The sequence below is a fragment of the Lactuca sativa genome, chromosome 2 (genome assembly GCF_002870075.4).
Source record: "Lactuca sativa cultivar Salinas chromosome 2, Lsat_Salinas_v11, whole genome shotgun sequence".
NCBI lineage: Eukaryota > Viridiplantae > Streptophyta > Magnoliopsida > Asterales > Asteraceae > Lactuca > Lactuca sativa.
Genome location: NC_056624.2, coordinates 116,160,908 through 116,305,086, shown reverse-complemented (window position 1 = coordinate 116,305,086; position 144,179 = coordinate 116,160,908).

Sequence of the window (144,179 nt, the reverse complement as noted above, 5' to 3'; positions counted from 1 at the left end):
TCTTCGATTGCCAACTAACCAACTTCCCGTCTAGGAATTGGCAGCCTCCCGTGGTACTTTTCCTGTCTAGTCCACAGGCTCCAAGGTCTGCATCTGAGTAGGCTTGAACGAAGAAGCCTGAGTTGGATGGATACCATAGGCCTAAAGAGGTGGTTCGCTTGAGATAACGAAGTATGTTCTTCACTGCTAGCATATGAGGTTCACGTGGATTCGTCTGAAATCTAGCACAGTAACAAACAGAGAACATTATATCAGGCCTGCTAGGAGTAAGATACATAAGTGAACCGATCATATGGCGATATAGCGTAATATCAACTGCTGGCTTATCCAATGATGGAGAAAGCTTGGTGTCGAACGCCATTGGAACTTTAACCTTTGAATCTCCCATCATGCCAAATTTTGCAAGGAGAGTCTTCGTGTAAGCTTCCTGATTAATAAAGATGCCTTCGGGTCCCTGTCTAATATTTAAACCAAGGAAAAAGTTAATTGGACCCATTGAGCTCATTTCAAATTTAGTCTCCATCAGCTTTCTGAATTCAGCCGTTAAGCTAGGATTCGTTGAGCCAAAGATGATATCATCGACATAAATTTGAACAATCATAAGGTGGTTACCTTCCTTCTTACGAAAGAAGGTTAGGTCAACCGAACCTTGTTTGAATTTGGACATCTTTAAAAACATGGTTAGCGTTTCATACCAGGCCCTCGGAGCTTGTTTCAGTCCATATACGGCTTTGTCCAAAATGTAACAGTGATTGGGGTACCTTTCATTGACAAATCCAGGAGGTTGCTCCACATACACGGTTTCTTCAAGTTCTCCATTTAGAAATGCGCACTTGACATCCATTTGGTAGACCTCAAAGTTTTTGTGTGCAGCATAGGCAAGAAATATTCTAACGGATTCCAGCCTAGCAACAGGAGCGAAAGTTTCTTCATAGTCGATTCCTTCCTCCTGACAGTATCCTTTCACTACCAGACGTGCTTTGTTTCGTATCACGTTGCCTTCCTTGTCCATCTTATTTCTGAAGACCCATTTGAGACCAACAACTGAGGCATCTTGAGGAGTTGGAATGAGACGCCAAACTTTATTCCTTTCGAATTCATTCAGTTCATCTTGCATAGCTTGAACCCAATCGAAATGATCAAGAGCAGTGTTAACTCTCTTTGGTTCAACTTTTGAGACGAAGGAGTTATACATATAGAATTCTACTTTTGAAAATAAGGAAGTTTGTTTTGCCTTTAGTTGTGATCGGGTCAGGACCTTTTCAAAGACATTACCGACAACCTGAGAAATAGGATGATCTCTGGTCCATTTGACAAGAGGAGGGTAATTTGGATCATAAGATGGATCCAATTCAGCGTTTACCATCTCTTCTAGTTCAGATTGACTATCATAGTCGTAAGACATATCTGCATTCTCCCCCTCGACAGATAAGCTTTCAGGTGTGTCTTGAGTTTCTGGAGCTATAGGAGTTTCGTGCGGTGTTGAGCTTTCGGCTACCACTGGACTTTCGGGAGCAGATGAGCTTTCGGGAGCAGCTGGAGAATAGTTCTCCCCCTCAACATGTGAGCTCTCCTGTGATGACGAAGATGTGCCCTCCCTCTCAACTGAAGTATCGTGCTGTGGAGGGTCATCAGAACTTGATCCTCCTTCATTCATTCTCTTTGCAGTATTTTCGATGAGTTCTTTCAGATGATCTACTTTGTTGTCTGCTGCACTCGCTTCTGAGAGAGTTGCCTTCTCTAGTTCATCAAATAATTAGACGAACTTCTCAAATAGGTTTGCAATCGAGGCTGTGACTTGGCCTGTGTGAGAAAAGATTTCTCCAACTATGTCTTCTTTGGCCTTAAGCTTTTTGACATAGCTATCATCAAAAGTCACATAATAGGTTTCTTCTATTTTCCTCGAGCGCTTGTTTAATACCCTGTAGGCTTTAGAAGTGAGAGAATAGCCCAAAAATATCCCTTCATCGGCTTTGACATCGAACTTGTTACGATGTTCTTTAGAATTGAAGATGAAGCACCGTGAGCCGAATACATGGAAAAATTTGACATTTGGCTTCCTGTTGTTGATGATCTCATAAGGAGTGAGAGTGAATCGCTTATTGAGATATGACCAGTTCTGCGTAAAACAAGCAGCAGCAATAGCATCAGCCCAAAAATATAAAGGTAAAGAAGCAAAACTTAGCATGCTTCGGGCCGCCTCACACAAAGATCGGTTTCGTCTTTCGACAATTCCGTTTTGTTGAGGAGTGTAGGGAGCTGAGAAGTTATGACTGGTTCCTTTGTCGGCTAAGAATTCTTCGAATTCTTTATTTTTGAACTCTAGACCATTATCGCTCCTGATGTTGCGAACGACTTTCTTTAGCTGTACTTCAATCTGCTTGATAAACGTCTTCAGCTTGAGAGTCGCTTCAGATTTGTGCTTCAGAAAGAACACCCATGTAAAACGCGAGAAATCATCAACGATGACAAGAATATACTTGCTACCGCCGATGCTTTCGATAGATGATGGACCACACAAGTCAATGTGAATTAACTCTAATGTTTCAACAACTTTAGTGTTTACAATCGATGGGTGACTTTGACGACTCTGCTTCCCCATTTCACACGCAGCACATAAATGTTCTCGATCAAATTTGAGCAATGGAAGACCTCGAACATGACCACCTGTGACAACTTTGTTGATATCCTTGAAGTTGAGATGAGAGAGCCTTCGGTGCCACAACCAGCTTTCGTTAGATTGTGCTTTGGATAACAGGCAGATAGCTGGATTTCCTTTGATGGGTTTGAGATTCAGGGGAAACATTTCGCCCTTGCGCTCCGATTTGAGAATGACTCTTTTTGTTTTCTTCTCAATTATTTCCGAACCCTCATCATCGAATGAAACCTTGAGACCGGTACCTCCAACAAGCTGAGATACACTGATGAGGTTGTGCTGCAGTCCTTCAACGTATGCAACCTTCCTAATCGTAAAATCACCATTTGTAATCATTCCATAGCCTTTTATGGTGCCGAAGGAGTTGTTTCCGAACATGACATTTCCACCGTTTGAAAGAGACCTAAACTCCCTCAGTTCTTCCTTCCTTCCTGTCATGTGACGTGAGCAGCCACTGTCAATGTACCATTCTTCGTCAAACTGCTCGTCACTAATAACCTGCAAAAAATAAGCAGATTTAGGAACTTAAAGTTTCTTGGGTCCACGTGAGCCTTTCACTGGAACAGAAATAGTTAGAGAGATGTCAACAAGATATGTTCTTTTTATTAACGTTGTTTCATCTTTCTTTTTAATGGTGAAAACCTTAATTTTATTGTGATTTGTTTCTTTCGGTTTGGATTCTGGTTTAGGTATTTGGACTCTAGGATTATTTTGATTTGTTTCAAATGATGAAAACTTTGATTTTCCTTTCATATCTGTTGATGATTTAGGTTTTTGAGTCTGAACAGAGTTGAATTTAGAAAGAGGTTGAGAGGAATTAGAAGAATTAGAAGAAGAAGAACGAGAGAAGTTAGACTGAGATGATTTCTTGGTTTGAGATTCTAAGCGACCCTTTTGTTTTTGATCATTAGTGGGTCCGAACCTAGATCTTTGGTCTCTTTTTCTCTCGGAACCGAACCTTTGCTTTCAGTAGATAGTATTTTCTGAAACGAACCTTTGCTTTCGGTTGTCAAATTTTTCAAAACCGAACTTATCCTTTCGGTTGTTTTGACCTTCATAACCGAACCTCTCTCTTCGGTGGTTATGACTTTCTTGTGACCTAACAGTGTTTTTCTCTGATTTTAAATTTCTGTCATGATAAGAGAAATGGGCATTTTGAGATTGCCAGAACTGTTTTCTTTCAGAGAGATTCTTCTTGTATCTCTGATTCCTTTGCTGTTTCTGATTTCTCACCTGCTTCGGCTGACGATGGATATTCGCCTTTTGTTTTTGCTTTCTGTCAGCTGATTCACTTTGAACTGATGATGTGTCGCTTGAAGGAGTGACTTCTTTTGCAGAAACTCCTTTTTCTTCAGGAACATCTTTTGTACCACTAGTACTTGGCACGTCGAAGCTATCAGGCTTGTTCAAAGGCTCTGGCACATATCTGCCTTTGGTTTTCCATGAAGTCCTTTCTGATAGACCAACTGTTTCGTCAGCATTGTCGATAGGAGCAGACCAGAAGAACTCATCACAACCATCAACATTATCTTCGTTTACAATAGCTGTGAGTTCGGCTGTCTGATGTTCAGTTACGCCTGTGACTTTATACACCTGATTTGGAGTTGTTCTCACTTTTTGGTATACAACAGCCTTTTCTTCAAGGATCGGGGACATTTTTTGGGACAGACGAGCAAACTCCACATAATTTTCTAAAATAAGATTTTTGTGGTTTTTGGGTTCGCTCTTGACAAACTCTGAACAGTCAACTGTGTCTTCAACATAAATTTCACTCATATCATCGTCCTCATTGAGCTCAGATGCATTTTCAACATCAATTTTATTTTCTGAGCTCAGGTTGGCATTCAATGAGTCAAACTTTTGTATGGTTTCGGTTCTTAGTTTTAGTTTATCATTTTCATCCAAAAGATTTTTCAGCATGTCTTTATGGTCCTTGGACTTTATGAAAGATTCGATTTTGTCTAGACCATACATATATGTCGGATTAACATCCTCAGACGAAACAACACTTTCACATTTATATGCTTCAGCGTCAATTTCATCCTCCTTAAACTCAAGGTAGGGCAAAATCATGCGATGAATTTTCTGCCCTATTTCACAATTTAAATGAAGTTGAGTGATATTAGTGTAAAGACGCTTAGCAATTAAACAAAAGACATTTCTCTGTTTTAAAAGTTTTAAATTGTCTCTTTGTAAATAAATGTTTTCATCCTTGGATTTGATTAACCCCGACTCCTTTAGCTCGATCCACATCCTCCGTTCCTCACTTTTTGAAGATACCCTGCTTATTTGGTTAGTTAGGTTAGAATTGGTGACTCGTGTTTGAGTTAAACTGCTGTCTAGATGAGAGATTCTTGAATTAACATTTTTTAATTCTTTTTCATATGAACTTTGTGGGACTTTGAATGAAACAAAAACTGATTGTACCTTCTTGATTAATTCATCAAGCTCGTTAAACTGCACGCTGAGAGGTTTTGCTGTGAAGCACAAGTCCTCTCGCTCCTTTGTGTCTTCATTCCCACCATCTGTGTTGTATCCCCTCATCTGAGACACGTCTGACATCATTAAACACTTTCCACCGCTCCCTTCACCTTTTGCAACATAGGCCTTTCCATGAGATGGCTTTCTGACTTCATCGTCCTTAGAATCAGTTGACCAGACCTCCACGCCACCGAACTCATCATCCGCTACCGAACCTTGCACAATTAAAGCATTCATAGAGGGGTTAGTAGTGGATTTCTTTCTTTTGATCTCTTCCAGCTTTTTCAACAGCACAGTTTCTTCGTCTTTCTCCTCATCCTTTTCTGCCATTTTCTTGAGAACACAATCTTTGGCATTGTGGTTCTTTCCTCCACAATAATAGCAACTCACACCGGAATCTCCTTCAGCTTTCGGTTCCTTCTTTGGTTCTTCTGCCTTCGGTTCTTCCCTAACTTTTTCAGAACTGTAACTTCCCTGCCAATTTCGGTTCTTATTTGTAGGGAACCTTTTCTTGATGAACTTCTTTGGGTTTGAGACCATCATTGCATAGTCTTCAGAGGTAAGGTCATAATCCTCTAGGTTGAGGTCTTCATCTTCCATCACAGCTTTGCTTTTGGACAGAAGGGCCAATGATCCCAAGCTTGAAACCACATTTTTCTCCTGTAACATAATCTTTTCTTGGGATTTCAAAATCCCTACCAGTTTCGCCAAAGAGTAAGATTTGAATTGCTCATGCGCTTTAACAGTGGACACAACTGCTCTCCACTTAGATCTAAGACCGTTTAAAAATGTAACTTTTTGTTCAATCAACTTCCTTTCAATATCATGTTTAATCATTTTACTAAGAAGATGATTGAAGCGATCGAACGTCTGAGTTACAGTTTCTTCAGGACTCTGCTTGAATTCACCAAATTCGGACAAAAGCAAGGTTTGAATGGAATGATCGAGATCTTCGTCCGTAGAATATAACTCTCGCAGCCTATCCCATATTTCTTTGGCAGTGCTGCATGAACTCACCAGCCTGAAAGTGTCAGATTGAAGAGCGAATCTGATTAGTCTCAATGCTTTAATATTACACTGAAATTTATCTTTTTCTTCTTGAGCAATATCTTTAACATCTTTCAAAAGATCATTATACTCCTTCTAAGTTTTAATAATTCTTGAAGTTGCTGAATGAGCGAATGGTCCGGATACGATTGCTTCCCAGATGAGATATCCATTGTCCTCAGATCCGATGACATAATCTTCAAAGTGATGTGCCCAGACTTCGTAATTCTGGGTGTAAAGGATAGGAATCTTTGTCGTTGATCCAATGCTGTTTGAGATGTTAATGGGATTAGATTGTGACTCGTCCATGCTTGATCGGAAAACCTGTTTAAAAGATCAGACTTGTAATATATTAAATTAGGGCAACACAAATAAATGTTGAGTTACGTCAATTATGGGATGACGGCTCAATAAATATCAGTAAATGCGGAAAAACCCTAATCGCAACCTTTTTCATAGAAAAGAAGTGTATGAATTACACAGCCTCCTGCTCTAATACCAATTGATAAGTTATTAAATAAACTTGAAGATCGATTAGATCTTTGTAATAGGTAGTGCGAAGAACATAAAGCAATAAACAAGACAAGATTGAATCACAATGTGTGGAATGATTAATTCAAACAATCCTCATCAGAGCTCGACTAAGAACTTCCGCTGTAGAGGAATTAGGGTTACAAGAACGATAATTAAAACTTCTGAATAATGCTCTGATCTATCGTTACTATCGTTTTTCTAAGATGCATGCAAGCACCTATATTTATAATAAACCTTGCTATACTCACGGATGGACAGGCCCATACCGGAGATACAAAAACGAACTAGCTAACGAGCCCAATAGACGCAACACTTAATACAAAACACAACCCAACATAGACATCTACAAATAGAAAGGAACAAAGTTTGATTAGAATTAAATCCCTAATTAAGCACCCAAAATGAAAAATTAGGGCTAGGACCCAACAACATTATTTACACATTAGAAAAGGGATGCCGTAATCCAATATGCAAATAATTTGGAGGTAAGTGAATGACGATTCACTAATTCTTCACCATGAAAAACATAAAGGCTTAAGTTTTAAATGTATTGAGAATTCCTAGATTTCCTTTGAGATTTATTGAACTTTTCAATGGCATGTTTAAATCTCGATATGCCCCTCTTGTTTGTGACTGGGATGCCGAGGATCACAAAGTGTGTGTGAATAACCATGCAAATGTACATGGTGCCCTCATTGTTACAGTCACTTATTCGATGTCCCGGTTAACCACACACGCTCCATCGAACTATGACTAACAATGAGTCACCCTTTGCCACCTTTGCTTAGAACCAATTAGTGTGCCGGTTAACCACACACGCTCCACTAACTTCTTAGCAAGGGTGCAAAGTGTAATTTCATGGGATTGCATCAATTCACTTTTTCCTAAAGTAACTAGGATTGGGAATTTGAAAAACGTTTAGTTACTTTACATTGATTCATTATACTTATTAATGAAGAGAGGATTGCCCTATCCTACCCGTTCGGCTAACGACCCTCCACCAATCAAGGAAGCGGTGGGTAAGAGTGGATACATATATATTTATTAATTTTGTAATAATATACTAGTATAGGGTGTATTTTAAACATTTCAAAATACTAGGGTTTTAATCTCAATTTAAAATTTTCAAAATTTAAGACCTTTTAAATTAAAATTTTAAATATTAAAACTCTTGATTTAATAATTATCTTGAATTAAAATATTAATTTAAATTATTAAATCATAAGGGATTATTAAATCATAAAGGATAATTACCATTTAAACAATTAACATATCCTAATCTCTTTTATCCCTTTAAATTTCGAAAATCATGGGATGGGATAATTCAAAATCTTTAATTACCATATTTAACCATTAAAAGATAATTACAAGATATGGGATTATCCAAATCCCTAAAATTTAGGATCTTATCTTGGGAAGGAGGCTAATCTCGAAAATCATAGGGTTTGCAAACCCTAGATTTCGAAATCTTGGCATAAAGGAAAGGATTTGAAAAACCGTTTCAAATTTTTGCAAATTAGGGTTTAGGAACCCTAATCTCGAAAATCTTGCCTCCTAGGGTTTATTGGCTATAAACCCTAATATGTCAAGTTCATACAATTCTATAATACTAATTGAAAACAAGTTAACCAAAGGCTCTGATACCACTGATGGGTTTAGTACAAACAATCCTATGTGTGCATGCAACCCCAAAATTGGATCTATGTTTTCTCTATTAGATACACAACATTATGAACACATGAAGAAACCTAGCGTGCTCCTAGTATTTTCGAAATTCATATAGTAGGTTAGATCACATACCTCTTGTTGTTATATTGCAATAACAACTCAAGTCTTCAAACCCTAAGTCTTGAAAGCAAGTACCATAAGTGTAGTATCTCTAATGGCTCACAAACACCACAAGCAAATGGAGAGGCAATAGAGAGAGAAGAGAGGAGGTAGAAATCGGCTCTAGGAACCCTAGGGATCAAGTGGTACGATTTCTATGGCCTTAGGGGTCTTTATATAGGGTAGAGATTAGGGTTTCAATCCTTATCCTTATCTAGTTGCTTGCCCACCAAGTAACCATAAGATAAGCCTTGATAACCCTTATCCTTGGGAGATTTCAAGGATTCCTTATCTCTTGAATTCGTCCAACCTATATCTAGGGTAACCATTGCCCTACTTTGCAACTATCATATAATTACAATTCAGCCCCTCTAGTTTAAATAATTACACTTGATCACAAAATTAATTCTTAATTAATTATTGACCAATATTAATTAAAAAAAATATGATTTCTCCTTTAATATATTATTCTTATAATATATTAATAAATCATAATAACCTGTTTCTCTATTTATTTCTCCAGTCAAGTTGCTTTAGTGAAGGCAACCCAAAAGGACCATGCACAACCGGGTCAAGTACTTACGAAATATGGTTACGGGCTTAAACACTAATCCAACAGTGTCGGGTCAAGTCTTACCAATTATAGTTATGGACTTAGACATTAATCCAACATATAGCTCCCTAAGCCTTTCCCATATCTCTTTCGCAGTTTCGCAGGAGCTTACTAAGTGAAAATATCGGCTGGCAAAGCAAAACGGATGATTCTCATGGCCTTGACATTGGTGATTAGCTTGTCTTTTTCATATTTAGGAACATCATCAACTTCAAGAAGAAGATCATTGTACTCTGCTTGAGTCTTCATTACTCTTTTTGTACCTGTATGAGCAAACGTCTCCTTGGTAATGGCATCCCATATCAAAGATATATTATCTTCCAGACCCAACACATAATCTTCAAAGTGTAGTGCCCACACTTCATAATCGTTTGGAAACAAAATAGGGATCCTTGTTGTAGATCCAATGCCGCTTGAGAGATTGATTGAGTTAGCGTGAGAATCGTCAGACTGCATGATGTTGATTTAGCAAAAACCTATGTTAGGAAGGGGAAGGGAGGAGATGAAGGGAGGAGATGGTGGAGGAGGAGAGACCAGAAGATTTAGTAACGGTTAGAGGCAGTGCAAGTGGGTGAAGGGAGGAGATGAAGGCATGTTAGGAAGGGGAGATATGGGATATCAGAACAGAGAAAAAACAGTCAATTTTGTGAAGATGAAGATGAATGAAGAAAATGAAGATGGAGGAGAAAAAGGCAGGGTTTTGTTGTTTTTGGGATTTTTCCCCGCGAGCTACTAAAGATGAGACACGTGTTATCCAAAAAAATATAAAACAAAATTTAATTTTAGGACACATACAAATGCATGTCCTAAATACTTTAAATTTTATAAGAGATGCTAGTTTTTTATGACACCTTCTTTTGGTTATCATAAATATCACACCCCAAAACCGGAATGGCGGAAACGTTCTAGGGTGGATGACTTCATGTCAAGTATCACAACACATGCATTATAGTAACAAAAGTACAAAAACCATTGCATTAATAGTAATAATTTTACATGGTTTACATTACAATACATCAAAGTAATACAAGTAAATATATAGGTACAGCTTGGTACTAAACTGTCTTCGTCAGAAGCTCCGGGGATGTACCTGTCTAATGCTGACCTGAGAATACAAGTTATTTGAAAAGCGAGTATCAGCATTTTTACAAATGCTGGTGAGTTCATAAGTATTTAGTGTCATGTTATTCAAATAACTTTAATAAAAGTGGTAGTTATAGAGTATCCATTAAGTTAGAGTCCTTTCCAGAAAATCCTATATTTTCTTTATAAAAGCAGTCTTCTACCAAGACTGGACGGAGTTATGTGGTAAAAAGTAGTTTTCCCTTAATCGCTATCATTATCAAAATACAGAATTTGATTATTAAAGAAAGCAAGAGAAATCAGGGAAAATAACATATGCCTCAGCAGTGAAGACTGCTAAGTAAGGCAAAAGGAGTCATAGACTCCAGGAGAGTATCGAACTAACGACACGCCTGCCTCAGTCTAACAAAGGGAGACACACACCCCAGACAATACCAAATGAAAGGTACGACTAGCAAGGTCTAAAAACAGAGACTACAGACCCCATACAGTATCAAATGAAAGACACAACTAGTAAGGTCTAAAACAAGGAATACAGACCCCAGACAGTATCAAATGAAAGATACAGCTAGCAAGGTCTCAAACAAGGAATACAGACCCCAGACAGTATCAAATAAAAGATACCGCTAGCAAGGTCTAAAAACAGTGTGACTCTGTGAGTGGGTTTTCAGCATACAATGTAAAGTACAATGTAAAATACAGTGTGAAATACTGTTACCTTAAGGCCATGAATTATAAGGTAACCTGGGATACTCGTAACCATACTAACCGACACTAGAGTACCTGTCGCCCTACAAGCATCAATATGAAATATGACATTTGTCATCCCTAGGCTTGGTAGGCCGTGGACTGTAGCTAGCAGTCAGGGTGCGGGGGTGTCAATCCGGTATAGATCTATACACACAATGTTTTCTCTCCCTACAGGAGACTCTGGTTACCAACTAGACGACGATGAAGGCTGTGTCCCGAAGATGCGTCCCAAATAGTGGGTAGTGGGTTTCCAATATAAGTGCTGAACTAGAGGTAGAGACATATAACTGAACTGACTAGAGTAAACCTATATGGCTATGCTCGTATACATAATATATAACTAGTGAATCAAACGACCTTCGGACGGACATCCGATCCCACCAAACCACATCTCAATGAAGAAAGGCAAATAGGGCGGACAAACCTTCCTAAGTCCTTCAACCATTATTTATATGCATCTATACAAGTACATGCATACATCTAACTACGTTTGAGTGTGTAACAAGTGGAAACATATCGTGAAGTATAACCAAATCGTGATGTATAACCGAATCGTGTGGAATAACCGAATCGTGAAGTATAAGCGTACAGTGTGGAATAACCGAATCGTGAAGTATAAGCGTATAGTGTGGAATAACCGAATCGTGAAGTATAAGCATACCATATATAAGTATATCACAAAGTGGAAGCGACAAAAAGTGGAGTAAGAGCGTCTAACAGGTATAAGCGACTATAAGTATAAGCGAAATAGAGTGGATAACAAGTATAAACGCATCACGAAGTGAAAGCGTTATCAAGTAGGAGTTTCAAAACATGGAAGAAAACCTTTATTCTTGAGAAAATCACGACAGGGTATTCTTTTGTAAAATAAGTTTGAGAACCTTTGGAAATTCTTTGGAAAACTCTCATAAATCAGTTTTAAAGGAAACATTGTTAAAACAATATAAGTAAAAGATTTGAACAAGTGAAAACATTTTAGAAAACCATTTATAGTGTCCTACTTGGTAAAACAGTTTACAGTGTGATAAATCCTTGTGCATGCGGGTTACCAATCACATGTGATTGATATGATAACTGGCATGTTTAACTTGTATTCCCCCCTATAAAACATGTAAAAACACTTAAAAGATTCATTCGGGGGTATAAACTCACCTGGTGTAAGTGGATCCGACGAAGGTGCCGGTTGGGTGCTCGGTGTCAAGTAAGGACTTGGACACACTTAGTGACCTATTTAACATATGATAACATATGTTCACATACAATTAGCACATTTAATACTAATTAAACAAGTATACGCTTCCTAAGTGCGAAAACACTTTTAATTAAGCGTTTGGGGTGTCCCGGGTAACATTTAAGGGTGTGTATGGTTTGAATAAGGAGTTTACTCTCCTAAAACTCACTTTGTATGAGTTCACGGTTGGGAGGCCATATTCCCCATGAGTTTACGGCCGTAAACTAATGGGAGGATTGTTTTAGGGTAGTTTTAAGTCCCAAGTGCTTCTAGAATTGGTTTTAAGTAATTATCCAAGGCTATAGACGTGTTTAAAGTTCCAAGAGTGCACTCCCTTGGAGTTTACGGTCTAAATGACCACTCCTTGGGTGTTTACGTCCGTAAGCTCTTGGCTTGGCCGTGAACTCTCATGCACCCCTCTAAACTTTGATTTTAAGCCCTTGATTCAATTCTAGTAATTTGTAATAAAAGTCTAAGGCCATTTGGGGGAAAAAAACTATCTTTTGACATGGTTTGGGGGTGTTTTCGGCCTAAGCATGTGCTTGGGCCGTAAACTCCTTTTTACCCCTCATTTCATTGTGTTTAAATGCTCCAAACCCGAAATAGCAAGTCCCTAATTTATGTCTTAAGCCTAAGGGTGGTTTGGGAGTGATTTGGGGGCATTTTTTGCAAGGATAAGAGGTGTTTACGGCCTAAGCATGTGCTTGGGCCGTAAACTCTCTTTTATGCCCTAAAACTTTGTGTTTTGATGTTTAAACACTCCTAGATAAATTCCCTAACTAGTATCCAAGATCAAATAAGGAAGAATCGGGACTTTTGGCCACTTATTGGGTGTTTACGACATAAGGAGGCTCTTAGGCCGTAAACTCCATTTGCTTGTCCTTTTCATGAGATTTTTGAGCTATAACAACAATAATGCATGTTTAGAACAAGTTAGGGTTGAAGGTCTTACGTTTAGGAGCCGGAAATCGCGGTTTTGGAGTCGAAAACGAGTCTAGAGAGAGAAGGTAGTGAGAGATAGGAGTTGGAGTGGTAAAAGGTTTCTAAGGGGTGTTACACTCCCTTTATATAGGTCTCGGGTGTTGCACCCGGTATACGACTACCCGATGCTAAAGCTTAACGGGGTTAAACTTTTTACCCAAGTTAATTGGTTGAATAATATAACCTTATTCCATTAAATGAGAATAACATTAACGGGCTATATTTAATTTACCAAAATAAATATTCACATGAAATGTAAATAAATAATTAGATATTTATTCATTATACGACCTCAAATTAACGGAACTTTTATAACGCGGAGTATTCCATTAACGGAAACGGGGTAATGTAACGAAATAAACTTTGAGTTGTCACATTATCCCCCCGTTAGAGGGAATTTCGTCCCGAAATTCAGGTCTAGGCAAGGAAGTAGGTATGAATGATAGAGGCAGGAGGGTACTTCCTATTTGGCTTGTCCTCGCATTCCCAAGTGAACTCTGGTCTGTGTTTGTCATTCCAACAAACCTTCACCTACGGGATGCGGATTCCGTCTCGTGCAGTTAGCGAGTTCTGACTGGTGTATCTACGAGGTTAGGGTTCTTAATGGTTTCTATTAAGATGAGCGGGATACGCAGAGTGACGTCGGATAAACACATATCAAGTCTAAGAAGTGGATCGATCTGGTGTGGAACTTATGGAATATCCGAAAGTAGTAGTGGTCTAACGAGGGTTGGACCAATTCTCCTTAAAGGATTTCGGATGGCCCAAAGCTCTTGGATGGGCAGAGCTTTTCGGTACTTAGAACATAGTGTACTTCTATGGCAAGATCATCACTGGGGTGACCGCCATTCCGAAGTTCCTAATGTTCTCTCATACTGGGAGTGTAGTCCTTCAGGTTGGTTCTCAGGCAGCTCGGGTTATCTTTGGTTTCACGTTTCCTGTCAATTGGCTTTTAGAGGCTTTCTAGATCATCGGATGGGTTGCGCGTCTATGGTATCTGTTTGCTGTACAGTGTCTATCTCAAGCTCGTGCAAAATGAACCTGCACTAACAATCTTGAGGTATGGAAACCCTCAGGGTCGGGGAGATAGGGTTTCACCAGACAAGTGTTGGAGTATCTCGGGAGGTGGTTCTACTATTTCTGCGTGAGATAGTATTCATGAAACACCTAGTAGTCCAATGAATCTCTAAGACTTTGGTGTATTCTAGTGCAGAAAGCGCATGCTCCTACATAACCCCTCGACTAACACCAAGGCTGGTGTCAAGTCTATAATCTCTTCGGGATCTGGGTCATGAGGGTTAACGCAACTACCTTCGCACTTTGATCAAGTATTCTTGGCTGCGGAGGTTATCCTATGGTTCTCGGTATTCTAGTGTTCCCTTCGGAGAATGCTGTCTATCGTCTACAGGGCGACGACGATTTCCTCCATGCGAGAGGGTGGAGGGTTATAGGCACTACTTGTCTGCAACAGGGTGGACAAAGTGCCTGAGTAGTGCGAATATCTTCTGCAACTACTCTTCCGAAGGTTCTCAGTTTTATTGGTCTAGATCAAATCTAGTGAGTATAGGTTTCCACCACTCGGAACTTTGATCCCTTTACTAACTGAGGGTGTTAGTTATCATGTGAGCTTAACCGGTATGACAACAAATTTCGGACCCGTGGTCATTATAGTAGCTCAACCCGAAGTGGTTCTCTTGACTCCAGCTCCTATTTTATGAAATAGGATGAAGGGTTTTACCAAGAGGTTTGTGGTAAAGCTCATACTTGGCTTAACCACTAATACTTGGTGTATTCAGGCCGTATATAATTGAGGTCGGCAGGATGTTTAGTTGTGCGACTTCACCCCAGACCCACAACCCAACGAGGTACAGGGAGTAGGGAGGAAGCACACATCTTAAATCTTTTTGATCTCAACTATATAACACCTTTATGCATATACCTGGTTATAGTGGTCAGTCTCATGAGTTCTGTCCTCTGGGTTCACGAACCTGATGTGCGAGGTGCGAAGGGTCTTTCTGGGGAATCTACGAAGTATGCTTCGGATGGTCATTGTCTTCTGGAGTATCTTGCAGTGTCTTTCGCTTCGGTTTCCATATGACTAAGAGGGGTCAGTCAACATCGCGTGGTTCCCTTCTCTTGGGTACTTCGGAAGGTTTGAGATAAGAGGGACGACTGACGGATCGCATTAGGTTTAATCATTTGTGTTATGTTTTAGGTTCGGAAGAACCTTTATTTGCCGACATGGCTATGGAGAAAGTTCTTTTTACACAGCACTAGGGATGTACACATGGTTGCACTAAGTCAAACCATGATCGATAGAGTCGTCGAAGTTGGCATACCTCGACAGGATATAAAATGAAGATCGATAGAGTCATGCGCTGATCAGACACACAAGTTCTATGCATCTAGGGTTTCGTCTTGTGTATCACTGCCGCGGATACTTGGACCGATAGAGTCGACGCGGAACTATAAAGTGTTCTAGGTATTTCTGAGTAGAGTATCTTTTCATGAATGGATTCTCACGAGGCATTTCTATAATCGCCTAACATATACTAGTCATGTATAATTAAGGTGGGGAAGACTGTTGACTGAGCGACTCCACCCTAAATCTACAACCAAACGAGGAACAGGAAATGAGGCGGCATTCACTCACTCTAGGTCTATCCATCTTAACTATACATGGCCGTAACGCATACGTTTAGCCATTATAGTTTTACCTAATGAATTTTAAATTTTATAACAGTGCTGCGACTTTCGCCTTAATGGGGAAGTATTTACATTTGAATTAGCCTTTTAATATTTTGCGTTAGTTATTTGAGATCAAAGGGCGTACCAAAATCTACCAGGTTCCTTGATGCTTCTCCCTAAGCAGTAGAGTTAGGCTCATCCTGTGTCCTTGTTGTTTCCTTCAGTTGGGCAATCTCTTTTGAAGTGTCCAATCTCACCACATAGTCGGTAAACTGGATTGGCCGTCACATTGGTGATTGATGCAATACACTCCACCGGGGTTCTGCATACGCGAGCAGTATGCCCCTTCATGTGGCACCTAGCATAATAGAGTTCCCAACAGACACCATGATGATGGTAGCTGCACTTGCTACAGTGGGGGAGGTTTCCTAGGTATGGTCTTCTTGAAGTCAGTAGGGAAGGATTGACAGGGGTATTGACTGCCTCAGCTCGTTGCCCTTCGGAAGGTCCTTGAGCCAAGATACCTCCCTCCTCGATCTTGAGTTTTCTCTTTAGTGGATTCGGTTGAGGTTCTTGGGTGGCTGGGTATGCAGGTGTTGGTTGCTGTTGTCTGTAGGGTCTGAAATGTGTTGCGTCTTGGGCTCGCTATTTAGTCCATTTAGTCTCCGGATTAGGCCTGTCCATCCGTGAGTTATATCTAGGCTTTTGTATTTATAGGTGCTTGCATGCATCCTAGTACGTAAGAGATTGGAAGTCAATTACGCAAAAACATTTTTGATCTTTATCGCTTGTAACCCTAACAGCCTCTACAGCGGAAGTTCTTTATCGAGCTCTGCTGAGGCTTGAATCTATTAAATCATTCGACATATTTTGATTCAAAAAAAAATGTTTTTGCGTAATTGACTTCCAATCTCTTACGTAATAGGATGCATGCAAGCACCTATAAATACAAAACCCTAGATATAACTCACAGATGGACAGGCCCAATTCGGAGACTAAATGGACTAAATAGCGAGCCCAAGACGCAACACCTTTCAGACCCTAAAATCTCCCCCTTTGCATCAATTGGAGCGAGACAATTACTTCGGCTTGCTGGGTCCAGCTGTAGATCTTTCTTAGTGGTATCAAACAGACGTGGGATGAGAGCAAGGATGGTCTATCTGAAGCGAATGTATCACTGAATCATGTCATCAAAGTACTTCTTGTCATCTGCTGAATTCTGCTTGCATTGATGAATGATTCCTAGAACATGTTCCAAACATGCAGTGGTGTAAAGGTGTTTATCTGCCAGGGAGAACAGGCATTTTTGGCCTTCGTTCCTTGTAAACACGACAGAATTCCTCTTCGGGTCAATTCTTCCCATCTGCATCATGTTCAAATCACTAGCAGAGGCAACAGGAGAAATAGTAGGCTTTTTCTTGAATATGCTAGCGATCTCCTGATCCATCTTGACAACCTCCATAATGTAGCATACAAGCATCCTTTTGAAGTGATCAATAATTGGATCATACTCAGCTTCGTTGGTGAGGAGGATGTTATGCAAAATAATCCAATCATGTGGATTCAAGTTGGGAAGATCAGCAAGTGATATTGCGTGTTCGGTCTTAGCAGAACCCCTCAGCACTTTGAACCGAACGTTCGTGAAGTTCCCCTCACGAAACGGCTTGAGGACCCGAACATTGATGATTTTATGAGCGCTCCAAGTCTGATACTATGGTTGAGCAGACTTCAGATAGAATTCGACAAGTTCCCTATCAACCTTTGGATGAGGATGAGGAACATCAGCAATGTTATCAAAAGCATGGAAGATAAAGGCTTTTCGGGTCAGTGGCATGTCGAACTGAGAATCGACAGAATTGATTCGATCCAATGAAATCACTGGTTCGAGCCACAGGATGCTGGGAGTTTCAATTGACTCTTTTAAAAGCTTCTCAAGAGTCCACGGAGGAAAAAGAGTTTTCCTACTCTCAAGAAGGTCATGAGCCTCCTTCATTTTTCGTTCGTTCGCCTCGAACTCTCTGGCAACGTGAGCGCTCATGTCAGCATCTTTATCCCGGCCTTGTTTCTTTAAGAGATCAGCGATGGTCTCTTTATCATCATCATCACTGTCTTCAACAATCTTCTTTCCTTTGTCTTTGACACCCGAACCTGAGGGTTGACCTGCTAGAGGAGGTTCGGTTGCTTTGGTTGCTGTAGAAGTGGGAGCCGGTTGAGACACATCTTCTCCCCCTTGTTTCGGATGGGCCACAAACTCAAGAAGCCCTTCAAGTTTGCTGAGTAGGGAAAGGGCAGGAGCAAGCTTCTCTGCGAGAGTACGCCTGACGGAATAATTCAGGATCGGATCATGTGCTTCAAGGATGTTGGAAAAGGGCGACGTGGACATCCGAAACACACGATGAAATAACCGCACGCTCAGATCGAAGAGATGCAACTTCTTTTTCAGATTGTAAAAGATGAAGACTCTTGACCTTGAGAGCAGTGGTCTTGCGAGCGAGAGCATAGGTGATTGAAGTTTGACAGTTTAGAGCCCCGATGATTACGTAGGAGAGAGAAAGACTGTCCTGTTTCACACGACTTCCCATCAGGCGTCGTTTGAAATGCCAAAACGGTTCTGCTTCACATGCCTTCCCATCAAGCGCCGTTTGAAATATTAAAGTAATTAGACTTTCGGTTGAGTCATCAGCTTATCCCTTCAGAGTGAGCTGTCGCCATAGAACAAAATGACCACGTGTAACATTGTGAGTCACATCTCTTGTATAACCTTAAATCCCATAGCCAAAAATTGCTTGTAATTAACGAAACCGGATTTATGGAAAATCAAAAAGATTTTCGTTCATAGAGTGTAAAAGAAAAAGAAATAAAGCAAGTCATATGTGGGAAATTGTGATGTCAATAAAGACACGAAACAATGGATCCCGGGCACAAATCTCTTCCTTCAAGGTCAAGAGAGACCTTAAAGTGTTTGTGTGGTTTCCCGTTGAATTACAATCAAACACTTATTAAGAAGTGTTGAAAGGCATCTTTTAATAAGGCTAATTTGGGAGGCTTTCGCTTCAGTTCAGAATTCCTGATTTTGACATAAGGCAGAAATCGACTGAAGTACTTGTGAGACCAATGTGGTCTGTTGAACAAGTAGGTGTGAAGAAAATTTAAGTGGCATGTTGAAAATACTTCTAGGTGAAATCTCAGAGAAAAAAAAATTGAAACTGGATTCTATGGGAAGAAATGTTATGGGAATTAACAATTTCATAAGAATCACACAAAAAGAAAATTTAGAGATTTCAAGGTACAGCCCCATGGGTGAATTCGTTAATTCATTAGTGAAAACTAGAGAAAAATTAATTGCTCACCGTCAATGCATAGTAGGTATTGAATTGTGGGTTTCACTTAGCACGTAGTGGCACGAAGCTAAGATCATAAACACAGAAATTGTGTAACCATAAACCTCAGTGGTAATTGCTGAGAGTCTCAAGGGTTACGTGTGTGAAGCGAATAGGATGGAGAAAAATATTGAAGATGGTGTAAAGAAACCAAAGTACCTTTGCTGTTAAAATAAGGACCAAGCAGAAAACTCTTATCTAATGTGAGAAGAGAGTAAGGTAGCTCATGATTAGAATAAATATAACAGCCTAATTGGGAAGACATGGTTTGTATATACCACGTCAGTAAGGCTTTATTCAGAATCAGTTGAGGCTTTGGACAACATACAACATCATGCTTCTAGGGACACTTAACTATTAAAAGATGTGTGAACAATACCTGCCTAATTGATTAACCAAAATAAAAAAATTAACGAACAAAACAAAAAATATTTTTGGAGTTTTTGAATCAAGGAGAAAAACAAAAATAAAACAAACAAAAAGAAAAAAATTGGAACCAAACCCGAAATAGACCGAACGCTCGGTTCATTTCGGGTTTTAAAAAAATGTTTGAAAAAGAAAAAGAATTGGAAAATAAGAGAGAAACAATTGAGACATAAGGGTACAAAAAGTTTACAACCAAAGAAGCTACCTTTAAGTGATAAGTGAAGACAAGTGAATAGGACCGAACCCGAGCGCTCGGTTCATTTCGGCACTCATGTGAACCGAACCCAAACGTTCGGTTCATTTTGCTTCCAACAGTTAGTTTTGAGAAGTAGTTTTTGGTACTGACTCCGATTCCATCATACCTAGCCCTTGAAGAATTTTATTAGAACTTGCTTCAGGAAGAGCTTTGGTGAAGATGTTAGCTAGTTGATCAGTAGTTCGAACACAATGAATCTCTATGTTTCCGTCTTCTACGTGATCTTTAATGAAGTGATACCTCAATGCAATGTGTTTGGTTTTGGAATGTTGCACTGGGTTATGACAGATCCTAATTGCACTTTCTGAGTCACAATATAGTGGGATCTTTTTCATATTGAGTCCATAATCCTGGAGTTGGCTTTAAAGTATGAATCTCTATGTTTCCGTCTTCTACATGTTTGTTTCTTAGATTGCCAGCTTACCAACTTCTCGTCGAGCAATTGACATCCTCCTGTGGTGCTTTTCCTGTCTAAACCACATCCTCCAAGGTCTGCATCTGAGTAGGCTTGAACAAAGAAACCAGAGTTTGAGGGATACCAGAGACCGAGAGAGGTGGTTCGGTTCAGATATCGGAGTATGATTTTCACTGCTATCATGTGTGGTTCACGAGGATTCGCCTGAAACCTAGCACAGTAACACACAGAAAACATTATATCGGGCCTGCTAGCTGTGAGGTACATCAGAGAACCAATCATTTGGCAGTATAGTGTTATATCGACTGCCGGTTTTTCCAAGGATGGTGTGAGCTTGGTGCCGAACGCTATTGGAACTTTGACCTTTGAATCTCCCATCATGCGGAATTTAGCAAGAAGAGTCTTGGTATAGGCATCCTGGTTGATAAAGATGCCTTCGGGTCCCTGTCTAATGTTTAAACCAAGGAAAAAGTTAATCGGACCCATTGAGCTCATTTCAAATTTAGTCTCCATCAGCTTTCTGAATTCAGCTGTTAAGCTAGGATTCGTTGAGCCAAATATGATATCATCGACATAGATTTGAACTATCATAAGGTGGTTACCTTCCTTTTTGCGAAAGAAGGTTGGGTCAACCGAACCTTGTTTGAATTTAGACATCTTTAAGAACTTAGTTAGTGTTTCATACCGTGCCCTAGGCGCTTGTTTCAGACCATAAACTGCCTTGTCTAGAATGTAGCAGTGATTTGGATGCTTTTCATTCACAAAACCAGGAGGTTGCTCCACGTAAACCGTTTCTTCAAGTTATCCATTCAGAAAGGCGCATTTCACATCCATTTGGTAGACCTCGAAGTTCTTGTGTGCAACATAGGCATGAAATATTCGAAAAGATTCCATCCTTGCTACCGGAGCAAATGTTTCTTCATAATCAATTCCTTCTTCCTGGCAGTAGCCTTTCACCACAAGACGAGCTTTATTACGAATCACATTTCCCTCCTTATCCATTTTATTTCTGAATACCCATTTGAGACCAACGAATGAGGCCTCTTTTGGTGTTGGAATGAGAGGCCATACCATATTTATTTCAAACTCATTGAGTTCATCTTGCATTGCTTGGACCCAATCAGAATGATCAAGAGCAATATTGACGGTCTTTGGCTCAACTTTGGATACGAAAGAATTATACATGCAAAACTCTACTTTGGAGAATAGGGAGGTTTGCATTGCCTTCACTTGAGATCTGGTTAGGACTTTTTCGGATACATTACCCACTATCTGAGATACAGGGTGATCTCTTGTCCATTTGGTGAGCGGAGGAAAGTTTGGATCATAGGATGGATCCACTTCGGCATTGACCATCTCTTCCATCTCAGATTGAATATCAGCATCATAGAACATATTAGAATTCTCCCCCTCGACAGATGATGATTCATTTGGATCTTCAGGTTGATTTAGACCTTCGGGTGCTACAGAACTCTCAGGTGTAGCCGGGCTTTCGGGTGATACTGGACTTTCGGGTGTAGCCGGGCTTTCGGGTGATACTGGACTTTCGGGTGTAGCTGGGCTTTCGGGTGCTACTGGGATTGAATTCTCCCCCTGAAACTATGAGTCCGGTTGATTTGAAGAAAATTGCTTCTCCACCTCAACTGAAGTGCCGTGCTGAGGAGGTACGTGTCGAATTGGTTCTCCTTCTCCCTTTTGTTTGGCTGCATCTTCAACAATTTGCTTCAGATGATCAATTTTGTTGTCTACCGCCTTGGCTTCCGAGAGAGTGGCTTTCTTAGGTTCATCAAATAAATCTACGATCTGATCAAATAAATTAGCAATCGTGGCTGTGACTTGACCTATTTGAGAGAAAATTTCTCCAACTACTTCTTCAGTAGTCTTTAATTTCTTGACGAAATTATCATCGAACGTCATATAATAGGTTTCTTCAATCTTTCTAGAATGTTTATTTAAAACACGGTATGCCTTTGAAGTAAGAGAATATCCCAGAAAAATTCCTTCGTCAGCTTTAACATCAAACTTGTTACGATGTTCTTTGGAGTTGAAGATGAAGCACCTTGAACCGAATACATGGAAGAATTTTACATTCGGCTTCCTGTTATTGATGATCTCATAAGGAGTGAGAGAGAAACGCTTGTTGAGATAAGACCTATTCTGCGTAAAACATGCTGCAGCAATAGCATCAGCCTAGAAATATAAGGGAAGAGAAGCAAAACTTAGCATAGTTCGGGCCGCCTCACACAAGGATCGGTTTCGCCTTTCGACAATACCATTCTGTTGAGGCGTATAAGGGGCTGAGAAGTTATGACTGGTTCCTTTTTCTGCCAAGAAGTCTTCGAATTCTTTGTTCTTGAATTCCAGTCCATTGTCGCTCCTAATGTTTCGAACGACTTTTCTCAGTTGCACTTCAACCTGCTTGATAAACATCTTTAGCTTTGGAGTGGCCTCAGATTTGTTCTTCAGAAAGAATACCCATGTAAAACGTGAGAAGTCATCAACAATAATGAGAATATACTTGCTACCGCCAATGCTCTCTATTGATGATGGACCACACAAGTCGATGTGAAGCAACTCAAGTGGTTAAATAACTTTCGTGTTTACAATTGATGGATGACTTTGACGAATTTGTTTCCCCATTTCACATGCAGCGCACAAGTGTTCACGATCAAACTTGAGTAATGGAAGACCCCGAACATGACCTCCGGTAACAAGCTTGTTGATGTCTTTGAAGTTGAGATGTGAGAGCCTTCGGTGCCACAACCAGCTTTCGTCTGAATGAGCTTTGGACAAAAGACATATGGTTGGATTCCCTTTGATCGGTCTGAGATTCAGAGGAAACATTTCTCCTTTTCGATATGATTTGAGAATGACCTTGTTGGATTTCTTCTGTATAATTTCTGAGCCTTCGTCGTCGAATGAAACTTTAAGACTGGTACCTCCAACCAGTTGAGATACACTGATGAGGTTATGCTGCAATCCTTCTACGTATGCCACCTTTCTTATTGTGAAGTCTCCATTGGTTATCATCCCATAACCCTTTATTGTTCCATAGGAGTTGTTACCAAACTTGACATTGCCACCATTTTGAAGCGATTGAAACTCCCTTAGCTCTTCCTTCCTTCCTGTCATGTGACGTGAGCAGCCACTGTCAATATACCATTCTTCGTCAAACTGCTCGTCACTAATAACCTGCAAAAATTAAGCAGATTTAGGAACCCAAAGTTTCTTGGGTCCATGTGAGCCTTTCACAGGAACAGGAATAATAAGAGAAACATCAACAAGATATGTTCGTTTTATTAAGGTTGTTTCATCTTTTCTTTTAATGGTAAACACTTTGATTTTATTAGGATTAGTTGCATGCTTTTTGGATTCAGATTCTGGGGTATGGACTTTAGACTACTTTCGGTCTTCCTTGGCTGAGGAAATCTTCCTTTTTCCTTTCAACTTCGTTGATGATCTTGAATTTTGTGTAGGAACAAAATTGGGTTTAGTAGAAGATTGAGAATGAGAAGAATTAGAGGAAAAAAAATTAGAATGAGATTCTTTCCTGACTTGGGATTCAAAATGACCCTTTCGTTTGTGGTCATTACAGGGACCGAACCTGGACCTTCGGTAGCCGCTTGATGATGAGCCAAAAGAATATTTTTGGGTGTTGTTGGTTGGTGGTCCGAATGATTTAATAGATTAATGGTAAACACTTTGATTTTATTAGGATTAGTTGCATGCTTTTTGGATTCAGATTCTGGGGTATGGACTTTAGATTGCTTTCGTTCTTCCTTGGCTGAGGAAATCTTCCTTTTTCCTTTCAAGTTCGTTGATGATCTTGAATTTTGTGATTAACCTGTTAGGAGAATTTCTCACCGATGTCCCTAAAAGATATAGGCACTTGGTGAATTCAATAGTCTCAACCCAGTTCATTTATTTCCGAACAGGAAATCTTCTCAATGAAGCTCTTCTGGGTCTACATCAACTCTTCCGTCAAGCACTGAAGTGGATAGGGTTGTCTACAGGGTTCGTGCGAGAATGGAAATGTCTAAAGAATACTAAAAGATTGTTAAAATTTCACTGGATGATCCATATCGAGTCTTGCTACGATTACACAGGGTATACAAATCATATATAGCTTAGATCCGATAGGCCTTCGAATATGTGATACTACTCGGTATCCACATCCAAACAAGGAAAAGGAAGTAGAGCGAAACCACACATTCTTAGCCTATGGGATCCTTATTATATATAACCTTGGGAGTATACTCTCTGTAGTTGTAGGTATATCCATAAGGATCTTTTTAGTTCTTCACACAAGGTTGGTTATGGATTCTAAAATACCCCTATGGTATATTAATTTCTTGTTGGTTTTCTTATCTTCTGAATGTGATTCTGGGATTTGTGTGAATCTTTTAGTGTTCCAAAATACTCCTATAGTATTTTGACTTTATGTTTGGCTCTAGCATTCCTAGTTGGTAAGTTTCAGACCTGTTGCACACCACTATCACTCCCAAACACATGTTCATCGCATCTCGAATAAATGTAGTTGATCAGGTTACATTTATTCCAGCTTATGATTACATAACTGCCCAGGTTTGACGACAATGCTCAACATCCGAAGACTTATTATCGTTCTTCTTGTGATACTTGTGTTCGAGTGTTTAGATTCTGGATGTTCTTATACTTTGGTAAAATATGGTTATATTTTAAAGTATAATTCTTGGTCAGAGTGTTTTATCCCTTTGTATTTATAGGCTATATATCTTTTATGAATTGATATACTTGGCTCACTATAAACAATGCTCTGATACCAATCTGTCACACCCCAAAACCGGAAGGGCGGAAACATTCTGGGCTGGATGACGTCATGTCAAGTATCATAACACATGCATTATAGTAATCAAAGTACAACAACCATTGCATTAATAGTAATAGTTTTACATGGTTTACATTACAATACATCAAAGTAATACAAGTAAATATATAGGTACAGCTTGGTACCAAACGGTCTTCGTCATAAGCTCCGGGGATGTACCTGTCTAATGCTGACCTGAGAATACAAGTTATTTGAAAAGCGAGTATCAACATTTTTACAAATGTTGGTGAGTTCATAAGTATTTAGTGTCATTTTATTCAAATAACTTTAATAAAAGTGGTAGTTCTAGAGTATCCATTAAGTCAGAGTCCTTTCTAGAATATCCTATATTTTCTTTATAAAAGCAGTCTTCTACCAAGACTGGACGGAGTTATGTGGTAAAAAGTAGTTTTCCCTTAATCGCTATCATTATGAAAATACAGAATTTGATTATTAAAGAAAGCAATAGAAATCTGGGAAAATAACATATGCCTCAGCAGTGAAGACTGCTGACAAAGGCAAAAGGAGTCATAGACTCCAGGAGAGTATTGAACTAACGACACGCCTAGCTCAGTCTAACAAAGGGAGACACAGACCCCAGACGGTACCAAATGAAAGGTACGGCTAGCAAGGTCTAAAAACAGAGACTACAGACCCCATACAGTATCAAATGAAAGACGCAGCTAGTAAGGTCTAAAACAAGGAATACAGACCCCAGACAGTATCAAATGAAAGATACAGCTAGCAAGGTCTAAAACAAGGAATACAGACCCCAGACAGTATCAAATAAAAGATATAGCTAGCAAGGTCTAAAAACAGTGTGACTCTATGAGTGGGTTTTCAGCATACAATGTAAAGTACAGTGTAAAATACAGTGTGAAATACCGTTACCTTAGGGCCATGAATTATAAGGTAACCTGGAATACTCGTCACCATACTAACCGACACTAGAGTACCTGACGCCCTACAAGCGTCAATATGAAATATGACATTTGTCACCCTTTGGCTTGGTAGGCCGTGGACTGTAGCTAGCAGTCAGGGTGCGGGGGTGTCAATCCCGTATAAATCTATACACACAATGTCCGCTCTCCTTACAGGAGACTCTGGTTACCAACTAGACGATGGAGAAGGCCATGTCCCGAAGATGCATCCCAAATAGTGGGTAGTGGGTTTCCAATATAAGTGTTGAACTAGAGGTAGAGACTCATAACTGAACTGAATAGAGTAAACCTATATTGATATGCTTGTATACATAATGTATAACTAATGAATCAAACAACCTTCGGACGGACATCCGATCCCACCAGATCACATCTCAACGAAGAAAAGGAAATAGGGCGGACAAACCTTCCTAAGTCCTTCAACCATTATTTATATGCATCTATACAAGCACATATATACATCTAACTACGTTTGAGTGTGTAACAAGTGGAAACATATCGTGAAGTATAACCAAATCGTGATGTATAACCGAATCGTGTGGAATAACCGAATCGTGAAGTATAAGCATACAGTGTGGATTACCCGAATCGTGAAGTATAAGCGTACCAAATATAAGTGTATCACAAAGTGGAAGCGACAACAAGTGAAGTTAGAGCGTCTAACAGGTATAAGCGACTATAAGTATAAGCGAAATAGAGGTGATAACAAGTATATACGCATCACGAAATGAAAGCGTTATCAAGTAGGAGTTTCAAAACATGGAAGAAAACCTTTATTCTTGAGAAAATCACGACAGGGTATTCTTTTGTAAAATTAGTTTGAGAACCTTTGGAAATTCTTTGGAAAACTCTCAAAAATCAATTTTAAAGGAAACATTGTTAAAACAATATAAGTAAAAGATTTGAACAAGTGAAAACATTTTAGAAAACCATTTATAGTGTCCTAATTGGTAAAACAGTTTACAGTGTGGTAAATCCTTGTGCATGCGGGTTACCAATCACATGTGATTGATATGATAACTGGCATGTTTAACTTGTATTCCCCCTATAAAACATGTAAAAACATTTAAAAGGTCCATTCAGGGGTATGAACTCACCTGGTGTAAGTGGATCCGACGAAGGTGCCTGTTGGGTGCTCGGTGTCAAGTAAGGACTTGGAAACACTTAGTGACCTATTTAACATATGATAACATATGTTCACATACAATTAGTACATTTAATACTAATTAAACAAGTATACGCTTCCTAAGTGCGGAAACACTTTTAATTAAGCGTTTGGGGTGTCCCGGGTAACATTTAAGGGTGTGTATGGTTTGAATAAGGAGTTTACTCTCCTAAAACTCACTTTATCTGAGTTCACGGTTGGGAGGCCATATTCCCCATGAGTTTACGGCCGTAAACTCATGGGAGGATTGTTTTAGGGTAGTTTCAAGTTCCAAGTGCTTCTAGAATTGGTTTTAAGTAATTATCCGAGGCTATAGGGGTGTTTAGGGTTCCAAGAATGCACTCCCTTGGAGTTTACGGTCCAAATGACCACTCCTTGGGAGTTTACGGCCGTAAGCTCTTGGCTTGTCCGTGAACTCTCATGCACCCCTCTAAACTTTGATTTTAAGCCCTTGATTCAATTCTAGTAATTTGTAATAAAAGTCTAAGGCCATGTGGGGGACAAAAACTATCTTTTGACATGGTTTGGGGGTGTTTACGGCCTAAGCATGTGCTTGGGCCGTAAACTCCTTTTTACCCCTCATTTCATTGTGTTTAAATGCTCCAAACCCGAAATAGCAAGTCCCTAATTTATCTCTTAAGCCTAAGGGTCGTTTGGGAGTGTTTTTGGGGCATTTTTTGCAAGGATAAGAGGTGTTTATGGCCTAAGCATGTGCTTGGGCCGTAAACTCTCTTTTATTCCCTAAAACTTTGTGTTTTGATGTTTAAACACTCCTAGATAAATTCCCTAACTAGTATCCAAGCTCAAATAAGGAAGAATCGGGACTTTTGGCCACTTATTGGGTCCTTGTCCTTTTCATGAGATTTTTGAGCTATAACAACAATAATGCATGTTTAGAACAAGTTAGCGTTGAAGGTCTTACGTTTAGGAGCCGGAAATCGCAATTTTGGAGTCGAAAAGGAGTCTAGAGAGAGAAGGTAGTGAGAGAGAGGAGTTGGAGTGGTAAAAGGTTTCTAAGGGGTGTTACACTCCCTTTATATAGGTCTCGGGTGTTGCACCCTGTATACGACTACCCGATGCTAAAGCTTAACGGGGTTAAACTTTTTACCCGAGTTAAATGGTTGAATAATATAACCTTATTCCATTAAATGAGAATAACATTAACGGGCTATATTTAATTTACCAAAATAAATATTCACATGAAATGTAAATAAATAATTAGATATTTATTCATTATACGACCTCAAATTAACGGAACTTTTATAACGCGGAATATTCCGTTAACGGAAACGTGGTAATGTAACGAAATAAACTTTGGGTTGTCACAATAAATTCAGTGTGTGTCATTGTTCGCATGTCATTAAAGGCATGTTTTCTAGTACTGCTTCTTTCTTTCTCTAGTATACCTCTCTGCTCATTGTCTTTCTAGTACGCTCTCAATTTCTAAAGGTCCTTTGAATTATGAGAAAAGATCTTGATCAGTTGGTTGGGTTTGGTTCTCAATCAAGCTTCACTTGAATCTGGGTGTGATTCTTGCTCATTCACATCTTGGTGTGAATATCAATGTTGTGTGGGATTGTGGAGGTGATCCAACCCTAGAAACCAAATAATTTTATTTTTCGTTTTTTTAAAACTTTTTGATCTACCGTTTGAACATGATGTGAGGCGTTTTGTTACATAATTCTCCAATTCAGCCTTTATGACTAAAGGAAGTAATCCGTTGTTTATATCCATGATTCCTAAGGTAAATGATATGAAGTTTGTTGTAGATTTTAGAACACTTAGCTTAATATGAGGACAATATAAAATAACTAGTAAACTTTTAACTAACCGGCTAAATGGGGTTATTGGGACTTCTGTTGCAAAGGAGCAAATGGTCTTACTATTGATGGTTGTTTGTTCTTAATGAAATAATGTGTGACAACCGTCAATTTCTGGTCAAGTCAAAGTCAAATAAAGTCAACAAGTCAAACCGGTCAACTCAATTAACCCTTGTATATTAGGATTTACCTTATGTTTACTATTGTACATCACACCATCTTAATACAAAATTAAAAGTTTCACGTGCGTAGAAAATCTACACACAAATTAGGGTAAAAGATGGAAAAACTTAATAAAACATTAATACATACCCTTCGGAGGCGTATAACGCTCATAACAAGGAAAAAAGAGGCTTACAAACCCTGCATTTTGAAGTTAAACACTCACAAAAGTTGCAAATAAAGTCTCTCTAAATCTCTCTCGCTCTATCTCTCTTTATGTGAAATCTCTCCCAAATCTCTCTAATTATGTGAAATCTCTCCCAAATCTCTCTATGTATGTGAAATCTCTCCTAAATCTCTCCAAATATGTGAAATCTCTCCCAAATGTCTCCTAGTATGTGAAATCTCTCCCAAATCTCTCAAAGTATGTGAAATCTCTCCCAAATATTTCTTAGAATCTCTCTCAACTTTTTATAATCACTCAGGGCATCCCGACCCTTAACTTGGTCAAAAATCACTCAAATCGGGAAGAAAACTTGAAAAACAGCCCTTAAGGACCGAAACCCTAATTAGAACCAAAGCCTCCCTTTTAGAACCGAACATGGCTTTAAGAACCGAACCTTGAGGAACGAATCTTCCAAGACCGAAACTCGCTTATGGGACCGAACTCACCCTTCGGTCCGAGATGCCACCCTTCTGTCCGAGAACTACGTTCGCTCCATTTCGCTTCAGAATATCTTTGGTCTATTTCACATGCGTGACTCCTCGGAACCGAACCCTCCTCTTGGTTCTCAACTACCTTCGGTTCTAGTGGCTAGGACCGAACCTCCGACCCTGAAATTCGGATGTTCACAACTTTTACCCGGTTTTGCATCCTTTTAGCGTTTTGAGCACGTTTTTCGTGATTTTAACGAGGGATTTTCACCCAAACTCGTATTTTAACATAAGATACCCTAAATATTCATATTTTAATCATATTTTGAGGAAAATCATTGCCTAAGAATAAAATCTAGTTGATAAGATATTTAGGTGGAGTGTTGACTTATCCTTTGGGCAAGGATACAAGTAACCTCCCATATCCACTCCATGACCAACCCCAGTCACTATTCCACCATACATGGTCGTTCCATCGTCCTTTTCCCAGTCTTTCCAGCCAATCATCTTGATCAAAGGATTGAAAAATCCTTATCTCTCCTCCCATTTCACTCACACTCCACCAAGAAACAAAAACTCATTCTCTCTCACTATCCCTCTCCAATCTTGAAAATTCAAGGCTGATCACAAGTTCTTCATCTACTCCTAGTAAGTAATATCACTCCTCACATGATTATTTCTCTTTCTTTATACTTAAGTCATGGATATCTTACACAGATATCATCATATTTGTGTTAGATCTTTGAATCTTCAAGCATCTTCTAAAGTGTTCTTGAGTTGAACACTTCATCTCTTCATCATCCATCTACTGAAACCACACAAGGTGAGTTCATACCCCCACATTTTCATGTTCTCTTCAAGTTTTAGGGTGGGGGGGGATACAAACTTAACTAAAATCAAACATCATCTTTCAACAGAAAAGTTAATGTTCATTCACGAACTGTTTTAGACATCTTAAGCTTATTATTTATCAAAAATCTTTTAGGTGCAAATAGTTCAGGTTCATACCTTTAAAATTACTACTTGCACATCTCCATACGATTTTTCTACAATTTATGGTGATTTTTACAAAATTGCCTATCACTATAGCTACGAATTCAGACCAGTTTGTGAATATGGACATTTTCACACAAGTTAGAGGTCACTAAAAATTATAATAAAATTTATGAATAAACTAGAAACATTTTATAAACTCTCAGAATTTATGGATTTTGATTTTGACTTTTCATGATTTTCTATAATTTTTCTAAGAACAAGAACAGGAAATCCAAAACTAGAAAAATAGTAAACAAATTCATTTACACCTTGTAACTTGCTGAGGTGTGTACTTTTGTATAAAAACATGTTGTTATATTACATCTTATTTCAACTTAATAAAAGGAATATATATCAGTAAACAAAAGGGGTTCTTACCTTTACAAATATAGTAGTTAACTATAATAAACAAAGTTATAACCATTACATTTAAACGTTTTGATAAACTATAATAAGTATAGTTTATGTTCAACTACCACTATCACTATTTGATAAAATATAATAGGTATAGTTTATGTTTCCATTAACACAACAAACACATTTCGGAAGGTTTTATTGCCACATAAAAAGGTTTTACACTCACACACACTACACGTAAACTTGTTAACGTAAATTGTGAGACATTCCTCTTAGTACTCCTAGAGTACGAGTTAAAATTCCTGGTAGTTATAACCAGAGTCTCTTGTAGGTAGAACGTGATAGTTGTGTATAGATCTATATTGGGTCTGACAAACCCACACCCGAGCTGCATGCAACAGCTAGACCGGTAGGTCTGGGGTGACAAGTGTCATTTAACTTTTCGACGCCTGAGAAACGTCGTGGCAGGTTCATTCAGGCATAATATGGTTATAGTGACTCACATAGGGAGTTAACAACACATAAAGTTTACGGGGATTTTCATAAATCAAAAAGGGTTTTATGTCTATTTAAAATCACTTTTTATATCAATAAGTACGGATATTACTGTACACTTTCGGTCCTGGTATTTAAGACTACACATCACTCTTGTAAGGAAAATATTGGATTTTTCTTGGTAACACACAACACATTACAAAGATCGGTTTCCAAACTCTTCAACTAAAAAGCTTATGAACTCACCAACTTAATTGTTGACACTTTTTCAAAACTACTTGTATTCTCAGGAAATCAACGAAACCAGGTAATCACAAGCTTTTGAGGATGGAACGCTACGATGTTGAACAACTATTTTTATATCATGTTGTAATCAATCATTGAAATATGTAACACTTGAAACCATGTAATTCTTTTCTGATTATATTTATGATTGGTTGTATTTACTTTGAGCACTATTATACTCGTTGTTGTGATACTGTACATGAAGTCCGCCACCCCCGGACGTTTCCGCTATCCTTGGTTTGGGGGTGTGACAGATTGGTATCAAAGCACTGTTTATAGTAAACTAAGTATATCGAACCACATAAGATATACGAACTATAAATACATTGGGACTAAAAGTGTCTGATTTAACAATTTCAAAACAATTATAGTTTTAGAAATGAAATAGTTTCTTCTAAAAAGTATGAGTACATACATACATACTAGTATAGTATAATATCTAGGACAATACAAAAGTAAAACGAGGAGTTGGACACTATGAGTAGACCTTGGGATATGTAATCAGACTTGGGATGAATAGAGCTTGATCAACTATATTTATCCGAGGTGTGACTATTGTATGTCGGGGGCATGGTCGTAGTGAACAACAAGCCTAAAAACTTCCCATACAAGAAAGTTACTAAAAAAAACCAAACATAACATTTAAAATACTATGGGAGTATTTTTTTAATATTATAACTTATGTGAAAACTAAATTGATCCTTAATAATAGGTCTATAGTCACTAAGTGGATACTCTAAAGTTATATATAACTTAGAGATCATAGACTTTGAATCTATGGTCATTGTCTTATTTCCTTTTCCTTGTTTGGATGTGGACCTAGGGTAGGATCACTTATTCGAAGGTCTATCGTATCTTTGTTATATTTAACTAGTATGCACTATGTCATTATAGGAGTAACTAATGAGGATCAAAACCCTATAAGTATTTCTAGGAATACGACTAATATATGCTTCCTACCCCTCCTATTCTCACACATATAGCATGGAAATATTCTACTTACCAGGCGAACCCTACTTTCCCAACCAGGGAAATGGTGGAAAGTTAGGAGAAGAACCCGAAGAGGAATCGAAGGTGATCAATCCTCCATACATAGCCAAGGTTCCCGCAAACCGTTTCGACTACATCGGACCTGTGCCCCGTTGGGCAACCGTGGTCGAGGGTTGTAGTCGACAACAACTACAACGATCACCATTTGGAGACCAACGAGGTTGCTATGACCTCAACCACGGGGGACCGACTGATAGAGCCCTCCCAACGAAGACCCGACAGATCGCGGACATCGAGGATCAAAACAGGGAGACTGCGAATCAAGTCCAAGAACTTCATGCTACTACAGACGCTACCATCTCACAAACTCCAGACTTGGAAAGAAACTACTATTTTAGAGACCAAATCATTAAGGACCTTGTCGCCACTCAGGCGAGGGCAAGAGAGCGTCAGGATAGACAATCGACACTCGAAGAGAGAGTGGTCGCAGCCGAGACCTTGTAGATTAGGTTCATGAGTATGCGTTGGTGCTACTCTATTCTATGTGTAAGTTCAACCCTGCGATTTAAGTGGTTATACTAATCGAGGGATTTATTTGCTGTCAAAACTTTTCCTTACAATGATCTGGTGTAGACCTGCATCGGGGTCAAAATTTTCTCTGAAAACCAAATTTCTAGAATCATATTAACAAAATGGGCTTACGGCAGGTCCATTAGACTCGAAGGTCTATTAAGTCTTACTCATGAAACTAAGCATACATCAAGTGGTTGTAAGAAGGACCTAGATTGGATCAAATTACAAGGTTTCACTTGGATACAAAACTACTAAAATACATGGGTTTATTATATATAGACTTTCATTAGGAATTGCTTTTATAACACCATAAAAATTGAAATACAATACACTTAGAACAAAGATAAACCTAATTAGATAACTCACGACGCATAGCTCTTTCTAACGACTCATTATCGTCTGACCTTTTAACATTTTGGTTGAAAGGTGCATTCTTCGTAGATCTATAGGGTGCGATCATACCAGCACTAATTGACCGGATCTCATTAGAACTCCTCAGCTTAGAGTGTTTGGGCAAAAAAAATAGTAACTAGGATGGGTAAATTTAACATTCGTACAAAACCTACTTCTACCCATTTCCGTAACTCCATCTCATGAGTGTTTAGCAGAAACACTAAGAATAGTAAAGCAATGTGTGAAATTTATATATGTGAATATAAATTGTAAGAATGCACTTGAGATGATCATCCCCACTCACGAAGTTGTTTTTCATCATGAAACAAAATTATGTCGCCACCAAGAGGTAACCAACCAACTAGTAAGGCACCAATACTGCAGATAGACCCTGCTACTTTTCAAGTTGTAGTCACGGCAGTCGTGGCAGCCGTCATGGGACAGATTAATGCTAACCACGCTAGAGGGCGCGGGGATGGTGTCGGAAATACTAACCGCAATAACAATCAAGAACACCTGCGGGCGTCTACCAACGAAAATACCTCAGACCACAAACCTAAGAGAAAGAAACGGAAGTTTTAGGACAGAGAGAAGTGCAACCCATCTCAAAAATTCGCTAAGAGACAACAATCCGTAGTTGCCCCTACAATTACAATAGCAGTCACAACACATGCCTCGACATAAGCCACAATATCTGTCACTCAAGCACCAGACAGACAATATATGGGAACACTTCCAAAGTGTAACAAGTGTAACTACCATCACACAGGAGCTTGCCGGATTCCACACTGTATCAACTGTAACAGTAAAGGACATACCGTCTGCTACTGCAGGACCCCGACCCAACACATCGCTTCAACCACCAATATTGGTGTAAGTCCAGTATGCTGCCTATGCGGTGAAATGGGACATTTCAAGAGGGACTGTTCAACTGAGAGAAATGACGGAGGAACATGAGGAGTGTGAAAATCGAACCATCAGAAGCAACAAGGAACCTTATTAGGACTTTTGGAACGTTTCAAAACAAGAACATTTAAGTACCATATGTTTGTAATATGCGTGGTGTGTTGCTAAGATTAACGTCTTTTAAAAGTAGTTAAAATACTCTCTCGTTCAATTAAATCAAAACACTTATGTGCATTGAGCGATCATCAAGAAACCTGTTAGGGACCCTAATATGAAACATCATTGCTAACTATCAGAACACATATACTACCATCACTAGCTACTGTGGTATAAATCATTTGCAGTAACAATAACATCGATCAAAACGGAAAACACTACAAAGAAACACAGGATGCACTATCACTCTAAGGAATACCTCTTACGAATACGACTTAGTACATGTGTCATCGAGAAAATCTGGTGTGGTCATTCGATATGGATTGGTTTGGATTATCACCTTATCAATTGCATATGTTACGAGAAGACCCTCCACCTAACCAGCTGAATATCAAAACCCTCGCCTCTCATAACCCTAAATTTGACTCTGACTCCCTGGTCATCCTTTATTGCGAAACCCCAAGGCACTCTTTGGAGGTGTGTTATACCTTATGTAACCCTTTCAAATTATTTCTAGTAAACCCTTCGAGAATATCACTCGTATAGAAGATCAAGATCAAGCATGGATACGTGGGACGAAGGTGGTTAACCTATCACTACCATGAGTATATGTGAAGTGTGGTGTATAATTAAGATTCTACGGACATTGGACGTGTGTTTCCGCCCTATTTCCTGTTCCTCATTTGGTTGTGGACTTGGGGCAGAGTCACCCATCCAACTGTCTTACCAATCCTAATTACATACGACCTTTATGCGCAAGTTAAAGATAGATGGACTAGGTACGAGTCCTACCAGGAACTTCGGGACAAGGCTACCCAGGAGTGCGAGTGAATGTTCTACCATTCAAATTAATGTAGTCGCGTAAATTGAACCCATATGCTCCCTACCGATCTAATCGAAAAACGAGAAACACTACAACAGGACCTATGCAGGGATCCGAGGAGAAGTTATTACTTATGACTTAAGACAGCTAAAGACGTACGGGGTCGGCTACGTCACGCATGACCCCGAACTAGGAGCGGTAGTATTCTCCCTAGAGATCTATAGGCACTATCTCTACGACACTAAATGTACAATCTTCACCGATCATAAGAACCTAGAAGGAAAGAGCAACCAGACATGTTATCCCATGAACCAGATCTGGATGCCGAAGTTGATGGAATCAAAAATGACATCATGAATGAAGCACATGAAAACTCGCTACTCCATACATCCAGGCTCAGACAAGAGGTATCTGGACCTCAAAAAGTAACATCGGTGGCCGAATAGGAAAGATGACATCGCTACACATGTGGGCAAGTTTCGAACTTGTGCCAAGGTTAAGGTAGAACAACAGAATCCTTCGAGCTTTCTACAACAACCAATGATAACTGAAAGGAAGTGGAAGCGGATAACCACGAACTTCACAACCAAGTTACCCAAGCCAAAGGGTGGTCTCGATACCACTTGGGTAATTGTTGATAGGTTGACCAACCCGAACACTTCCTACCAATCAAAGACACATGCAAGATGGAGAAATCAACTAGAACGTACATCAAAGAGATTATACGACCACAGGGTCTGTAAATATCCGTTATCTCTAACAGAGATAGTAGATTCATTCCGCGGCTTTAGCAACCCTTACAGGGACTAGGCTAGACTTGAGTATGGCCTACAACCAACAAACCGATAGGCAGAGCAAAAGAAACGGTTCAAACCTTGGAAGACATACTAATAGGTTGGGTGATTGACTACGATGAAGCGTGGGAATGCCCACTTACCATTCATTAAATTTTCATACAACAAAAACTATCACCCTAACATCAAGGTCACTCCATTCGAAGCTCTCTATAGCTGTAAGGGTAGATCACCAATGCGCTGGTCCGAAGTGGGAGATACACAGCTAGCGAAGGGACCAGTCCCCAACAGTACCCTCACTGGCCCTAAAATCAAAAAGGAGACAATGGAAAAGATCATACAAATTCGAGAAAGACTGAAAGCGTCTCGAGATCGACAAAAGAGCTACGCAAATAAGCGACGCAAACACTTGGAATTCCAGGTTGGTGACCGTGTACTACTGAAGGTCTCACTGTGCAAAAGAACGATACGTTTTGGTAAACGTGGGAAACTAAATCCAAGATACATCGAGCCATTTGAAATCCTTGCTAGGATTGGCCCGATAGCATACAAACTTCGACTGCCACAAGAACTTAATAACGTACACCCGACCTTCCGCGTATCAAACTTAAAGAAGTGTCTATCTGACGAGAATCTTGTAATACCACTCGGCAAAATCAAAATCAACGAGAGTCTCTACTTCGTAGAAGAACCAGTTGAAATCATGGATTGGGAAATCAAGAGAACGAAACAAAGTCGTATTCATATTGTGAAGGTCCGTTGGGATGCTAAACAAGGGCCCGAGTTCACCTAGGAGCGCGAAGATAAGATGAAAAAAAATACCCACATCTTTTTCCCAACTCTTGAAGTCCCATTCGAAACGTTAATTTTGGGACAAATTTCTTTCTAGCACGGGGATGATGTGACAAGCGTCAACTTCTGGTCAAGTCAAAGTCAAATAAAGTCAACAAGTCAAACCGGTCAACTCAATTAACCCTTGTATATTAGGGTTTACCTAATGTTTACTATTGTACAACGCACCATCTTAATACAAAGCAGCGCTTAAAAGTTTCACATGTTCGGAAAATCTACACCCAAATTAGGGTAAGAGATGGAACAACTCAATAAAACATTAATACATACCCTTCGGAGGCGTATAACACTCATAACAAGGCAAAACAAGGCTTACAAACCCTGCATTTCAATGTTAAACACTCACAAAAGTCACAAATAAAGTCTCTCTAAATCTCTTTCGCTTTATCTCTCTATATGTGGAATCTCTCGCAAATCTCTCTATGTATGTGAAATCTCTCCCAAATCTCTTTAAGTATGTGAAATCTATCCCAAATCTCTCTAAGTATGTGAAATCTCTCCAATTATATGAAATCTCTTCCAAATCTCTCGAAGTATGTGAAATCTCTCCGAAATCTCTCCAATATGTGAAATCTCTCCCAAATCTCTCCAAGTATGTGAAATCTCTCCCAAATCTCTCTCAGAATCTCTCTCAACTTTTTATAATCACTTGGGGCATCCCGACCCTTAACTTGGTCAAAAAAATCACTCAAGTCAGGAAGAAAACTTGAAAAACAGCCCTTAAGGATCGAGACCCTAATTAGAACCGAAGCCTCCCTTTTAGAACTGAACATGGCTTTAAGAACCGAACCTTGAGGACCGAATCTGCCAAGACCAAAACTCGCTTATGGGACCGAACTCATCCTTCGGTCCGAGAAGTACCTTCGTTCCATTTCACTTCAGAATACATTCGGTCTATTTCGAATGCGTTACTCCTTAGAACCGAACCCTCCTTTCGGTTCTCAACTACCTTCGGTTCTAGTGAACTCACCAACTTAATTGTTGACACTTTTTCAAAACTACTTGTATTCTCAGGAAATCAACGAAACCAGGTAATCACAAGCTTTTGAGAATGGAACACTACGACGTTGAACAACTATTTTTATCATGTTGTAATCAATCATTGAAATATGTAACACTTGAAACCATGTAATTCTTTTCTGATTATATTTATGATTCGTTGTATTTACTTTGAGCACTATTATACTCGTTGTTGTGATACTATACATGAAGTCCGCCACCCCCGGACGTTTCCGCCATCCTTGGTTTGGGGGTGTGACATAATGTAATGGTATTGAAACGAAAGAAAGATTTATTTGTTTTTAAAGTGGATTTTAGAAAAGCTTATGATTCATTATGGTGGGATTCCTTGATGTGGTTATCGAAAATTTAGGTTGTGGGTATAAATAACGGAGATGGATTTTAGGTTGATTATTGAAAGTGAGGGCTTCTATGCCAGTCAATGGATCTATTACGAATGATTTTGAGATTGGTAGGGGTCTCAGAGAAGGAGACTTGTTGTCTTACTTTCTCTTTATTCTGAAGATGTAATGTCTCATTGTGGTTATTCATAGGGCAGAGGGTAGGGGTTCTTATAAGGGGGTTGTGGTTAGGATTCTTATTTGGTGGTATATCATATCTTATATGTTGATGATGTCATTTTTCTTGGTGAGTGGTCTCAGTGTAATGCTAGTAATCTAGTGCAGATTATGAGCTGTTTCTTTCTAGTGTCTGGTTTGAAGATTAATATGATGAGGAGTAAGCTGCTCGGTGTTGTTCATGAGTTGGGAGTTGCCAATATGGTTAGGGTCTTGGGTTGTGGAGTATCTTTGTTAATTTTTTTTATGTATTTATATTTTATAGTTGGTTATAGTATGGCTTTTTCTAATAACTAGAAAGGTGTTATGGACAAATTTAATTCTAAGTTGTCTAATTGGAAAGCTTCTACTTTGTTAGTAGGGGAGACTCTCTTTAATCAGACTAGTAATTGGGAGCTTTTGTACATATTATTTGGCTATATATAAGATTCCAGTGTCTATTTAAAAGAAACTAGAGTCTATACATAGTAACTTTTTTTTATTGGTGGTGACATGGAGGAGACTAACATGACTGAGGTTAAATGGGATAAATGCTTGGCAAGTTAAAAACTAGGTTGTCTTGGAATTGGTAATATCTATCTGTTGAATATAACCTTGTTGTTTAAATGGATTTGGTGCTTTGGGTGTGCCACAAATGATCTTTGGGTTTAGGTGGTTAAGGAGATCTACGGGTTTGACAAGTATATTGATAAAAGCTAGTTACCAAATAATACTTTTAGATCATGGGTTGATGTCTTAAAGTCTACTCAACACTTGGATTTGAAAGGGGTTGATTTATTGGTAGCCTGTTCGAGATATATTAGTTATGATTCAAATAATTACGTTTAGGATGATACTTGGTGTGGTGATCGCCCATTAAAAGTTTAATTCCTAAAAGAGTATGCTCTGGACTATCATAAAGATTATATTGTTTATAATTGGATGCATGTGATGGATTGGTTCTCGGCTCTCAAGAGAAACCAAGAGATTCTGAGGAGAGATAGAGTACTCGACTTTGATAAACAACATTAGTATTGTGGTTTTATTAAACTAGAGATATGGGTGGAAATTGTCGTTAGATAAGTCATACTCATTTTCTATTGCTTCTGCACGTATCCACATTGGTTCTTGCAATTTAGTGGTGGATATTAATCAGACACATTAGAACCGATTGCTTCATATTAAAATTAAAATTTTCTTATGAAGGTTGGCATTGAATGAACTGCCTTCTTGGGCGAATTTGGATAGACAGGTCTTGAATATTGGTTCTCTTCTTTGTTCTATATGCGGTAATGATGTTGAGATTGTTAACCACCTTTTCTTTACATGTGGGATGCCTATGAAGCTTTTGGAGTTGTATTATGGGTTGTGGGATATGAATATGTTGGTTTTTTCTTTGCTTGTGGAGTGAGATGTTTGGCTTTTATCTCTATGGTTTAAGAGTTTTAACACATAGTTCCCAAGTACATTTCCTTAAATTATTAAGTTTATTTATTTTGTAAATGTTGGTTGTTTGTGATGGGTTTTGAGCACTCTAATATCCTTATGGTGCACATGCAACCCTAAATGCTTTGGATCTATGTTTTCTCTAATTATACGTGCAATTTTATTTTCCAAAGCATTGTCCTAACTAGCATACAAATCATGGGTACTTGAATAACAAAACTAGTTAGATGACTTACCTTTTCTTGTAGCTTGTTAACTTGGACCTTTAAGATCCTAGCACCCCAAATGTGATGCCTCAAATGCTTCACAAAACACCACCAACAATGGAGGACTTGATAGAGAGTGACTTGCACAAAAATCGGCTCTTATGATCTTCCTTGAACCAATAGTCAGATTTTTGGAGCTAAGGGGCTTCTTTTATAGTGTGGCAAAGTCTAGGGTTACATCCATGTAAACCCTAATGGACATGAACTTTCATATTACTTAGGCTCCATGGGTTAAACCTCCATGGACTATCCATGGACTTATAGCCCAACCTAAATAACCATTGGCCCACACTATAAGAATCATTGATTTGTCAAATCAGTCCCCATATATTTAATTAGTCTCTTTTGATCACTGAATTAATTCCAAACTAATTCTTGACCATTACTAATTAAATAATATGATTTCACATTAATATATTAGAACTTATAATATTTTAATAAATCATAAATATCCTCTTCTCAAAAGTCCATCCTGTCAAATTGATCTGGTGAAATGCAACCTAAATAGACCACACTACTCTCAGGTCAAGCACATACCAATTATAGTTATTGATTAGACACATTATCCAATAGTATACAGGGTGTAGTTGGCCAAGTTACGCATGGCGTAACCCATTAACTTGGATGTGAGACTTAATGAAGTACGCAGTGCATATCTGTATAGGGTGTAAAACCTAATTTTAGGGTCTTCGACCCTACTTAAGGACCTTAATCTCTTTCAAGCCCTTCTTACCATCAACCTCCACTCCCTCTATTAGTCCTCTCAAAACCCTAGCCCCATTTGTGGGAGTTTTAGGCCTTAGTGTGATTATTGGTGTGTTTTTAATGAAGAAAGAGAACTTTGAAGGTGTGCTTGGAGTCCAAAGCTTGTAGATCCAGACTCCAATCTTCTTCAACATCATCCATAAGGTATAAGGTCTAAACCTTGTTAATCCTTTTTGTTAAATCTAGCTTGTGGTGAATTTGTATGAGTTTTTGTCCCTTAATCTTGGATCTAGGAAGTTTGAACAACTCTAGACCTCATGAGGAGTGTCTCTCATCATTTTTGAGCTTTGTGAACTAAAAAATGAGATCTTGGTCTCTCCCATTCAACCATGCTTGATCTATTGAGGTTTTGGATCATGATTAAGACTTAGGGTTTGGTTTTGTACTCCTTGTATCCATGCAAAGGCATAAAGGTTGTAACTTCATCATTTAACACGTTCATGAGATTCCAATCTGAGAGTTGGAAATTTGGACTTAAGGAAACAAGTTCTTAATAAGAAAATTGGAAAATAGCCATATTATGCAAGGTGTAATCATAGCTACACAAAGCGTAGCATGCTTCCACCTCGTTTTCATTCTAAAGACTCTACACAGTGCATGGAGACTAGTTATGCATGGCGTAACCCGTAAGTCCAACTTTTGGTCTTTTTAGATGTTAGGTCCCATAGGGTGGGGCCTAGCCATGGAAGGGTAAAATGGTCTTCTACCCAAGTAGGTCAATCAAAGCCAAGATTTGTGGTTGGGGTTATTACCTAATTCAAATGAAATTTTAGGCAGCTCGGGTGTGTGATTCGTTTGACTGACATCAAATTGAGGTGAGTCTTCTCATTGTACTCATGGCTCGAAGGTACAAATGTTGGCCCATTGGATTGTGGTATTTGTATTTATGACTCTTGCATGTTTATGTTGGGTTGGGCCCATTTTTAAGCCAGGTTGTGCCCATGATTATTTATGTTGGGTTGGGCTCATTTATATGTCGAGCTGGGCCCATTATTATACATGCTGGGTAGGGCCCATTATTATGTAGTTTGGGTTGTGCCCATTTATGTATGTTCAGCTGGGCCCATTTATTTGATAGGTGGTATTTTAGGGGAAAACTCACTAAAATATGTACTTACGGTTTTTTGGTTTAACATTTTTAGGTACTTTCAGTTTGAAAGGGAAGGTCCTAATATGATTGTATCATATCCACTGGAGATTCACATTTATGTTTTGTTACTTTGATGTTCTTATGTAAACTTTGTTGAAACTGATGGTCTTTTTTTGATATATACATTGGATGCTTAGTATTTTAAAATGAAAAATTTTCTATGAGTTTTGGGACGTTAAAGGTTGATATTAGAGCCTTGGTTTGAGGGATTCGGGCACACTCTCGGGTATGTCTGAACTCAAACTAAGGATTTGGAAAATTTTTATGAAAATAGAAAATAAAACTTTCTAAGTAAGTGATTGCCAAAATACCCATACCAATGTTTTATTAGTAGTATGCTTGATTTGTGAATTGCATGCTAGAGTAGGGCTAATGATACCTTTAGGAATCGCATGGTAGAATTTCATGATTTGTTTGATGCCTTATAACCTAGGAGGATTGGATGCTATCTATTAATCGAAATTTATATTCAATAAGTTAATTTCTAAGTATATGCTTTAAAAATTGTATATGATTAGGATCATATAGCCCTAGAATGATTGGTTTAGCCTTATTTCTTGTTCCTTTTCTGGTTGTGGGCTTAGGGTAGAATCATTATTTAACAATCTATATGGTTCCATTTTGTGTAAAATTTGCATGCATAAAGCAACCAATAGTTTTGGTTGAGGTTCTTAGTAGTGTAGATGTTGGCTAGTTGAGAATTCGTAGGAGAGCCTAGGAAATGTATTAGAGGGATATGTAAGCTGCTTAGCATAAGGATTGTGTGTATGGATTTAGTGGGGGTGACTCAGAGGATCCAAGATAGTTTTTGAGGAAAGTACAGATAGCTGTGGAAGGTAGTATTGGGCCCATACTATTGAAAGCACATGATTTGTACTTGAATCAAGGATGGTTGTCAGACGCCAAAACCGGAATGGCGGAAATGTTCGGGGGGGGGGGGTGATGTCATGTACAGTATCACAACAATTGAATAATATTAATCAAAGTAACAACAACCATTGCATTGATAATATAGTGTTTACAATGTATTTGCAACATCGTTTGTATAACATCAAAAAGTGTAGAAAAAATTATCGACATGATGTAATGAATGCTCCGTCTTCTTAAAAGCCTTTAATGTACTTGTGTACCGGTTCCCTAAGATACAAGTGATTTTGAAAGTGTATCAACATTTAAGTTGGTGAGTTCATAAGTATTTTTGTTTTACTGATCTGCCTTTGATCTTTGAAAATATTAGTGTGTTCCTCTAGAAAATCCAATATTTCCTTTAGTAAATGAAGTGTAATCTTAAGCCTTAAGACTAAAATGTATATGTACTAATATACTCTGAAATAGTGTACCATAGTCTTATTAATAAATAAAACTATATCATGAATGTTTTGCTGATTTGTATGTTGTATTGTATTACGTAAAATAGTGTACTATACTATATTTGTATGAAAACCATTTTGTGGGAAAGTGCTTGGAATCCATAGCTATACTCTAAAATAGTGTATTGTAATGTAGTTATACTATAAAAGTAAAACCATTAAAGTAGTGTAAATCCTGTAAAGAATGTTTTAGTTGATACTATTGTGAGTTTCATATAACCATGCTAAAATGACTAGTGGCCTCTACGACGTTATGCAGGCATCTGAATGTTATGGCATTTGTCACCCCAGGCCTGCCGGCCTAGCTGTTGCAAGCAGCTCAGGTGTGGGATTGTTAGTCCCGTATAGATTTATACATAAATTCACGCTCTCCCTCCAAGAGATTCTGGTTATAATTTATAGGACTTGAACATGTACCTTGATGGGTACAACGAAGTAGTGCCTCACAACCTTCTATTAACTAGTTTACGTGTAGTGTTATAGTGTTCTCTTATACTCAAATTTGTATGTATTACCTTGTAGTAGTGTACTTTGTAAAGTAAAATAATTATATTTCAATAATTATTTTAGTAGTGTATCCATGAACTAGTGAACTAGAGTAGTGTTGCATAAATTATACATATTATGTTTATATACTTGTTTGTGTATAGTATTCTTGAGCTTGTAAATAGCGTAGTGTTTCTCAAACTATACCCATTATAGTTCAGAAGTATGTTCTTGTGACGTTTCTTGAACTTAGTAAAATAATGTAATGATTCACAAACTATACATTTTATAGTTTAAATGTATGCCTGATAATGAACTGAAAACCTTTGCAATTTAACAATGTGTATAAAGCGGTAGTAAGAGATTTGTCAAAAATACCCTTTTGGTTGACATGTTACAAAGGGTTAACAATATAATGAAATATATGTTATACTCATATATATTCACAACATATATAATTAAGGGTAAAAAGATAGTCGAATAAGTAATACTATCCTAAACCCACAACTAGACAAGGAACAAGATTTAGGGCGGAATTACCAATTCTAAGTCTGTTGAACCTTATATATATATATATATATATATATATATATATATATATATATATATATATATATATATATAAAATGTAGCAATAAATCGATTTGAAACAATTGCAAATGGTTTGAAACGGTTTGAAATCGTTTGAATGTTAGCACAAGAGTTCTTGTGTCTTACTTGTATTCCCCCCCCCCCCCCCTAAAAACATTGAAAAAAAAAACGTAGGGGGTATGAACTCACCTCGAATGTAAGTTCGTATTTGGATTCGAAGTGGTAGCGATGATCCTCGGGTTAGAACCTGCGTGAGTAGTCGTGTCCTAATAATAATTATACATGATATCGTATTTAAATTAATAAGATATTAATTTAAATAATAAATTAAATAGTGATTTAAATAATAATTAAAGTGTTAGACAACATTTTAATTATGTAAGAAATACTTACAAATAGCCTTAGGAATTATTTGGAATATTGTTAGGCGTTTTAAGTGTGATAGTGTTTTTGGTGTGTTCTTGGTGTCCTTGGTGTTCTTGGTGAAATTGTGAAGATTTGAAGATGGGATGAATGTTCTTGAGGGATTTCGGTTGACGATTTGAACATTCTGGGTAAAACTCTTGAAGATTGGAAGGGTTTTTGGATGATACTTTAGAGCAAAATGAGTGTGTTTGCGGCCTAAAATGTGAGAAATGAATTGAGTTTGCGGCTGAAACTATATATATAGTGGAGGTTTACGGTCTTTAATGGACCTTAAGATAGAGTTTTCAATCCTATAAGGCCAAAAACTTCATGATTCCAGTCCTAATGTGGGACACAAATGTGATTTCGGTCAAGCTTTTTCCAAGAATAGGGTTTTCGGCCATGGCTTATTCCAAAGAGGGTTTATGGTTTTGCTTTTGGGATTTGATTCCGAAAACTGAAATCTCTCTCTCTCTCTCTCTCTCTCTCTGTCTCTCTGTATATATATATATATATATTATATATATATATATATATATATATATATATAGATAATATTATGGTTTTATGTTAGGTATTAAGTCTTTGAATAAACTAGTGTAAGTTTTGATGACCTATAATAACTTATAGCAACATGGGTTTTCGATTTACACTCATGTGTAAACATATGAACTTATATAAGCATGTATTCTTGGCATCCAAAGTTTTTATTGTATCAATGTTGTTAGGTGAACTCCCTTTTACATGGTTGTAGTTTAGACTTTTATTGACTTGTAACAGCGGGTTGTTACATTATCACCCCTCCCCCTGGTTAGAGGGAATTTCGTCCCGAGTGAATTCAGGTCCCAGCTTGGCATCCCAACGAACCTTCACTATTGGAATGCGACTTTGTTTCGTTCGTTTGACTTCCTTATCCATGATTTTAATTGGTTCTTCCACAAAGCTAAGACTCTCATTTACCTCAATTTCATCGAGTGGAATCATAAGAGTCTCGTCGGATAGACACTTCTTTAGATTTGACAAGTGGAAGACAGGGTGTACGTTATTAGTTCTTGTGGTAGACGGAGTTTGTAGGCTATTGGGCCGATTGTAGCAAGAATCTCGAACAACCCAATGTACCTTGGATTTAGTTTCCCATGCTTTCTGAAGCGTATCATTCCCTTCCTGGGTGAGACCTTCAACAGAACGCGGTAACTAACCTGGAATCCCAAAGGTTTTCGTCTCTTGTCTACGTAGCTCTTTTGTCTATCTCTAGAGGCTTTTGGTCATTCTCTGATTTAGACGATCTTTTCTGTGGTTTCTCGAATGATCACTGGGCCAGTAAGAGTGCTATCAGGAACATGGCCTCTAGCTAGTTGCGTGTCACCCACTTCAGCCCAACACAGAGGGGATATGCACTTACGGCCATAGAAGGCTTCGAACGGGGCAACCTTGATGCTAGAGTGGTAGATATTGTTGTGTGAAAACTTGACAAGTGGAAAATGGGTATCCCATGCTTTACCGAAGTCGATCACACAAGCTCTCAACATGTCTTCTAGAGTTTGAATAGTTCTCTCACTCTGTCCGTCAGTTTGTGGGTGGTAGGTTGTGCTCATGTCCAGCCTAGTTCCTAGAGATTTATGTAGTGACTGCCAAAATCTTGAGATGAATCTACATTCTCTATCTGAGATAATAGATATTGGCACACCATGCAGTCGTACTATCTCTCTGATATAAATTTTGATCAATTTCTGCATCGTGTCTATTTCCTTTATTACTAGGAAGTGTGCGGACTTGGTTAATCTATTGACGATTACCCAAATGGTGTCATGACCACCCGGGGTCTTGGGCAACTTGGTTATGAAATCCATTATAACTCACTCCCACTTCTACTCAGGTATCTCTGGTTGCTGCAATAGACCTGAGGGCTTCTGGTATTCAACCTTAACTTTGGCGCAATTTAGACATTTGCCCACATAGGTAGCAATTTCCGCTTTCATGTTCGACCACCAATAGAGTTTCTTGAGATCCAGATACATCTTATCTGAACCTGCATGAATGGAGTATCAAGTCTTGTGGGCTTCGTTCATGGCAACTTCTTTGTAGGCACCAAACTTCGGCGTCTAGATCCGGTTGATGAGATAACGAACTCTGTCATCCTTAATTTCTAAGTTCTAATCCATTCCTCTTAAGGCTTCATATGCCACATTTTCAGGCTTTAAGGCTTCTAGCTAGGCCTCCTTGATCTATGTGGACAGATAAGAATGGTTTGTCATGGTTAGTGCTTTCACTCTATGACCTGAGTACTCCTTTCGACTAAGGGCATCTGCTACTACATTGGCTTTGCTAGGATGATAACGAATTTCACATTCGTAGTCATTAAGTAGTTCTACCCATCGTCTTTGTCTCATGTTAAGCTCTTTTTGGTCGAGTATGTGATGGACACATTTATGGTCGGTGAAGATGGTGTACTTAGTACCGTAAAGGTAGTGCCTCCCGATTTTCTGTGCAAAGACTATTGCTCCCAACTCAAGGTCATGAGTGGTGTAGTTGACTTTGTGTGCCTTTAGTTGTCTCAAGGCATAGGCAATAAGATTTCCTCGCTGCATGGTGAACTTGGTATTGTAAAAGGTAAATCATTAACTTGGATGCGAGACTTAATGCGGTATGCATGACATACCCAAGTTACGCAGGACACAGCCGCGTAGGGTGCAAACCCTAATTTTTGGATATGGGACCCTATTTAAGGAACTTAATGTCTTTTAGGCCCTTCTTACAACCAGCCCCCACGTAGGGTGCAAACCCTAATAAGTCCTCTCGAAACCCTACCCTTATTTGTGAGAGTTTTAGGACATAATGTGTTTCTTGTGTGTTTTTAGAGAAAAATGAGAACTTGGAAGGTGTGCTTGGAGTCCATAGCTTGTAGATCCATACTCTACTCTTCTTCAACATCTTCCAGAAGGTATAAAGTCTAAACGTTACTGATGCTTTTATTAGATCTAGCTTGTGGTGATTTTGTATGAGTTTTTGTCCCTTAGTCTTGGTTCTACGGAGTTTGAACAACTCTAGACCTCATGAGGAATTCCTGTCATCATTTTTGAGCTGTGTGAACCATAAAAATAGGATCTTGTCACTCCCATTCAACCATACTTGATCTATTGAGCTTTTGGATCATGATTAAGACTTAGAGTTTGGTTTTGTACATCTTGTAGGCATGCAAAGGCATAAAGGTTGTGACTTTATCATTTAAGACGTTCATGAGGTTCAAATATGAGAGTTGGACATTTAGACTTAAGGCATTAAGGTCTTAATAAGAAAGTTGGCAAACAGCTAGATTACGTAGGGCGTAATCTTAGCTACATATCACGTAGCTTGGTTCGGCCCCGTTTTCCTTTAGAAAAGTCTATGCGATGTGTAGAGACCAGGTACACATGGTGTAACCCCAGCACTCCAACTTTTGGTCTTTTTGGATACCAGGTCCCATAGGGTGGGTCCTAGCCATGAAAGGGTAAAATGGTCTTTTACCAAGTAGGTCAATCAGAACCAAGACTTGTGTTTGGGGTTGTTACCTAATTTTAATTAGGGTTTATGATGTGTTATTCAGTGTGGGTGTTCTAGTTTAGGCCGCTTAGGTGTGTGATTCGTTTGACTAATATTAGATTGAGGGGAGTCTTTTCACTGTACTTATTGGTCGAAAGGACCAATGCCGACCCACTGGATTGTGGTAGTTGTTTTTGTGACTCTTGCATGTTTAGGTTGGGCTGAGCACATTTGTATGTTAGGATGCGCCCATTATGATTTATGTTGGGATAGGCCTATTTACATGTTGGATTGGGCCCATTATTATAAATGCTTGGATGGGCCAATTACCATGTAGGTTGGGTTGTGCCCACGATTTTGCTGGACTGGGTCCATTTATCTATGCTGGGATGGGCCCATTTAGTTATGTGTCGGAGTTGGCCCATTTATTTGATATGTGGTATTTTGGGAGAAAACTCACTAAGCTTTTTGCTCATGGTTTTTTTTTGTTTAACATTTTAGGTACTTCCAGTTCGAAAGGGAAGGGCTTGGTATGATTGCATCTCATCCACTGGAGATTCACATTTATGTGTTGATACTCTGATGTTCTTTTGGAAACTTTCTTGACAATGATGGTTTTTTATGAAAAACACATTGGATTTTTATTATTTTAAAATGAAAAATTTTCTATGAGTTTTCGGGACATTACAAGAGTATTGCTTGGAAGAGTTTGGATGCAGTAGGTGATATTCTAATGTAGACCGTTTTGGACCTTCAGGAATCAAATTCTATTTGTTCAGAAAAAGTCTAGCAAACTGATTCTCTAGGATGGTGTGATTTTACAAACGTTCTTTTAGATTATGGTTAGAAAGCCTAAATGACATTTTAGATGGTTTGATTGGTTGTTTAGTCATAGTATAGCAATGTACACTTTGTAATTTCCTAGCTATTTGTTAGTTTTAATAAAATGATTTCGTTCATAAAAAACAAAGGTCTTTAAAAGCCAATAGTGTTTCTCAATTAAAATCCTAAATACATATGAGTTTGAATCCTTACAAGATTGATTATTTGCATACATTACTATTGGTTTTGAGAAGATATGTTGGATTATAGAAATTTAAGAAGTATAATTAACATTAAGTTCCATGAATGATCGAAGAAGGCTTGAGACAATGCGGAGAAATTGAGGATAACAATGGACACAATATATATTGATACTTTGATATGAGGTTTAAGCTCTACTGCAACAAGAGTAACATGGATGAACTTGAGGACGTTAACTAGAACATGTGCGATGTTTAGGAGGTTATTAAAGACCTTGGAAGTGACGTAGATAGCAGTGATGTTGGTGGTGGGGTAATGAGTGCAAGATATTGGAATATCCAATTGGCAACAATGATGTTGATGTAGATAGCAGTGATGTTTGGGATGGTGACGACGACTTTGACGATGATGTTTGCTAGGGAAATAAGCATAGGTCGACCTACATCGCATAAGATGACATTACATATTTGTTGAGATTTGAGAAGGGTTCCTACTTTGAGTTGGATGTGGCATGTTGGAAATTAGTTATGATGTTCTCTTGATCAATACATCTTTAAACACATATGAGAGAGAGAGAGAGAGAGAGAGAGAGAGAGAGAGAGAGAGAGAGAGAGAGAGAGAGAGAGAGAGAGAGAGAGAGAGAGAGAGAGAGAGAGAGAGAGAGAGAGAGAGAGAATTTTGTTTCTTTTAATTACATTTATTTAATGAAAACAAGAAAAAAAACCCAAAAATATATATAGAGAGAGACCGTATTTTGTTTCTTTTAATTACATTTATTTAAAAAAAAAAAGAAAAAAACCCAAAACAATATAATTAAGTATTTCATATGTACTTACCTTAATTTATATAATTAAGTATTTCATAAGTACTTAACCCCAATTTTCGAACGATGGTAGCTACAAGGACTTACGGTGCAACGTATTTAAACCACAAGTATCATTCGTGTCAAAAGGAAAAATTCCTATTAGGATTACGATCATTTATGTAATTTTGTCAATAATAATTTATGATATGAAGTATTTATATCTTGGGGACTAAAACATACTTAGATTTTACTAGATTTTTTCAATCGCGTGATTTTGCAGGAAGTAAACTTACCGTTATGTATATTTGAATATGACAAAACGTATTGAGATAACTTGAAATTTTTGATAAGATAATGTTGGGTGGTCATTTTCAAGAAAACTAATGGCACCATTTTGATTAGGAGGAGGTGGACCCTTTAGGGATAGTCAACATAACAACAGCACTCGTCTGCATTTGTCCCCACTCTATATACATAATTTTTCAGGCATGTAACGACTGTTTAGTGTGTAGGAATGCTATACATATTTTTGACGACTTGTGAAATTATATATTTGACGTAATCTAAATATGATATGATTCATTTGTAAATATTAAAAGTACTAGCAAAATAGGTTAATTATCAATTCTAATTCTTTTAGGAGGATAAATAAAAAAAAGTATATAGTATTAATAACCGAACGATACTCTGTCACTTTTTCATTGTGTTATTTTCATGTGTTTTTTTTCTTCAATATACATTTTGATGTCATTTTCAATTTCTCACGTAATTAGATACATTGCAAATTCAAGGAGAGAAAATATTTGAATGGAGAGTGTTGAAATATTACAAATAATTTTGTATTAAAAAATCTAACTTTTTTCTTTCAAGCATTTATTCTCTAAATCTTTTTAATATTATTTATATTTGTTACACATCTTTCTTATTTTATTCTTGAGAATATAGTATGCACTTTCTTTCTAGCACGACAATCTCTCTCCAAAAATATGAAACTAAATTAAATTATGACTACTTAAACAATAGATAACTTTAGAAAATAAAAAGGTTAACAAACAATATTTTATATGTCGTCGTCGACATCAACGGACCATATAATCCAATTGGAATGGGACATGATAGAGGTGGATATCATCAGTCATGCCCCATTCCTCTAATAAGGCAGAACAATTGAGTCGACTGATGACGTTCAACATGTGTATTGCAGATCACATATACAAAACGATGATTAAGCATATACAAGCGCCAGAACATATAATGAAATATGAAATATATGTAGACACAAGAAGAGAAAGTTGATATCAACAATAAAGCCTAAAGGAAAGTACACGTAGTAAACACAGGGTATGTTTGGGGTTGGAGAGGAAAATGAGGGGAAAGTAAGTATATGGAAAACTCTTAAAGACACTAACATGTAAGGTCACACCTTATGATCTGATGAGTCAAACACTTTATTCGCTAACCACCAACGCCAATACGAGCACCAACGTCTCAATACCTTATCAGCGCCAGCGTGAAGATAATGATCTTATGTAATATTTGTATATTAGGAAGTTATACATATATGTATAGAATAGATAGCAGATCCGATATATTGGTGATAATGATAATTTATTATTATAGATTAGATACAATCCCTAGATTGAAGGGATTGTCTAGAATAACTTTGTATATATATATATATATATATATATATATATATATATATATATATATATATATATATATATATATATATATATATATATATATATATATATATATATATATATATATATTCAACATTAGGGTGAAACCCTAACATATGTCTTGGTGACCGTCTTTGTGACCTTCGTTCTCTTGGTGATAACACCCATTTCTTGGTGAAAAACATCTTTTTAATTACTCGTGTTCTTTATTTTTCTATTAAATCTTTGTTTAGTTAGTTTGTTCTTCGTTGATTATACTTGAAGTGTATCAGATCGATACAAACTTTCAATTGGTATTAGAGAAAGGTTTTTGATACACTCAAGTAATTATGTTGACCTCTTACAATCCTAAATCGTCTACTTGCAACAAGATCCCCCCTTTGATGAATTCAACTTCACTGCTTAGAAATCAAAGGTCATGGACGTTCTTGAGATCATGGACTATGACATGCTCGATATCGTCAACAAGGGTCCCATCGTCGTATGCATCAGTCATCTAATCAAGGTGCATCCAATAGTGAGTTAACGAAAAAATATGTGCCAGGATACAACAAGGAAGAGAAAAGGGTGCTAAATCTCAATGTAAATGTGAGAGTTGCTATTGGAAACTCACTCCCATATTTTGTCTATCGTTTGGTTCAAAACTGCTCAACTGCACAAGAGATGATGATCACAATTTCATTTGCTTTTGATAAAGAAAATCTTTCAAGTGACGAAGTTTCAAAAGGTATGTAACATACGGATTCCCAGGTATTATTTTATTCTTTTATTTTTGGGTGTTGTGAGGAAACTCGGCGAGTTGGGGTCTAACTCGCCGAGTAGGATTGCGGATTTGCACGCGGGTTCGCGTCTGGACTCGGCGAGTCCCAGGGAGGACTCGGTGAGTCCATGCTGTTTAATGAAACCCTAAGTTCCAGGGTTTGGGACCTATTTAAAGGCCATTATGGCCGTCCATTGCGACTACCACACCCCAGAGAGAGTCCTAGATCGCTTGAGAGGAGAAGAAAGCCCATTGTTGATCATTGTTGGTGAAATTTGAAGGAGAAGGTGTCCAAGGCAAAAGAAGGCTGAAGGAAGTGCAAATCTAGTGTCTTCAGAGATCAAAGGCTTCATATTAAGGTATTCCTTCGGACCTTCTCCAGTGTTGGTTGTTGATTCATAGAGTTAGGGTTTTTAACCCTTTAGAAGAAGAGTATGTAGAGTATTTAGTCCCTTTTTCGAGTATGTGCTTTGGATCTGGACTCAAAGAGGTCCAGAGACCTTAACCCTTGGAGCTTTATGAGCCATTTTGGAAGTCATGAGCTTGGAATGTCATTTTTGGGGCTAAATTACCATTTTGGACCATTTCTATGTTATATGTGTGTCAAGGTCCAAACTTTACGTGATTATCATGCTTGGGGAGGCCAGATCTATGATTGTATGGGAAAAATCTGACCTCAGAAGTTGTTTTGAGAGTGTGCATGGCATGAACTCGCCGAGTCCCAAGAACAGACTCGGCAAGTAGTATGAAAGTTGCCCATTAATCATTCAGCGAGTGGACTGCCGAGTTGGGGGATGACACAGTGAGTCAGAAGGGGATTAGAGGACTAGAGTTCAAGGCTGTACTCGCCGAGTTGTTCTTGAGACTCGGCGAGTTGAGTCGGGGTGGACTCGTGATTCAGGGATATTTACTTTGTGTGAATAGGTAGAGGCTAGGAAATACTTCTACCGAGTCAGGGATTTACGAGACGTCTGAGGTGAGTCTTCTCACTATGCCTTACCCGATGGGGTAATTATATGTGACCGAAGGGTCTTATGTGTATGATGTATATGTGATGAAAGTTATATGTGATATGTTATGTGATATGAGCATCATGTGGGCCGGAAGGTCAAGATGATATGGACCGGAAGGTCAACAGAGTCTGGGATGGGAAATCCCCTGAGACACTTGGATCGGAAGATCCTAAGGCCTGGAAAGGCGTATGTGCTATATGTGGTATTTTGGGGAACTCACTAAGGATTTATGCTTACAGTGTTATGTGTTATGTGTTTCAGGTACAGGTGATGATCGCGGGAAGGCGCCGACATGACTCGTACACACGCACACTGGAGTTTAAACATTTTGATCTTGGGGTTTATTTACTGATACAATGTTGATACAATGTTTTTAATTATGAATGCAAATTATATTTCATGGTTTTTCAAAAGTGAAAAATTTTTCAAAATTTTACGGTGTTACAAGGTAAGTGTCTCATGGCTCAGATCGTGGAATCTCATGCTAATGCACCAAATGACAACATTGTTACTCTTGACAGTGATCCTTCTGAAGCTGCTACAGACCTTAAGTCTGACTAGGACTCAACCTCAACATATCAGGTAAAAAATCTTGTTAACCATTCTTCCGTCGAAAACATCAAAAAAGTTGACACGATTGATCACTTGCATTTGGATTTATCCGTTTCAAACAAAGAAAGACCTTCTCTCAAAATTGAGTTAACAAAATCTCAAAGAAAAACTCTCATTTTTTTTTCTAAAAATCTTTCTCTTTTAAAAAAAGGAAAACACTTGTATCTCACTAACCAACAATTTTCTTTTATCTAAAAAAGAAAAAGTTGTTGATCATGCTAGATTCATTCAACTTATTTTAAAACATTGGGTATCTTTTCACTATAATGTCATGAGAATTATTAATGATCAGATTCATGATCAGTGTAAGAAAATTCTTGGAGGCGATATAGAAGGTGTTGTTTCCTTAATAAAAAAGATTGAGACTAAACAAACGTCTTATAACGCAAAGACTACCGCTCCCAACTCAAGATCATGAGTTGGCGGCTGAAACACCGATTAGGGTTAGGGTTTAGAGGGTTAATGGCTTATATATCCCGCTCCATTAAGACTTTGGCCCATAATGACAAAACCGGTTTGTCCTTCTCCTTTTCCCTTCAAATTTAGTCCCAAAATTATCATTTAGCCCCTAATTCCTTAAAATCCTTTCAACTTTGATCCAAAATTTTACCAAATGGCCCCTCCATGACAATTTCTTTTCCGCTTAGGTATATAATTTACCCTTTTTGCCCCAGCCATCCAAAAACCTTTCAATTTAAGTTCGATATTTACTCTTTAACCCATACTTTCCATAAATTCTTTTATATTAAGTCCAAATGATACCAAACGCCCCCTGACTACTAAAAATCTTTACAAAATAAGTCTCAAAATTACACTTTAACCCCCGAAACTCTAAATCATGTCATTTGGCTTCCCGAAATCAACACCCCGCTAATTATTATTTGATTTTGGGCTATAATAATATAAAATAATAATAATAATTACTTCTCGAGGTTACGGGTTTATTATTTAATTATTCTATTTTAAATAGGGTGTTACACAAGAGAAAGATTTTAAAAGTAGATTTGTAAGTTCCCATTTTATAAATCAAACTTTAATTAATACACATTACACTGCTCACTCTAATGGTAACACCAAATGTGTATGAAATTTATCTGCTCTTGATCCTTCCCGCAAACCTCCTCATTATGAGTATGTTTTTCCCTCCACTAAGATTTTATTCAAATTTCCTATATCAAATGGTGAAGTTGTAACATTCTCATTTAAGGTATTTCTCTTTTGCCCTCAAAGTTAAAACCTTTTTGCATTTGGGTACCTGACAAGTAGGTTGGGCGTAGGATAGGAGTATGTTGGGTGTACTGGGCTGAAATGTTGGTCACGGAGGCATCCACGTACGCTGGGCGTACAACTACTTGGGACAAACCCTAATTTGTAGGGGTTGGGCCCTATTTAAACACCTTAAGTTGCTCTTGGACCTTCATATAACCAGCCTCCATCCCTCTAAACACTGAGAACGAAACCTTAGCCTCCATTTGAGTGTTTGTGACCCATTTCTATGATCTTCTGGTGTTTTTTGGTACTTTGAAGAAGGTGAAGCTTAGTGGTGAAGCATTGGCGGAGTTGGAGCTTTAAGATCCAAAGTCTTCATCAACTTTGCAAGCTCTCTAAGGTAGAAAGCTTCTAACTTGATAAATCCATTTACTAGATCTAGTTTAGGGATTTGTTTTGGTATATTTTGGCCCCATGAGACCTCCTTGTGAGTTTGAGCCACTCCAGGAGATAGGAATGTTAGATGTTAGCCTTTCTGATGTTCCTTGTGCATAGAAATGCTATCTTGATGTTTTATATTGGACCATGCATGCGATAGGGATATTATTATGGGTCTTAATGGTAAAAAACAAGTATTAGGTTCCATAAAGTCAATCAAAACTGTAAAGTTGCGAACTTTACATGTTAAGACCTTAAAGTTATGTAGATCTTAAGTTTGGATGTTATAAGCTTAATTAGTTAAGTCAAAAGTTGAGGATTAGCCCTATGGCTAGTACGCTGGGGGTACTAGGTCAAACTCCCATTTTCGGGTCAATGCTTGTACAATGCACATACAAGGAGTACATAGGTTGAAAGCTGTGAAGTGAGCTTTTAATGTTTTGGGCACTTTTGGACTTAGACTTCTTTTGGGCTTTGGGCCTTAGCTGGATTTTGGATTTTGTATCTGCTGGGCCATAGTTGGACCTTTGGTTTATTGGTTGGGCTATTTTTGGGCCTTGAGCCACTATAGAGTTATTGGGCCAAGCTAGTTAGGCCCACTAAGGAAAGTGTAAAATAGTCTTTTACCCTTGAGAGTGAGGATGATGTGTTGGGACCCCGGTTATGATTTATAAACTAATTATTATTTAGGGTTTTGTTTGAATGATTAGTAGGGTGATTACCGTTTAAAGGAGCTTGTGTGTATTGTTATCAGTGGACTGAGGTGAGTTTTCTCACTTTACTGTAGGATACTAGGATTAATGTGCTTGTTGTCTTTGTGACTCTTGATGCATGCATGTATCCCTAATTTTTTTATGTATGTGGGGTGAAATAGACCCGATTCAACCTTGAGCTGACATAGACTCGGGGGTGAAATAGACCAGGTTCAGATTTATGCTGACTGATATGTATGGTATGTAGTATGTTGGGGAACTTACTAAGCTTTGTGCTATTGGTTTTTAGTTTATGTTTCAGGTACTTCCGGATCGAGGGGAAGAGCTCGGGATGATCGCATCGCACACACTATGATGTTCCACATTTTGTTGACTTGATACATTTTGGATGTATATTTATATACTCCGATTTTCACTATTGTTTTATATGAAATGTTTGGTTGATGGTTTTCAATTAAATAAAAATGAAAATTTTAGTTCTAATTTTTGGGACGTTACATGTTGGTATTAGAGCCTTGGTTTGAGGGGTTCAGACATACTCCCGGGTGTGTCTGAACTCAAACTGAGGATTTTGTAGATTTTTCATAAAAAGAAAAGTTTTAGTTAAAGATTTCCAATAAGAGAAAGGGTGTGGTGTATGTAATCGACCGAGCTCAAGTAATTTCTTCCAAAATACCCATACATGTTTTATGTGTTATGCTTTGATTTTGTATAATTGTGAATCACATGCTAGATTAGGGCTAATGATCTGCTTAGTATTTGCATGATAGAATGCTAGGAGAGATGCCTTTATGTGACTGTTGTATGAACTTTTAGATTTGCATGCTAGTATTGGATAAGTTATTTCATAGAATGACCTATTTAGGAGATGCTTAATTTGGATTACTCAATGATCGAATGCTGCTTGCTTCGTGCTTTTAGGAATTTCCATTGATATCAGTTAACTATTAAGTGAATGCATTAGGTTACATACTGTTGGGATTAGGTAATTTTAGAAGGTTAGGTGTTACATTATTGGAAAACTCTTGTCTGAGCCCAACCTTTGTATAGTAAGACCTTTCATTCAAAGAATTATCCAGTATCAATAATATGTAATTGTATTTGTTAGGTATTTAGTGTTGGATTAGGTATCTAAGCCCATAACTATTATTGGTATGTACTTGACCCGAGAGTAGCATGGTCCATTTGGGTTGCATGGAATCAGAACAATTTGGATAGACTTTTATGAGAAGAGGATATTTATGATTTAGTAATATATTATAAGTTCTAATATATTAATATTATTTAATTAGTATTCATCAAGAATTAGTTTGGAATTAATTTTGTGATCAAAAGAGACTAATTAAATAAATAGGGATTGATTTGGTAAATCATTCATTCTTATAGAGTGGGCTTATGATCCATAGTTCTTCATGTTGGGCTAAACCCATGTGGTGACCCATGGATACTCCATGGAGGTTAAAACCCATGGATCATGAGGAATATGGAAAGTCATGAGTTACATGGTGTAACCCTAATGTGCACACTATATAAGAATCCCTCTAGCTCATGAAATTGGCACTAAGGAGTGACTAGTGATAGACACGTGAGGGCTAGTCGATTTTTGAGTATAAAGAATCTTCTCTCAAGTTATTCCAAATTTTGGTGGTGTTGTATGAACCATTTTAGGTGCAACACTTGTGGCACTAAGCTCTTTAAGGTCCAATGAATCAAGCTACAACAAAAGATATGTCATTCAACTATATTTCATATTGTATATAATCCATAATATGCTAGTTAGGATGATACTGTGGAAAATTGATATTTGGATGTATAATAGAGAAAACATAGATCCGAGGTATATAGGGTTGCATCTACACCAAAGGAGTGATAGAATGCTCAAAACCCAATAGTGGTATCAGAGACTAGGCTTGTTTTCAGTTATACTTAATGCTTCTTTCTTGGAAATACTTTAAAAATCGATTTTCTGCTGTTTTGGACAGTGGACTCACCAAGTCCAAGCACAAAAGAGCCCAACACGTTGATTTTGTTCATACACTCAAGTGCAGATTTTCGATGTTTTTGGCTGGAATTGGACTAGGATCATTACCCTAATTTATAAACATGTTTTAGATGTGGTAATGATCATGCTAATCCAATTTAAAAGATAATTGTCAAACTTTAATGTTTTGTATTAGTTTATATCGTGAGGCTAATTACATGAAATTTGTTTGATATGAATTGTCTTGTTCTTATGAGTTTAATTTAGATCATAGACAAGTTGATTGTTTTTGTATGTTACAATTTTGATCTAAATGGTTTTTGATGAAATCCATAACTTGTCCTCAAGTTATGGAAAAGTGAAAAGTCTTTCTTTTAAAAGTCATTAAAACTCATAGGTTATATAAAAATGAAGAGTCCTTTTTATAAATGGTTTTATGAACTCCATAACTTGTCCTCAAGTTATGGATTTTCAAGAGTCTTTTCATTAAATCCTATATTAAACTCATAAGTTATGGATTCCAAAAGTTTTTTGAATTGTTCAAAAGTTTCCCTCAAGTTTTGGAATTTGTAAATGTAAAAGTCTAAATTTTGAAACATTTAATTCCAAACCCTAGAATTTTAAAAGTTTAAAATTCAACCCTTATACTATGATAATATTATAGGTTTAATATTTATATATACGTATAAGAATAAATTCAGTCTTACTGTTAGCAGGCCTCATTTATGAAGCCGGTCTATAAGGGGGGTATAAGGTTACTGCCTATAAAATGGTAGTCTAATGGGTGTCCACTCTCACCCACCGTTTCCTTGACTGGTGGAGGGTCGATAGCCGATTAGGTAGGATAGGACTCTAATTCTCCCTTCATTAAAAGTATAATGATAAATATAAAGTAACTAAACACTTATAAATTCCCAAATCTTAGTTACTTAGGAAAATGTGAATACGGTGCTAACCCATGAAATTGCACTTTGCACCTTCTTAAGCCGTTAGTGGAGTGTGTGTGGTTAACCGACACACTAATTTGGACTGACAGTGCATGGAAATGGTAGCCTGATATTAATCATAGATCATTGGAGCGTGTGTGGTTAACCGACACATTGATTAGGTGGTTGTAACATTGGGTGTACCAAGCTAATTTGCATGGTTATTCACACCTTGTTTGTGATCCTCGACATCCCAGTCACAAATTTGAAGGGCACAATCGAGATTTAAACATGCCATTGAATATTCAATGAATCTCAAAGGATCTAGGAGTTTCAGTTAACTTAAAACTTAAAATTCTTTTTCGTTTTTCGTGGTGGAAATTGGTAAATCGTCATTTACCTACATTCAAATATTTTGCATTTTAGATTACGACATCTCTTTTTCAAATTGTAAAATATTGTGTTGGGTCCTAGCCTTAATATTTCATTTGGGGGTTATATTAAGGACTTAAATCAACTAACTTGAATTTCTCCCATTGTAGATGTCTAGTTTAGACAACTGTGGTCTTCCCAAATCCTTCGGAACAAGCTTTCCTCTTAAAGATGATGTTCTGCAGTTGGATCATGGAAGTCATACTTCACTTCCTCCACCTCCTCAAAATAATTCTCCCTAACCCACAAGTTCTAGGTCACTCAAAGCCTTATTAGCAGGAAAGAAAGTCTGTATGTGCTCACGTCTTGGAGATGAAATTACATATTAACAAGCGGGGAGAGTTGGGTGTCGAAGTCTCAAGGAAGTTGGCTGTTGACTGGGTTCTTCAGTCACTTCCTAAGTCATATAGTGGGTTATTTAAGGACTACTATATGATAGACCACAACATGACCCTTATCCATCTTACCTATTTGCTAATTGCTGATGAATCAGAAATGATTTGGCAAACTGGTAATGCAAATTTGGTTGGAAGATCTACTTCCCAAACTTCCATGGACATTGATAATGGGAACATTGGAATTCCAGAAAAGCTTTCTCTACCAAATGGAAATGGATCGGCCATGGTCAAGTCATTTGACTAAATGGTAAAGAGAAAGGCTAAGTCTGAGATAGTCCTGTGTACCATTCCCAAAGAGTACATATGGTTCTATTGCCAAAAGAAGTGACATTGGCTGCAAAGCTGCCATATTTACCTAAAAGATCGCAGAGTTAGTGTAGCTTTTATCAAGACAAAACACCACACAAAATTGGTCCTCTTGGTCTTTGTCTTATCCAAGACATTACAAATTACCAATTTCAAATGTGCAAGAATAAGAAAACCTTTTTCCAAATCCTACATTTGATGAATGTTATAAACCTTCTTAAGACTTGTCATTCAATGTCACAATCTTAACACTAAGACTTGTTTTGGAACGAAGTATGATTGACTTCTTGATTTAACCATTTCTTCAATTCTTGATTCCTCTTCTCAGACATACAATTGTACTAAGATTTACTTAGAGGATCAACTGAGATATGGTTCTTAATCATTAAGACATATCATAAAGCATAAAAGGTACTCTCCTTTCTTCTTAGAATAGAGAAACTTTTATCTTTCTGCCTACTTGATTCTTCTTATTCGTTCTGCTATTGACTTAAACCTTTTCAATCAATTCAAAATTACACTTAATCTTATAAGTATAACCACATTTACTAAACCTTTAGTAAATCATGACGAATATCTTTTGTTACTCTTGTGGTGGACTTGACTAACACACAACTTTGTGTGCTCGATCTCCTAGTCCTTCACTTGACACTTTGTCAACGAATTAGTCTAATTTCCAAATATGAAATTTGTCATTCATCCTGCAACCAAGTTGCATGATTCCAAGTTTCTGTCCACTTGAAACTTGGATGATGAGAAACTCTCCCTATTTGGAAAATTCTTGACATTTTCATAAATAACATAATTAAGAATCACATCCATTTGTTGTAGAAATATGCGAACGTCAATTTTTCATAACGATTTCATTGCAACGAAATAAATAAATAAATGAGTCAAACCAAAATTTATTTTATTCATAAAAGCAGTGGAAAACATTTGTCCGTACAATGCAAAATCAACTAAAAAACTATGTAGTCAAATATTCCTAACAACTCTATCATAAATTTCTAAGCTCAAAATCTATTCTTCAAGTCCATGCGATCGAGATCCATTTCTTTGTGATTAGACTCATCTTGCTCTTTCATCAAGCTTCCTCTCTTTTCACTGATCCTGCAAAACATTCAAATGTAATCTTATCACATTATGTAATAAGAATCAACGAATAGGACCTTAATGGAGTTAGATAGTGGATTTTACCTGAAGCACAGCCATACTCTTTGACTCTCCCATCTTCTAGACTCTTTAGGCTCTTAGGGTAGACTTGTATCCAACGCCCTTTCACTTGGCAGTAAACGCAGGTCGGTTCTCCTAGAACATCCTCGGAAGCATGGTTGGTTGACTTTCGTAACAAATATGCTTCATTGCTTTGCCAAATCATTTCTGATTCAGCAGCAATGAGCATGTGAGTTAAGTCAATGAGGCTTGTGTCATGATCCATCATACAATACTTTCTTTTAAACTCATTATATGATTCAGGGAGTGACTGCAGAACCCAGTTCACAGCCAACTTATCAGGGAATGACGCACCCAACATTATCAACCTATCGATGTGTGATTTCATTCCTAGAATGTGGGCACACAAGGGTTTATCATCTTCATGTTTCACTTCCAATAGGGCTTTAGTGACATTGAACCTTTCAATTCTTCGATCTTGTAGGTTAGGGAGAATAATTGGAGGAGGTGGAGGAAGTGAAGCATGATCTCTTGTTCCTCGATAGAATCGTGGAATATCATCTTCATGTGGAATGCTTGTTCCACGGGATTTGGGAAGACCATAGTTGTCGTACTTTGACATCTACAAAACGGGAGAAAATAAATTCAAGTTAGTTGATTGATTGAGTCCTTAATAAATCACCCAAATGAGATATCAAGTCTAGGACCCAACACAATATTCCACAACTTGGGACAGGGATGTCGTAACCCAAATTGCAGAACATTTGAAGGTAAGTGAATGACGATTCACTAATTTTCCACCATGAAAAATGAAAAACAGATTAAGTTTTGAATGCTTTGAAAACTCCTAGATCCTTTGAGATTCATTGAACTTTTCAATGGCATGTTTAAATCTCGATATGCCCTGTGATTGGGATACCGAGGACCACAAAGCGGGTGTGAATAACTATGCAAACTTACATGGTGCCCCCACATGTTACAGTCACCTATTTGATGTGCCGGTTAACCACACACGCTCCACCGAACTATGACAAACATTAAGTCACCCTTTGCTACCTTTGATTAGAACCATTTAGTGTGCCGGTTAACCACACACGCTCCACTAACGTCTTCGCAAGGGTACAAAGTGTAATTTCATGGAATTACATCAATTCACTTTTGCCTAAAGTAACTATGATTGGGAATTTGTAAAAACATTTAGTTACTTTTGTACTTCATTATACTTATAATGGAAGGTTTCTGTCCTATCCTACCCGTTCGACTAATGACCCTCCACTAGTCAACAGTGCGGTGAGTAAGAGTGGATACCCATTCAATCGCTATTTTATAGGCAATTTCCTTAAACACCCCTTATAGACCAGCTTCGTGAATGAGGCCTACTAACGGTAAGACTGACTTTTACTCATACATATATATAATGTTAGACTTTTAATGTTATATATAGTATAGGGTGTATTTTACACTTTTAAAATACTATGTGGTCAAATTTAATAATTATACTATTAATTAAATTGTAAACCAAAACTTTTATGGATTTATTAAATCTCTTTTAATTATACACTTTAATTAATTAATAAAACCATAAGGGTGTGATTTGAACTTTTCAAAGCAATACTAGGGTTTTAGAATTTAACATTTCTAAATTAACTTTTAATCAACTTTTAAATTCAAAAACTTGAGGGCAAGTTTTGAAACATTTCAAAATATTAGGGTTTAGAAATTAAATATTTCAAAATCAAACCTTTTAATCAAAAATTTAATTTCCAAGACTTGAGGGCAAGTTTGAAACTTTTCAAAACATAAAGGTTTAGAATTTAAATATTTCAAAATCAAACCTTTTAATCAAAAATTTAAATTCCAAAACTTGAGGGCAAGTCTTGAAACTTTTCAAAACACAATGATCAAATAGCAAATAACTTAAATTAAACAATTAATCTAATTATTATCTAATTTGACCTAAAATCAATTTCTTGCAAGATAAGTTACCCAATTAATACAAATAATCAAACTTTACACAAATAAGGAAGTTATTATCTAATCAATTGGTAATTATCTTTTGTTTAATCAAGGATATACTAAAAAATATGTTTAAAATCGGATTTTAATGACCCAAAACAGATAAGGCAAGTATCCATGAGTAAAACAGCAAGAAATCCCGAAACTGCCTCCTTCTGACGCTCGAGCTCGCCGAGTTCTTCTATGGACTCGCCAAGTAGAAGCCAACTCGCCGAGTCCGCATTGGAACTTGCCGAGTTCAACAGTCAGAAAGCCAAAATTTCGATTTTGCAACAAGAATGAACATGTTAGGCATCAATACAATAGAAACCAATCAAGTCTCTGATACCACTGATGGGTTTTAGCCATAAGAACATCCTATGTGCTCATGCAAACCCTAATGCTTGAATCTAGGTTTCTCTATTGTACATGCAATTCATCCAAGACTTTAAACCCTAGATCTAGCATATGATAATCAATATTAACATAAGAATGGGTTTAAGATATTACCTTGATTGTTATGTAGCAATAACAATCTCAAATCCTCCTTGTAATGACTTTAGGAAGCTTAGAGTCACAAATGTCACTCCTCTAATGGTTCATAAACACCAAGAGCAAGAGGATGAAGAGGAGAAGAGAAGAGACACCCAAAAACGTGTAGAAACCCTAAGGATTCAGTTGCCTACGTTTTTTTTTTTTGCTCAAGGGGTCCTTAAATAGTGAGGCTATTAGGGTTATCTAACAAGGAAACCCTAATTTGGATGCTTAGGCCCTAAGCAACCCATGGACCCTTCTTTAATAAGCCTTGGACGATTTCTAATGGGTTTCCCCACAGAATTCGTCCAACCTTATATTATAAGGTAATCCATAACCCAATTACAATTATCTTATAATTACAATTCCAGTCCCTAAAGTTTAATAAATCTGATTTAGCCACAAAACTAATTACCAATTAATTCTTGACTAATATTAATTAAACAATATGATTTCTTCTTTAATATATTATTCTCATAATATATTAATAAGTCATAATCAATCCTTTCTCTCCATAATTCATCCTGAAGGCAACCCAAAAGGACCATGCACCATCGGGTCAAGTACATACCAAAATAGTTATGGAATTAGACACTAATCCAACAATTCTTGCTTTGGTTTTGTTTTATTCAGGGGATACTAGATCTTTTGTATCTCTTGTGCTTAGCAATAGGTTTGGCGATGCTCCGAGAAAGTTTCATTATCTGTTAGAGGTGGAGATTGCCGAAGATCAACTTGTGCGTGTTCTAAGATTGCTCAAGATGAAGTTTGGGTAACAAAGCCGAGGTAGTGTAGTCAAGGAGATAACTCCTGAGGAAAGTGATTGGGCCCAAACAAAGAAGGGTGGATCTGGAAGAAAGGGTTGATACTAGGTCAACTATAGTAGTGATTAAGGTGGACTTGCTCTGTCATAAACAAATAACTACAAACAATAACCTCAAGTCAGCCAATCCTAATAAAAGAGGTGAACTTGAGAAGAGCAGTAAGAGTAAGCGTTTAGGTGTTGGTGCTATGACCTTAAAGGTGGAAGATCCTCCCCTGGTTCCGACCTCCCTGAATGAAGAGTGGGCGAATAAAATGAAGAGCATATAAGATATTTTGAATTCTAAGAAAGAAGGGGATGAGGAAAGTCAAGGCCAAAGAACAAAATACAAATAAGGGCTGCTGAAAGAACACCAAAGAAGTGTCTTGGTACAATGCCAGTTCCTTAAGTAGATTAAGGAAAAGAACTCAGAGAATTGAGTATTTCTCCATTTTATTTCTTTTTTAATGCGGTAAATTCGGTCACAGATTCGAGTCATGTTTACAATGGACTGGAATGAAACCGACACGAGTGTAGGGAAGGACAATAATGATGTTATGAGAATTGATACAGAGCAAGAGAAGCAAAATGTAGAGGGTTCATCGAGGGTGTACTTTGTGGTTGTTGAACGAGCAGTACATGATCGATTTGGTTCATATTCCCCCACGCAAGAGCAAGGTCATTGTGGGGATGGATTGGTTGAGCCACAATGGGGGCGATGATTAACTGTGGTCTACAGATAGAGTGTGTTGGTGCCCCAAGTAGGAGAGAGTTGGTGATTCACAGAGAGCGTGCTCAGTGTGGGCCGACTCTATGTTCTATAGTGAAGGCTAGACGTTATCTATCACAACTAGAAATTTTTGTGCCTTGTAACTACAACACTTAAGCCAAATTATGAATCTAAGACATAAGAGCATGTATGATGCATACTCTATGACAACAAAATTTCAATCAACCACCCCATGCAAGCATTTCAAGTAGTCAATAAACAATTGGAAACCCTAGAAGTTCTTGTTAAGTCCATTTTGGACTCGGACTTCCTTATTGGGCCCAATGGACCAAGAAGCTTCCAATTTGACCATCTTGGGCTTAGAACTCTTAAATGGGCTCTAATTGGACCCATTTCCATTTATTTCAATATTTTGGGCCATATTGGGCCTAGAATGAAATAAATTAATTATATTAACCATTTTGGGCCATAATTAACCTAATTTAGCCCTAATAGGTCATAAAAACTATACTTTGATTTATTTGAGTCAAGCATCATCTAACTTAACTATAATATGGGCTTAAGGACAAAAAGCCCAAAAATCTTCTCTTTCCCTCTCCATTCTCGGCCCAAGCCCACAAAGAAGAAGAGTTGACTTTGTGTGTGTGTGCCACCTCACATTTATTCAAGGGATTTCCATTCAAGAGGACTCATACTTCCATGCACATCCAATCATTCACTCTCTTCTCCTCTCTCTTTCTTTCTCTTGGCCGAAACACCACACACACACACACACTTCACACAAAAATCTCTCAAATAAACTCTCCCATTCCTCTAAAAAACTTTCGCGATCTAAGGAGCTTTCAAGAAGATATCTCCACAAATTCTTCATCTAAGGTAAGATCATGCTTGGATCTATGATCTAGGTTCTTTGTTTTATCAAAATTCTCCTTCTAATCCATGTAAAATAATGATCACTCTCTTAGAAACCCTCTAAGTTCGACATCATCAAGGGAAGGCTTGTTAGGGCTGAAAACAACATCAATCTCTTTCCAATCTTCTTCAAAACCGAAACTACAACTCAAGGTGAGTTTCATACCCCCTCTTTTTCGGTTTTATGAGTTTTATGGGGGAGAATACAAGCAAATGTGTAGATCTATGAGTAAATGTATGCCTTGTGTGATTTTTATGCTTGTATGTATGATTTTATGTGTTTTGTGATGAATATTTTAGCCAAAAAGTACCTAAAAACCGAGATCTACAACATGAGGAATGAGATAAACATAACTTACACCATTTTACACTAATCTAGTGTAGAAAATAGTTTATTTGGTTAGGATGAACATTTTTGGATATAAAACTCATTTTTGGGTTTAAATTGTCAAAAATACAAAACTAAGGACCCAAAACAACAAATGATAATTTATGGAGGTTGAAAAGGGCCCAAACAGTTTCTAATATAATTTTTCTGAATATCAACACTTTTGAGGGGCTTAAAATGTAAATTTTGAACATAATGGGCTAAAATGGGCTTTTCGGCCCAATAAGACCCAAATTGCGAGATATCTGAAATTGAGGGGCTGGAAAAGCAACTTTCTGCAAAACAGAGGATTACAAGTGTATTAAAACCATTTCAAAGGTCAAAAATGTTTTTCAAAGTAAAAAAGGATCAAAAATGTAAAAATTTTCCATTTTGGGCGAAAACTATAAAGTTTGCGAAAATGGGGGTTCCAACCGAGAAAACTTCATTTTTGAAGGACTTAAGCTGTTTAACAAGTAAATCTGGGCTGAAAATGTCTTTTCAATAAGTTTTGATACTAAAGTGTCAAGAAAAATGGTTTAAGGACTAAAATGGAAATTCTTTTATATAAAGGATTAAAAGTGTAAATTTTATCTAAGAAGGGTCATAAAAAGGTAAACTCTTACTTTTAAACAAATAAATCCCTTAAGATAAAATACGAGCACCACGACTACCGGCAAAACGTAATAACAAATACACTTTCAACACCAATATCGTTACCAAACGAATTGATTCGGTCTCGAATCAATAACGAACCAAAAATCAATAAACAATAGTACTTCAATAAACACGCAAAATTTATGAGAAGTCAATATTCAATCTTTGGGCTTGAAAGTTTCAAATCGTGCTTGTTGGGCCTAGCTAGCCCAATGAAATGATCTTTAGGCCCGAAGGGATCGTGCTTACATGTTATTGGGCCTTCTATGACCCAATTCAGTGTAAAAGGACTTTCAATAGCTTTATTGTGTTGTTGGGCCCCAAGGGTCCATTAGTACTACTAGCAAAGTCGAGAAGTCAAATGCGAGTCGGGCCAAGTGCCTTTTGCATTCCCGATGGCCTTGAACGACTTATGGAAATAACGGGGGCTTCGTACCCTCCTTTCTCCTCGGTTGTGGGGTTATGAGAAGTCAGGGTGGTTGGATTAAGTGAGTAGTACGGACGACATCTAAGGGATCGTTTGTATTTGGTAGTTATAAACTAGTCATTTTCATTAATGCGTGATTATAATGACTCACAACCCATAATTAATCCAATGTCACCTGGAATTATCGAAAACAATCATCGTATCGGTATAACAATGAATAAGACACAAAATTTTATGTATTAGGAAAACATCGGGTTTTCCTGGGGAGTTCAACACTTTTATCTATGTGATGTATACAAAGTTTAACAATTATTCACGTTTACAAAAATCAACAAGCATACTTACGGATCTTCACTCTTTTTCTTATATACAATACTCTTTTTAGAAAATATCGGATTTTCTGGGTTTTCAAACTTCACAAAAATCATTTTTTTTCAAACATCACTTATGAACTCACCAACATTTCATATGTTGACGTTTTTCCAAAATACTTGTATTCTCAGGTAACAAGTAAATCGAAGAATATGTATCCAGTGGTGTCATGGTGTTTTGTTTAAATTAGTATCGAACGGTTTATGTTTTGGTAATGTAATGTTTAAAACAATGTACTGAATGTAAACAATATCGGTTGTAATATTTCAATGCATGGTGATGAATGATGTTATGATTCATGTATAATCATTATGATGGTATTCAATTAAGTCACAATATCCCTCGGACGTTTCCGCCGTCTGGTTCGGGGGTGTGACATTATCTTCAACAGGGTTGTTCTGGGTTCATGGTGTATGTAATGGATACTTGGGATAAGGGTAAGAAGATAGTGGAGGATACGCTGTTTGTTTGGGAATAGCCCGGATGTTTTCCCAAAGGATTTACCGGGAGTGCCTCTAGAGAGGTAGGTGGAGTTTCGAATTGACTTGGTTCCTAGTGTGGCTCCGATAGCCAAGGCACCTTATCGACTAGCACCTACAGAGATGCAGGAGTTGTCTACATAGCTACATGAGATATTAGACAAGTGTTTCATTTGATTGAGTAGTTCGCCTTGGGGAGCTCCGATCTTGTTTGGAAAAAAGGATGGGACACATCGGATGTGTATCGACTACCGGGAGTTGAATAAGTTAACGGTGAAGAACCGTTATCCACTTCTGAGGATCGATGATTTGTTTGACCATCTTTAGGGTGCATCTTGGTTTTCCAGGATTGATCTGCATTGCGGTTATTATCAGATGAGGTTCAAGGATGAGGATATACAGAAGAAATCCTTCCGGACTCGTTATGGTCATTACGAGTTCGTGGTGATGCCTTTCGGACTCACCAATGCTCTGGTTGCATTCATGGACCTCATTAACTGTGTATGCAGACCTATGATCAATCAACCAATGATTGTCTTTATTGGAGATATCTTGGTCTATTCCATGACACAGGAGCAACACGAGGAGCACTTGAGGGAGGTATTGGAGACTTTGAGGAGGGAGAAGCTTTTTGAAAAGTTCTCCAAGTGTGATTTTTGGTTACACGAGGTGCAATTTCTTGGACACCATGTCAAACAGAATGGTATTTTGGTCAATCCGGCCATAGTCGAGGCGGTGATGAGATGGGTGGTTCTGATGTATCCATCTTAGATTCAGAGTTTCCTTGGTTTGGCAGGTTATTATCGGGGATTTATTCAGGATTTCTCCAGGATAGTGGTTCCGTTGACTTGTTTGACAAAGGAGAACGTCAAATTTTGTTGGGGGCCTGAGCAATAGGCCACATTTGATACTCTGAGGCAGTGATTATGCGAGGTTCCGATTATGACCCTACCTAAGGGTGTTGAGGATTTTCTGGTTTAATGTGATGCGTCGATCACAGGTTTAGGTGCATTTCTGATGCAGAGGGATCATGTTATTGCTTAAGCTTTGAGGTAACTGAAGTCTTATGAGGAAAATTTCCCTACACATGATTTGGAGTTGGGGGCGGTGTTTTTTGCCCTCAATATTTGGCGTCATTATCTCTATGGAGTCCGTTGTACTATCTACACTTATAAAAAGAGTTTGATGTGGTGAAGGATTATGATTGCGAGATCCTTTATCACCCGAGGAAGCCCAATATGGCGGCGACGCGCTCAGCCGCAAGACGGCTAGTGCTCTCATCAGGGATTTGTGCTTGAGGATGACATTGATTACTCCACTCTTGGAGTAGATTCGTGAGGCTCAGGTTAAGACTACGAGGGAGGACCACCAGAAGAGTGAGCGTATTGTGGGTTATGTGCTTTCATTCGATTATGATAGCCGAGTTTGTTGACTCTACATCAAAGAGTTTGGCCTCCATACTTGGGTGGTACACGTCATATTTTGATGGAGGAGGCGCACATGTCAAGGTTCTCTATCCATCTCTGTGCGACAAAAATGTATGAATACCTCCGTGTTGATTATTGGTGGCCTTGCATGAAGACGGGTGTGGCCTGGTATGTGGAGAGGTGCTTGATTTTCAGGGAAGTCAAGGCCGAGCATAGCGACCTCACGACAAGTTGCATTTGGATTTGGCATTCCCGTTTAGAAATAGGAAGAGATTACTATGGATTTCGTCATGAATTTGCCACAGACATTGCACATAGTGGATTCGATATGGGTTATCATGGATTGATTGACCAAGAGGTTGCATTTTATTCCAATTTAGGAGAGTATCTTTGTGGAGAGGTTGGCTGACTTTTACATCAAGGAGGTTGTGGGATGACATGTACTGCCAATTTTAGTGGTTTTGGACAGGGATGTTCCATTTACCTCCAGGTTCTAGAAGAGGTTTCATGAGGAGCTGGGTTCTCGTGTGCATTTCAACACGACTTTCCACCCACATACTTATGGACAGAGTAAGCAAAAAATTGAAACCTTTGAGGATATGGTTTGGGCAAATGTATTGGATTTCGGTGGGAGTTGGGATATGTATCTCCTTTTGGCGGAGTTTTCTTCTAACAATAGTTATCACACTAACATGATCGACCTCCTTTTGAGATGCTCTATGGGAGGAAGTGCAGGACCCTGATATGTTAGGTTGAGGTCATTCAACAATTCATAGGGAGTACTCAGGTGGTACTCAAGATGATAGGGTTGATACAACAGGTTTGTAGTAGACTTCAGATCGCACAAAGTTGGCAGAAGAGCTATGTCGACAAGTGCCGTTTAGATCTAGAGTTCCAGGTTGGGGACATGGTGCTCCTGACGATTTCACCTTGGAAAGGTGTCATCCAATTCAAGAAGAGGGCAAGTTTGGCCCCCAGATATATCGTTCGTTTTAGGGTTTTGGCATGATTAGACAGGGTTGCTTATTGCTTGGATCTACCAGAGGAACTCTGTCAGATCCATCACACATTTCACGTCTCTCAGCTGTGGACATGTTTGGTTGATGATTCCGCGGTGGTTCTATTGGAGAATATTTATATGGATGATAGCCTGAATTATATTGAGAGACCGATTTCCATCCTTGACTGGAAGACGAAGGCTCTGTAGAACAAAAACAGTGGTTCTAGTAAAGGTGCAATGGCAACACCGCAAGGGTTCAGAATGGACGTGGGAGCCCGAGGTCGAGATGATGGAGCATTATCTGGAGTTATTTGAAGTGACGACTTCGAGGATGAGCCTTTTTGAATTTGGGCCCCTGGCCAGTGTGTTAGGCGTACGCTAGGAGTATAATGGGCGTACTGGGACAAAAGGTTGGCCGTGGAGGCATCCACGTATGTTGGGCATATGTAGAGTATGCTGGGCGTACAACCACTTGTGCAAACCCTAACTTTTAGGGTTTGAGCCTTATTTAAACACCTTAAGTTGCTCTTGGACCTTCATATGACCAACCTCTATACCTTTAAACACTAAGAACGAAACCCTAGCCTCCATTTAAGTGTTCGTGAGCAATTTGTTGTGATCTTGTGGTGTTTTTAGCTACTTTGAAAAGGTGAAGCATTGGTGGAGTTGGAGCTTGAAGATCCATAGTTTTCATCAACTATTCAAGCTTTCTAAGGTATAAAGCTTCTACCTTGATAACTCCATTTTCTAGATCTAGTTTAGGTCCTTTTTTTGGTATATTTTGGCCCCTTGAGTCCTCCTTGTGAGTTTGAGCCACTCTAGGAGCTAGGAATGCTAGATCTTAGCCTCTCTGATGTTCCTTGTGCATAGAAATGCTATCTTGATGTGTTATATTGGACCATGCATGAGATAGGGCTCATATTATGGGTCTTAATGGTAAAAAATAAGTGGTTAAGTCAAAAATTAAGGATTGGCACTCTGGCCAGTATGCTGGGCGTACTAGGTCATACGCCCGTTTTTCAGGTTAACGCTCGTACGCTGCACGTATGAGGAGTATGCATGGCGTACGCTGTGAAGTGGGATATTATTGTTTTGGGCTCTTATTGGACTTGGAATTATTTTGAGCTTTGGGCGTTAGCTGTATTTTGGGCTTGTATCTGTTGAGCCATAATTGGACCTTAGGTTTATAGGTTGGGACATTTATAGGCCTGGGCCACTATAGAGTTATTGGGTCAAACCAGTTGGACCCAGTAAGGAATGGGTAAAATAGTTTTTTACCACAGAGATTGAGGATGATGAGTTAGGACCCTGATTATGAATTATGACGTAATTATTAATTAGCGTTTTGTTTGAATGATTAGTGAGGTGATTATCGGTTGAAGCATCTTGTATGCATTGTTATCAGCGGATCAAGATGAGTTTTCTCACTTTACAGTAGGATACTAGGATTGATGTGCTTGTTCTCTTTGTGACTCTTCTTGTATGCCTGTATGCTTGATTGCTTTATGTATGTGGGGTGAATTACATTCGGAGGTGAAATAGTCCCGGTTCATCCTTGATCTGACATATGTGTTGAAATAGACTCGGGGTGAAATAGACCCGGTTCAGCTTTATGTTGACTGATATGTATGGTATGCGGTATTTTAGGAACTCACTAAGCTTTGTGCTTATGGTTTTTAGTTTATGTTTCAGGTACTTATGGTTTGAGGGAGAAGAGCTCGGGATGATCGCATCACACACACACACACACTATGATGTTCCGCATTTTGTTAACTTGTTGTATTTCATGTGAATATTGATATACTATGATTTTCACTATGCTTTTATATTAAATGTTTGGTTGATGGTTTCTAATTAAATAAACGGACGTTACAGAGGTTCATTCGGTAAACGAAATTCTCAAAATTTTTCCTCGGTGCTTTGTTAGCAATAATGAATCGGGAGCTCAATCAAAGGTTTCTATTCCAGATGATTCTTCAATATCTCCTGATCCACGTGGCAAAGTATCATCTGAGCATACCATCAACGACATTCCTTGGTCTAGAACTAAATCAAGAATTTTTAAGTAAAATGATCAAAATTCTTTAGATTCAACAATTAAAAATGAAGCAAAATCTAATGTTAAAATAAGGAATCCTGGAACCAAAGTTTGTTATCGATGTGGTGATGCCTCTCCCTTATGCTTGTTATCATATTTTTTCTTAAGTGACCCATTGCAGGATGGGTCAGTGTATACTAATTGTATATTTTAGTTTCATGGTAAAGAATATATGTGGTATTTAAATAGCGGTAACTCAAGGCACATGACCGGATTCAGTTCCCTTATGGAAGACATCAAAAAGAAGGCTGGACTTACTGTTACATATAGAGAGAATGGCAAGAGAGCTACAAAGGGATATGGAACCATCAAGTGTAATTATGTTATATTCAAGACTGTCTCTTACGTGAAAGGTATTTAGCATAATCTTGTTTCAATCAGCCAACTAACAAGAGAGAAGGAATGGTTGTTGATCAAAAGAATGTCATTGTTTTGACTTCAAATCAACAGAATGAAATTTATCTTTTGGACATGCTCTTTGTTGACAATTCCCTTCGTCGCTACTTCTTCTCTCGTGCTCAATCTCATCTTAATTGGCTGTGGCACATGTTACTATCCTATTTGAACTTCAACAACAGATTAAAGATTTCTGGGAACTAACTTGTAAGAGGAATTCCTAAGATGTAAATTTTCAAAGATAAAATATGCATGATGTGTGAAAAGGGAAAGAAAACCACGTCCTCCTTCAAGAGAAATTCATGTTCCTCCATTACCAAACCTTTTCATAATCTCCACATGGTCCTTTTCGGACCGATCTTGATTTAGTCAAGGGCTGGGAAGAAGTATACTCTCGTTATTGTGGATGCATTTTCAAGATTTCATTAGGTAGTCCTTTTAAGGAAGAAGGGCCATGCTGCTAATGTAATCATCTCTCTTATTAAGCAATGGGAAGTTCTTTATGATCATAAAGTCAGGCAATTACATAGTGATCATGGAACTGAATTTAGAAATTCCTCTTTGGAAGAATTTTGCTCAATCTCAGGAATCTCTCAAAACTTCTTAGCTGTTAGAACTCTCCAACAAAATGGCATTACTGAAAGAAGAAATAGAAATCTCATTGAAGCTGGAAGAACTATGATCGTTGAAACTGGTCTTCCTATGACGTTTTGGACTGAAGTTTTCAACATAACATGTTATACCCAACACAACATGTGTTTGCTACATTTGAATGAAAAAGATCAACGATCTAAGTTCGAAGCTAAAGCTGATAAAAGAGTGTTTTTATGTTACTCTAGTGTGTCCAAGGCTTTCCGGGTGTTCAATCTTTCAAAACAAACTATTGAGGAAACTGCTCATGTTTCGTTTGTTGAAGAATCATTCATTCATAACAAAATTGATCACCCTTCATCCATTCTGAATGAACTCACCTTCAGTCCATCAGACCTTGATTCAGATTCTTTCCAAATATTACCAAGTCTTTTGTTCCCAATTTTGATCATATTAGTAGCTCTTAATATAACTCTGAAGATCAGCTTGTTGTCTCTGAAGAAGTTGAGCCATCTAGTCAAGAATATTTTGTTCCAAATGATTCAAATGAATGTACTAATCCTCTAATTCTTCGAGATCATCCTGAATCTCAAATCATTGGAGATGCAAATTCTGGGATTCTCACTCGTAGCAGAGTTAGCAACAACTTCTGCATGTTTATGAATTTTGTCTCAATGATTGAACCAAAGAATGTCGCTGATGCCATGAAGGAAGCTGACTGGATCAAGGCTATGACAGATAAGCTGAATGAATTTGAACGCCATCGTGTGTGGACTCTTGTTCCCAATCCTCAAGGAAAAACTATCATTGACACTTGTTGGATGTTCAAAAACAAGATGGATGAAGATGGGATAGTCATTAGAAACAAAGAAAGAATTGTGGTCAAAGGATTTTTTCAACTGGAAGGATTAGAGTATGACAAAACGTTTGCCTCCATTGCTAGACTTGATGTAATTCGTTTGTTTAGTGCACTTGCTTCATTCAAGAACTTCAAAGTCTATCGAATGGATATTAAGACTACCTTCTCACATGGGAATCTTCAAGAAGAAATATTCCTAAAGCAACCTCCAGGGCTTGAAAATGATGAATTTCCCAATCATGTATATCGTCTTGGTAAAGTTATATACGGTTTGAAGCAACCACCCAGAGCATGGTATGACACATTGGCGAGTTATCTTCTGGATAGTGGATATAAATGTGGAAAAACTAAAAACACCTTGTTCATCAAGCATTTAGTATCTAATATCATTCCTTCTCAAGTGTATGTCGACAATATCATATTCAGGTCCACTAATGAGAAGCTAAGTTTTGAGTTTGCTGAGGTCATGGCTAACAGATTTGAGATGAGCATAATGGGTGAACTAACTTTCTTTTTAGGTTTGCAGGTTAAACAACAAAATTATGAAATTTTTTGTTTGTCAAGCTAAATGCATTACAAACATGCTGAAGAAGTTTGGTTTTTCTGATAGCAAACCAGCAAAGACTCTAATGTCCCCATCAACGTCTATTGCAACTGATCCAACTAGTCCTGAGGTGAATGCACCCCTATACTGATGAATGATAGGCTCACTACTCTATCTTACTTCCAATCTTCCTGACATTATGTTTGCTTACATATTGTGTGCTCGTTATCAAGCCAATCGTAAGGAATTTCGTCTTCTGGCATTGAAAATGATCTTTTGTTACTTAAACCATACACCAAATCTTGGATTATGGTATCCTCGCGACTGTAAATTCAAGATGGTGGGGTACACTGACTCGGATCATGGAGGATGTGGCATTGATTGGAAAAGTACTTCAGGAGGGGATCAAATGCCGAGGGATAGATTGGTGAGTTGGTCAAACAAGAAGCAGACATCAGTGGCTTGCTCTACCATTGAAGTTGAATTTGTAGCGGATTAAAGGTGTTGTGCTTAGATTCTATGGTTTCAGAATCAACTCTTAGATGATGGTCTAACTTTTCAAACACTCATATCTGATGTGACAACACTAGTTCCATTTATATGATAGATAATCCAATGCAACATTCTAAAACTAAGGACATTGACATTCGTCATCACTTCATCATGGACATCGTTGAAAAGGGAAAAATGGAGCTGTTCAACATTCTATCTATCACACCCCCAAACCGGAACGGCAGAAACGTTTGGGGGCGGATGAAATCATGTACAATATCATAACAATTGAATAATAGTAATCGAAGAAAACACAACCATCATATTGAAAATATATATAATTTACATTGTGTTCGAAACATTGTGTGTTTGACAACAAAAAATTAGCAGAAACTAAGCCGTGACAATACTATGCTCCGTCTTCTGAAAGCCTGTGTGTGTACCTGTCTTCTGGATTCCTAAGAATACAAGTGGTTTTTAAAAAGTGTTAACGTTTAAGTTGGTGAGTTCGTAAGCATTTTGTATGTAAAAGTATGTTCTTTTCTCCTTGAAAACGTTAGTGTGTCCTTCCAGAAAATCCTACATTTTCTGTTGTAAATGAGTTGCAGTCTTAGTACCTTAAGACCAAAATGTATAAGTTTCTTATGCTTAAAATTTGTAATACGAAGTTCTTGTTTATGTAAGTGGTATGACCCATACTGGATCCTCATACGATTACTTAGTGTATACAAGTTATATATAATCAAGATCGAACGGACAGTCGAATGGGTGGATCTGCCCTAAGCCCATAACCAAACAAGGAACATGAAGTAAGGCGGAATTCACACATTCGACTGCCTATCGGATTTTCATTATATGTAACCCTAACGTATACCCTAAGTAATCAAAGAGTTAACAATAATGGTCCTTTCAAAAATTTAAGTTGTACTGTATTAGAAAAATAGTGTACTATATCGTATTTGAATGAAAATCATTTGTATGTATGTGCCTGGAATCCACCAGCTGTACTATATAGTAGTGTATTGTAATGCAGTTCTATTCTTAAAATAAAACCATATAAATGAATGATTCCCATAAATGTATGCTGTAATATATTAGGAAAATAGTGTACTGCATCGTATTTGTATGAAAATCATTTGCATGTATGTTCCTGGAATCCAACAACTGTACTGTATAGTATTGTATTGTAATGTAGTTCTATTATTAAAATAAAACCATTGAAGATATGTTTGTCCTATAAACTAAATGTAAAGTTAATAGCCTTCTATGATCACTTAGAGTATACAAGATATATATAATCAAGATTGAACGTACAGTCGAATGGGTGGGTCTGCCCTATGCCTACAACCAAACAAGGAACAAGAAATAACTGCCTATCGGATCTTAATTATATATAACCCTAACGTATACCTTAAGTAAGCTTATAATTAACAATAATGGTCCTTTCAAAAATTTAAGTTGTACTATAATAGAAAAATAGTGTATTGTATCGTATTTGTATGAAAATCCTTTGTGTGTATGTGCCTGGAATCCACCAGCTATACTGTATAGTAGTGTATTGTAATGTAGTTTTATTATTAAAATAAAACCATATAAATGAATGCTTCCCAAACATGTATGGTATCTGTATTAGGAAAATAGTATGTGTATCGTATTTGTATGTAAATCCTTTGTATGTATGTGCCTGGAATCCACTAGCTGTACTGTATAGTACTGTATTGTAATATAGTTCTATCATTAAAATAAAACCATTGAAGCTATGTTTGTCCCGTAAACTAAATGTAAAGTTAATACCCTCCTATGATCACTTAGTGTATATACGTTGTATATAATCAAGATCGAACGAACAGTCGAATGGGTGGATCTACCCTAAGCCCACAACCAAACAAGGAACATGAAGTAAAGCAGAATTAACACATTCGACTGCCTATCGAATCTTCATTGTACATAACCCTAAAGTATACATTAAGTAATCATAGAGTTAATACCTGTTAAGACTATTTGAAAATATATTACTATGTAAATGTATCATTTTTTCTCCATGTGAGTTCTTATAACCATATTGTGACCTAAGATGGCCTAATCGCGATGTTCTTCAGGAGTTGGAATGTTAACGCCATTTGTCACACCAGGCCTGCCAGCCTAACTGTAGCTAACAGTTTAGGCATGGGATTGTCAGTCACTTATAGATGTATACACAAATATCTCGCTCTCCCTACAAGAAACTCTGGTTATAAGTTAGGACTTTCGTTGGTACTTAAGTAAGTACTTTGTGACAACCCGAAATTTTCTTTTGGTCAAACCCTAAAAGTCAACAACTTCAATTAAAAGTAAATTTCATTTTTATTTATTTCTAGAAAATTTATAGTACATTTGAATATTTTAATGATTATTCTTTAAACAAACGGGTGAAAGGAAATGCCGTCTCGGGTCTTGAAATTTCAAAACCGCAAATACCACGTAGTTAAGAAATTCACGGCCAAACTTTTATGTTTGGGCCGAAAATTCATCCAAAAACCGTAAACTCATGCCTTAAGCATGAGTTTACTCCCCAAACTTATCACTTCTTACTTTCACTCTCAAGAACAACACTAAAACTCTCTCAAGTATCATCCAAGTTTTTCTTCAAGATCTTCAATCTAGTAAGTGTTTCTAGCCCTTTCAAGTTAGTATATCACTTAATCTAGTAATTGTACATCTTTTCATCCATCCATTTTCATGTTTTGCTTAGATCTTCAAAGCACCAAGAACACCAAGAACACACACTAGTGTTCTTGGGCCCTTAGCACCTTTCAAGCTTCTAAGTAGTAAGTACTCCTACCCTAGTGTATTGTTAAGCTTGTTAGCTTTCCATACATCAAGAAAATGTTCCAAGAACACCAAGAACATGGTGTTCACGGTTCAAGAAACTCTTGAACTGTAAACACCAAGTAAAGGTGCCAAAGTGTGCTTAGTCCCTTCCAATGCTTTAGTAACTAACATGGATCCATTCTTTGATGAGCTAAGGAGTTGAAAACCCCCAAAATAGCATAAACCTTATGAGTTTACGGCAGTAAACTCACAGGAAAATGGTTTAGAAACCGTAAACTCCAAATAGGAGTGAAATGGTGCCCTAGTTCCTTCCTTAGACACATAGTTCAAGTAGAAAAGCTTTTAGGGACCTTTTAAGGCTTCAAACATCAAATGGTCAAAAGTGTGTGAGCTTACGGCCGTAAACTCAAGGGTTTATGACAATAAACTCTTTTGGTTGTGACTATAAAACCGCAAACTCCCTAATGGAGTTTTCCTTGAACACCAAGCACACTAGCCTTTCCCGACAACAGTTAGATGCAATCCTTGGGACTTTTAACACTTATATAAGGTGTTTAACTTGTCTAAGGATGTCTTAAATTTGTTAATTAGTTTTTATAGACTAATTGGATACATGTATGTGTATTTATTTGTTAGCTAGGCTCATTGTGTGTGCACAAGTCTTCACTTGTCACCTAGCACCGTGTCCGATACTTCAATCCAATCCACTCACTACAAGTTAGTTCATAACCCTTTAACTAACCTTTGAAATACTTTTAAATGTTTTAAATGCTTTATGGGGGGGGATACAAGTTGAACCATGTTAGTTATTAGATCAATCACATGTGATTAATAACCAACATGCAAATGGATTTTTCATGCTTTAAACTGTTTTATCAAGCAAATGACTTTAAACTGTTATCAAACTATTTTCCATGTTTTTAAACTTTTATATTGTTAAAAACCATGTCTACTACATATATAGTTATATAAATAAGGTTTGAAGGACTTCGAAGAGATAACCCACTTTACTTCCTGTCCTCGTTGGGTTGTGATCTTAATGTACCCGGTTGTTTATCTGAGTGTCGTTGAATCCTTACTTATATATTATGTATATATGTATAGAAATAAAGATTTATACCTCAATACAGTGCATTCAGTCATTCATCATGTTTACTAATAAACTATAATAGGTCTAGTTTAGGGTTATACTACTTACTACATTTAGTTCAATGAAACATACAAGAGTCAGTTCATTCATGAGTCATTACTTATTACTATGAGAACATATACAACTATACTAGAATGAGAACATATACAACTATACTAGAAAGAGAACATATACAACGATACTAGGATGAGTAACAATACATTACATATACATGAATACGTTAACATTAATTGGATCCACTGTATCGGAGCATGCCTTCAATGTCATGGCCCGAGTTGTAGCTAGGGTCTCCTGGAGGGAGAGCATGAGTTTGCGTATAGATCTATACTGGATTGACTATCCTACACCATGCTGTTAGCTACAGCCGGACCTGCAAGTCTGTGGGTGCCAAACGTCATACCTTTTTACGACTTACATTGTCGTGTTTCATAGTCGATAATATGGTACAATAAATCACATAATACCTTGATATAAATCTGGTTTAAGGTAGTTAGTATGGCAGTAGCTCCTATAATACAACACTACAATACTACATTAATTTACCCTTTACATATATTTAGTGATCATTTCACTTAAACATTAATGCACAAACTATATTTTGATAATGATAGTTACATTTGGGAAAAGTACACACTTTTACAAGAAACGAACATACAAAACAGTTATGCCTTGGTAGAAGGCTACTTTTAGTAGAAAATATAGGACTTTCTAGGAGTTACAAACTTTTACAAACACTTACAAACATTCACATACTTTTATTTCAAACATTTACAAACTCGTACTTTAAACACCGTTCAAACATTTTGATACAAACATCGACACTAAATTCTTATGAACTCACCAGCTTTAATGCTGATAAACTCTTTCAAAATAACTTGTATTCTCAGGTCATCAGTAGACAGGTACCGAGGCCAGCTTTTGAGAAGATGGAGCGCATTCAATACTCATCTTATTATTTTGATTTACATTTTTGGTGTCTATAACTGTACAGAACACACTTGTATTAAAAGTATATATTTAATGCAATGGGTGATGTTGTTTGCTTGTTTGCTATTATACTGTGTTGTGATACTTTACATGAGGTCCTCTGCCCCAGAACGTTTCCACCATTCTCTGTTTTGGGGTGTGACAGATTGGTATCAGAGCCTTGTTTATCGTGAATTGAGTATATCAACCCATAAAAGATATACTAACTATAAACCCATTGGGACTAAAACACTTTGACCAAGAGTCTATACTTTTAAATAATAAAATATTTAACTAAGTATACAAGTCTGCATTCATACTAAAATCAATGTCATAATGACAAGAACAAAAGTATTACGGTTGTTAAATATCACAAGTGAGCTTGGGGATGTATGGTCAGTCCTGGGAGTGGCATAGCCTGATCAACTATGCTGGTCCGAGGAGTGATTAGCATATGCCTTAGAATGGTTGTGATATGGTAACAAGTCTAAAAACCTACCAACACTACTACAATAAGAACATTAGAACATATCATAAGATTAAAATACTATATGAGTATTTGTTGGATAAGGTGTCTAAGTCCATAACTTATTTGGTATATACTTGAACCGACCCGACATGGTCCATTTGGGTTGCACTTCACCCGAACTATTTATGGATAATTTTATGAGAGTTATACACATATCTTTATTAATATATTATAAGTTATAATATATTAATATGAAGTCATGTTATTTAATTAGTCTTAGTCTTAAATTAATTATGAATTAATTTAGAGATTAAAAGGAAGACTAATTAGATTATGGGCTAGTGGTTTTATATGGTGTGGGCTAACACTCATTTGTTAATCGGCTAGGCTTATATGGAAGTCCATGGATGATCCATGGAGCTTTTAACCCATGGATCCTTGGAAAAGGAAAGGTCATGGGTTATTAGGGTTTCACCCTAACCATGTACACTATATAAGCATGCTTATGTTGCATGAAATAGCCACTAGTGTGTATGCTTGTGTGTGGCCGAAAATTACAAGTGTGTGTACACTCTCTAAAGGTTTCCAAGTGTTTGTGGTGATTTGTGATTTCCATTTGAGGCATTCACACTATTGGTGCTTGGCTCTTAAACTCCAAGGAATCAATCTCATCAAAAGGTATGTAATCTCATCTAACTCTTTTATGTTTAAAAGTTTCCCATGCCATGTTAGATAAGTTATGAACCTTGGAAAAATTATTATTTTGCATGTATTAGACAAACATAGATCCAAGGTTTATTAGGGTTGCATGCACACTTAGGAAGTGTTAGATTGCTCAAAACCTAACAGTGGTATCAGAGCCTAGGCTTGCTTGTTTGATACTTGATGCAAAATAGTGAAAAAAGTTGAAATTGTTGCTGTCTGGCTGATGGACTCGCCGAGTCCATGGGGGGACTCGCCGAGTTCAAGGCAAAATTCATCCTACTCGCCGAGTAGGTTCGTGCACTCGGCGAGTAGAATGATCAGAATGCAGAATTTCCACTTTTGCTGCTGGAAATGAACTAGAAACATTACCCTAACCTGTTTTGGTGTTTTAAAACTTGTTTTAGTTGGTGTAATGGTTGTTCTAATCCATTTACGATGGCATATATCAAAATTGCATGATTTTTATGTGTTCATATAATTCTTGAAATTTTGATGATCATGTTCATGTTCTTATGAATTTAGAAGATGATAGGAATTATTTGCTGAATTGTTTAGAATTTATTCTTGATCATTTATGTGTTTTAATGGAGTCCATAATTTGTCCTCAAGTTATGGATATCCAATGGTCACTTTTCTTTAACACACATTTAAACACATAAGTTACATGAAAATGAAGAGTCTTCATTTTTATGAACCTTTAATTCATAAGTTATGAAATGAAAAGTTTTGGATAGTTAAAAAACTTGCCCTCAAGTTTTGGAATTTTTAAAGTTTCACACACTTTAATAAACTTTAATTCCAACCCTTAGAGTTTTCATAGTTAAAATTCAACCCTTATACTATTTATAACATTAATGGTTAATTATTATATATATGTATAAGAATAATTCGTTCTACCATTAGTAGGCCTCATTCACAAAGCCGGTCTATAAGGGGGGTATAAGGTTGTTGCCTATAAACCGGTCTTATATATATGTATAAGAATAAGGTTGTTGCATTCACACTTAGGAAGTGTTAGATTGCTCAAAACCCGACAGTGGTATCAGAGCCTAGGCTTGCTTGTTTGATACTTGATGCAAAATAGTGAAAAAAGTTGAAATTGTTGCTGTCTGGCTAATGGACTCGCTGATTCCATGGGGGGACTCGCCGAGTTCAAGGCAAAATTCATCCTACTCGCCGAGTAGGTTCGTGCACTCGGCGAGTAGAATGATCTGAATGCAAAATTTCAACTTTTGCTGCTGGAAATGGACTAGAAACATTGACCGGGTCATGGAAATTGATGCCAACTCTGGTGTCAACATAGTCCGCATCCGCTATCTTGAAGAAGAAATGGAAAGGACCAGGAGAACCAATGAGACCTTGCAGCAACAAATGGCTGCCTCCCAAGACGAAGTCATAGAACTTCGAGTTCGCCAGGGGGCTCATGAGCGACACCTTCAAGAGGTGGTCCGTCAAGTGGCAGACCTTAGGGTTCGCCCGAGGAATTCCCATCGCCGTTAGAAGATGTCTAGCACATCATTGTCTTTTGTTTAAGGAATAGCCTTTCGTATCTGTGCTCTAAGGAGCACTTGTCTGTAAAATATTCCTAACTTTTAGTACTCTAACTAAGTTAAACTTTTCCTGTATGGTATGATGTAAGACTTACTGTTAGGTCAATTTTTCCCTAAACTTATTGCATCAATAATACCAGTAATATTGACAGTCATCTAATCTGTTGGAAAAACTTGTACTCTCGTGTTTTTCCTACTCTTTTGCTATGCTGTTATTTCAAAACATACTCTCATTCAACTGTTGGACTATAGAAACTTAGCCCATGTATCCCTATCAATCTGCTTACAATTGATTCTTACATTTGTGTTTATGTTTATAAACTACAGATGAAAGATGCCTCCTCGCAAGTCAACAAGGCATAATCCTCCACCTCCACCACCACCGCCTCCTCCTCCGGTCATCGATACTTCATCTCTGAATGCTGCAGTAGCTGCGGCAGTGGCAACTGCCATAGCTCAATATCACTCCACTGATACCAGCTGAGGTGGGACCCCTGTTGACTCTACTCATGCTGAAATCCCTATGCGCTCGAGAGAGTTCTCCTACAAAGATTTCACAAATTGCAAGCCAAAGTCCTTCAAGGGGACTGGCAGAGTCATTGCCCTCTCGTAATGGTTCGAGAAGACTGAATCGGTCTGCAAAATTTGTTCATGCCTTGTTGTGAGAAAAGTCAAATTTGTCGCGTGCACCTTTGAGGAGAAAGCCATGACGTGGTGGAACGACCATGTTAAAGCACTAACTCTCGTAGTGGCCAATGACATGGGCTGGGAAACTATGAAAGACCTCATGATTGAGGAGTACTGCCCGAGGGGCGAGATCCAGAAGTTGGAATAGGAGCTGTGGAGCCTAACTATGAAGGGCTCCAATATAGTCGCATATACCGCCAGATTCAGCGAACTCGTGGCCCTCTTTCCCAATATGGTTCCCACTGAAGGGAAAAAGATTGAGAGGTACATCTAGGGGCTGGTGCCTCCGTATCAAGGAAATGTCCTATCATCAAACCTTGCTACCTTCGATAGTGCCAAGCGACTGGCGCAACGACTCATTGACCATGGAGTCCAATCCCCATTAGCGACAACAACCCTAGCCATCTCGGAACCCTCCAAACCCGGTGAAACTAAGCGGAAGTTCTGGGATGACAAGAAGAAAGAGCGAGCTGCCAAAAAGTAGCAAATTGTGGCTGTGCATGCCGCGATAACCCTTGCTGGTGCTACTGCTCCGGTGATGCAGTATGTTGGAAGTTTGCCTAAGTGCAACAAATGCAACTTCCACCACAACGACCCCTGCCGAGAAATACAATGCTCTAATTGCAACAAGAAAGGACACACTGTCCGTTTCTGCAAATATCGGGGGAGGCCGATTACGCAAGTCCCTGACACTGGCGTGAGCCAGGCCTGCTATGGATGTGGCGATGTGGGCCACTACAAGAGGGACTGCCCCAAAGCAAAGAATGCTGGTGGAGCGGGGAGAGTACTGGCGATAGGCCATGGGGAAACTGTTGCTGACCCGACGGTGGTGACTGGTACGTTTCTTCTCGATAACTCCTATGCATGCATTATGTTCGATAGTGGAGCGGAGCGAAGCTTCGTGAACCATAAATTTGCTCCCATACTTAAACAACAACTGCACACACTTAAAGAACAATTCACGGTAGAAATATCTAATGGGAAAACTGAAAGTACCAAGAGCATATACTTAGGATGTACTCTAACTCTAGATAGTCATTCATTTCTAATCGACCTCATGCCAGTCTCGATTAAAAGCTTCGAAGTTATCATCGGCATGGATTGGTTGAGTCTTCATCGCACCGACATCATGTGCTACGAGAAAGCAGTTCGTCTAAACCTCCCGTCTAACGAAACTCTTGTTGTCTACGGTGACAAACCCGGTACGAGTCTCCGTATCATCTCAAGTATTCAAGCACAGAAGTATCTACGTAAGGAATATCGTGCATTCCTTGCTAACATTGTCAATACGAGCCTAGAAACGAAAGAACTAAAGGACATTCCAGTAGTGAGCGACTTTCCCGACATCTTTCTAGAAGAACTACCAGGATTACCTCCGCAACGACAGGTCGAGTTCAGAATCGACTTAGTCCTAGGAGCTACCACAGTAGCCAAGTCGCCCTACCGATTAGCACCAGCTGAGATGCAGGAACTATCTGGTCAACTTAACGAACTACTCAGCAAAGGATTTATAAGACCAAGTTTCTCACCTTGGGGAGCACCGGTCTTGTTCGTTAAGAAGAAAGACGGATCATTCCGTATGTGTATCGACTACAGAGAAGTCAACAAACTGACGGTGAAAAATCGTTACCCTCTGCCTTGCATAGACGATTTATTTGACCAACTGCAAGGGATGAATTACTTTTCCAAAATTGATCTAAGATCCTGATATCACCAGTTACGAGTCCTAGAGGAGGATGTTCCAAAGACAGCCTTCCGAACTCGTTACGGACACTACGAGTTCGTGGTGATGCCATTCGAATTGACCAATGCGCCTGCAGTTTTCATGGATTTGATGAATAGAGTATGCCGACCTTACTTGGATCAGTTTGTCATCGTTTTCATTGATGACATCCTGATCTACTCCCGAAGTAAGGAAGACCATGGCGATCACCTGTGACAAGTTCTAGGAACTTTACGAACGGAGAAGATCTATGCAAAGCTCTCTAAATGTGAATTTTGGATCCGAAGAGTCGAATTCTTAGGAAACATGGCAAGCGAAGAGGGAATCCACGTGGACCCTGTTGGGCTTATTATGTTGCGTCTTAGGACTTTTTGTATATATCTGGATCGGTCCTTTCCATCCGTGATTATCTCATTAGGGTTAGTCTAAATATATGCATGCATGTATGCATTATATTGTACACGTCTTTTATTTTACGATAGAGCTTGTAACCCTAATCACCTCTACAGTCGAAGTTCTTAATCGAGCTCTTCTGAGGTGTTAAAGCATTAATCATACAACGTATTCAAACCATATTCTCTTTCACTTTACGTTCATTCTTGTTTGTGTACTTAGAACTAATCGATCCTGATAGAACATTGTTCTAACAATTGGTATCAGAGCAGGAGTCTGTGTGATCGATACACAATTCTTCAGTATTCAGAATTCCTTAGGGTTTCCTCTTTTATCGCATAAATACCTAGTCGTTTTCTTCGTTTCGAAGGCAACTGTGTTTTAGATAAAACCCTAATCTCGAGTTTTAAAGTCAGACTCTAAAAACTCAACATGTCTCACGATGATTCGCAAACAAATCCCATTAACATCTCGAACAACATTGGATCTACAACAAGGATACCCATACTCTATACTCAAGACTACGAAGTATGGGCACTTCACTTTGAAGACTACGTGATCGGTAATGAAGAACATGGCTATCTCATCTTGGAAGCCATTATTCTCGGACCGTTTGTTCATTCGGGAACGAATACCATTAACAAGACTCAACAAGAGTACAACAAACTGGTGGCAGATGAGTAGAAGATGCCACAGGATGAGAAAGACAAATTGCTTTGTAATGTGAAAGCTATGCGAATGATAAGATTCGCCTTGAAATCCGACACCTTTCGGTTGGTTAGTTGGTGTACGACTGCTAAGCAAATCTGGGACAGATTGAAAGAACTTTATTCGACTGATGAAGATCTGGAACACTCAACACAAACCTTGTTGCTGTCAGAATTTGGAGCTTTCAACCAGAAACCAGAGGAAAAACTTATATAGACGTTCGATCGGTTCAATCATCTTCGCAGCAGAATGGTTAAGCATGGAATAGAAAGAAAGATAATTGAGCAAAAGGTGACTTTCATGAATGTACTGAGAACCGAATGGATAGCTGTGGTCTCTACCGTAAAAGCACATGAGCAGTTCAAATATTAATCACTTGCAAAACTCGTGGGAATCCTTAAGTCCCATGAAAGCGAAGTAACCAAAGAAGCGAAAGTGGTCTCTGGTATCGGATCACTGGCTCTTATTTCAAAAGGAAAGGAGGTTGCAGTAGAAGAAGAGGAGTCGGATGTGTCGGAATATGAACTAACAAACGAAGAATATGCTATGATGGTAACCAATCCAAAGAAGTTTGCTAGAAGAAAATTTCCTACCAACAAGAACCGAAACTGGCAAGGAAGTTATAGTTCCGAGAAGGCGAAGGATGAAGCAAAGGTCACGTCTCAAAAGACTAAAGACAAGAGTGAGAGCAAACTTGCACGAGACTCGGTTTACGACTGCAACTACTTCCATGGCAAGAACCACTTTGCCAAGGATTGTATGTTGAGGAAATTAGCTGAAAAGAGAGATGGGGAAGATGATGAGGCATACTACATGCGAACGCTAGAAGAGATCAAGAATAAGAAGACAAACAGTGGCACAAAAGGTACAATGAATGCTTTAATTGTGCAAGAAAAGAGTAATGAAGATGAGTTCAGTGGCATGGAAGTGTGGTCAACCGACTCGGAGGATGAAGAAGTGCGAAAGCCCACTCATGGAAGAGCTTATGTGGCAAAGGAAGCAGGTTCGGCTGGGAAATGCTTGATGGTAACCGCTGGGTCATCAACCGAAAGTGTTGAAAAAGAACCGAACCTAACTGAAGACAAATGCTTTGCGGAAAAGCCTGTCAGTGAGCAGATCAACGACTGCAATCGGTTGATCAAAAAGGTACAAACCATCCTCGAATCACTTAAGATTCCATTAACAAATTATGAAGAAGAACTAAATGAATTAAAATTTAAATTCTCTAACTTAAGTGGTAGTCTCATGCAAACTCACCTAGCGAATTCTAACCTAACTGACCAACTTAGCAGGGTGTCATCCAAGAGTGAGGAGAGAAGGATGTGGATCGAGCTGAAGGAGGCAGAATTAGTGAAGGCTAGGGACGAAAGTTTTTATTTACAAAAAGACAATTTGAAAATTTTGAAACAGAGAAACGTTTTTTGTTTAATTGCTAAGCGTTTATACACAAACATAGCTCAATTACATTTAAATTGTGAGATATGTAAGAAAATTCATAAAATCATTTTGCTATTTCTAGAATTTAAGGAAGATGAGGTGATAGCAGAATGCGAATCAGTGGTGTCATCAGAAGAAACATCCATGTCATACAAAATCGGTCTAGAAAAAATAGAAACCTTTATAGACTCAAAAGAACATAAATGTATGCTGAAAGACATTTTAGATGAAAATGACAAATTGAAAATCAAATCGGACACTATTCATTCGTTTGATCAATCTAATTCAAAACTAACTTCTGAAAATAAAATAGATTTAGAAAACGCATTTGAATTTGATGAAATGAGTGAAATATCCGTAGAAGATGTAGTTGATTGCTCTGAGTTCACAAAGAGCGAAACTGAGAATGAGAAACCACTGATCTCAGATGATTTGGTTGAATTTCCTCGTCTAGCAAAAAATAAGGAAAAGAAGCTTAAAGAAAAGGCTATGTTTTATCAAAAGGTTCAAATCGTGCCGAATCAAGTGTATGCAACTGAAGGTGTTACTCATAGACAGACAGAGGAACTAAGAGTCTTGGTTGAAGCAGATAATGCAGAAGTATGCGAAGAGTTCTTCTGGTCGGCTCCCATAGATAATGCAGACGAAACTATAGGCTTATCTGAGCAGACTTCCTAGAAAGTTAAAGGAAGATATGTGGCTGAACCTTTGAACAAACCCACAGGTTCCGACAAACCAAGCACGAGTGGAACCAAGGATATTCCCATAGAGCAAAGTGAAGAATCGAAAGCAACGGTCAAAACAACCAACACTCAAAGAGAGAAGCAGAAAGCAAGCTTCAATGTGCACAAATCGCAGAAAGAATTGGCTGAGCAAAAACGCTTAAGAAATCAAAGGTATGCAAAGAACTTAAATGAGCCAAAAAGTTACTGGAATTCACAAAATTCAAACTATGTTCCTCCAAAGAAGATCTCAGAGTGCAAAGGAAAGGAAAAAATGACAGACGAAATCAGCCAAAGTTCCTACAATTCCAAGTCTGAGAACCGAAAATCCACTTTCGGCCCTAGACCGAGTTTCGGTCCTCCTAACAAAGGCAGACCAAGTTTCGGTCCTTCTAACAAAGGCAGACCAAGTTTCGGTCCTTCTAACAAAGTCAGACCCAGTTTCGGTCCTCCTAACAAAGCATCTTTCAAAGGAAAAGAAACACTGACTGCTGAGACTAGGAGCAACAATAAGCAATCATCAGCTAATCCTAGGAGTCAAAGGCCATTAAGAAAACTAACCAACGAACTTAAATTCAAACAATATAAAACAAAAATTAAAGTATATACAATTAAAAGAAAAGATCAAACCACATTTGTAAAACGAACATACTTGGTTGTTATTTCTACTACAATTCCTATCTCCGTAAAAAACTTACAAGGACCCAAGCAACTTTGGGTTCCTAAATCTGCTTAATCTTGTAGGTAATGAGTGACGAGCAGTTTGACGAAGAATGGTACATAGACAGTGGCTGCTCACGTCACATGACAGGGAGGAAGGAAGAATTTAGAGAATTTCGTTCGTTGAAAAATGGTGGCTGTGTGAAATACGGAAATAACTCTTTCGGGAAAATTAAGGGATATGGTATGATAACAAATGGTGACTTCACAATTCGAAAAGTGGCTTACGTAGAAGGATTACAACACAACCTCATCAGTGTGTCACAATTACTTGTAGGCACAGGTTTAAAAGTATCATTTGATGATGAACGTTCAGAAATAACTGAGAAACAATCCAAGAAGGTTCTGCTGAAATCTGAACGTAAGGGAGAGATGTACCCATTAAATCTCAATCCCATACGAGGAAAACCAGCAATATGCTTGCTAACAAAAGCAAATATGAATGATAGCTGGTTGTGGCATAAACGACTTTCACACATGAACTTTAAAGATATTAATAAGTTGGTGCTCGGCGATCATGTGCTTGGACTCCCTCTTCTCAAATTTGACAAGGATCATCTGTGCGCTGCATGTGGGATGGGGAAACAAAGCAGAAAGAGCCACCCTACAAAGATCAACACAAAGGTAGTCGAAGCACTGGTACTCTTGCACATCGACTTGTGTGGACCTTCGGCTATTGAAAGCATCGGTGGAAGTAAGTATATTCTAGTAATTGTAGATGACTTTTCTCGCTTCACCTGGGTTTTCTTTCTTAAACAGAAATCAGATGCAACTCCCAAGCTGAAAACATTCATCAAGCAAATAGAAGTGCAGCTGAGGAAAACAGTGAGGAATATCAGAAGCGACAATGGACTAGAATTCAAGAATAATGATTTTGATGGCTTTCTGGCTGATAAGGGTATAACTCATAACTTTTCGGCGCCTTATACACCACAAAAGAAAGGCATTGTTGAAAGACGAAACCGTTCTCTGTGTGAAGCTACCAGAACTATGTTAAGTTTTGCTTCACTTCCATTATACTTCTGGGCTGATGTTGTGGCAACCGCATGTTACACTCAAAATCGGTCCCTTCTGAACAAAATATTCTCATTAACTCCATATGAGATTCTGAACAACAGAAAACCGAATGTCAAATTCTTTCACATTTTCGGTTCAACGTGTTTCATTTTCAACTCGAAAGAAAACCGAAACAAGTTTGATGTCAAAGCGGATGAAGGAATCTTTCTGGGATACTCACTAACATCGAAAGCATACAGAGTATTGAACAAACATTCAAAACAAATTGAAGAAACCTACTATGTCACCTTCAACGATAGCTACATGCAGAAAGCTCAAAGAAAAGTAAGTGACCTGGGAGACATTTTTCCAGAATCAAGACAAGTTTCGGTTCCGATAGCCAACTTGTTTGAAGAATATATACGGTTGTTTGATGAACCAGAAAAAGCAGCATCCTCAGAAGCAAAAGCCCAAGATAACAAAGTTGAAAATATTAAGAAAATTATCGATGAAGCTACCAAGGAGATGGAAAACGAACCCACAACTGCTAAAAGTAATCCATCATTACAAGGGGAAAGTTCAACTCCAACAGAAACCAGTAAAACATCTTTCGAGGGGGAGAATTCAGCTTCGTCTCCATCTCTTAAAGGCTCAGAAACGGAGGATGGTTCGGCTCCAAGTCCACCCTTTAGTAGTACAACCGAGGGGGAGAACTCAATTCCCACAACAAATGCAAACTTGAGTGAAGAAGCAGATTATACTTCACAATTGAGGGGGAGAAAGAGACCGAAAGCACAACTGATGAAGGCGAAGGCAATACATCAGAAGCTGAAGTAGAAGTGAATGCCGAATTGGAACCAGAATATGACCCAAATTATCCTCCATTGGTGAAATGGACTAAAGACCATCCCAAGGAACAAATAATTGGTGAAACATCTAAAAACGTTCTCACTCGGTCTCAAATAACGGCTAAACAAACTGCATTATTCTCCAAAGTTGAATTTTGTATGTTTAACTCATTTGTTTCAAAGATAGAATCAAAAACGGTAAATGCTGCACTTGATCATTCAGATTGGGTCCAGGCAATGCTAGATGAACTCAATGAATTTGAACAAAACCGAGTTTGGAGATTGATTCCTACACCAAAGGATGCCTCTGTAGTTGGAATGAAGCGGGTTTTCAGAAATAAGTTTGATAAAGAAGGGAATGTCATTCGCAACAAGGCTCGGTTGGTTGTGAAAGGATACTGTCAAGAAGAAGGAATAGATTATGAAGAAACATTCGCTCCGGTAGCTAGGGTGGAATTGGTAAGGATCTTCTTGGAATATACAGGTCATAAAACTTTGAAGTTTTCCAAATGGATGTCAAATGTGCCTTCTTAAATGGAGAATTACAAGAAACAGTCTACGTGGAACAACCGCCTGGGTTCGTAAACGAGAAATTCCCTGATCATTGCTACGTGCTAGATAAAGTTGTGTATGGATTAAAGAAAGCACCGAGAGCCTGGTATGAAACCTTAACTCGTTTTCTTAAAATTTCAAAATTTAAGCAAGGTTCGACCCAACATTCTTTCGAAAGAAAGAACGCGAACGTTTAATGATCGTTCAAATCTATGTTGATGATATCATTTTCGACTCTACAAATCCTAGCTTAATAGAATTCAGAAAATTGATGGAGACTAAATTTGAAATGAGCGCAATGGGTCCAATTAACTTCTTTCTTGGTTTAAACATTAGACAGGGAACAGAAGGTATCTTTATCAACTAGGAGGCTTACACAAAAACCTTACTAACAAAATTCGGTATGACGAGTGATTCAAAAGTAAAGGTTCCAATGGCATTTGGCACTAAACTAACACCATCTCTGGAAAAACCGGCTGTTGACGTAACAAAATATCTTCAAATGATAGGTTCACTTATGTATTTAACGTCTAGTAGACCAAACATTATGTTTTTTGTGTGTTATTGTGCTAGGTTTGAAGCAAATCCAAGAGAACCTCACATGGTTGCAGTAAAGAATATATTCCGTTATTTAAGGAGAACTTCTTCTCTCGGTCTTTGGTACCCTACAAAATCTAGATTCTTCATTCAATCATATTCTGATGCTGATCATGGAGGATGTGGGCTGGACAGAAAGAGTACTACAGGTGGATGCTAGTTTCTCGACGGAAAACTTGTTAGTTGGCAGTCCAAAAAGTAAACTTGTGTGTCATTATCCACAGCCGAAGCTGAGTATATTGATGCAGCCTCTTGTACTTCTCAAGTCATCTGGATTCAAAGTCAACTGAGAGACTATGGGTTAAGCATGAAGAAGATACCTCTTTACTGTCAATCAGAAAGTGCGATACGGATTTGTCACAATCCAGTGCAACATTCAAAGACTAAGCATATTGCACTTTGATACCATTTCATTAAAGATCGTGTCGAAGATGGGAATATAGAAGTACACTTTGTTCGATCTAATGATCAACTGACCGAGTATTCACTAAGGCACTACCTGAAACACTCTTTAACAGAATCTTACAAGGCCTTGGTATGATGGAAGCATAGTCGGTACCGAATCCTTAATCCTCTTACTAAAAATTAAACAAGCGAAATGGAGCGACCGTTCGGTCTATCTCGGCTCCTTAAATTTCGGGAACCGAAATGCACCGACCGCTCGGTCTATTTCGGCTCCTCAAATTTTTGAGAACCAAAATAAACCGACCGCTCGGTCTATCTCGCCTCATTCAATTAAGATAAGGTTTCGGTTGTAAATTACTTATGTTTCTTTAAATGCTTAGTTTCTTTTTCTGTTTTTATTCTTTTTCATAAAATCTCAAAAATCCAAAAATATTTTCTTTTTCTGTTTTTATTCTTTTTCAGAAAATCTCAAAAATCCAAAAATATTTTCTTTTTCTGTTTTTATTCTTTTTCATAAAATCTCAAAAATCTAAAAATATTTTCTTTTTCTATTTTTATTCCTTTTTAGAAACATTTAAAAACTCAATTTTTTTTTTTGGTATATTGGTTTATTCTTGTCTTATTTCGGCTCCAAGAATACATAAAGAGCAGAATATGGAGCTTGTACAGGTAGAAAGTATATTTTCTAAACTAGTTAAGGGTCCCTAGAAGCATGTTGCTGCATGTTGACTCAAGCCTCTATGACCAAGAGCAATGCCTTAATGATTCGATTCTAGCTATCGTTTCTTCCCAATCAGGCAATCCATCTTTACTCGGTCTAGAGCTACCTTACTCTTCTCACATGAGTTAAGAGTTTCTCTGCTTTGTCCTTGAATATAGCAGAAGGTACATTTGTTTCTTTAACCATCTTCAAACTATTCTCCATCTACTATCGGTTCACTAATGTAACCCTTGAGACTCTCGGTTCTTACCACTGAGGTTTATGGTTACACAACATCTGTGTTTATGATCTTAGTTATGTATACCACGTGCTAAGTGAAACCCAAAATTCTACACCCATAATGAATTAACGGTGGATTTTGATATTCAAGGACTTACTTTGTACCAAATGAAATTTTTTTTATTTGCGAGGTCTTTAATGAATGTGTCTAGTACCAAGACTATTCTTCCCATAAAGATCCAATTTTTTTTTATTTCAATACACTCACTTGTCATTACAAAATATCACCTGCTTACTTGTTCAACAGATCACATCGGTCTCACAAGTACTTCTTCCAACATTTGGTCTTATTTTAAGTATTGATGTTCGGTTGAAGATAAGCCACCTTAGCCTCTGTTATGAAAAGAAACCTTTCAATGTTTATTAACAAACATTTGATCGTATTCTCGGGAATCTACACAAGCACTTTGAGTCTCTCTAGACTACAAAGGAAGCGATTCTAGCCCGGAATCCTCTGTTTTTGTCTGATTTCTAGATATCACTCACAACCTAAACACATTTGCTTTATTTCTTTATCGATTGTCACTCTAATGCACAAAATTTTTTTAATTTTCCACATTCTATTGATGCTCGGTTTGATAATTTTTTCATTTAGTGATTCAAGGGTAATTTAGGTTTCGGAGGTCTATCCTGATTCAAATGAAGATTGATGAAATCTTTTGGGCTCGTGAATTCGAACGGTCACCATGCGCACGCGTGATGACGCTTACCTCGGAACATCCAACCTGTCAAATCGCGCTTTTTCAGGCTACTTTTTAGAAGACAACGTCACGATCGTCATGATTTTCTCTCTCCTACCAACGGTATATAGACGGATTGCACGCTTCATTGTCCTTTACTGCTTCCAAGAATTCTATCCTGAAATGGCAATTTAAACTGTTCATCTTCTTCTTCCTCTCATCAACAATGGCGACTTCCTCTTCCGCATAAGATCAAACCGCTTCCTCTACTTTTCTCATCATCAAACCTAATCAGAACATGATTATCGCCCTTACACCCTTCTTGTACGACTCTTATATGTTATATGTAGTGGAATGTTTAAAGTATTCTCCACTGGTTGTGGCCTTAACCCGATATGAGGCAGTTCCAATGTACCTATTGTCGCAAGTCTACTCGTCTGCATCTTACGACAAGAACAAGGAACGCATCTATTTCCAGATTCACAACAAGAAGGCTTCCATATAAAAAGGGAGGTTTTGTTCCTTACTGGGTCTTGCAGTGGATTCCTCAGTGGTTTCTCCTGATTTCATCACCACTGCACAACTATTTTTCATGATGTATGTGATGGGATATACTGATTTCTTGATCACAATTGCCAAAGTCAAGAAGTCATGCTTACCCTCTCAATGGAACGGTCTTCTTACCCTATTGATTAAGGGCTTGGCAGAAAGAAGTGCTGGATCGGATGGAACAAGCAAAGGATTTTTGGCTATTCTATACGAATTGTACAATGGTTTGAATCTGGATTATGGAACCATCATCTGGTCTCAAGTAGTGTTGAGTTTGAACACGTCAACACGACAATCTGAAATTTCATGTGGGAGGTTCTGGACCATCATCACACAATGGGCCATTGACACATTAGTGATTCCATTAATGAAGGATGATCTAGTTGCAACAATTTCCACTTTCCATACTAAGAAGATCATCATCTCAGAACCATCTAAATTTCATCATTATGGTGTCATACCGGAGACGATGTACCGGACTGTTACTCCACAAAGCAAGGTCATGGCAAACTTCAATAAGACGCATTCCATAGAGCCGAGAGTTCTTACCCCAGAACAACAAGCTGCTCTCGACGCTCTTGATCAAATGAGTGGCAGAGGCAAACACGTATCAGTCAAGAAGGAAACAACTGAGGCTAAAACTTCTAAGCCATCAAAGAGCAAGAAACGAAAGACTGAAACCGAAAGCTCTTCAAAGCCAAAGAAGATCAAACACATGGCTCGAAAACCAAAGGGTCCAACTCCTCCACCATCTGACGATGAGGATGATCAAAAAGCCGACTCTCCACATGAGTCTCCACGAGGTAATACTCCACCTCGTTCTCCTTCTCCAATTATAGACGACAAGATACCCACACCAAAGGCCGATTTAACAAAAGAACTGAAGGTTAATGTGGCTTCAGGTTCTGGCCCGGAGGAGAAAGTGAAACAGATTGCTATTGATAGTGAAAGTGATACTAATGAAACGATAGCTGAGGCTTTGCAATGAAAGAAGAGAGATAAAGAATTTGATGAAAACATGAAAATCTCCAAAGAGGCTGAGGAAAATGAGCAAAGAAAGAAAGAAACAGATGACATTCTTCAATGCAAGAAAGCTCTTTTTCCGGAATGGACAAGGGAAGTATTGATCAGTCAGGCTATTGAGTCACCAAGCTTTTATTGGTTAGAGCCGATTGCATCATTCGACTGTCACAATTCTAAGGACTCACAGTTTGACATGCCTATTACACGAAAGGCATTTACTTTTCATTGTTTTGATTCAACTGTTGAGGTTCCGTTTCCCAGTCCAAAGGTTGGCCGAGAGCTCATTGATTGGTATTTGAAATATGGTCAATCTCAGTACTGAATGTGGAGTGCTCAAAAGATTACGACTGTCATAGTTTTGAAGCCGAATCCAGCATGCAATTATGTCAATGTCCATTTCAAGGTAACACGAGGGACTGCAAACTCTATCTCGTTGATATCACTTGCTGATCTCCCCAATATTAATCCGCATGATTGGATTTTGCTTGTCAACATTCTACTTGATCACTCCAAGGAGTATGAACCGATAATAGAACATCTGAAAAGAATGTTGGGATCCTGTATACACGAGATTGCTACAATGGATCAGGAGGTTGCAAGGGTTATGAACAGAAAGCCAACAGTCAAGCCGACCCAAAAGCCCTGTGATGTGAATAAGATAAAAATCGGGCAGATTGACTCAACTCACTTAGCTGTTATGTTTACAAAGGGTGATGCTCACAGGTTCTTGTTCGCTTTGGTAGATAAACATCTGTTTTCTACCGACTGCTTGGAGCACATCATCAATCTAATCCATCGGTGCAAGCAGAACTCGGAGGCTGATAAGAAAAACTTTACTGATATGTTTCGGTGGTACGTCACCTTTCGGTACCACATGTTAGCTACCATACCGAGAGTGTTCAAGACAGTGAAAAATCCCTCGGTTCCAAAGGGTTGAAGTTTCGGCTTCGAAGACACAAAGGGGGAGATTGTTGGGCTTATTATGTTGCGTGTTAGGACTTTTTGTATATATCCGGATCGGGCCTGTCCATCTGTGATTATCTCATTAGGGTTAGTCTATATATATGCATGCATGTATGCATTATATCGTACACGTCTTTTATTTTACGATAGAGCTTGTAACCCTAAATACCTCTACAGTCGAAGTTCTTAATCGAGCTCTACTGAGGTGTTAAAGCGTTAATCATATGACGTATTCAAACCATATTATCTTTCACTTTACATTCATTCTTGTTTGCTTACATAGAACTAATCGATCCTGATAGAACATTGTTCTAACAGACCCATCCAAAATTAAGGCCATTGAGAACTGGTCAGCACCGAAGACGCCTAGAGAAATTCATCAATTTCTAGGTCTCGCTGGCTACTACTGCAAGTTCATACAGAACTTCTCCTGCATTGCGAAACCTCTTACAACACTGACCCAGAAAGGTGTGGCCTTTGACTGGGAAGAGAAGCAGGAGAGAGCGTTCCAAACGCTCAAGCGAACCTTGTGCACCGCCCCAATACTATCCCTCCCGGAAGGGATAGAAGACTTCGTTGTCTATTGCGATGCGTTGAATCAAGGACTCGGTTGTGTTCTGATGCAATGGGGTAAGGTCATCGCCTACGCCTCGAGACAACTGAAGACACACGAAGTCAACTACACCACACACGATCTTGAGCCGGGGGCAGTTGTGTTTTCCTTGAAGATCTGGAGACATTACCTGTATGGCACAAAAAGCACAATTTTTACCGACCACAAGAGTTTACAACACATATTCGATCAGAAGGAGCTCAACATGCGTCAACGACGGTGGGTCGAGCTACTCAATGACTACGAATGCGATATTCGTTATCATTCGAGTAAAGCCAACATAGTAGCAGACGCCCTAAGGCAGAAAGAATATTCTGGTTGAAGAGTCAAATCGTTGACGATGACTATCCATTCACACTTGTCTACACAAATTCAGGAGGCTCAACTTGAAGCCTTGAAACCTGAACATGTGGCGGGTGAATCAATCAGAGCAATGGATAAGAACTTAGAAGCCAAGTGTGGCACAACCTTATATTTCATGGACCGGATCTGGACCCCGAAACATGGTGGTTTCCGAGACTTGGTCATGACCAAGGTGCACAACACTCGGTATTCCGTCCACCCAGGTTCAAATAAGATGTATCTGGATCTTAAAAAGTTATACTGGTGGCCTAACATGAAAGCAAAGATTGCTACCTTCGTAAGTAAATGCCTTACTTGCACAAAGGTTAAGGTCGAGTACCAGAAACCCTCCGGTTTGCTGCAACAACCAGAGGTTCCATAATGGAAGTGGGAGCGGATCACTATGGATTTCATAACCAAGTTGCCCAAGACAACGGGTGGACTTGATACCATATGGGTCATCGTCGATAGATTGAGCAAGTATGCACACTTCATGCCTATCAAAGAAACTGAAAAGATGGAGAAGCTTACGAGAACATACATTAGAGAAATCGTACGACTGCATGGTGTTCCTATATCCATTATCTCCGATAGAGATAGTAGGTTCACTTCAAGATTCTGGCAATCGCTACAACATTCCCTAGGAATAAGGCTAGACATGAGCACAGCCTGCCATCCTCAGACCGACGGACAAAGTGAGAGAACCATCTAAACATTGGAAGATATGTTGAGAGCCAGTGTGATTGACTTTGGGAAGGCATGGGATACTCATTTACCCCTTGTCGAATTTTCCTATAATAACAGTTATCACACGAGCATCAAGGCTGCTCCATTTGAAGCCCTCTATGGCCGGAAGTGCAGATCCCCTCTGTGTTGGGATGAAGTGGGTGACACCCAGTTAGCTAGGGGAAAGTTTCTGACAGTACTCTCATAGGCTCGGAAATCATTCGGGAAACAACAGAGAAGATCATTTAGATCCGTGAATGATTGAAAGCCTCTAGAGACCGACAGAAAAGCTACACTGACAAACGAAGGAAACCTTTGGAATTCCAGGTGGGAGACCGAGTAATTTTGAAAGTCTCACCCTGGAAGGGCTTGATACGCTTCGTTAAGCGTGGGAAGCTCAATCCGAGATACATAGGGCCTTTCGAGATTCTCGCAAGAATCGGCCCTGTAGCTTACAAACTCAATCTGCCCATCGAACTTTTTTTAATGTACATTCTACATTCCACGTCTCTAACTTGAAAAAGTGTCTGTCCGACGAGACTCTTGCAATCCCACTCGATGAGATCGAGATCAACGAGAGCCTCAACTTCGTGGAAGAACCTATAGAGATCATGAACCGTGAGGTCAAGCAGACGAAGCAAAGCCGCATCCCAATTGTGAAGGTTCGCTGGAACGCCAAGCGGGACCGAAATTCACATAGGAGCGCGAGGATCAAATGAAATTGAAATATCCTCATCTATTCGCTTAGTTATCTGTAAATACTTTATTTGCTTAGACTTTAATTTCGGGACGAAATTCCCTTTAACGGGGGGATGATGTAACAACCCGAAATTTTCTTTTGGTCAAACCCCAAAAGTCAACCACTTCAATTAAAAGTAAATATCATTTTTATTTATTTCTAGCAAATTTAAAGTTCGTTTGAATATTTTTATGATTATTCCTTAAACGAACGGGTGAAAGGAAGTGCCCTCTCGGGTCTTGAAATTTCAAAACCGCAAATACCACGTAGTTAAGAAATTCACGGCCAAACTTTTATGTTTGGGCCGAAAATTCATCCAAAAACCGTAAACTCATGCCTTAAGCATGAGTTTACTCCCCAAACTTATCACTTCTTACTTTCACTCTCAAGAACAACACTAAAACTCTCTCAAGTATCATCCAAGTTTTTCTTCAAGATCTTCAATCTAGTAAGCCTTTCTAGCCCTTTCAAGTTAGTATATCACTTAATCTAGTGATTGTAAATCTTTTCATCCATCCATTTTCATGTTTTTCTTAGATCTTCAAAGCACCAAGAACACACACTAGTGTTCTTGGGCCCTTAGCACCTTTTAAGCTTCTAACTATTAAGTACTCCTACCCTAGTGTATTGTTAAGCTTTTTACCTTTCCATACATCAAGAAAATGTCCCAAGAACACCAAGAACATGGTGTTCACGGTTCAAGAAGCTCTTGAACCGTAAACACCAAGTAAAGGTGCCAAAGTGTGCTTAGTCCCTTCCAATGCTTTAGTAACTAACATGGATCCATTCTTTGATGAGCTAAGGACTTGAAAACCCCCAAAATACCATAACCTTATGAGTTTACGGCAGTAAACTCACAGGAAAATGGTTTAGAAACCGTAAACTCCAAATAGGAGTGAAATGGTGCCCTAGTTCCTTCCTTAGACACATATTTCAAGTAGAAAAGCTTTTAGGGACCTTTTAAGGCTTCAAACATCAAATGGTCAAAAGCGTGTGAGCTTACGGCCGTAAACTCAAGGGTTTATGACAATAAACTCTTTTGGTTGTGACCATAAAACCGCAAACTCCCTAATGGAGTTTTCCTTGAACCCCAAGCACACTAGCCTTTCCCTACAACAGTTAGATGCAATCCTTGGGACTTCTAACACTTATATAAGGTGTTTAACTTGTCTAAGGATGTCTTAAATTTGTTAATTAGTTTTTATAGACTAATTGGATACATGTATGTGTATTTATATGTTAGCTAGGCTCAGTGTGTGTGCACAAGTCTTCACTTGTCACCTAGCACCGTGTCCGACACTTCAATCCAATCCACTCACTACAAGTGAGTTCATACCCCTTTAACTAACCTTTGAAATACTTTTAAATGTTTTAAATTCTTTATGGGGGGATACAAGTTGAACCATGTTAGTTATTAGATCAATCACATGTGATTAATAACCAACATGCAAATGGATTTTTCATGCTTTAAACTGTTTTATCAAGCAAATGACTTTAAACTGTTATCAAACTATTTTGTATGTTTTTAAACTTTTATATTGTTAAAAACCATGTCTACTACATATGTAGTTATATAAATAAGGTTTCAAGGACTTAGAGAGATAACCCACTTTACTTCCTGTCCTCGTTGGGTTGTGGTCTTAAAGTACCCGGTTGTTTGTCCAATTGTCGTTGAATCCTTATTTATATATTATGTATATATGTATAGACATAAAGATTTATACCTCAGTACAGTGCATTCAGTCATTTATCAAGTTTACTAATAAACTATAATAGGTATAGTTTAGGGTTATACTACTTACTACATTTAGTTCAATGAAACATACAAGAGTCAGTTCATTCATGAGTCATTACTTATTACTATGAGAACATATACAACTATACTAGAATGAGAACATATACAAATATACTAGAAAGAGAACATATACAACGATACTAGGATGAGTAACAATACATTACATATACATGAATAAGTTAACATAAATGTGATCCACTGTATCGGAGCATGCCTTCAATGTCATGGCCCGAGTTGTAGCCAATGTCTCTTGGAGGGAGAGCGTGAGTTTGCGTATAGATCTATACTAGAATGACTATCCTACACATTGCTGCTAGCTACAGCCGGACCTGCAGGTTTGCGGGTGCCAAACGTGATACCTTTTTACGACTTACATTGTTGTGTTTCATATTCGATAGTATGGTACAATAAATCACATAATACCTTGATATAAATTCGGTTTAAGATAGTTAGTACGACAGTAGTTCCTATAATACAACACTACAGTACTACATTAATTTACCCTTTACATATATTTAGTGATCATTTCACTTAAACATTAATGTACAAACTATATTTTGATAATGATAGTTACACTTGGGAAAATTACACACTTTTACAAGAAACGAACATACAAAACAGTTATGCCTTGGTAGAAGGCTACTTTTAGTAGAAAATATAGGACTTTCTAGGAGTTACAAACTTTACAAACACTTACAAACATTCACATACTTTTATTTCAAACGTTTACAAACTCATACTTTAAACACCGTTGAAACATTTTGATACAAACATCGACACTAGATACTCTTGAACTCACCAGCTTTAGTGCTGATAAACTCTTTCAAAATAAGTTGTATTCTCAAGTCATCAGTAGACAGGTACCGAGGCCAGCTTTTGAGAAGATGGAGTGCATTCAAGACTCATCTTATTATTTTGATTTACATTTTTAGTGTCTATAACTGTACAGAACACACTTGTATTAAAATTATATATTTAATGCAATGGATGATGTTGTTTGCTTGTTTGCTATTATACTGTGTTGTGATACTTTACTTGACGTCCTCCGCCCCAGAACGTTTCCGCCGTTTTTGGTTTTGGGGTGAGACATACTTGGAGATGTCTCACTAATTTATTGATTCAACAAGTTTACGAGTAATGAACTGAAAATCCTTTTAGGAAATGAAAATGTAATACCATTTAGTAAATGAAATTTAATACCCTTTAGTGAATGAAAATGTAACTTTTCCATAGAGATTTATAAGTGTATAATTAGTGTAAAATGAAACATAAACTGTACCTATTATAGTTTATACTGTATGTTCCGCTGAAATGAAAACCGTTGCATTTTAAAATGTTTTTGCATGTAAATGTTTGTAAATTTGGTAGTAACGTTATTTCGCATATTTAGTAATTTCACGTAAAAATGCATATAAAAGGTGAGAAAACATAAGTAGTGGTTTGTTTATTTACACAAATATTCTTGTGTTTTACTTGTATTACCCCTTAAAACATTAAGTGTGATTGCAGTTAGAATCTAGCTAGAAACGGTCAGTGGTTCATCGTTGTTAGGCTCGGGAAAGGAAACGACCTTCGAAAATGAGAGAGAATGAAAGGAAAAGGTGTCACGATTGAATGAGCTTTGATCTCTATTTATAGGCTGCTTTCAGCTCTCTCACATCGTGAGCCTCACATGCTCCCTTTGTGAGATTCCATGAGTCATCCCATAGCCTTCCCAGGTGTATTCTAGCATCGATTAGTGTCCGTTTGACTCCTCACGTCGTGAGCAAACATGCTCATGTCGTGAGCCCTAAACGTAGTCTTGCCATCTATATTCTAGGCTTGAAAAGTGGTGTTTTGACTCCTCACGCCGTGAGAATTCGTGCTCATGTCGTGAGTCCAGTCAGATTAGGGTTTCTTACACATGTCATGCTCTTAGACAGCTATATCTTCGGAAGGTCATAACTTTAGCATACGAGCTCCGTTTTTGATGATCTTTATATCCACGCGTAGGTGGAGACATACTCTACAACTTTCATTTAGATCACTAAGGCTAAAAATTAATCCTTAGTAAACTAAATTTTTATGATTCCTATTGTCGTGTCACTTTTATCGCGAACTTCGGCAGGTCATAAGTTCTTCGTTATAACTCGGATTTCGGCATTCTTTATATCTTCGTAATCCTTGGTCCGATCACTACAATTTTCTTCATAGATATTGCATCTATATATTATTTTATTTTTGCTGCTTATTTTTATTCTTAACTTATTATATCTTAATATAAACGTGCTTCATGACAATCATAGTTCTATTGCATCCAGTCACGTTGTGAATTCACCGGTACGTGGATAAGATTTAGAGCTTGTTAGATCTAAAAAAAATTTTGGTTGTTATTGATGGGTTTTGTACAAACAATCCTACGTGTGCATGAAACCCTAGAATTGGATCTATGTTTTCACTATTAGATATAAAAAATTATGAAGACGTGAAGAAACCCTAGCATGCCCTATATTTTTGAAATTCACATAGAAAGATAGATCACATACCTCTTGTTGTTATATTGCAATAACAACTCAAATCTTCAAACCCTCAGTCTTGAAAGGAAGTACCACAAGTGTAGTACCTCTAATGGCTCACAAACACCATAAGCAATTGGAGAGACAATAGAGAGAGAAGGAAGGAGGTAGAAATCGGCTCAAGGAACCCTAGGGATCAAGTGGGACGATTTCTATGGCCTTAGGGGTCTTTATATAGGGTAGAGATTAGGGTTTCAGTCCTTATCCTTATCTAGTTGCTTGCCCACCAAGTAACCATAAGATAAGCCTTGATAACCCTTATCCTTGGACGATTTCAAGGATTCCTTATCCCTTGAATTCGTCCAACCTATATCTAGGATAACCATTGCTCTACTTTGAAACTATCACATAATTGCAATTCAGCCCCTCTAGTTTAATTAATTACACTTGATCACAAAATTAATTCCTAATTAATTATTGACCAATATTAATTAAACAAATATGATTTCTCCTTTAATATATTATTCTTATAATATATTAATAAATCATAATAACCTCTTTCTCTATTTAATTCTCCGGTCAAGTTGCCTTGGTGAAGGCAACCCAAAAGGACCGTGCACATCCGGGTTAAGTACTTACCAGTTATGGTTACGGGCTTAGAAACTTATCCAATAGTCTCCCACTTGGATAAGTCTAGTAACCACAAATGCAAGTACAATTTGATTAGCAACCGTAGCTCTCAAAGACGCTGTCGAACTCTAATCTTATCAATAACCTATCCTTTAGATTAGGGATCGTATAGTCCTCTCTTTTGATATCCTGCGGACAATCTCATGAAACATTGTCATACTTATTATCTAGCACTTAGTTTCTCGATCTCAGATTCATTTGACATAGAACTTAATTGACCACATCAATTCAATCCTGACCGGGCCCGACACATAAGTAAAATCAAATCATCGAGGGGCCCTGATATCGCTTTTATCCTCTTAAAATAAAAGTAACAGATAAACTTCGACTTATATGCATTTATTATTCACTAATCAATTACACACAACAATGCAGTTTATGACATCAATTTACTGATGCGGTTGCGCATTATCAATGCACAATTAATCAGTAAACAATAAACCATATATCTTGGTTTTAAGACCATATGATATTATCGTCTTGCAATCACTTGCGGTACATTCCATAAAGTGATTCCAGCAAGCGTGAGTTTATTCCAATGCTCAAAACCTTTTTCATAAGCACTCATGAATGTTGTAACAAACTTTTGTAATGTCTAGTACTTTTCAAACAATCTACACACCAATTCGCGATAGTCTTCATTTATACCTACTTCCAACATATGAACGACTGTGGACCGTTTGAATAATTCTATTATTCTTAATAAACTCAATTATTCTGGAAGTCAAAACATTCAAAGTGAAACAATAGTTAAACAATTAACACAAGATAGTGACCTTTTAAATAATACTCCTTTATTTAATCATCAAATGTCAATTACATTTATCTATTACAAGTTTCCAAACTATCTAATCCAAGCTAATATCGTCCTTCAGCCCAATGCTCCTAGCGTGTTGCAAGTGCTTAACCCTACTCAGTCCCTTCGTAAGCGGATCTGCTGGGTTATCCTCTGACGATATCCTCTTAACTACGAGGTGTCCTTCTTCTACTCGATGTCTAAGAAAGTGATATTTTCTGTCGATATGTCGATATCTACCATGATCCCCCGGTTCCTTGGTCAAGGCAACCGCTCCTTCATTATCACAGAAAATTTCCATAGGCTCCTTTATGGAAGGTATAACTCCAAGGTCTCCAATGAAGTTCTTCAAACATATCGCCGCCTTTGATGCTTCGCTCACTGCAATGTACTCTGATTCGCACGTTGAATTAGCTATGGTTTCCTGCTTGGAACTTTTCCAAGTCACTGCTCCTCCATTAAGGGTAAAGATCTAGCCCGACTGCGAACGATACTTGTCCCTGTCGGTCTGGAATCTGGCGTCACTATACCCTCTCACCTTTAATTCATCACTCCCTCCAAGAACCAATAACCATTCCTTGGTCCTCCGAAGGTACATAAGGATATTCTTGGCTGCGGTCCAATGCGCTCTGCTAGGGTTCCCTTGATATCTACTGACCATGCTCAAAGCAAAGGCCACATCAGGGCGAGTACAAGTCATCGCATACTTGATTGAGCCAACTGCGGAAGCGTAAGGTACTCGGCTCATCTATGCTATCTCGGCTTCGGTACTCGGACTTTGAGTCTTACTCAACATGGCATTACTTTGTATCGGTAGTTCTCCCTTCTTCGAGTTTTCCATTCTAAAACGTTTTAGTACCTTATCCTAGTAAGTATTCTGACTAAGTCCTATTATTCTCTTACTTCGTTCTCTCACTATCCTTATTCCCAAAATATAGGAAGCCTCTCTGAGGTCCTTCATAGCGAACCACTTCCCGAACTAGGACTTAACCTCCTGCAGGGTCGGGATGTCGTTTCCTATGAGTAATATGTCATCAACATACAAAACAAGAAAGCTAATTATACTCCCATTGGCCTTGACATATACACATGATTCATCTTCACTTCGTACAAATCCAAACTCTTTGACTTTCTCATTGCAGCAAAGATTCCATCTGCGAGATGCTTACTTAAGTCCACAAATGGACTTCTCAAGGTTGCACACTCTATTAGGATGCTTCATATGGACAAAACCTTCTGGCTGAGCCATGTAAACATCCTCAACCAACTTCCCATTAAGGAAAGCGGTCTTGACATCCATCTGCCATATCTCATAATCGTGAAATGTAGCAATGGCTAGCATCACCCTAATAGACTTTATTTTAGCAACTGGCGAGAAGGTCTTATCATAGTCAACTTCGGGAGTTTGAGTAAAGCCCTTCGCAACCAATCGTGCCTTATACGTGTGCACATTCCCATCCACGTCGGTCTTCTTCTTGAAGATCCATTTGCACCCAACCGTCTTATGTCCGGGCACATTCTCAACTAAATTCCAAACATGGTTGTCATACATGGACTGAATCTCGCTGTCCATCGCCTCTTTCCATTTTGCAGACTCTGGGCCTGCCATAGCTTCCTTATAGCTATTAGGTTCATCTAGATTTATTAGTAATATGAAAACCATAAAACTGGGGTTGAATTCTAACTCTTTCGGAACGTCTAAGAGGTAAGGACTCGTCAATATGTTCAACTGGAGTTCCCTCCTCGGGTTGAGTGCCAGTTCTAGAGGTTCCTTCATCACCTGACTCTTGAATCTCTTCAAGATTAACTTGCCTCCCACTGTCTCCTTGGCTTATGAGTTCTCTCTCTCGGAAAACCCCTCTCCTCGCAACGATGACAACGTTGTCACTCGGTCTATAGAAGAGATATCCAAAGGATTTCTGCGGGTAGCCGATGAAAATACATCGATCACTACGAGGTTCGAGCTTGTCGTGAGTCTCTCGTCTTACAAAAGCCCCGCAGCCCCAAACCTTGATATGTGCTAACAAGGGAGCCTTCCCTGTCCACATCTCGTGAGGTGTTTTGGCAACCTTCTTTGTGGGGACTCGGTTAAGGATATGGGCGACAGTCTCTAAGGCATACCCCCAAAATGAGATAGGTAGTGAAGCACGACTCATCATTGAATGAACCATGTCTAACAGTATTCTATTACGCCTTTCTGCCACACCATTCAACTGTGGTGTCCTAGGTGGCGTCAATTGCGAAACTATTCCACATTTCTTGAGATAGTTATGGAATTCAAGGTTTAGTACTCTCCTCCTTGATCGGATCGAAGCATCTTGATTTTCCTGCCCAATTGATTCTCCACTTCATGTTTGAACTCTTTGAACTTCTCAAACGTTTCTGACTTATGCTTGATTAAGTAAATATACCCATATCTACTATAATCATCAGTGAAAGTCACATAGAAGCAGTTCACATCCTTTATGGTGGATCTAAAGGGCCCACACACGTCGGTGTGTATGAGATCCAATAAACCCTCACCCCTCTCACAAGTGCCAGTGAAGGGTGACTTGGTCATCTTTCCAAGTAAACAAAACTCGCACGTCTCATCTTCCCTAAGGTCGAATGACTCCAACACGGCATCCTTTTGGAGTTGGGCTATGTGTTTCTTGTTGACATGTCCAAGACGACAATGCCACACGCATGCTTTATCCTTACTATTGGAAGAATCCATACACAATACATCATTTCCTAGGTTATCTACAACCATAAAAGTTTCATAAATTCCATTACAAGGCAATGCTTCAAAATGTAAAACACCATTTAGATAAGCATAAATCGAACCATTCTCATTATTAAACGAATATCTAAATCCTTGTTTAAACAAACCATGAAATGAAATGATGTTTCTTGCCATATCTGGCGAGTAGCAACGATTATTTAAATCTAAACCTAATCCATTACTAAGCACTAGAGAATACACTCCAATATTGGTGATACACGACGATCTTCTGTTTCCCATGATTAGATTTATTCTTCCATGCTCCACATCCCTATTTCTTCTTAGTTCCTGCAAATCAGAACATATGTGATAACCACATCCTGTATCAAGAACCCAAGAAATAGCATGCGATGAATCATTAGATTTAATTGTGTAAATACCTGTGAAAGACGACTTGATCTTCCCATCCTTGATGGCTTGCAGATATTCCGGGCAGCTTCTCTTCCAATGCCCTATTTTGTGGCAATAGTGGCACTCTGCCTCCTTCGGGTTTGAGTTGGGCTTAGCAGGACCAACTTTAGTCCCACTAGAAGTGGAACCATCTTGGGACTTTTCCTTGTGGTGGCTCTTTGAAGGAGCCTTCCACTTCTTGCCCCTTCCTTGCCCAATAGCCAAAACAGGAGCAACGGGTGGAGTGGGAGTTAATGCAATAGACTTGTCCTTGAGGTTGCTCTCAGCATTCCTTAGGAGCCCTTGGAGTTTACTTAGGGCGACCTCTTCGTTGTTCATGTGGTAGGTCATCCTAAAAATGTTGTAGCACAAGGGCAAGGAGTGAAGAACAATGTCGATGGCCAAATCTTCCCCAAAGTTAACATTTAACTTGCGAAGATGATCAACATATCTTTGCATCATTTGCAAATGCACGGTTAGAGACTCTCCACTTCCCATCTTAGCGGTGATCATGTTCGTGATGATCTCATAGCGCACTTGCCTTGCACTTTGGTGGTATCTCTCCATCAAGTCTTGATGCATTTCGTACGGATACATGTCCTCATAGGACTTTTGGAGTTCAGGGTTCATTGTGGCTAGCATGATGCAATGGACTTTCGTTGTGTCACACTCATGGGTCTCAAAGACAACCATTTCTTCGGCAGTAGCAATTTCCAGAATGATCTTTTCAAGCTTCTCGTCGAGGACATACTCTTTGTCCTCGTAGGGAGCAATCTTGCGAATGTATCTTATCCATTCGCTAAAGTTCGATCCATCAAATGCCACATTTTGACATAAGCTCATTAGAGAGAATGGGTATAGCACCAATGTTGTTTGCGTTAGACATCTACAAATAGAAATGAACAAATTTTGATTAGAATTAAATCCCTAATTAAACACCCAAAATGAAAAATTAGGGCTAGGACCCAACAACATTATTTACACATTAGAAGAGGGATTCCGTAATCCAACATGCAAATAATTTGGAGGTAAGTGAATGACGATTCACTAATTCTTCACCATGAAAAACATAAGGCTCAAGTTTTAAATGTATTGAGAATTCCTAGATTTCTTTAGAGATTCACTGAACTTTTCAATGGCATGTTTAAATCTCGATATGCCCCTCTCGCTTTTGACTGGGATGTTGAGGATCATAAAGTGGGTGTGAATAACCATGCAAATCTACATGGTGCCCTCATTGTTACCATCACCTATTCGATGTGTCGGTAAACCACACACGCTCCATCGAACTATGATAAACAATGAGTCACCCTTTTACACCTTTGCTTAGAACCAATTAGTGTGCCGTTTAACCACACACGCTCCACTAACTTGTTAGCAAGGGTGCAAAGTGCAATTTCATGGGATTGCATCAATTTCACTTTTGCCTAAAGTAACTAGGATTAGGAATTTGTAAAAGCGTTTAGTTACTTTACATAGATTCATTATACTTATTAATGAAGAGACGATTGCCCTATCCTACCCATTCGGCTAACGACCCTCCACCAATCAAGGAAGCGGTGGGTAAGAGTCGATACCCATTAAACGGCTATTTTATAGGCCCTAACCTTATACCCCCCGTATAGATCGGCTTCATGAATGAGGCCTACTAACGGTAAGACTAGCATTTTAGTTGTACATATATATATACATATATATATATATATATATATATATATATATATATATATATATATATATATATATATATATATATATTAATCATGTAATAATATAAGAGTATAGGGTGTATTTTAAACATTTCAAAATACTAGGGTTTTAATCTCAATTTAAAATTTTCGAAATTTAATACCATTTAAATTAAAATTTTAAATATTAAAACTCTTGATTTAATAATTATCTTGAATTAAACTATTAATTTAAATTATTAAATCATAAGGGATTATTTAAATCATGAAGGATAATTACCAATTAAATATTTAATTTATCCTAATCCTTTTAATCCCTCTAAATTTCGAAAATCATGGGATAGGATAATTCAAAATCTTTAATTACCATATATAACCATTAAAGGATAATTACAAGATATGGGATACTCCAAATCCCTACAATTTAGGGTTTGCAAACCCTAGATTTCGAAATCTTGGCACTTAAGGAAAGGATTTGAAAAACCCTTTCAAATTTTCGCAAATTAGGGTTTAGGAACCCTAATCTCGAAAATCTTGTCTCCTAGGGTTTACTGGCTATAAACCATAATATGTCAAGTTTATACAATTGTATAATACTAATTGAAAACAAGTTAACCAAAGGCTCTGATACCACTGATGGGTTTTGCACAAACAATCCTATGTGTGCATGCAACCCTAGAATTGGATCTATGTTTTCACTATTAGATACACAACATTATGAACACATAATGAAACCCTAGCATGCCCTAGTATTTTAGAAATTCACATAGAAAGATAGATGACATACCTCTTGTTGTTATATTGCAATAACAACTCAAATCTTCAAACCCTAAGTCTTGAAAGCAAGTACCACAAGTGTAGTACCTCTAATGGCTCACAAACACCACAAGGAATTGGGGAGACAATAGAGAGAGAAGGAAGGAGGTAGAAATCGGCTCTAGGAACCCTAGGGATCAAGTAGGACGACTTCTATGGCCTTAAGGGTCTTTATATAGGGTAGAGATTAGGGTTTCAGTCGGTATCCTTATCTAATTGCTTGCCCACCAAGTAACCATAAGATAAGCCTTGATAACCCTTATCCTTGGACGATTTTAAGGATTCCTTATCCCTTCAATTCATCCAACCTATATCTAGGGTAACCATTGCCTACTTTGAAACTATCACATAATTACAATCCAGCCCCTCTAGTTTAATTAATTACACTTGATCACAAAAGTAATTCCTAATTAATTATTGACCAATATTAATTAAACAAATATGATTTCTCCTTTAATATATTATTATTATAATATATTAATAAATCATAATAACCTCTTTCTCTATTTAATTCTCCAGTCAAGTTGATTTGGTGAAGGCAACCCAAAAGGACCATGCACAACCGGGTCAAGTACTTACCAATTATGGTTACGGGCTTAGACACTAATCGAAGAGTTATACCATCCACTGATCAATTTTCTGAAATTTTCACTAAGGCATTGGAGGAGAAGACCCTAAACAAATTGATTGCAAATCTTGGCATGCTTTCAATGACTTAACTTTCTTTTAATTCGTTTGAAATAACTTTGCTTTTACTTGCTCTCTTAAAAGAAAAACACAAAGAACAAGTGCTTCTTTTATTATGTTTTAAGAACTTTACATTGTGTGCTTAAAGCTTTGCATCTAATATTTATAAGTACTCTTTTTTTCTCTATTCTGTATTTTCAGGCCTATCTACGAATTATCTACACCTCTTCCTTCTAGGGTTGGATACAACTGAGTCCATTCAAAATGTTCTGAATGCTCTAATTGTTGAGAAGAATATTGGCATCAAGTCTTCTTCTTGTTGACAATACTCTTTCTCTTCTCCATTCACTGTTATGGATGCAAGAAGCAACCATCAATTCAATAAGTCTTACTTTCATCTACTAACTCATAATTTGATAAAACCTCAGGTGGCCTCATGTTAATCTTGTCAACTTGATAGTTACATGGATTTGAGCCAGTTAAGTCATAGGTTACAAAGACTTGGTCCAATTCTTCTCTTGCTCTTGGTGAACATGAAGCTTGGAGTCTATCTAAAAACATGTCAACGATTAATGAATAAAATTGGAATCTATGGACTTAGTGCCTAATGGATAACATTGGCATCTATTAACTTAGTGACTATTAGATAAACCCTAGAAGCTATGGACTTAGTGCCTATTAGATAAACCATGGAATCCATGGACTTTGTGCCTATTCCTTAGGACAGATCCTTAGGAATAAATATAGAAGAATACCTACCGACAAGTATAATGGAGGAATCCCTAAACTAGTACTGTCAGCATAGATGATCCTTAGGGTAGATCCTTAAGAATAAAGAAGATAATTGGGATGGGAAATTGGGTTAATTGTTTGATGATTAAACATAATAATTATATTATTGTGGGTTGAAAACCCTATGTACTCACCAGGTTTCCCAACCTGACCCACTCAGTTTATTTTATCACAGGTAGCGATATTACAAATATATTCTATTGAGAGATTCAAGGAGTATTAGGCCACTAGTTTAATTACTGTAAGGCTTGTAATATTCGTTATGCTTATGTTTATGTATTGATGACGACATCCCAATGTTTTAATATAAATAAAATACATTTCCTCGGAAATGCTTTAATAATAACAATATCATGTTTTTGGGAATAGATTCCGAAAGATTATTCTTCAAAAATGATACTTTGATTTTTACATAAGCATAAACAAGTCGGTCTTTTCTAACGGTGAAATTAGGGATGTCATATACGGTCTCTTCTCAACCCTATTTGCTACTCAGGAGCCTACTTCCTATTTGGATGTCATGCATGATTCAAAATAGTATGAAACCATGTGTAATGAAATGCGTGTTGGATTAGTGTCTAAGTCCATAACTATTTTGGTATGTACTTGACCCAATGGTGCATGGTCCTTTTGGTTTGCCTTCACCAAAGCATCTTGATAGGATGAATTATGGAGAGAAAGGATTAATTATGATTTATTAATATATTATGAGAATAATATATTAAAGGAGAAATCATATTGTTTAATTAAGATTAGACAAGAGTTAATAAGAATTAAATTTGTGGCTAAAAGACATTAATTAAACTTAAGGGACTAGAACTGTCAATTGTATGATAGTTGAGTATTTAGCTAATGGACTCCATATTAAAGGAGTGGACGAATTCTATGGGGAAACCCATTAGAAATCGTCCTAGGCCTTCGAGGAAGGAGTCCATGGGTTGCTTAGGGATTAAGCATCCAAATTAGGGTTTCCTTGTTTGATAACCCTAATAGCCTCTCTATTTAAAGAACCCTTAAGGCTCAAAAACGTGGTGAACTTGTTGATTAGGGTTTCCACACATTTTGGGCAGCCTCCTTCTCTTCTCTTCTTCATCCTCTTGCTCTTGGTGTTTGTGAACCGATAGAGGAGTGACATTTGTGACTCTAAGCTTTCTAAAGTCATTACAAGGAGGATTTGAGATTGTTACTGCTACATAACAATCAAGGTATGATCTAAGCTCTAATTCATATGTTATATTGATTATCATATGCTAGATCTAGGGTTTGAAGTCTTGGATGAATTGCATGTACAATAGAGAAACCTAGATCTAAGCATTAGGGTTTGTATGAGCACATAGGATGTTCTTATAGCTAAAACCCATCAGTGGTATCAAAACCTTGATTGGTTTCTATTGTATTGATGCATTATGTGTTTGTTCAAGCTGCAAAATCGTTTTTGGCCTCCCTGCCTGATGAACTCGGCTAGTCCCATTGTGGACTCGGCGAGTAGGCCCCTACTCGGCGAGTCCATGCGGGTACCCGGCGAGTTCGAGCGTCAGAAAGAGGGGATTTCGGGATTTCTTGTTGTTTTACTCATGGATACTTGCCTTATCTGTTTTAGGTCATTAAAATCCAATTTTATACATATTTATGAGTATATCCTTGATTAAACAAAAGATAATTACCAATTGATTAGATAATAACTTCCTTATATGATTAAAGTTTGATTATTTGTATTAATTGGGTAACTTATTTTGCAAGAAACTGAAATTAGGTCAAATATAGATAATGATAAAATTGATTGTTTAATTTATATTATTTGTTATTTGATCTTTGTGTTATGAAAAGTTTCAATTTTCCCCTTTTAGGTTTTATAGTTTAAATTTGAATTCAAAAGTTTTGTTTTGAAATTTAAATAGTTGAAACGCTAATGTTTTGAAATGTTTCAAAACTTGCCCTCAAGTTTTGGAATTTAAAAGTTGATTAAAAGTTTAATTTAGGAATGTTAAATTCTAAAACCCTAATATTGTTTTGAAAAGTTCAAATCACACCCTTATGGTTTTATTAATTAATTAAGGTGTATAATTAAAGGAGGTTTAATAAATCCATAAAGTTTTTGGTTTACAATTTAATTGAATTAAAAGTATAATTATTAAATTTGACCACTTAGTATTTTAAAAGTGTAAAATACACCCTATACTATATAACATTAAAGGTCTAACATTATATATATGTATGAGTAAAAGTCAGTCTTACCGTTAGTAGGCCTCATTCACGAAGCTGGTCTATAAGGGTTGTTTAAGGAAATTGCCTATAAAATGGCGATTGAATGGGTACCCACTCTTACCCACCACACTCTTGACTGGTGGAGGGTCGTTAGCCGAACGAGTAGGATAGGATAGAACCTTCCGTTATAAGTATAATGAAGTACATAATTAATTAAATGTTTTACAAATTCCCAATCTTAGTTACTTTAGGCAAAAGTGATTTGATGCAATTCCATGAAATTACACTTTGTACCCTTGCGAAGACGTTAGTGGAGCGTGTGTGGTTAACCGGCACACTAAATGGTTCTAAGCGAAGGTAGCAAAGGGTGACTCAATGTTTGTCATTGTTCGGTGGAGCGTGTGTGGTTTACCGGCACATCGAATAGGTGACTGTAACATGTGGGGGCACCATGTAAGTTTGCATGGTTATTCACACCCGCTTTGTGATCCTCGGCATCCCAGTCACAAACTAGAGGGGCATATTGAGATTTAAACATGCCATTGAAAAGTTCAATGGATCTCAAAGGATCTAGGAGTTTTCAATACATTTAAAACTTAATTAGTTTTTCGTTTTTGATGGTGGAAAATTAGTGAATCGTCATTCACCTTCAAATGTTCTGCAATTTGGGTTACGACATCCCTCTCCCGAGTTGTAGAATATTGTGTTGGGTCCTAGCCTTAGTGTCTCATTTGGGTGATTTACTAAGGACTCCATCAATCAACTAACTTTAATTTATTTTTCTCCCGTTTTGTAGATGTCAAAGTACGACAACTATGGTCTTCCCAAATCCTGTGGAACAAGCATTCCACATGAAGATGATATTCTATGATTCGATCGAGGAACAAGAAATCATGCTTCACTTCCTCCACCTCCTTCAATTATTCTCCCTAACCCACAAGATCGAAGAATTGAAAGGTTCAATGTCACTAAAGCCCTATTGGAAATGAAACATGTAGATGGTAAACCCGTGTGTGCCCACGTTCTAGGAATGAAATCACACATCGATAGGTTGATAATGTTGGGTGCGTCATTCCCTGATAAGTTGGCTGTGAACTTGGTTCTGCAGTCACTTCCTGAATCATATAATGAGTTCAAAAGAAAGTATTATATGATGGATCATGACGAAAACCTCATTGACCTAACTTACATGCTCATTGCTGCTAAATCAGAAATGATTTGGCAAAGCAATGGAGCGTATTTGCTGGGAAAGTCAACCAACCATGCTTCCGAGGATGTTCTAGGAGAACCGACATGCGTTTGCTGCCAAGTGAAAGGGCGTTGGATACAAGTCTGCCCTAAGAGCCTGAAGAGTCTAGAGGATGGGAGAGTCAAAGAGTATGGTCGTGCTTCAGGTAAAATCCAATATCTAACTCTATTAAGTTCCTATTCGTTGATTCTTAATACATAATGTGATAAGATTGCATTGGAATGTTTTGCAGGATCAGTGAAAAGAGAGGAAGCTTTATGAAAGAGCAAGATGAGTCTAATCACAAAGAAATGGATCTCGATCGCATGGACTTAAAGATTAGATTTTGAGCTTAGAGAGTTATGATAGAGTTGTTAGGAATTTTTGACTACATAGTTTTCAGTTGATTTTTCATTGTAAGGACAAATGTTTTCCGCTGCTTTTATGAATAAAATAAATTTTAGTTTGACTCATTTATTTATTTATTTATTTCCTTGCAATGAAATCATTATGAAAAATTGATGTTTGCATATTTCTACAATGAATGGATGTGATTCTAAATTATGTTGTTTGTGGAAATGTCAAGAATTTACCAAATATGGAGAGTTTCTCTTCGCCCAAGTTTCAATTGGACAGAAACTTGGAATCATGCAACTTGGTTGCACGATGAATGAGAAATTTCATATTTGGAAATTAGACTAATTCATTGACAAAGTGTCAAGTGAAGGACTAAGAGATCTAGTACACAAAGTTGTGTGTTGATTAAGTCCACCACAAGAGTAACAAAGATATTCGTCATGATTTACTAAAAATTTAGTAAATGTGATTATACTTATAAGATTAAGTGTAATTCTGAATTGATTGAAAAGGTTTAAGTCAATAGTAGAACGAATATGAAGAATCAAGTAGGCAAAAAGATAAAAGTTTCTCTATTCTAAGAAGAAGGGAGAGTACCTTTTATTATGTTTTATGATAAGTCTTAATGATTAAGGCCCATATCTCAATTGATCCTCTAAGTGAGTCTTAGTGCAATGGTATGTCTAAGAAGAGGAATCGAGAATTGAAGAAATGGTTAAATCAAAAAGTCAATCATACTTCGTTCCAAAACAAGTCTTAAAGTTAAGATTGTGATATTAAGTGACAAGTCTTAAGACGGTTTATAACATTCATCAAATGTAGAATTTGGAAAAAGGTTTTCTTATTCTTGCACATTTGAAAGTTGTGATGTCTTGGATAAGACAAAGACCAACTAGGACCAATTTTATGAAGTGTTATGTCTTGATAAAAGCTGCACTAACTCTTGAATATTTGTTTGTCAAGAAATGTTTATTGACAAAAGAAAATCTTATATGTCAAGGAGTCAGTGGGAGTCTTAATGATCTCGAAAAGTTTCAAGAACAAATCAAGAATAAACCTTATCGATCATCACTAGCACACGAGTTGAGGTTTACAACCTATCGTGTTGACACTATCTTGTTTCTATGCCGTTCCAATCGAGTTAATTATGCATATGAGCTATACCAGTTCTCATTTGAACGCATAAAAGGCAAGCACCTTGATCAATGAAAAGTACATTGATAGGAAAGGGTGAGCTGCTTAACTACTTGGAAGACATGGTGGGCAGCTATGTTACAATAAGGCAAGAAATCAAGATTGAGAAGGTTCGGTCCATATGAGTTTGAATTTGTCGTAAACTTTGGTTTTGACAAATTCACATGGATAGGAACACATACAACATTAAAATCTAAGTGTCATAAGATTCCCTCCTTCATGAAAATGACTGTGAGGAAATTCTTTCACTACGAAAGATTTTGAGAAGATAGTGATTGAGAAATTGTATTATCCAATTTGATTATGGTTACGGTAATTAGTCTGAATTGTTTAGACACACATATGAGATATCTAAGACAAAGGTGTATAAGTTCAAGAAGCCTTGATAAAAGATTATCAAATCATTGGGTATTAGAAATATGAACTTAAAGAAATTCAATAGGCATTGTTTTTCTGAAAGTTAAGATGTTTCTGAGTACATGTCAAAGCTAGTGGGAGCATAAGTGTGATGTTTATAATAATCATCTTGATAGTGGGAGCATAAATGTTATGATTATATGATTATTAAGGCAAGTATTGCAAGTTAGCAATATTAATTATAGAAAACAAGAGTCATACTTTGCGAAGTTGTAAGGATGGAATAGTTGTTTTGCTATAATTAAGGGAGAGAATATTATGCTTCATTTCAAATCTAAAGGCTTAGGTTGTGGAATGTTAATAATTTTAGTCAAGGATACATAGTGTGTTCTTAAATTTCGATTATGGTTACGGCATTCCTCTTCACAGTTCGAATTGTAAGAACGTAACACATAAAATATTATGGCAGAAGATTGATAAAGTATCAAATCTTTATGTAAGACATTATGCATCGTGTCCCATACGCTTCGGGTATAGGATCGATTGCAAATACTATAATATTTGACCATTCTAAAATTTTCCAAATGTCTGGCGCATTAAGAGGGAAAAGGACAAGAATCGGTTTTGAATAAGATAATTAAACAACTATCAAAGGACAATCCAAAGTTCGCCGAGGATTGGTCGCTTGTGAGTAGTTGGAAGTATCATATTGGATGGACCATATCGACATTATTATGAATAGAAAAGATTCTATTAAGAATGAGTTGTCATATGGAAATTATGGAAATGTTTCCATATTGAATGGATCATATCGACATTATTATGAATAGATAAGATTCTATTAAGAATGAGTTGTTATATGGAAAATATGGAAATGTTTCCATATTGGGAGTTGGATATTAAGAGTCTATGTCTAGATTAGAAACTTTTATGCAAAAGGATGTTCAAAGGAATGTACTTTGAGTGAGAGACATCACATCTAAGGAATTGTCTTGTAACAATCTCCGATAGAGGATTTTGTAATTTCATTGGCAATAGTCATTGTGACTTTTGTGCTATGACATTACGAAAGGATCATTGCATAAAATGTTAGAATCTAGCATATTCTATAAGTGGCAAGAATTTGATATTCTTTCACTTGTGGAAAGGATTAGGAGTTGTGAAATGAGTATGATTGGAAATGTGTTCATTTGATCTATTTCACAAAGTAAGAACCATATGTAAGCATTGTGTGCATGCTAAGAGCATGAGACAAGTGTAGTAATAATTTAAGTAAAAAGTTGATTACCCGAAACAACGAATAATGAGTAATCGATATGGCGATAAATAAAAGGTTTTTTTATTTATACTCAAAGGTTTGGGGCCATATGGGATTAGTATTATCCTTGTGTTTCATTTTGCATGTTTTGACTTCCTGAATAATTTAATTGGTTTAAGAACAGTCAAATTATTCAAACGGGCCACAGTCGTTCATATGTTGGAAGTAGGTATGAATGAAGACTATCGTGAATTGGTGTGTGGATTGTCTAAAGAGTATTAGACAGAAGCAAATGTTTGCTGCAACGTTCATGAGTGCTTATGAATATGATTTAGCATTGGATTAAACCCACACTCACTTAGATCACTTCATGTATTTCATCACGAGTGATTGGTGAGACGATAACATCTTATATTCTTGAAACCAAGATGGTTGAGTTGTATCTTGCGAGTCGGTTGCACATTGATAATATGTAAATGCACCAGTAACTTGGTGTTATAAAACATATTTTTATGTGTGATTCGGTAAGTGAGTGCAAGCGAGCATTGAGTCAAAGTTTATCTGTTCCTTTTATCCAAAGTAGGGTGAAAGTGATATATGTGGGCCCCTCGATGATTTAGTGATGGCACCTAAGCGCTTGGCCAAGCCGGGACTAAATTGATGTGTTCAATTGTAGTCTGTTGTCAGTCGTCATAAATCTGAATTCGGGAAACAACACATAGATAGAGAGAATGATTTAAATCCATGTCTCAGTCTATACGATATCTAGAATGGAGGAATATATGATCCCTTATCTAAAGGACACGTGTATCTAATAGGATCAGAGTTGACAGCGGCTTTGGAAACCTACGAATGCAGATCAGGATCTGAAGTCATACGCAAAATAGTTATTAGACTTATCCAAGTGGGAGACTGTTGGATTAGTGTCTAAGTCCATAACTATTTTGGTATGTACTTGACCCGATGGTGCATGGTCCTTTTGGGTTGCCCTCACCAAAGCAACTTGATAGGATGAATTATGGAGAGAAAGGATTAATTATGATTTATTAATATATTATGAGAATAATATATTATAGGAGAAATCATATTGTTTAATTAATATTAGACAAGACTTAATAAGAATTAAGTTTGTGGCTAAAAGACATTAATTAAACTTAAGGGACTAGAACTGTCAATTGTATGATAGTTGAATATTGAGCTAATGGACTCCATATTAAAGGAGTGGACGAATTCTATGGGGAAACCCATTAGAAATCGTCCTAGGCCTTTAAGGAAGGAGTCCATGGGTTGCTTAGGGATTAAGCATCCAAATTAGGGTTTCCTTGTTTAATAACCCTAATAGCCTCTCTATTTAAAGAACCCTTAAGGCTCAAAAACGTGGTGAACTTGTTGATTAGGGTTTCCACACGTTTTGGGCAGCCTCCTTCTCTTTTCTTCTTCATCCTCTTGCTCTTGGTGTTTGTGAACCATTAGAGGAGTGACATTTGTGACTCTAAGCTTTCTAAAGTCATTACAAGGAGGATTTCAGATTGTTATTGCTACATAACAATCAAGGTATAATCTAAGCTCTAACTCATATGTTATATTGATTATCATATGCTAGATATAGGGTTTGAATTCTTGGATGAATTGCATGTACAATAGAGAAACCTAGATCCAAGCATTAGGGTTTGTATGAGCACATAGGATGTTCTTATATCTAAAGCCCATCAATGCGTGCTCTATATCATAACCAAACTTGGTTGTTGGTTCTTTGATCCCCTGACTCAAATATTGTAGAAGAGCAAGTGGTTATTTCTCACCAAACATCTGACAGATGGCTTGGTTGAACGACACAAGGACCGTCTCGTTGTTCAAGGCTTCAGTCAAGTTCCAGGACATGATATTACTCACACTTTTAGACATCAATGTAGGGGTTGAAATGTATATAGTGAGGAGTCAAAATAGGTTAACTCAGTAAGGGTTCGAAATCAAGATGATTTCAACTCTCTATGTATTTACAAGGCGCTATTTGTAGTCAAAGCTAGAATCTAAGTGCTTGTATTTTTTGCTATGTCTGTTGTACCCTATAAATAGGGTAGGTTCTAGAGTCGAGAGTAATTTTTGTTCTCTTAAGTTTGTCAACACTCTCGAAGACTTTGTAGTCTCATCAGAGTAATACGAGCCAATCATATCATATCTACATGATGTGTTCTTACTGTTTTCTATGATTGATTTCACGTAAGTTTATCGATTCAACTCACATTAATTGGTATCAAAGTAGGATTCATCCAATCAATTTCAATTGATTGTTTTTTTTCAATTCCACAATCTGTTTGTTAGATCGAGTGATTACTGGTCAATTTCTGTTTGATTATCCTTTTTGATCTTTATTTTTTATTCTAAAATCTCATTTGTCCGTAAAACAATGGCAAAATTCAACATAAACACTATGTCAAGTTTCTCATACTTTCTTAGATCATCTACTAAGGTGTTGTTTGTTTTTTCTAAAAAACCTCTTCTGGCCTCTTATTGCTGCGCCGCACAGCACATGCGCAACACTTGGCCCTTCGCAACTGTTTGTTTTTCAGAAGACTTCTGACTTAAAAATTGTTGCGTGTGTGCTGCGTGGCGCAACACTAAACCAGCTGCTTCAAACCTCTTCATGTCTTATTTTAACTTACTGCATCAGTCTGCAGACGTTAAAAAACAAACAGACTTTTTTTTAAATGTTGCAGCCGTTAGTTCCACCTCTTCTGCTACAGAGGGTTGCACAGGTGGTCCACATACTTCAGACATTTTCGCTTTGAAAAAACAAACAACACCTAAGATTCCAATGCTTATTTCTGACGACCCAAAATTTTCATTTGTATAATTTCCACAGTCAAATGCTTCAAATATTAGTCAAAAACATTTCAGTACATTTTTAGCCGCATTTAAGTCCGTTTGGTGTTTTATTTTATTTTTCGTCAAACGATTAAATAAAAGGAGGTGTCGTTATTAGTGAGGTGTAACGAGCAAACCAATACAACACCTTAGCTGGGTGTTTATGGCCAAACAAGAGGTGTTTGGGCCGTAAACACTATTTTCCCAAGACTCATGTATATAGCATGAGTTTACACTTCTTGTCCTCATTTTTCCACTTCCCACTCAAGAACACCAAGTTTTTCTCTCAAGTATCATAAGTACATTCTTCCAAATCCACCAAAAGTGTAAGTTTTCCTTCATAAATTCATGCATACAACACTTAATCTAGTGTTTATACATCATTTCATCCATGGATTTTCGATTTTTACATAGATCTTCAAGCATTCTTCAAAACACCAAGAACACACACTAGTGTTCTTGGGTTCTAAACACTCTTACAAGCTTCATATAAGTAAGTATACTCCTCCTAGCTAGTTGTTTGCTTGGTATACTTCATAATCCATGGACTAAACACCAAAAACCCCCAAGAACATGAGTTTACGGTTTGGGGATCTCCCAAAACCGTAAACACCCACAAAGGGTGTTTTGATGCCCCTAACACCTTCTAATGCTTGGACAAGAGGCTAGAAACTTGCATTCATGATCTAAGAACCACAAAAGACGAAAAGGATGAAGTGGCCAAGAGTTTACGGCCGTAAACCCAAGGGTTTATGACCGTAAACTCCGATGGAGTGGTCCAATGACCGCAAACTCCAAAGGAGTGCCATTTCGAGCCCTAACCACTTCCTAAGCCTTTGATTCAACCCTAGGGCACTTCTTTGTGAAACATGAGACCTTAAAACACAAAAATATACCATTCCCATGAGTTTACGGTCGTAAAATCATGGGGAAAATGGTTCAGAAACCGTAAACTCCCATAAGGGCTATCATTTGAGGAGTAAACTCCAAAGTGAGGCCATACTCTCCTTAGATACAACCCTTAACACTACTAGCACTTGAAACAAAGTGTTTTCATGCATTTGAGTGTCTTTACTTACTTAATTAGTGAATAAATAACTAATTAGATACAATTATGTATCACTACATGTTACATAGGATCCGCGTGTGTGTTCAAGTCCTCCCTTGACACCTAGCATCCTACCCGATACTTCCATCCACTCCACTCACTGGATGTGAGTTCATACCCCTTTAATCGACCTTTTAAATGTTTTTAAATGCTTTTATGGGGGGGGGGGGGGGGGAAACAAGTTGAATCCAAAAAGTTATAGTATCAATCACATGTGATTTATAACTTGCAACCAAAAAGGATTTTCTATACTTTTAACTTCTTTGCCAACAAAACTGCTTTAAATGTTTATCAAACTCATTTTTCGTGTTAAATTGTTATAAAACTATTTCCAAACTCTTTTAAACTTCTTTTTTTCCCAAAATATATCTACATCAATATATTTATATAAGTAAGACTTGTAGGACTTAGGACTGATAGCTCACCTTACTTTCTGTTCTTGTTTGATTGTAGACTTAGGGTATATTTGTGACAACCCTATATTTTCCTAAAGCATTGTAACACTCGAAAGCTAAGTACAACGAAATTAACCTCGAAAATAAAGCATTCAAGTATCAAGGTTGGGCTGCATCAAATATTAGATATCATGCCAAGGTTTCCAAAAACATAAAGAACGCTCAAAATCGAGTTATATTGAAGAAATTATAACCACTCATATATTTACGACACGACGTTAAAACATTATTTGACATAAAAAGAAAAATCTCAATAAAATACATTTTAGCCTTAAGTATCTAAACAAAAGTCGTAGCTCTCGTTGAAAGGTGAGCGTGCATAAAAAGATCGCCCAAATTGGACCTCGTATGAAGAAGTTACGAATTTTCAAAGTTTCGTAACAGTAGTATAGGGCTAAAAACTCGGATTGAAGATTGAGTGTTATTTAGCTATCGCCACCTAAAAGGAAGTTGAAGATCTCCTCAGTGGTAATAAAACACTAAAAAGACAAACGAAAACCGACGTCGAATAAAGAACCTATGAATTTTTAACGAACTTTAGAAGGCCCAGCCTATTAAAAATATATCATTAAAAATAAAGTCAAAACTAGCCGACGGAGTCTAAATGAAAGTTGTAGAGCATAATCTCACCTACGCGTGGATATAAAGAACGCGAAAAACGGAGCTCGTACGCGAAAGTTACAGAATTTAGAAGTCGGAAGCAGGGATTACGCCCCGCGTCCTCTGGGAGTACGCCCCGCGTACTAGACCCAGAGTCGAGTCCCATCGGCCCGCCCAAGCTACGTTTAGCTAGCCAGGAGTCGTAAGCCATGACGCCATATTACGCCCAGCGTAACGACGTACGCGCCGCGTACGTGAGTACGCCCAACGTACTCCAAAATTACGCCCCGCGTACTCACTCTTCCAGCACTATAAATAGATGGCATCAGCTGCGAGTTTAAGCACACATTCACAAATCTCCAGATACTCTCACACCCTTCCAAGCACAAGAAGCTGTCCCGACGACCTTGGTTTCCGCACTCGAGCCCCCGACGAAAGATTTACGCTGCAGAGACCCCCGAAGAACCCGACGACGCAACCATCCGCGGTCGAAGTTCTACTCAACTCTAGCCCCTCTCTTCAAAACTTAACGAGTGAGTTCATACCCCTACTTTTCAATTCTTTTCACGTTTTAGGGGGGGAATACAAGTACATTACAAATCAAAGTATCATTTTTATAATATCGTTCTTATAGAGTTTTGATACAAAAATAACTTTATGTTTAAAGGGCTATTATATCACCAAGTTGTTATTACCAAATGGGAAATACTTTTGAGAAACTATAATGAGTGTAGTATTCAAGTGATTCATACGTTTTACATATACATCTCGACAAATGAAATGCTTTCAAAAGAAGTAAAGTCTTTATTATCGTAAATCTGTTTATACCTAGTAATGTGAGACAGCTTCACGTACGTTCGAGTATGCATTATTAAGTCCTGTATTATATACCATAATCCCTTGTAGGGGGAGCGTGATACTTGTGTATAGATCTATACGGGATTGACAATCCCACACCTAAGCTGTTAGCTACAGCTAGGCCGGCAGGCCTGGGGTGACAAATGTCATAACAGTTGCAACGCCAGAAGAACGTTGTTACAGGCCATCAGTGTCAATAACATGGTTATAAATGTTGGATAAGGTGTCTAAGTCCATAACTATTTCGGGCTTGTACTTGACCCGACCCGCAATGGTCCATTTGGGTTGCATGGCACCATGCAATTGGATAGACTAAATGAGAGAAATAACACTTGGAGATTATTAATATATTATAAGTTCTAATATATTAATAATATTATTTGATTAGTTTGATCAAAGAATTAATTTGGAATTAATTAAGTGATCAAAGGATAACTAATTAAATATATGGGTTGATTATGTAAATCATATATATCTTATATAGTGGGCTAAGAGGCTCCATGGATTATCAAGTTGGGTTCTACCCATAGGATGCTCCATGGGAGTTACAAACCCATGGGTCATGGAAATGAAGAGTCATGACACATTAGGGTTTACATGGTGTAACCCTAGATGTGTCAACACTATATAAGAGTCCCATTCTCCACCAAAATCGGTTAGACATAAGAAACTAGAGGGCTTGGCCGATTTTGAGAAGTGTGTGTTATCTCAAGAGTCTTTCCAAGAGCATTTGGTGTTGTGTGAAGCATTTGAGGCATCACACTTGGGGTGCTACGCTCACAAGGTTTCAAGGAACACAAGCAACAACAAGGTAAGTTATTCTATCTATGATTCAAGTTAAAATTGTTCCCCATGTATGCTAGATAGGAATATAACCTTGGAATTCAACTTTGCATGATAATTAGACAAACATAGATCCAAGGTTATTAGGGTTGCATTTACACTTAGGAAGTGTTAGAATGCTCAAAACCCATCAGTGGTATCAGAGCCTAGGCTTGTTTGTTTGTTATTTGTGCTTAAAAGTTGAAGAAAGTCGAAAATTCTGCTGTCTGGCTGATGGACTCGGCGAGTCCATGGGGAGGACTCGTCGAGTTCATGTGTATCTTCAACCTACTCGGCGAGTAGGTTTATGCACTCGGCGAGTAGGGTCGACAGAGTGCAGAATTTCGACTTGAGTTGCTGGAAATGGATTAGAATCATTACCCTAAAATGTTTTGGTACTTGAAAACTTATTTTAGAAGGTGTAATGACTTTTCTAACTCGTTTACAACAACTAGTTATCAAAATTACAAAGATTAAATGTGATTTTGATTCTTGAAAGTGTTCATATTCATATTCTTGTTCTTATGATGTTTAGATGATCATAGGAATTATTTGTAACCTATGTGGTAGATTAATTCATGATCATAATGTGTTTTAATCGAGTCCATAACTTGTCCTCAAGTTATGGAAAACCAAAAGTCTCTTGGATTAAAAAACCATTAAAAGAACACAAGAGTTAGAAAAATGAAAAGTCCTCATTTTATTACTCTATTAAACTCATAAGTTACAAGAAATGAAAAGTTTTGAAAGTTTACAAAACTTGCCCTCAAGTTTTGGAACAAGTAAAGTTAAGTTAAAACTTTAGTTCCAACCCCAAGAATTTTAAAAGTTAAAATTCAACCCTTATACTTATATTATTATGATTTAATAATTATATATATATATATATATATATATATATATATATATATATATATATATATATATATATATATATATGTATAAGAACAAAGTCGTCTTGCCGCTAGTACGCCTCATTCACGAAGCCGGTCTATAAGGTGGGTATAAGGTTGTTGCCTATAAAATGGTGACTTAATGGGTGTCCACTCTCACCCACCGCTTGCTTGATCGGTGGAGGGTCGTTAGCCGAACGGGTAAGACAAGGACTTATTAATTCTCATTCAAAGTATGATAAATATTATAAAGTAACTAAAAGTTTTATTAAATTCCCAATCTTAGTTACTTTAGGAAAAATGTGAATAAGGTGCTATTCCATGAAATTACACTTTACACTTTGATTAAGTTGTTGGTGGAGCGTGTGTGGTTAACCGGCACACTAACTTGGACTTAACAAGGTAGGTAAAGGGTGACTTAGGGTTTATTTTAGTATCGATGGAGCGTGTGTGGTTAACCGGCACATCGATTGAGTGATAAACTTTAAGGGTACCAAGTGATTTGCATGGTTACTTCACACCTCGTTTTGTGATCCTCGGTATCCCAGTCACAAAACTTGGAGGGCACACTCGAGATTGAAACATGCCTTTGAAAAGTTCATTGAATCTCAAAGAATCTAGGAATTTCTAAGAACCATTCAAAAACCTAATACTAAAATATTGCGGTTTTCGTGGTGGAAATTGGTGAATCGTCATTCAACTACCTTTCAAATATGATATAGCTTAGATTACGACATACCTCTTCTAAGTTATATTATATTGTGATTGGATCCTAGCCTTAATATTACATTTGGGTGTTTTATTAAGGACTCTCTTATCTAAACTAATCTTGTCCTCTTTTCTTCAGATGTCTTTCAACAATGCTTCTGGCTCTAATCCTAATGGCTCCTTTTCCCTTATGAACTTGTGTGGGAAAGTCACCTTTGATGGATCCAACTTCAATGAGTGGATCAGAAACATCAGGATGATTACCCGCTACGAGGACAAAGAATTTGTCCTTGACAAGGAGCTTAAGGAGATTGATGAGTCCACTGCAACTCCTCAGGAGATCGCTGAATTTCGGGCACATGAAAGGGATGCTACGAAAGTGGCTTGCATCATGATGGCCACGATGACAGCGGAACTCCAAAAGTCTTATGAGGATTTCTACCCTTATGACATGCACCAAGATTTGATGGAAATATACCATCAAAGTGCACGACAAGAGAGGTATGAAATCATCTGCTCCATGATAACAACCATGATGAAGGACGGGGAATCCGTCACGAGCCACATGCAGAAAATGCAAAGGTATGTGGATCATTTGCTGAAGCTTAATGTGAACTTCCCGGAGGATCTTGCAATAGATATTATTTTGCATTCCTTACCATCGTGCTATGATCAATTCCGCATGACATATCACATGAACAAGGAAGAAGTCACCCTCAGCAAACTTCAGGGACTTCTCAAGACCGCAGAATCAGGTCTTAAGGGGAAGTCGGTTGCTATCACTCCTACTCAAAACTCTACTCCGGTTTTGGCAATCGGGAAAAGTCGACGGAGGAAGAGAAAGAGCTCTTCTAAGGGTACCAAGGTTCGAACCCTTGATGGCTCTTCTTCAAGTGGAACCAAGAAAGGTTTCATTACCCCTTCTTCTGACCCAAAAGAGGCTGAATGCTTCTATTGCCATGAAAAGGCTCATTGGAAGCGGAACTGCCCAAAATACCAGCAAGATGTGAAGGATGGGAAAGTTAAACCCAACCATGCAGGTATTTACACTATCATTTCTAATAACTCACCCCATTCGAAATCTTGGGTCCTTGATACCGGTTGTGGTATTCATATTTGTTGTGACTTGCAGGGACTAAGAAGAAGTGAGAATGTGGAGCAAGGAAGGATAAACTTGATCATGGGGAATAGGAAAGCTATACCTGTTACCAAGATTGGAGTTTATACTTTATCGCTAAGTAGTGGGTTTAGTTTAGATTTGAATAAGTGTTGTTATTCGCCAGGAATGGCAAGAAATATTATTTCCTTTCATGCTTTGTACAAACAAGGGTTTACCTTTTCATTTAATAATGAAGTTGGTTCTATTGATGCTTTCTTTAATAATGTTCTTTATTTTAAAGCATTACCTTGTGATGGTGTGTATGAAGCTGTATCTGCTGTAGATAACTTAGGAAATAATGTTTTGTGTATTGATTCTACTAATAATAACTTGGATAAAGCATCTTTATGGCACTGTCGTCTTGGACATATAAGCAAGAAACGCATAGGCCAACTCCAAAAGGATGGAGTCTTGGAGTCGTTTGACCTAAAGTCAGATGATAGTTGCGAATCATGCTTACTTGGAAAAATGACAAAGTCGCCCTTCACAGGTTCGTGTGAGAGGGGTGAAGGTTTGTTGGACCTTATACACACGGATGTGTGTGGACCATTCAAACATGCCACAAGGGATGCTAATCGTTATTATTTGACTTTTACTGATGATTATAGTAGATATGGATATGTCTACTTGATCAAGCATAAGTCAGAGACTTTCGAGAGGTTTAAGGAATTTAAACAGGAAGTCGAGAATCAATTGGGCAGGAACATTAAGATGCTTCGATCCGATCGTGGTGGTGAGTATCTTAGTTCAGAGTTCCTCGACTATCTAAGGGAATGTGGGATAGTCTCACAATTGACACCTCCCAGGACACCACAGTTGAATGGTGTGGCTGAGAGGCGTAATCGAACCTTGTTGGATATGGTTCGTTCCATGATGAGTCGAGCTTCGCTACCAATCTCATTCTGGGGGTATGCCTTAGAGACTGCCGCCCATATTCTTAATCTAGTCCCTACAAAGAAAGTTGCCAAAACTCCTCACGAGATGTGGACTGGTAAAGTACCTAAACTAGACCACATCAAGATTTGGGGTTGCGAGGCTTTCGTGAGACGCGAGACTCATGATAAGCTCGAACCTCGAAGCGAGAGGTGTATTTTCATCGGTTACCCACAGCGATCCTTTGGTTACCTCTTCTACAGACCTAGTGACAATGTGGTCTTTGTAGCAAGGAGAGGAGTCTTTCGAGAAAGAGAGTTTATAAGCCAAGGAGACAGTGGGAGGCAAATTGATCTTGAAGAAATTCAAGAATCAAGCGGTGAAGGAACTTCAAACTCTAGCCCTCAACTTGAGGAGGAAACTCCTGTTGAGCCAATTGACAAATCTGTACCTCTGAGACGTTCCACGAGAGTTAGGAGTGCACCTGAGCATTACTATGGATTCCATATTACTGCAGAAGGTGAGACACTTATTAGTGATGGGACACTAGTAAGTCAAGATGACCCTAACAGCTACGAGGAAGCCATGGCAGGCCCCGAGTCTGCTAAATGGAAAGAGGCTATGGATAGCGAGATACAATCCATGTATGATAATCAAGTTTGGAACTTGGTTGAGAATGTACCAGGTCGTAAGACAGTAGGGTGCAAATGGGTCTTCAAGAAGAAGACCGACATGGATGGTAAAGTACACACTTATAAGGCTAGACTGGTTGCAAAGGGCTTCTCTCAAATTCCTGGAGTGGATTATGATGAGACCTTTCTCCAGTAGCCAAGATTAAGTCTATTCGGGTTCTGTTAGCCATAGCTGCATTTCATGATTATGAAATATGGCAGATGGATGTCAAAACCGCTTTCCTTAATGGAAAGTTGGCTGAAGATGTTTACATGAGTCAGCCAGAGGGTTTTGTCAGCAACGAGTACACTAATAGAGTGTGTAAGCTTGAGAAATCCATTTATGGATTGAAGCAAGCACCTCGTAGATGGAATCTTTGCTTTGATGAAAAGGTCAAGGAATTTGGCTTTTCTAGGAGTGAAGATGAATCTTGTGTGTATGTCAAGGCTAGTGGGAGTATAGTTAGCTTTTTGGTATTGTATGTGGATGACATACTACTCATAGGAAACGACATTCCAACCCTGCAGGAAGTAAAGTCCTGGCTTGGGAAGTGTTTCGCTATGAAGGACCTTGGTGAAGCTGCCTATATTCTAGGGATAAGAATCTTGAGAGATCGGCGTAATAGACTAATTGGACTTAGTCAGAGTACCTACTTGGATAAGGTGCTGAAGAGATTCAGCATGCAGGACTCCAAGAAAGGAGAGTTACCCATCCAGAGTAACACCAGATTGAGTAAGACACAAAGCCCTAGCACTGAGGCTGAGATAGCAGAAATGAGTCGAACACCTTACGCTTCGGCTGTAGGATCGATCATGTATGCTATGACGTGTACTCGACCCGATGTAGCTTTTGCCTTGAGCATGGTTAGCAGGTATCAGGCGAACCCTGGCAAGGCACACTGGACTGCGGTAAAGAATATACTCAAGTACCTACGGAGGACTAAGGACTGGGTTCTTACCCTCGGTGGGAGTGATGACTTGAGAGTTGTAGGGTATAGTGATGCTAGCTTCCAGACTGATAGGGATAACTTCCGCTCTCAGTCGGGCTGGGTCTTTACCCTAAACGGAGGAGCAATCTCTTGGAAGAGTTTCAAGCAAGAGACAGTGGTAGATTCTACTTGTGAATCAGAGTATATTGCAGCTAGCGAAGCGGCAAAGGAGGCTATATGGCTGAAGAACTTCATTGGAGACCTTGGAGTTGTACCAGCTATTAAAGAGCCAATGGAAATTTTCTGTGATAGTGAAAGTGCTGTTGCCTTAGCCAAGGAACCAAGGGATCATGGGAGATCCAGACACATCGACAGAAAATACCATTTCATTAGACATCGGATCGAAGAAGGACACCTCGTGGCAAAGAGGGTATCATCAGATGAGAATCCGGCAGATCCCCTCACAAAGGGATTGACTCGGGTTAAGCATCTTCAGCATGCTCGGAGCATAGGGCTGAAGGATGATATTAGATTTAGTAGTTAGATAATCTCGAAATTTGTAAAGTGTAATTGACAATTGATGATGAATAAAAGTGTTTTATTTATGAGTAAAGTGTTGCTATCTCTTGTCGATCGTTTACTATATTTCTTTTGCATGTTTTGACTTCCAGAACAATTTTGTTTAGTATAACATATTATTCAAACCTCCACAGTCGGTCATATGTTGGAAGTAGATATGAATCAAGACTGTCATGTTTGGTTGTAGAGGTCTTGGACAAGGCTACAACAATCATGAGTGCTCATAAGTTCTGAGCATTGGACTCAACCCACGCTCACTGGAATCACTTCATGGAATTCTATCTCGAGTGATCGTGAGACGGTAATATCATATAAGTCTTCAAACCTAGAGATATGATTTGTTACTTACAAGTTGGTTATGCATTGACTGTACGAAACGGCATTGGTGACTCGATGTTATAAAACGTACTTTTGTGTGTAATTCAATGAGTGGTAGAACAAACATATGAGTCGAAGTTTATCTGTTCCTTCTTGGATTAGAAGCTGATATCTGGGCCCCTCGATGATTTTGTTTTGACCCATGTACCGGGCCCGGTTAGAACTAAGTTGATGTGTTCAATTAAGTTCTATGTCAAACAAATCGAAAATCGGGAAACAAACTGCTGGACAATAAGTAAGACATTGTTCCATGTATTTGTCCGGCTGATATCTAGAACGGAGGATTATATGATCACTTATCTTAAATGGCGTATCTTCTCAGTTCCGAGAGACCTTGAAAGAGCTACGATTGATGGTCGGTTCTTGAAGAACTAGAGATATAGTTATTAGATTTATCCAAGTGGGAGACTGTTGGATAAGGCGTCTAAGTCCATAACTATTTCGGGCTTGTACTTGACCCGACCCGGCATGGTCCATTTGGGTTGCATGGCACCATGCAATTGGATAGACTAAATGAGAGAAATAACACTTGGAGATTATTAATATATTATAAGTTCTAATATATTAATAATATTATTTGATTAGTTTGATCAAAGAATTAATTTGGAATTAATTAAGTGATCAAAGGATAACTAATTAAATATATGGGTTGATTATGTAAATCATCTATATCTTATATAGTGGGCTAAGAGGCTCCACGGATTATCAAGTTGGGTTCTACCCATAGGATGCTCCATGGGAGTTACAAACCCATGCGTCATGGAAATGAAGAGTCATGACACATTAGGGTTTACATGGTGTAACCCTAGATGTGTCAACACTATATAAGGGTCCCATTCTCCACCAAAATCAGTTAGACATAAGAAACTAGAGGGCTTGGCCGATTTTGAGAAGTGTGTGTTATCTCAAGAGTCTTTCCAAGAGCATTTGGTGTTGTGTGAAGCATTTGAGGCATCACACTTGGGGTGCTAGGCTCACAAGGTTTCAAGGAACACAAGCAACAACAAGGTAAGTTATTCTATCTATGATTCAAGTTAAAATTGTTCCCCATGTATGCTAGATAGGAATATAACCTTGGAATTCAACTTTGCATGATAATTAGACAAACATAGATCCAAGGTTATTAGGGTTGCATGTACACTTAGGAAGTGTTAGAATGCTCAAAACCCATCAATAAAACTCACATAAAAGTATAAAAACAAGTTTGATTTACGAGATTCATATATGCATTTCAGTTTTCCACTTTATCGTTAACACAAATTTTATCACTATTATTCAAGTATGGAAAACACAAACGCACTCCAACACGGGAAACTTTTCAAATCATTTATAGAAAATATTGGATTTTCAGAAAACCTCGTTCATCGGTTTACTATAAAAAAGGACATACTTTTCAATACAAAACACTTATGAACTCACCAACTTAATTGTTGACACTTTTTCGAAACCACTTGAATTTCTCAGGGAATCAGTAATACAGGTAACCACCAGCTTTTGGAGAAAGGAACACTAAGGATGTTTTATTATGGAACATTTATCATCTCATTGTAATATTCTTTTGCTAATATGTATAACGCAACAACATACGTTTTCATTATATATGTGATGGTTGTGTTACTTTCTTTACAATATTCAATGGTTGTGATACTACGTGAAGTCATCCACCCCCGAATGTTTCCGCCATTCTGGTTTGGGGGTGTGACAATATTGTTATCTGTCTAACTGTCGTTGAATTCTTAGTTATATATTATATATATTTGTGTTGGATATAAATGTATTCACTTCAGTTCAATACCTTTGTGTATCAAAGGCATGCAATCAACATTCTATTTAACTATAATAGGTATAGTTAAGGATTACCGCTTATTACTACTATTACCATGACACTTACTATAGTTAGTACCGTTATGAGTCAATACATGTTAAATACTATGAAAAGAGAATACTATATACTATACAAGAGAACACTCAATACATTATACCAAGAAGTACATTATACTTTAATACAAGAGAATATACTAAAACATTATGTGACATATTACTTATCGATACGACACTTCACCGTGCTATCATCGTGTAATCAGATTCTCCTGGAGGGAGAGTGGGCATTATATGTATAGATCTATATGGGACAGACACTCCCACATCCCGACTACTAGCTACAGTCCGACCCGACTAGGCCCAGGGGTGACAAAATGTCACCATACTACGTGTGACTTGGAGGGTCATCAGTTATTCGATCGTCAACAGCATGGTTACATACGATTTCACATTCGGACCTTTAAATAACACATTAAGAATTAAAGGCGAAACAGACTCCCCGAGGTGTAATGTACATTTAATACTACCTTGAGTCTGCATTTTTTATTACATTCAGCCGGTAGTGACACTGTTGGGGTAAAACATTATTTTCCCAATTACTTTACATGAATGAAGTCAAAAACTATATTTTCATACTGATAGTTTCATTGGGAAAACTTTTACACTTTCAAAGGATCTAAGATACAAATAACCAAGTCTTGGTAGAAGACTACTTTTGCTAGAAAATATAGGAATTTCTAGGGATCTTACTATTTTCAAACTTTGATAACAGCCATTATATTACATGATTGTAAACACTTTTATACAAGCAATGCCACTAAATACTTATAAACTCACCAACTTTATGCTGATACTCGTTTTCAAAATAACTTGTACTCTCAGGTCATCAGTAGGCAGGTATAGATGCAGCTTTTGAGAAGATGGAGCACATACAAGACTCATCTTTTATTTTGATTATACTTTTGGTGTCGAACAAACTGTACAGAACACGCTTGTATTACAATTATTATATTAATGCAATGGATGTTGTTGCTTCTCTTTACTACTATGCATTGTTATGATACTGTTTTTGGCTAAGGTGTCTAAGTCCATAACTATTTCTGGTATGTACTTGACCCGACCCGTCATGGTCCATTTGGGTTGCATGGCACCATGCAATTGGGTAGACTAAATGAGAGAAATAACACTTGTGGTTCATTAATATATTATAAGTTCTAATATATTAATAGTATTATTTAATTAGTTTGATCAAGAATTAATTTAGAATTAATTAAGTGATCAAAAGATAACTAATTAAATATATGGGTTGATTATGTAAATCATCCATAACTTGTATAGTGGGCTAAGAGGCTCCATGGATTATCAAGTTGGGTTAAACCCATAGGATGCTCCATGGATGCTCCCTGGGAGTTACAAACCCATGGGTCATGGAAATGAAGAGTCATGACACATTAGGGTTTACATGGTGTAACCCTAGATGTGTCAACACTATATAAGGAATCCATTCTCCACCAAAATCGGCTACACATGAACAAGTGAGGGCTAGGCCGATTTTTACAAGTGTAAGATTCTCTCAAAGTTTACTCCTTTGCATTTGGTGTTGTGTGAAGCATTTGAGGCATCACACTTGGGGTGCTAGGCTCACAAGGTTTCAAGGAGCATAAGCAACAACAAGACAAACATAGATCCAAGGTTATTAGGGTTGCATGTACACTTAGGAAGTTTTAGAATGCTCAAAACCCATCAACTGTACATAACATCCTCCACCCCAGAACGTTTCCGCCATTCTCGGTTTTGGGGTGTGACAGATTGGTATCAGAGCATTGTTTATAGTGAATCAAGTATATCAACCCATAAAAGATATATGAACTATAAACACATCGGGATTAAAATAGTCTGACCAGGAATATATACTTTTAAATAATGAAATATTTAACCAAGTATATATATACATCCATTAATACAAAGGGTCAGTATCATACTAGAACAGAACAAAAGTATTAAGATTGTTGAACAACACAATTAGGCTTAGAGACATATAGTCAGATCTAGGTGGATGTAGCCTGATTAACTACCTTTTCCTAGGAGTGACTAGCATGTGCCTAAGAGTGGTTGTGGTGTTGCAACAAGTCTAAATACTTACCAACACTACCACAAGAACATTAGACCAAGAATACTCTAGGAGTATTCTTCATTTCTATAAGTTACATATGTGAGAACTAAAAAGGTCGTTACTAGTAAAGCAATAGTTGCTAAGTGGATACTCTATGGTTACGTGTGACTAAGGCGCTATAGACTTAGAATCTGTGATCTTTGCTTTACTTCCTGTTCCTTGTTTAGTTGTGGATTTAGGCTTAGGGTCACTTATTCGAAGGTCTATTCTGCTTCGGTCGCATGTAATTAGTATGCACTATGCAAGTATTGGTCTAACTCATATCAATTATCTTATAAGTATCTTAGATTGGAATGCCTATTAACTATTCTTTCCCCATTCTCGCGTAGATAGCATGGCTGGTTTCCACCTTCCCGGCGATCCGTACTATCGAAACCAAGGCATTGGAGGATGGCTCAATGAGGAGCCAAAAGATGATCACCCGATCCCTTTGGATGATCACCGTGCAGAGGGCTTTTTGGATAGCTCTGACTTCAAACCAGAAGTCAACAACCTGCCCCAGTAGCTCCAAACCCCAACCCCCCGTCCAGCATTTCAAGGTCCCACTCCCATGTGGGCAACAACCTTGAATCGATGGAGTGATGAACAGGGTCAGCCTTTACCTTTCAACGGAAACCGAAGTTTTTACAACATAATCGAGGGGGGTTCAGCTGACCGAGTCTTGCCCATCATGGTCCGTAGAATTGCTAGGAACGTCGAACAAGGTCATGTAGCCATCGACAAAGTTGTGGAAATTGACTCCAACTCTAACCTTATCACTGTCCGTATCAACCAATTTGAAGAAGCCATTGATAGGACTAAAATGACCAATGAGGCTCTGCAGCAACAACTAGTTGCATCCCGAGCCGAAGTCATGGAACTCCGAGTGCGTCATGAACGACATCTTCAGGAAGTTGTACGCCAACTGGCTGATCTTAGGGTTCACACAAGGGATACCCGTCGCCAGTAGAAGATGTCAACTCATCTTTCTCTTTTGTTTAATGATTATCCTTTTCTTTTCTATGATCGATAGAGCACTGGTCTGTAAACATTCCTAATCTTGAAAGTACTCTAACTAGACTTCTAAGTTGTCAACATTTTTCTTATTGTTTGATGTAAGACCTACTATTAGGTCAACTTTCCTGAACTCATGTTACATCAGTAATACCAGTAATATTGGCATCTATCTAATCTATTGGAAAGTTTGTACTCTTGTGTTTCACGAATCTATTAGTATGTTTCTAAATCATGGTTGGACTATGGCGATTTAGTCCATGAAACGCCCCCCCCCCCCCCATCATGCTTACACTTGTTTCTCACTATTGTCATCATCTTTATAAATTTTCAGTAAAAGATGCCTCCCCGCAAGCGTCCGAACAGAAGCACACCTATGAATCAAACTCCACCTCCTCCTCTGCAGTTCGATGTTGTGATGTTTCAAGCAGCCGTAACCGCAGCGGTGACCGCAACTATGGCGCAAATAAATTCCGGTTATACAAGTGGAGCTGGAATGGGCATCAACACTAGACATGGTGAAATTCACCTGCGTACACAGGGGTGTGCCTATAAGGATTTCATGAGTTGCAAACCAACATTCTTCAATGGGACCGGAGGGATCATTGCATTATCCCAATGGATCGAAAGAACTCAAGCCATCTTCGAGAAGTGCTCGTGCCCGGAGGAAAGCAAGTTAAAGTTCGCTGCTTGCACCTTCACTGAAAGGGCTCTGACATGGTGGAATGGCCATGTCAAATCACTCTCCTTGGTAACAGCCAACGCCATGGGCTGGGACACACTGAAAGACCTTTTGACAAGGGAGTACTGCCCTAGGAGTGAAATTCAAAAACTCGATGAGGAACTCTAGAACCTCAAGATGAAGGGGACCGACATAGTGGCTTATACATCCAAGTTCTGCGACCTGGTAACTCTATGCCCTAACATGGTCCCTACTGAGAGCAAGAAAATTGAATGATACATCTGGGGTTTAGTGCCCCCGTATCGAGGGAGCGTTCTAGCATCACACCCTACGACCTTTGACAGTGCCAAGGAATTGGCCCAAAGGTTGATTGATCATGAAGTTCCTTCCACTCCATCAACGACAACAACGATTGCCACTGCACAAATCAAGACATCTGACAACAAGAGAAAATGGTGGGACCGGAAGAAGGGCAAATCAACTCAATCCTCTTCAAAGAACCAACAAGAGTTGGTTGTCCATGCTGCCACTACTTCTGCTACCCCTGTACCAGCCAAAACATATGCTGGAAACCTACCCAAGTGCACCAAGTGCTCTTTCCATCATAACGGCCCCTGCCATGAAATGCATTGCACTAACTGCAACCGGAAGGGCCATACCGCCCGGTTTTGCAGATCTCAACCCAAACCCATTTCTCAGGTCCCCAACTCGGGAGTAAGCCACACCTTCTATGGCTGTAGCGAAGTAGGGTATTTAAAAAGAAACTATTCGAAAGCTGGGAATATGGGAGGAACAGGAAGACTACTTGATATTGGCCACAATGAAGCAGTAGCGAACCCTACAGTAGTCACGGGTACGTTCCTTCTCAATAACTCTTATGCTTGTATCCTATTTGATAGTGGAGCAGAGAGGAGCTTCGTAAACCAAAACTCTAAACACTCACTTAAGAAATCCCCGCAACCATTAAAAGAAACCTTCGTCGTAGAACTGGCTAACGGAAAGACATAGAGTTCTAACGAGATCTACATAGGTTGTACACTCACACTAGATAATCATTTGTTCCTAATCGACCTCATACCAGTATCGATCAAGAGTTTCGATGTCATCGTGGGCATGGACTGGTTGAGTCTCCATCGTTCCGATATCCTATGCTTCGACAAAGCAATCCGTCTAAACTACCAAATAACGAAACCTTGTTAATCTACGGAGACAAACCCAGTACGAGTCTTCGTATCATCTCAAATATTCAAGCCCAGAAGTACTTGTGTAAGGAATATCATGCATTCCTTGCACACGTTGTCGACAAGAACCAAAAAACAAAAGACCTAAAAGACTTCCCCGTAGTACGCGACTTCCCCGATGTCTTTCCAGAAGAGCTACCAGGTTTACCTCCCCAACGTCAGGTCGAGTTCAGGATCGACTTAATTCCAGGAGCTACCCCCGTAGCCAAATCACCCTATTGTCTAGTGCCTGCTGAAATGCAAGAACTCTCCGGTCAACTCAACGAGCTGCTCAGCAAGGGCTTTATAAGACCAAGCTTCTCACCCTGGGGAGCGCCGGTCTTGTTCGTAAACAAGAAAGACGGATCGTTCCGTATGTGCATCGATTACAGAGACGATTTATTTGACCAACTGCAAGGGGCGAGTTACTTTTCCAAGATTGATCTGAGGTCCGGGTATCACCAGTTACGAGTACTTGAGGAGGATGTCCGAAAAACAGCCTTCCGAACTCGTTACAGACACTACGAGTTCATAGTGATGCTGTTCAAGCTGACCAACGCGCCCGCGGTATTCTTGGACTTAATGAATAGGGTGTACCGTCCTTAACTGGATCAGTTCGTCATCGTATTCATTGATGACATACTTATCTACTCTCGAAGTAAGGAGGAGCATAGCTACCATCTACGACAAGTCCTGGAAACCCTACAATCGGAGAAGCTATACGCGAAGTTCTCTAAGTGAGAATTTTGGATCCGAAGAGTTGAATTCTTAGGACACGTGGTTTGCGAAGAAGGAATCCACGTGGACCCATCCAAGATTAAAGCTATTTAAAACTAGTCAGCACCAAAGATGCGTACAAAAATTCGTCAATTTCTAGGCCTTGCTGGCTACTACCGCAGGTTCATACAAAACTTCTATCGGGTCGCAAAACCCCTTACAACATTGACCTCGAAAGGTGTGGCCTTTGACTGGGGAGAGAAACAAGAGAAGGCATTCCAAACCCTGAAACGAGCCTTATGCACCGCAACGATACTATCCCTCCCTGAAGGGATACAAGATTTCGTGGTATACTGCGATGCCTCCAATCAGGGGCTCGACTGTGTTCTGATGAAACGAGGTAAGGTCATTGCCTATGCCTCAAGACAGCTAAAGACACACGAAGTTAACTACACCACAGACGACCTATAATTAGGAGCGGTTGTGTTTGCCCTAAAGATCTAGAGATACTAAATGTACTGTACGAAGAGCACGATATACAGCGACCACAAAAGCCTCTAACACATATTCAACCAGAAGGAGCTCAATATGAGACAACGACAGTGGGTCGAGCTACTCAATGACTACGAATGCGAAATTCGTTATCATCCGGGTAAAGCCAATGTAGTAGCAGATGCCCTAAGTTGGAAAGAATATTATATTCGAAGGGTCAAGTCATTAACAATGACTATCCATTTGCATATATCCGCACGTATTAAGGAGGCTCAGCTCGAAGCCTTGAAACCTACAAAATGTGGCGGGAGAATCCTCGCGAGAAATGGATAAGATGTAACACCCCGATTCTGGTATGTTATTTAACATTATTATTTATTCAAGTTTCAAGAAGAACTCGATGAGACAGTAGCCCCGACTCATCGAGTAGGGTCCGGATTTCGAGCATCTTTAAGTTGGCGATGCGGCGAGTCCATATCCTGGACTTGGCAAGTCCATTAGTCTGAACGAAACCCTAAATCCCCAGGTTTGTATCATATTTAAACGATCCTATAGGGCATTCAGTAGCCTCCCTCACCCACAGAGGAGCCTCATGCAAAAACCCTAGCCACCCTTATCATTTTGGTGTGTTTTTCTCACTTTGTGAAGTTGTGGTTCATTTGTGGAATAGAAGAAGAGAAGAGAAGAGGAGCGATCAAGGAAGAAGTAGTTAGATCCGAGTTTGTGGTGGTATCACAGTCTTCTTTGAGGTATCAAGCTCAAACCTTTGTCATTCCTCAATTAGATCTCTTGTTTGGCTTGTTTTTTTTTTTTCATTTTTGGTTTAGTATGTAATATTGAAAGCATGTGTTGTTGAGTAGCCTTCAGATCTATCTATGTTTGAGCTCAAGAAGCTCAAATCTTCTGCCCTTATGGAACCCTTTTCGCATGGATGCCCTAGATCTATCCTTCTAGTGCATTTTGAGCCTTTAAACCCGTATTGATGCATACTTACAAGTAAAGTTGGAAACTTTACATGCTAATCAAGCTTTAGGAACCAAGATCTGTAAGTTGCAAGCATCGGTTTTGAGCAGAATCATCGGAGTAGTGTTGCATTCAACCGACTCAGCGAGTTGTTCTACAGACTCGGCGAGTCGGGTCGTGAGTCCCCGATTTCTTCCCCTTTATGTGTCATGCCGAATGGAATCAATGAGTTATAGGTGGACTCAATGAGTCGGATATCGGACTCATTCATGTAGGGACTCGGCGAGTCAATGCCATGACTCGGAGAGTCCAAAGCAATCTTCATACCTCAAGAACAGACTTGATGAGTTGTTCATACAACACGGCGAGTCACAGCCAGAGTGTTCATATGTTGAAGGAGGACTCGACGAGTTGTTCATACAAATCGGCGAGTCGGATACAGATTGACTGAGTGTTAGTATCAAAGAGGAAGTCGTTGACTCTATGCCAAACTCGACGAGTAGTAGCGAGCAGAAGCAAGAAAGTGGGAGTGTGGACTCGACAAGTTGGTGGCCCAACTCGACGAGTCAGGTCAACCAGGTCAACTGTATATTGAATTTGACCAATAGGTTGACTTTGACCAGGGGTAAAATAGTCATTTTTACCCTCAGTATAGGTATCGGTAATTGATTAGGTGTACTTATGGGAATTGTAGCCGGGGAGATACCGGAGCAGCAGTAGACAGTTTCCCGAGCAGTTTATTCAGCAGCCAGATTATGAGGTGAGTTTCCTTGTAGTAGGAACAAATCTACGGCTACAATGCCAACCCATTTAGTTAGCAGCAGTTCCGGACTTCGGTCCAATGCAGTAGTTAGTATGTCTGATGCCTTCGTGGCTTAGATAGAATTTATGTGTTAATTGTTTCGGGCTACGGCCCGATGCAGTATGCAATATATGTGTTTATGCTAGTTGATATGTTTATGCTATGCTATGTTTAGTCAATTCCGGACTTCGGTACGATGCAGTTTCCGGACTTCGGTCCGATGCAGGGGGCAAGGCCCCAGATAGTTCCGGACTCCGGTCCGATGCAGTTTCCGGACTTCGGTCCAATGCAGGGGGCAAGGCCCCAAACAGTTCCGGACTTTGGTCCGATGCAGTTAGTTTCGGACTTTGGTCCGATGCAGTCAGTTCCGGACTTCGGTCCGATGCAGTTTGCGGACTTTGGTTCGATGCAGTCAGTTCCGGACTTCGGTTCGATGTAGTTTCCAGACTTTGGTGCGATGCAGTGGGCAAGGCCCAGTATGTGATTTATATGTTTTGTATGGTATGT